This window comes from Anabrus simplex, chromosome X (assembly GCF_040414725.1).
Source record: "Anabrus simplex isolate iqAnaSimp1 chromosome X, ASM4041472v1, whole genome shotgun sequence".
Lineage (NCBI taxonomy): Eukaryota > Metazoa > Arthropoda > Insecta > Orthoptera > Tettigoniidae > Anabrus > Anabrus simplex.
Window position 1 is genome coordinate 142544528 of NC_090279.1, and position 144179 is coordinate 142688706.

Here is a 144179-nt window from a genome sequence, read left to right on the forward strand (position 1 = left end):
CACTGCTGCCATCTTTACGGCGGTAAACCTCAAGGCTGCCACCTTATGCATGTTATAGCGCGGAATTTAAAATTCAACAACAGAACATTGTTAACCTCACTCTTGCCATCTTTACGGCGGTAAACCTCAAGGCTGCCACCTTATGCATGTTGTAGCGCGGAATTTAAAATCCAACAACAGAACATTGCTAAACTCTCTGCTATCATCTTGAAAAGTTCAGTGTTCCAAACACTAGTTCGAAAAACGTAACTCATCGCACCTCGGGGATTTTATTACGTAAGACGTAACCCCTAGGTTCCATTCCTTGTTCTGAACATAAAACCATTTACAAATAAAGATTAATTTTCTACAAAGTACAAGCGTTCTTGCTGATAGCGATCGACGAGGTTGTTGCACCATTAGCCCTTTAGCCCATTAGCCCTTTAGCCCATTAGCCCTTTAGCCAAGGAATGTGCGGTAAGGAGGAGGAAGAGTCCTTTCATCCTTTTTGCTCTTCTGACAAGATGTAACCCCTGGGTTCCATACCCTATCACGATTTTTTTTCAGCTATGTTTATGCGATAACTTGTTCGACTGATTTTTACACACAAGACGAATGATGGAAGGTAAATAATTTGAAGTTATACTTTGGCCACATCGTTTACCGAGCGAGTTAGCTGCGCAAATCATCAAAATTGTACTTTTGCTCTGAACACATCAAACAATGTTCTGATCATATCTTGAGGTTAACAACATCGATTACAGTGTTCGATTCTAGTCTTGTTATGTTTCATTCTGATCTTCTTAGAACAAGGGTACCCCCTAACATGTTCTAAATACATGTTGTATTGAGTACAGTGTTCGATTCTAGTCTTGATCACTTATTTCGTGTTCTGAACACATCGATCAATGTTCTGATCACATGTTGTATCGAGTACAGTGTTCGATTCTAGTCATGATCACTTATTTTGTGTTCTGAACACATCAATCAATGTTCTGATCACATGTTGAAGTTAACAACATCGATTACAGTGTTCTGTTCTAGTCTTGTTATGTTTCAATCTGATCTTCTTAGAACAAGCGTATCCCCTGACATATTCTAAACACATGATGTATTGAGTACAGTGTTCGATTCTAGTCTTGATCACTTATTTTGTTTTCTGAACGCATCAATCAATGTTCTGATCACATGTCGTATCGAGTACAGCGTTTGATTCTACTCTTCTTATGTTTCGAAAGTCTAAACATGCACAATAATGTTATCGCTGCACGCGCTTGCCTTCGCGATGCAGGTTTAAACTTGTTCGATATAAAGCTATGCCTTGACATAAGAGGCGGAGGAGGAGGTAGAGAAGGAGGAGGAGGAGGGGGAGGAGGAGGAGGAGGAGCATGATAAGGCCTTAACAGCCTATGTATAGTCGCCATTGTTTAAGGATGATAGCTGTCAAAAGAATTTTTCAAATTATCCACCACCACATTTCAGCTAAAGAGGGCAGCAGGGCGCTCTGTTGATTAAGCACATAGAATTTCAAATTGCCCTCCACCGCATGCATAACAGCAGCTGTTAAATCATTGGTCAGAAAAATTTTGTCCGTTTTGCTCTACGATGCATCGTTTTCGAGAATTTTAACATTTTGCATTTAAGCCTCCAAATTTAATGAATCGAACTAGCACGACACGTTAGCCTCTAAGCTAAGAGCAGCAGCCATCTTGCGCAAGCACCCTTAAAGTGTCTCATAAGGAGTTGTGTATAGCCGCCATCTTGCGTCCGCCATCTTGCGCAAGCATCCTTAGGGCGTCTCTAGTCATCTTGTGCAAGGACCCTTAAGCCACCTCATAAGAGCAACCGCCATCTTGCGCAAGCATCTCTAGGGCGTCTCATAAGGAGCCATGTATAACCGCCATCTTGCGCAAGCATCCCAAGGGAGTCTATGTATAGCGGTTATCTTGCATAAGCACCTTTAAGGAGTCATGTATAGCCACCATCTTGTGCAATTAGCGTCGAGAGATAGCTGATGTAGAATTTTTCTTTTTAAATTATCCGCCACCATATTTCAAAAGGAGCCATGTATAACCGCCATCTTGCGCAAGCATCCCAAGGGAGTCTATGTATAGCGGCCATCTTGCATAAGCACCTTTAAGGAGTCATGTATAGCCACCATCTTGTGCAATTAGCGCCGAGAAATGGCTGCTGTAGAATTTTTCTTTTTAAATTATCCGCCACCATATTTCAACTAAAGAGTGTAGCACTGAGGTTTGCGATGTAAGATGGCGGATGACAGCTGACAAAAAAGCGCGTGAGTTTGTTTACTAAACAAGAGCACGTGGAATTTACCGCCACCACATAGATGGCAGCACGGTGCTCAAAGATGGCGGATGACAGCTAACAGAACTTTTCAAATTGCCCGCTACTACAGAGAGCAGCACGGTGCTCTGTAGATTAAAGATGGTGGATGACAGGTGATGAAATTACCCGCATGATAGCAGCACAGTGCTCTATTGATTAAAGATGGTGGATGACAGCTGTCAAAAAAAAGCACGTGGCTTTGTTTACTAAACAAGAGCACATAGATTTTTTCAAATTGCCGCCACCACATTTCAAAGGTATCTAGCTAAAGAGCGCAGCACAGAGGTTTGTGATGCAAGATGGCGGATGACAGCTGTCAGAAAAAAGCACGTGAGTTTGTTTCCAAACAAGAGCATGTAGAATTTTTCAAATTGCCGCCACTACGTAGAGGGCAGCACGGTGCTCTCATGATTAAAGATGGCTGCTGTCACGTGGAATTGCCTGCCACCACAGGTATCTAGCTAAAGAGGGCAGCACGGTGCTCAAAGATGGCTGCTATCAAAAAGCATTTTCCAAATTATCCGTCACCACATTTCAAAGGTAAGTAGCTAAAGAGGGCAGCACTGTGCTCTATAGATTAAAGATGGTGGATGACAGCTGTCAAAAAAAGCACGTAGATTTGTTTATCTCACGCTAGTGAGGTTAAGTTGGTAGCACTAAGGTTTAGGCCCGTTAAGATGGCAGCACTGCGGATGACAGCTGTGACGAATTTACATCTACTACGATAAAGAGGGCAGCACTGTGCTCTATAGATTAAAGATGGCGGATGTCAGCTGTCAAGAAAGCACATGGCTTTGTTTCCAAACAAGAGCACGTAGAATTTGCCGCCACCACATTTCAAAGGTAAGTAGCTAAAGAGGGCAGCACGGTGCTCTCTGGATTAAAGATGGCGGATGACAGCTGTCAAAAAAAAAGCCAATGGGTTTGTTTCCAAACAAGAGAATGTAGAATTTTTCAAATTGCCGCCACCACATAGAGGGCAGCACGGTGCTCTCTTGATTAAAGATGGCTGCTGTCACGTGAAATTGTCTGCCACCACAGGTATCTAGCTAAAGAGGGCAGCACGGTGTACAAATATGGCTGCTGTCAAAAAGCATTTTTCAAATTATCCGCCACCACATTTCAAAGGTAAGTAGCTAAAGAGGGCAGCACTGTGCTCTATAGATTAAAGATGGCGGATGACAGCTGTCAAAATACACGTGGCTTTGTTTACCTCACGCTAGTTAGGTTAAGTTGGTAGCACTAAGGTTTAGACCCGTCAAGATGGCAGCACTGCGGATGACAGGTGACGAATTTTGCAGCTACTGCGATAAAGAGGGCAGCACAGTGCTTTGTGGTTTAAAGATGGCGGATGACAGCTGTCAAAAAGCACGTGGCTTTGTTTACCTCTCGCTAGTTAGGTTAAGTTGGTACCACTAAGGTTTATTCCCGTCAAGATGGCAGTACTGAGGTTTGCGATGCGTTGTTGTCTGTCAAAAAGCACGTGGCTTTGTTTACAAATCGGTCAAAAAGCACGTGGCTGTCAAAAAACACGTGGCTTTGTTTACCTCATGCTAGTTAGGTTAAGTTAGCACTACTGGGGTTTAGGCCCGTCAAGATGGTAGTACTGAGGTTTGCGATGCGTTGTTGTCGATGACAGCTGTCAAAAAGCACGTGGCTTTGTTTACAAATCTGTCAAAAAGCACGTGGCTGTCAAAAAGCACGTGGCTTTGTTTACCTCGCGCTTGTGAGGTTAAGTTGGCACTACTGAGGTTTAGGCCCGTCAAGATGGCAGTACTGAGGTTAGCGGTGCGTTGTTGTCTGTCAAAAAGCACGTGGCTTTGTTTATCTCGCGCTAGTTAGGTTAAGTTGGCAGCACTGGAAGAGGCCTCTGGCTGAGGTGGAGGAGGCCACTGGGAGGCCACTGGCTGAGGAGGAGGAGGAGGTGGCCACTGGGAGGCCACTGGCTGAGGAGGAGGAGGCCACTGGCTGAGGAGGAGGCCTCTCCCGAGAGCCGGAGGAGGAGGAGGCCGCCGAACCATCCAATTATACTACTCCGTTCCAGTCCTCGTAACACGATTCAAATTTCGTGGCAGAGCCGGGAATCGAACCTGCGCCTCCAGGGGAGGCAGCTGATCTCACTAACCATTACAGCACAGAGGCGGACTATTTATTTATTTATTTATTTATTTATTTATTTATTTATTTATTTATTTATTTATTTATTTATTTATTATTGGCATGTACTGTTTTACATAACCGTATGACAATTTGATGTGTAAATATCCGTCGCATACAAACTTTTGGCTAAAAGTATTGCTATGATGGTGCAGTAAGTGGTTAAACGCGACTGTGGCTTGGTATGTGGCAAAGTAGAATCTACCATCTCACCACTGACGTTCATTGGGATGCCTAACAAGAGAAAACGTTAGGTGCAGCGGATTCACCCCGAATATCTAATTTAATGGTAGAGAAAAAACCGGGGGATCCAGCAAAACTAAACGATGCATGGGGGAAGGGGCTCCAAAACGGGTGGTCCCGGTTAAAACGTGTAATATGGTAACCCTAATTCATACTGAAGAGACTTCAGTCCACCTAACGGTACAGTAGGACCGCGGTAATGCCGCACTCGATAGTTCGGCGCTATATTGTTGGTATTTAAAGAAACCGGGTTGTTGTGAAATATCAAAATAGGACAATGTTGTGGGTTTTTTAGTCAAAAATATTCTACGGAGTTTCAGGATTACTACAATATCAATTTTATTGCACATAATGATTGTTACGCAAGAACCTCCGTGGCTCAGACGGCAGCGCGTCGGCCTCTCACCGCAGGATACCGTGGTTCAAATACCGGTCGCTCCATGTGAGATTTGTGCTGGGCAGAGCGAAGGCGGGACAGGTTTTTCTCCGGGTACTCCGGTTTCCCCTGTCATCTTTCATTCCAGCAACACTCTCCATTCTAATTTCATAGCATCTATCAATCATTAATAAATCACTTTGGGAGTCGCGACCCCATCGTACTAACAGCCTATATCTGCTTCATTCATTCCATCCCTGACCCGGTCAGTGACTGGAAAACAGGTTGTTGGTTTTCATTTTCAATGATTGTCACGGGGGTTTATTGACGATGTTGTTGAACTATACGTTCAGGAGTCACGCCCCTTTTTCGCACTTAACATATGAATTAACAAATGGCTTTTGGTCTACACTGATTAAAGAAATTTGGACCAAGAATTGTGCTTCCGAAAGAATTTTCTTTTTAAACATAGGTTGCCTACTTGTTATACACATCGATTTTCATTTGTTTTCCTGCCTCTCAGTGTGTAGGTTGCCAGAGATGAAGAGGGTTTAGAGTGCTAGGTAAACATTCATAAATTGTAACTGAAATCTTATCATTAATTTTCTCAAGATTTGGAATTTTTGAAATTTTGCACCTTTTTCTCAGTAACCACGTCCCCGATCAAGTTGAATTTTTGTGCATTTATAGATGATCACAAATCAAAAGTTGTGAAGCAAATTGGAAGTAATCAAAATAAAAGAATTAAATTTAAAAATAACTCAAATAATGGCTAAATAATATTGACGAAATCAAAAATTCAGAAAAACCGGAACAAATGCCTGTTAATAATAATCTTGCTTCACACAAGCTGTATCAATAACTTTAGATTAAGAATTATAGATTCATCTAATATCTATTGTAACATCAAAGGAAAAAGTACCAAATTACAAGCACTTTCTTAAAATGTTCAGAACATCAAATGTTCATTATTTTTTCAAATATGCTTTAAAATTCTATAATTCACTGGCAGCGCACAGCCATGAACAGTTGCATTGTTGGCTAATTTACACTACCGGATTCCCTTAACCATTTTTATTTTATTAAAATTAACTTCTTCTTGGTTTTTTCACAGCCATGGTGATTTTTGTTTCATAATAGGCCTACAAAAATTATTTATATTGAACTTAGGTAGAACTTTGAGCCTTAAACTGATGTAACTGTGCAGTACAGTATTTGATTTTTAATTCAGTGTTAATGTCCGCCTCTGTGATTAGCTGCCAACCCTGGAGAAATTGCTGAATATTATGGACAGAGTCTTGGAGAAGGAGTGAAAGACGAAAATAAATGAGGTGGCGTTGGTCGTGATTATTGTTTTAAGAGAAAGTACAACTGGGCAACCATCCACTATTAACACTAATCGGTGGGAAAATTGAAGAGATCCGACATTTCGAAAAATATTCTCGACAAAAAAATATATGTAAATTTCTTTGCTACCATGGAAAAACAATAGGAACGAGGGTATGTTGTTGGACTGAGAAGACGAGAGAGCAAGTACATATTCTTTGATTGTTGCCCTCTTAGTAGCCTCTTAACCACACGCAGGGGGGTACAGGTAATTCATCCTCTCACTCTACCCACGGGGGAGTTAAAGGGCCGATTACACAAACTATGACCAATTTTAAGCCTTAGACAACGTTTGCCTAAACAAAGTCTAAGTTGCCCACGACCTCCGTTGCATAAACAATGTTCATCCGGTGTTTAGCTAGACGAGATTTAAAGTCTCAATGTTGATTCGAAAATGGAAATAGAAGTATCATTCATGCAACTCTGCTTGTCGAAATTCGTTGGTGGGTGCGCCAAATGCTAATCATCAGTCGTCTTCTTACACATTACTTAAATAGCCTATGGCCAAGCATGAGCATGACTTGCCCGCATATAAGAATATCGCTTTCGGTGGAGATAAAATCTCACTAAAGCGACACGCCTCCTTACGAGAAAGTGTAGCTTCGATTATAGTGTCCTTACTGCGAGTGAAATCTAAATAGCTTTGGTGAAGGGAAGGTGTAACTATATGAGTTGTGCGGGCCATATACAGTAGATGTAGGTTGGATTCTGAAGACCGTATATTCGAAACGCATCATCGGCAGCCCTGAAGATTATAGTTTCCACATTTTTATTATTATGCCCACGGCCCTTCTTCCCCAGACCTAGAATTTTCCTATCTCTTAGTTGCCGAAAACTTATCTGAATTAGTGACGAGTATCCAAAAAATGTCGCCCCCACAATCTACTGTTTAGTTGTCACTATTACGTGTGCTCACTTGGCAGTAAATGTAATAACTGAATCCCTTCCGGTTGAGCCCTCTGCGATCGGGATGAGTTATTCTGGTAGGTATGTAGTCGAACTGACCTATGATTCCACGGAAATTAATCCCATGTACAGTAAAATATCGTTGCTGCCGGGATAAAACCTCTTATGTGAAATATTTTAGCTTAGAACTTTGACCAGTAAGGTTCTGTCATCTAAGGTGCAATATTGTGCGACTATTGTCCAGGCATTCTCGCTTTTCATAATGTATGTGCTGCGGGTCAGTATATCTCCAAAAATATTATCACACAGGAGGTTTTGTCCCGGCAACGACGATATATCGATTGCCAAGAATTGGAGTCAAGTTGACATTTACTGGACTGTCGCTAGCGTCAGTCTCAAGAAAAAATCAATAGTACATCTTAAAAATCGAAATCGTGTTTTAAACAGTACCTCCCAGTACATTTCTAATGAATTGCTGCCATTTAGCAGCAGACGACCCACAGAGAGGCCGTTGGACTAACCTTTCTTCCCGGAATCATCTCAACATGATAATATAAATGATATGGTCAGATTGCAGAAACGGTGACTAATTTTAAGCCTTAGACAACGTCCACCTAAACAACGTCTAAGTTGTGCATTGCGTAAACAATGTTCAGCCGGTGTTTAACTAGACATCGCTTAAAGTTTCATTATTGGTTCGAAAATAGAAACAGAAGTATCTCTCACGTAACTCTTTGCTTGTAGCAACCAATGAAATTCGTCAGTGCACACGCCGAACGCTAGTCAGCTGTTGTCTTCCTACACATTGCTTAAATATGGCTAAGCATGAGCATGACTTGCCTGCATATAAGAATATTGCTATCGGTGGAAATTAAATCTCATAATATTATCGACACTAAAGCGACACGCCACCGCACGAGGAAATGTATAATTGATTATAGTAACCGGCTCCATGGCTAAATGGTTAGCGTGCTGGCCTTTGGTCGTAGGGGTCCCGGGTTCGATTCCCGGCAAGGTCGGGAATTTTAACCATAATTGGTTAATTTCTCTGGCACAGGGGCTGGGTGTATGTGTCGTCTTCATAATCATTTCATCCTCATTACGACGCTGAGGTCGCCTGCGGGTGTCAGATCAAAGGACCTGCATCTGACGAGCCCAACTTGTCCTCGGACACTCCCGGCACTAAGAGCCATACTCCATTTAATTTTGATTATAGCGTTGTTACAGTGAGTGTAATGTACTCTTAAATAGCTTCCGCGAAGGGAAGTTGAAACCATAGTACTGTGTAACCAAATACATTGTACGGGCTATATAGATACAGCTTGCATTCTGGAGATCATAGGTTCGAAACGCATGATCGGCAGCCCTGAGCATTGTTTTCCATAGTTTCCTTATTTTTAGACCAGGCAAATAATAGGGCTGTTATTATGGCCATGGCTCTTCTGCCGCAGTCCGTGTAGAGCCTCCGTGGCTCAGGCGGCAGCGCGCTGGCCTATCACCGCTGGGTTCCGTGGTTCAAATTCCGGTCACTCCATGTGAGATTTGTGCTGGGCAAAGCGGAGGTGGGACAGGTTTTTCTCCGGGTACTCCGATATTCCCTCGTAATTCATTCCAGCAACACTCTCCAATATCATTTCATCTGTCAGTCATCAATCATTGCCCCAGAGGAGTGCGACAGGCTTCGGCAGCTGGCACAATTCCTATCCTCGCCGCTAGATGGGGACTTAATTCATTCATTCCATTCCTGGCCCGGTCAAATGACTGGAAACAGGCTGTGGATTTTCATTCTCACTATTATGTGTGCTTACTGGGCAGTAAATATAAGTGAATCCCTCCCGGTTGATGTATGTGACAGCCCTCTGACGATTGAGACAAAGTAATTCTGACATGTATGTAGTATAAGTGACCTATAATTCCATGGGAATTATCCCATACATAATAAAATATATCGCTTGACAAGAATTGTACTCCAGTCTCTTGAATAGCTAAATCTTATTTTAAGCTTTACCTCCCCGTACATTTCAAATGAACTGCTGCGATTTCGCAGCGGAAGACCCACAGAGAGGCGGTCGGACTAACTCTTCTTCCCGGAATCGTCTCAGCATCATAATACAAGTCACAGGTTTCATGGTACATAACCTCTGATTGTGATTCACTCCTCACACTTCAGGTTAAACAGTGTTCTCGGCAATGTTTAAACGTGGCCGGTTGAACATAGGTTTTAGACAGTGTCTAAGTGATAAATATACCGAGCGAGTTGGCCGTGCAGTTAGGAGCGCGCAGCTGTGAGCTTGCATCCGGGAGATATTGGGTTCGAATCCCACTATCGGCATCCCTGAAGATGGTTTTCCGTGGTTTCCCATTTTCACACCAGGCTGTACCTTAATTAAGGCCACGGCCGCTTCCTTCCAAATCCTATCCCATCGTCGCCATATGACCTATCTGTGAAGGTGCGACGTAAACCCAGTAGCAAAAAAAAAAAAAAAGGGAAAGGAAATGTAAAATACGAAAAGAGGGCCAACTTGAAGAAAGTGGAACGAGCAAACTTAGGTCACCTCGTAAAAAAGGTAAACCGTCTTTAAATACAATTATACTGGAATATTTTTAGATTAAAAAGGAAGTTCCAACGTTACGGAAATTACTGAAATTCTGCAAGCAAGAAATTAATTTTTTCAGGATGCAAAGAACACTTGGAAATATATTGAAGTCAGTTGGATTTAATTTTTTCAAGTATAAAAATAAAATACATTTTTGTGTGAACGCGCTGATATAGTGGCTCAAATGGAATTTTCCTTAGAACAATAAAAAGTGAAAAAGGAGAAAATAAACCGGTTGTACACACGGATGAAACGTGAATTCATGTGCATCATACTGTCTCCAAATCGAATATGATTGAATAAGTATCTGGTGACAATTTAAGATATTATTTCCTAGAAATGAGAATTCATTCACTGTTCTCAACGGGGAAAATACATTTGTGGGCAACTACCTTAAGAGTCAAATGTTTGATGCATACGACATTTTCATTATCTAAACTCGTAACCGCGATCACATATAACCTATCCATGGCCCGCGTTCACGGCCTTATTGGCGTCTGAGTATTTCAGTCGGTCTTGGTTAGTGCTCCAGTTGTTCTCCTTGGCTGACTGTACAGCTATGACATCGTGATCTGCATGTGGTATGTGATGTGCAGGACTCCACTCGCCTTGGTCGGGTAATACCACGGTCCACGCTAACTCCAGATTACCCCCAGCCCAAAAGCAAATCCGTATTAAAATATAAAAGACAAAAAATGATAGAACGACTGCATTTTAGTTGGCGGAATCACGAAGTTCAGTCAATACTGATCTGCATTTAGGGCAGTCGCCCAGGTGGCTGATTCCCTATCTGTTGTTTTCCTTAGCCTTTTCTTAAATGATTTCAAAGAAATTGGAAATTTATTGAACATCTCCCTTGGTAAGTTATTCCAATCCCTAACTCCCCTTCTTGTAAATGAATATTTGCCCCAATTTGTCCTCTTGAATTCCAACTTTATCTTCATATTGTGATCCTTCCTACTTTTAAAGACGCCACTCAAACTTATTCGTCTACTAATGTCATTCCACGCCATCTCTCGGCTGACAGCTCGGAACATACCACTTAGTCGAGCAGCTCGTCTTCTTTCTCCCAATTCTTCCCAGCCCGAACTTTACAACATTTTTGTAACGCTACTCTTTTGTCGGAAATCACCCTGAACAAATCGAGCTGCTTTTCTTTGGATTTTTTCCAGTTCTTGAATCAGGTAATCCTGGTGAGGATCCCATACACTGAAACCTTACTCTAGTTGGGGTTGCGCTGTGATATTTTTTAATAATCTGCTTTACGTCGCACCGGCACAGATAGGTCTTATGGCGACGATGGGATATGAAAGGGCTAGGAGTGGGTAGGAAGTGGCCGTGGCCCTGATTAAGGTACAACCCCAGCATTTTCCTGGTGTGAAAATGGGAAACCACGAAAAACCATCTTCAGTGGGGTTCGAGCCCACTATCTCTCGGATGCAAGTTCACCGCTGCGCGCCCGTAACCGCACGGCCAACTCGTGTGGTGCACTATAAAGAGGAAATAACCATGGTACTACGAGAAAATATAATCGGACGTGCTACTGGTCCAGGGCGGAGGATTTTATGTCCAAGAAATCATTTTCTCCTCCTTCCGCAGTGTTCAGAATTTCAATTATTGTTTTCACGTTAAAATTATTCGCCATTGATTTGTTTGCACCTTCTCTAATGGCGTCGTTCTTCCATTCGTCTGACGTACACTGGATATCTGGTTACTGTGTTGGTTTCTTCCAAGCAAATTTCAGAAAACGTCCAGGCCAAAAATATATGCATGCAAAAAGGGAAGGACCGCAGAAACGGCATGAAAATTAAAGACTCCCTAGTCATTCAAGGTTCTAATATCGTCGGGGTTGGAAAAAACAAGAGTTGACCAAGGGAAGTCGGGTAGGATAGATGAAAGTGAGGAACCTGGCACAAGTGGTAACAACGCCAGACTGAGCTAGGGGAACAGTGGTCAGCAGCCCACGCTCCCAATTTGACTCCTGCTGGTCCCCCTTTTAGTGCCCTCTTACGTCAGTCAGGGGATACCGTGAATGTTATTCTACCATCCCCACCCACAGGGGGAAACCATATCCTAACCAACCCAAACCAATGATCTTCTCTCCCCCTTTTATTCTTCGATCGAGCGAGTTGGCCGTGCTGTTAGGGGCGCGCAGCTGTGAGCTTGAATTCGGGAGACAGTGAGTGGTTTACCATTTTCACACCAAGAAAATCCTGCGGCTGTATCTTAATTAAGGCCACGGCCGCTTCCTTCCCACTCCTAGCCCTTTTCTATCCCATCGTCGCCATAACACTTATCTGTATCAGTACGACGTAAAGCAACGTGTAAAAAAAAAAATTCTCCAATGTTGGCAAATGTTTATTACTAGTCACGTCATCCGACCTACACCATGTTAGATCTCTAACCTACCGTTCACCCACCGCGTACGGAAGTTTTACCTAATTGGTAAATTCTGTTTCAACGCAGCTTAATTGTACTAAATATTGCTAACATTCTTTGATCTTCACTGACTTCTAGAGAATTAAAAAATGCTGTTGACAACATTACATGTTGGAAATAAATTCCACAAGCTTTTTCCTAATTTTGCCAACATTTCGCTTCTGTGCAGCAATGGGTAAAAATGAGATATTTGGCACTACTGGAAAGCCGAGACCGCGGTCTAGAATCTAACCAGAACATCCTATGTGACATTGCAAAATGGTGTTGACTTTTTCTGAATATCAAGAAAAAACAAAGACAAATTCACCTCCGTACAGGCCATGAAGGCCCTTGGAGGAGTGGAAGGTAAAGGCTTCTACCATTGTTAACCGCGGCACTTGATGGGGTAGAGTGGTTAGTTCTACGCCCGGCCGCCTTTGCCCCCAGGAATTAACCTGGTACTCATTTTTGGTGTAGGCTGAGTGAACCTCAGGGCCATATGCACCTCCGGAAGTGGAAATCTCGTTTCTTAAATATTACGACTTCCTGGCGGGGATTCGAAACCAGGTCCTTTCGGGCGAATCGAACGCGCCTTTACTGCCTCGGCCAGGCAACACCTGATACCTAAATATCTGTTTTGTCAATTTGTTATCATCAATTCTATAGACCTGTCCAAATATTGCAATCTCCTTTTTCTTATTGTTTCTGTAATTTCTTTTTTATGTTCTAGTCCTTATTACTTCTTATTTTCCATTGTTCTGTTGTTTTCATTAGTCCTAAAACTTTTCTCATGAATCTTCTTTGTAGTACTTCCAGTTTATCTTAGCTATAGTTTACACTCACTTGCGTAAAGACATTCTGGTTTCACCGGTGTATTGTAGTGCTTTATTTTAAGATTTCTACATAAACATTTATTGTTGTAAAAGTTTTAATGATGCCATATGCTCTTTCCATCTTGTGTAACCTTGTTTCTACAGCAATTTTTCTTCTTCTTCTTCTACTTATTCTTCTTCTTAATCTGTTCACCCTCCAGGGTTGGTTTTTCCCTCGGACTCAGCGAGGGATCCCACCTCTACCGCCTCAAGGACAGTATCCTGGAGCTTCAGACTTTGGGTCGGGGGATACAACTGGGGAAGATGACCAGTACCTCGCCCAGGCGGCTTCATCTGCTATGCTGAACAGGAGCCTTGTGGAGGGATGGGAAGATTGGAAGGGATAGACAAGGAAGAGAGAAAGAAGCGGCCATGGCCTTAGGTTAGGTACCATCCCGGCATTTGCCTGGAGGATGAAGTGGGAAACCACGGAAAACCACTTCCAGGATGGCTGAGGTGGGAATCAAACCCACCTCTACTCAGTTGACCTCCCGAGGCTGAGCGGACCCCGTTCCAGCCCTCGTACCACTTTTCAAATTTCGTGACAGAGCCGGGAATCGAACCGGGGCCTCCGGGGGTGGCAGCTAATCACGCTAACCACTACACCACAGAGGCGCACTCTTGTTTTTCTAAAGTTTTATTTAGTGATCTGCCTCCAATGATCGTGGTTTCTGATACGTATACTACATCAGGCTTAAATACAGTCTAACGTAAGGGTGTATTCTGCCCGAAGACAGGTCCGAACCTCCGCAGAAGTGTGTCTAAGCCGAAGATTACGCACGGTAGGGTGGCCAGTTTCTCTCCGCTCCCCCATTCCTTTACCCGCCACCAACAGCGCGTGGCAACCCATTCAAATCTTGACCACGCCCAATTTTCCTTAACTGCGCAGATCTCACGAGAACCGGTGTATCAACACGGCTAGGGCCGTAGGCTAACTACAGTCTAACAGTATTTTAATTTAGCGTTCCGAGATATTGATTTTTTTTTGTACCGGTTCCGTGTTATTCTATAGGCTTTCTGTCTTCTTCTTCTTCTCCTTTATCTGTTTACCCTCCAGGGTTGGCTTTTCCCTTGAACTCATCGAGGGATCCCACCTCCATCGCCTCAAGGGCAGTGTCCTGCAGCTTCAGACTCTGGGTCGGGGGATACAACTGGGGAGGATAACCAGTACCTCGCCAAAGCGGCCTCACCTGCTATGCTGAACAGGGGCCTTGTTTGGGGATGGGAAGATTGGAAGGGATAGACAAGGAAGAGAGAAAGAAGCGGCCATGGCCTTAGGTTAGGTACCATCCCGGCATTTGCCTGGAGGATGAAGTGGGAAACCACGGAAAACCACTTCCAGGATGGCTGAGATGGGAATTGAACCCACCTTTACTCAGTTGACCTCCCGAAGCTGAGTGGACCCCGTTCCAGTCCTCGTACCGCTTTTCAAATGTCGTGGCGGAGCCGGGAATCGAACCCAGGCCTCCGGGGGTGGCAGCTAATCACACTAACCACTACACCACAGAGGCAGACCAGGCTTTTTTGTAATTGATAAATCCTCTCTGTGTTTGTTTCGCGAGTTTAATCCGGACGGTTGATTGATTTCCCCTAAGCATTTGAAATCATTTATCTGACGGATTTTACCCAACTGAGTTACCAGAGGTTGTTTGTCTGAGTATTGAGGGGAATCCTTCCAAGTACCGCGTATAATTTGCGCAGAATTGGAAGCCAGTATACAGCATTATCGTATTTGTAATCGCTTACTCCATATTCAGGACGTCCATCTACAATACGTAAGGAAGTTACCTGAAGAACAACATATGGCATTCCATACCCTTGACATACAAAAAGAAAGTCTTCCCCCAAACATTGTCCCCGTATTGTGCTGAAAGTCTTCTATGAATTTCCGCTCCTGGTACACCCTCAGACCGCAAACAACGGATTACGGAACGCTATTCTTCCTTGGTGCAGACACAGAGTGGCGCGGCCATCTTTACGTTGCAACAGTGCAAACTGTACTGATCTGCTAACGCTGAAACCTACACAGACGTAGACAATAGTGTCATCTATACTGAGAGTCAACTCAAGACCTTAGCGGTCCCTTTGATGTTAGTCAGACTTCTGGTCGGTGCAAAGGCTTCCGCAGCGCCAAGCAGTTCCCTAGGTTTGTTACCTGTTCCCGAAGTCAGGAGCTTCCTTCAGTTTGGTTAGATATTCTGCTGAACTGACTTGACGAATTACAAATTCTTGCCCCGTATAAATATGGAAAATATATCACAGGTTGTATGTTAATCGGGTTCGTTACCAACTCTATATTTCATACGTAGATGGCTATGAATAGTTATTGTTCTCAGCGGTGGTGTATGTAGCAAAATAATAATTATTTAATATGATATTGAAATCGTATTGCACTGTGTACTTAGTAAGCTTTGTTCGAGTTCATTCTATTGCTGATAAGTTCGCATAATATGTGCTACGTTGAAGATGAATCCAAGAAAACTGTTGGCAATACTAGCTGCAACAGCGTGTTCTTGTTCAGTATTCATAATGGCCGCCAGCTGTGAGCAAGACGTGTGTGATGCTGTGACGCTTGAGTCCCCTGTGAAATACTTTAAAGTTAACAAGCGTAGAGAAAAATTAAGTAGGAAATGTAAACCAAATTGTTTTAAACGTTTACAGCAGCCTACGAGATTAGAATCCGCTGTGGACTGTGGAAGACGTGGTAAAAACACCACGCAGCTGACCGGCGTTTCTGTGTACAGTGTTTACGCCGCTCGCGTGGAATTTAAACTCCACGGAAAATCCGAGTCTCCAGCGAAAGGTCGATGTGTCAGCTCAGCATTCACCGTAATAAAACAGGAAGGGCCTTAACACGGCACGGGAATAGGATCCTTGGCGTATTCCATAATAATAATAATAATAATAATAATTATTATTATTATTATTATTATTATTATTATTATTATTATTATTATTATTATTATTATTATTATTATTATTATTATTATTATTATTATTATTATTATTTGTACTTTGCTTTATATTCGTAACCGCCCTCTACCCGCAGAAGTGTTCTCATGAGGGGATCATGAGCTCGTTTTTACCCTTCCGAATGACGAGACTACAATATGTACGACATTCCTAGAAACATTGTATTTTGCAATCCCACTCACAGTTGTTTTTTTCAGCTTTTTGAACTGTGAGAAACTACCACCGACAGCCGTTGCGCAAGAGCGGAATCGTATACTTATGTTGTAAGTCTCACACAAATTGCATTATGAAATAAAAATAAACCTTGCTTCTCTTGCCTCGGTATTCATCAGTAAACTGTAGGTTTTACATGGTCAATAAAGGAATAAATAGGTATGGTACGTAATCAAAGTACAGCTATGTGAAAAGATGTGATTTCGTTTCATGCTTCACTGTTTCAGAATGAAGTAGGCTACTTGTTAGACAGACGCACGGCGTTAATAATAAGCTGGTTGTGGAGGAGATGGAGAACGGTGACGGGAAGGGGGAACAGGAGACGTGCTCACGTGCGGAAGGATACTTTTCCTAAGCTCTTGACTTGAATTTCAGTATAGCGGCTGCTGAGCACACAACGCCGTAGAGCCAACTTAAAGACAATTAGATCAAAATTGCAGATACATATTGACTTGCCTACGTATTAATGAGAATAATGAGTTTGTTTGGCCGGGTTTAATCTATCCTCTACAATGTGCACCTCAGTCACAACTAATCAAACGCCTTTCTTAGAGATCTGGACAAAATTATGAAATGTTCTGTAAAAGAAATAATGATGCTGCCAGATGATATTCCAAATTCGATGCTCTATAGTGACAGAAAGGTCAGAGGGATGTGAATAATGTGCGCAGAATGGGAATCCAGCATATAGAATTATAGTGTTTGTAATCGCTTACTCCAAATTCAGGACGTTTAAGGAAGTTACCTGAACAAGATATGACACTCCACACACTTGACATGCGAAAAGAAAGTCTTCCCCCAAAGACTGACGGAAGGAAAGTACGTGAAATTATGAGAAATCGATCCTTTCACTAGTGGTGCCAGTTACCACATAAAGGAAAGGGAGTAGCGTCATATTCAAACTGCCCGAAAACTAACTCCTGGATGACTCGTAAATCACTTCTGTCCTCTTCTGAATATATAAATGCAGTGAAGGTGTCGTGCAACCTCACGCAGTCAGATCGGTTCCCGGTAGGTCATTCAGCACGATCCTTCGCCACCAAAATGGCTGCAACAAGAGAGAAACCCTTGGACATGTGCTGGGATTCTGCCGGAGCAACCATCGCCACCACCGTACAAGAACATCGGTTACTGAAGCCCTGAGACAGCGTGGATGGGAGGTGCACGAGGGGGTTCATTGCACCTCTATCGATGATTCTAATCGGAGGGCTGACTTCATAGCCATCAACAGAAAGAACAGTACAGCAATGGTCTTAGACCCCATCATTCGCTTTGAAAGAGACTCAAATCAGGGTCGGGATGCAGACCTAGAAAAACAAGCTTCCCTTACCTGTCAGCAAAGTATAAAATACCTGTCAATCGGTGGATTGTCAGAGGAGCAAGACGCACCCTCCCTAGTCAGACATCGACCTTCCTACAAAATTGAAAGTTCCAATCTGTGAAATAGAAAAAGTAGTAATACAGATACTGAAGGACTGTCTACAAATCATTCATTTCTATCTTTACCTGAAAACGTAATTAACATTCCTCCCTATTAACCCTGAAAAAAAAGAAGACAATAACAGCATTAACAATTAAATTTCCACTTTTTGATGTTTTTTTTAAATTCCATTGAAATTGTAACCTGACTGTATTCCGGATAAGAATGGTCGCTCTCTCTGGAGGACGGACCATTTACCTTCAATGTAGCTCGAGGGGAAGATTTCTAATATTTAATAATGTAACCTTAAATTTCCAAAAAATGTAAATTTCTACTTCTAATGTAAATTTCAAACAATCAATATCTCTATTATTATTATTATTATTATTATTATTATTATTATTATTATTATTATTATTATTATTATTATTATTATTATTATTCGTTTTACAGTTTATTTGAGCCTGTTAATTATTTTGGAATTGGTTTCTGTGTGTTGTGGTGTACAGTCATTCTTAATGTAACGCCACCATCACCACCACCACCTCTCCAAGCCCTTTAACGTCACACAGCTCAATGTAGTTATATAAAATTATGAGAGTATGGCGCCACCTACTCAAGCCCTCTACAGCCGTCACTAGTCCTAACTTGATGTGACCTTCTATACGTATCTAAAAACATCTCCATTACAACAGAACATCATAAACAACATTATGTGTAACATAGAACCGGAATTTCGGTCCAGTGCGAGGGCCTTGACAAATATTCAGAAGACTGCGGATGTTCACAGAGGTTTTTTTATTTATATGAATCATCAATTACATATCTTACGAATAGGTTCAGTAATTTGCTCACTCCCACGGCAGATGTATACAGCTGAATGAGTGCAATGAATATTGCCCACACAAGCTCCAGTAATAAAGCACATAAACTGAAAAAGAAAAACGAAAGGCAAAAAAGCTTTCAGTTCGGCAAATAACCTTCCCACCACAGATCATGTATGTGATTACCACCGGAACGAAACACGATGTAAAGAAAAGGATATGTGCTTATCAGCCGTATATAAACCCCTGCATTGTGCAAACAGATCATCAGTTTCTGTTGTCTGCAGTCCCTGGAACATTTCTTGACATCATGAGGGCAGTACTTCTCGTAGCAGTTCTTCTGTTGGCCGCAGGAATCCTGGTGAGTATTCACAGGACACATATCTGTGAAAACCACAGTAAAATAGGGGAAAATCACTATTTTTGTCATCACAATTTGGACAGAAATTGCCGCAGGCAAGCAACTCAACGTTGAAAACATCCTAGGGACATGAGCTACGAATTTTAGTCATTATAAAGAATGAGAATATATTCTTTATTTATTCCTAAAAATTACAATCCTTTCCTTAATCACCGTTATCCGGTCGATTAGATTATCAGTTTGCCTTGTTTTACCACTACGAGCGCTAAAGTGAAGCAATGCGTTGCTTCACTTAAGCACCACTACGAGCGCTAATGTGAATCAATGCATTGTGTCACTTAAGCACCACTACGAGCGCTAAGGTCAATCAATGCATTGTGTCACTTAAGCACCACTACGAGCGCTAAGGTCAATCAATGCATTGTGTCACTTAAGCACCACTACGAGCGCTAATGTCAATCAATGCATTGTGTCACTTAAGCACCACTACGAGCGCTATTGTCAATCAATGCATTGTTTCACTTAAGCACCACTACGAGAGCTAATGTGAGTCAATGCAGAGTTTCACTTAAGCCCTTATAACTATATTCGGTATGGACATTTTTCGAAAAGTAAAAATACCGAGTGAATTGAACAAAGGAACACGTTATAGAAAGGATTACGTAAATAAGTTAATTTGACTCGGACTTAAATCAAAATAAAACGGGTAAAGAAACAAGCGATTTTAGGCTGTTTTTCTGGAACTGCATTTAGGCCGGAAGTGATTTTCAAAATTTGTCCTTTTAGATTTGTAGATCTATCTAAGACTCACAATTTGTAACCTTTCCGGCCTCTTTAGCCCTTCAACTTTCGGCACAATTGAGGAAATTGCTTAATGTTACGTTTTTTCGTAGTTTGTAAGGGTTACTTTGTCTGCTAAGACATGTTTTCAGCATTTAAAACTATTTTACCAAATTTTGATATTGTAGTCTACTTTTTACCTATATGCTGAGGGTAGTAGCTCTGAGAATATCATTCCTGTCACATGAATAGCTTCCGATTGTACCCATCCGACAGCTTGGAGTGAATTTGCATCCTTAAAAACATCGCAAGGAATAAACTGGCATTAAAAGTTAACCATGAAGTGTAATAATAATTTCGTGTGGCTATTTCTAGCCGAGTGCAGCCCTTGTAAGGCAGACCCTCCGATGAGGGTGGCCGGCATCTGCCATGTGTAGGTAACTGCGTGTTATTGTGGTGGAGGATAGTGTTATGTGTGGTGTGTGAGTTGCAGGAATGTTGGGGACAGCACAAACACCCAGCCCCCGGGCCAATGGAATTAACCAATGAAGGTTAAAATCCCCGACCCGGCCGGGAATCGAACCCGGGACCCTCTAAACCGAAGGCCAGTACGCTGACAATTCAGAAAACGAGTCGGACACCATGAAGTGTAACCAGTAACTAATATGTCAATGATGATTTTTGTCCATCTACAATAAGTATTTCTCTCCAAATTATTACGGTAAAAATATTGAGTTTCCACCTCTGTACTGTGGTCATCACAAACATATGCCCTTATGGCGCCAGCACACGATATTACCCGTCAAGAAATTGGTCATAATTCTACTAACATTTGGCCGACCGATGTATTACTTTCCATCCTGTAGTCATGGTACCAGGATCGAGACCTGACACTGTACAAGGCATTTGCGTGACTGTTGATATCGTGATCACAGCTAAGAAATGCCATCATTGATGAAAATGAAAGTCCACAGCCTATTCCCAGCCATTCGACGGGGTCAGGAATGGAATGAATGAAGCCCCCATCTAGCGGTAAGGATGGAAATTGTGCCGACTTTCGAAGCCTGTCGCATTCCTCTGGGGCAATGATTAATGCCTGACAGATGAAATGAAATAATATCGGAGAGTGTTGCTGGAATGAATGATGACAGAGAAAACCGGAGTACTCGGAGAAAAACCTGTTCCGGATCCATACAGTAAGATCGAGAACACAAGCGAATGGACTAATCTTTTATTCGTATTCATAGACATTGCTCTATTTTGCCAGGTCTTCTTTAATTTTGCCATATCTGTACGTCCTAGAATGGTGCGACGTTTGATTTCTTTATCGCTTCTACTTGTATCCCCGATTATTGAACCAAGATAAGGAAACTGACAGACTCATTGGAGATTGTTCAAGTGCTGGAAGCTGAATCTCTGCACCTTTGTTGACAATCAGTAGTTTTGTCCAAGGCAAAGTTTCTGGCACAAGGTCCCGAGGACGGGTCACGAAAAGATAGGTTGATCAAGTAAGAGAGATCATGGACTTAACCATGGAGAACTACTGTCCGGGAAACGCAAGTTCGTACAGAATGGCGTCAGTTTATAAAAGAAACAACAAAGTCCTTGGGTCATGGTACGCAGTCATGAGCGGAACGACTGGAGAGAGAGACCTATCTGAATTGGTCGTTGCATGATTTCATGATTATGATCGTGCATGAATGAACACTCTTCTCATCCGATCACGGATAGCCACCAACTAGGGAGAGAACTTTCATTAATGAATGAGTGAATGATTGAAAGGAACTGAATTCATGCTTTCAGCCTAGCACTGCGGAACACAGCCGTCTGGGAGGGTACGTTCCAATCTGCATGACTGACTGAATTAATTAATGAGGAAGGGGAGTTAGGGATTATACTTATTTACCAAGGGAGATGATCAAATAAATTACCAAATATTTCACATATTTTTTTGAAAAGACTAAAAATTATAGGGAATCTGCCACTTGGGTGAGAGCCCAAAATGCAGATCATTACTGATCGAAAACTTGAAATTGAGGATGTCCAGTTTTATATGACTGTGGATATCTTAATCATAGTCACGCAACCTCCAGGCTTATGGCACTGTTGGAGCCTGAGGTCCATAATGAACACGAATACTGGTCTTAAGTATTTATGAACAAATGCAATTCGACGATTTGATATGTGCTTTTACAGGCCAGCGCTCAGAGCCCTGAGGATGCTCAGAAGACATTCGAGAAGGGAGCAGGGATGTTCAAAGATGCTGCAGAGGGTGCTGCCAAGCAGGGGCAGGAGGCTGCACAAAAAGGAGCTCAAAGCGCTGGAGGACGATAAAGGTACGTTGTTGAGACGGGATTAATATTTGTTATCATCTTCAAACTATTTTCCTCATTTATTTCCCAGTTGTAGGTGTGTATTATTTATTTATTTATTTATTTATTTATTTATTTATTTATTTATTTATTTATTTATTTATTTATTGTTATATTTTCCTTTCTTTTCTTTCGTTAATATCTGAAGCCATTTCCTTTCAGTTTCGACTCAGTTATTTATTTATTTATTTATTTATTTATTTATTTATTTATTTATTTATTTATTTATTTATTTATTTATTTATTTAATTTATTTATTTATTTATTCTTCCTTCTCTTGCGTTAATATCTGAAGCCATTTCCTTTCAGTTTCGACTCAGTTATTTATTTATTTAATTTATTTATTTATTTATTTATTTATTTATTTATTTATTTATTTATTTATTTATTTATTTATTTATTTATTTATTTATTTATTTATTTATTTATTTTTCCTTCCTTCCCTTTCGTTAATATCTGAAGCCATTTCCTTTCAGTTTCGACTCGGTTATTTATTTATTTATTTATTTATTTATTTATTTATTTATTTATTTATTTATTTATTTATTTATTTATTTATTTATTTATTTTTCTTCCTTCTCTTTCGTTCATATCTGAAGCCATTTCCTTTCAATTTCGACTGTTATTTATAATTAGGGCTCGGAAGTTGAGGAAAAGTCCCTTTTCTCTCGAGTGTCCGAAGATGAGGTCCAACATGATATATGTTCATTCTAGGTCATTGTGGAATTTATTTATCTCTTCGTTTGCCTTTTTCAGCGTTGTTTGGATTTTAGGTCCTTTTTAGCCTTTGTAAGCCTTAAAGGCTTTTTGTACAACTTCACCTTATTTCGAGTACATTTGTACTGCCCATTCTCAGTTCGAATCATCATTAGCTCATTCACAACCTACAAAGCTGGAGATGGCTATTGTGATATACTGCAAAGCAAACTGGGGTAAGGTTTCCGAATTCCAATTTCTGTAACCCTAGCATGGTTAAGGCGACACTCCGGAGGTAAAAATCGATATTTTGGCCACTTTGTTGACATTTTTATGACTGAAATTGAAAGGATTGAGATTTTTTCTTGTCACGAAATTTTTCCGCTGAATTCAAACAATTTATCACTGTAATCATGCTTTGTTTGCCTATTGTAATTTTACATTTAAATCCCATTTTCTCCCATAATATTCTCCCAAATGTAAGAAAATTTGTGTGGTATATATATCACAGCAATATTAAGAAACTTGCGTATGGAATTCTTGATTGAAGATTTTGCTCAAATAGTAGGGATTTTTAAGTCCAAAATTTTAGAAAGTAAAAATTACACAAACTTTAGTACGATATATCTCCTTCTATAAACTATGTACAGAAAAATCGATACGTAGTTCTTTTAAAAGAAGTATTATCTACCTAATTACGAATTTACATTAACATATTAATTAAATTTCATAAAAAGGAAATGGAATTAAGAATTTCAAAAAGAAATATTTTGGGAAACTATTAAATGTATATTAAAGAAATGTTCGTGATATCTCTATTTATGTAGGTGACATTCCCACAAATTTCGTGAAAATCCATGCATTAGATAAAAATATGTTTTTATCACCGGAGTGCCGCCTTGATTCCAGATATATTGATCGCAATTTCTTTCTCTAGGATGCCCATTGCGGGTTCGCTGAATTCATTCTAGGTGGGCAAGATATTCCATTCTAAATGCTGCAAGTACTTTGTTTAACAAATAGGGAATTCCTTTATTTAAATTATGTTAACTTAAAATATATAATTTCTGATAGAAGAAGTATTTCTTCTTCTTAATCTGTTTACCCTCCAGGGTTGGCTTTTCCCTCGGACTTAGCGAGGGATCCCACCTCTACCACCTCAAGGGCAATGTCCTGGAGCGTGAGATATTGGGTCGGGGATAAAACTGGGGAGGAGGACCAGTGCCTCGCCCAGGCGGCCTCAGCTGCTATGCTGAACAGAGGCCTTATGGGGGGATGGGAAGATTGGAAGGGATAGACAAGAAAGAGGGAACGAAGCGGACGTGGCCTTAAGTTAGCTACCATCCCGGCGTTTGCCTGGAGGAGAAGTGTGGGAAACCGCGGAAAGCCACTTCCAGGATGGCTGAGGTGGGAATCGAATATCCCTCTAATCAGTTGACCTCCCGAGGCTAAGTGGACCCCGTTCCAGCCCTCGTACCACTTTTCAATTTTCTTGACAGAGCCGGGAATCGAAGCCCGGCCTCCGGGGGCGGCAGCTAGTCACACTAACCACTACACCACAAAGGTGGACACGGTAACTGTATCAAATTGATAAAAATGCACTTCATGCCATTGCAATTTTCACTCTATATTTATTTATTTATTTATTTATTTATTTATTTATTTATTTATTTATTTATTTATTTATTTATTTATTTATTTATTTATTTATTTATTTATTTTTAAATTTGAAATTCTCCTGTTGACTGTTGTACAGCTATTCCCGACCAGAACAAACTTTTTCTTTCTTTACATCTATATTAATAAAAGCAAGTCTGTTAGGACCTATATACAGTGTAATTCAGCAGCCCCTTCCAATATCGTTGCCTGCAGCCCAACTAACGCGCACATGGTCATAGGGGTGCTATTCCCCTGCAGGCGTACTGTATGGTACGAATGTTCAGTGAGCACATTCTACACACGATTCTGAACCGTAGCGAACTGTTATATCATCCGCAAAACATGACGCCTTGAAATCATGTAGCAACGTCCTTTTACCATGTAACTATGCTAATGTGCCGTGCCTCGTGATCGGATGTAACGAAGAGGGGAATCAATGCATAAAACTAGGTAACAATGGAGTAATTAATGTCTTAAACACCAAACGGGATGACGTATGTACTCGTCTCTCGTCGTACTACCAGCGTGTTTCAACCAATGCAGCGTAGCTGATATGGTTAGGCGTTCACCTAGTAATCGACGGAATGTGCCAGCGGCGGCTCGAATCCTGTATCGTTTAAATACTTTTGCATCGGTATGATGTTTGAATACTTAAACACAGGCCCACGTTTGCCACATTCAAACAATAGAATGATGCTGTTAATCATCTTGTGCCCTCCGCATACTCCGCTGGTTAGGGCCTGAATGTACTTTAATCTCTCCTGTCATTCGGCATGTTTTCCACAGAGGAGTACGTTGACATGCCCCTCATGTATGGGGAAGCGAGACAAAACTCATGCGAGGCACTACGTCTGTACCAGGAATGGTATCCCAACAAGCAACACCCGGCTGCTACGACATAACGCCGTGTTGAAAAGCGCTTAAGAGCAACAGGCGTGATTTCCAACCAGCCACCAGTCCGCGATAGGCCCGTTACATCGGATGAAACAGTCCGGCTCCATGGCTAAATGGTTGGCGTGCTGGCCTTTGGTCACAGGGGTTCTGGGTTCGATCCCCGGCATGGTCGGGAATTCTAACCATCATTGGTTAATTTCCCTGGCACAGGGGCTGGGTGCATATGTCGTCCTCATCATCATTTCATCTTCATCACGACGCGCAGGTCGCCTACGGGAGTCAAATCGAAAGACCTGCACCTGGCGAATCGAACATGTCCTCGGACACTACCGGCATTAAAATCCATACGCAATTTCATTTTTTCATCGGGTGAAACAGAAGAGGTCGTTCTGGAGGCAGCTCATAATAATCCACACACCAGAACAAGGGCGATTGCACGACAGGTGAACACCAGCCAGCCGTCCGTCTGACGAATACTGCATGAACATAAATTTCACCCATACCATCTTGAGCTACACCAAAAGCTCAATGGGCGTGATTTCGAAGCTCGAATGGAGTTCTGTTGGTGGCTATTAGGAAAGCCAGACAATGGTGCAGCATTCGTATCGCATATCTTGTTCTCAGATGAATCACGATTCCACAATAATGGGAACGTCAATCGCCACAATATGCACTATTGGAGTCCGGACAATCCTCACTGAATGCGACAGGCGGCCCATCAAGTACGATGGGAAGTGAATTTTTGGTGTGGAATCATGGGGGATCACCTGATTAGATCTTACTTCTTTGAGGGCCAATGGACGGGTCCACGCTACCTGCACTTTCTGCATCAGGAACTCCCACTGCTGCTGGAGGATGTGCCCTTGCATGATCGTTTGACGATGTGGTTGCAACACGATGGAGCTCCACCACATTCGACTTTGTCCGTTCGTTACCATCTGAACGAGGAACTGCCAGGGAAATGGATAGGACGAGGAGGCCCTGTTCCTTGGCCCGCTAGATCAACGCCGTTAGACTTCTTCTAGTGAGGACATTTAAAAAACGCCGTTTACACTCAAGCACCAGAAAACCCCGACCAGCTCCGGCAACTCATCACGGACGCCTGCCGAACAATTACACCTGGAATGCATCAGCGCGCAAGACGATTTATTGGACACCGGGCCCGAATATGGATAAACCAAAACGGTCATCACATCGAGCATTTGCTACGATAAAACATTGTCAGGGCAGTTGCTTTCCTATTATTTCTGGTCTGTATGTGCCCGGCCTACTAACTAAGAATAGGGCCAAAAACACATTCGTTCACACACAATTTGCATGCAAGCGGGTATTGAACTTACATTGCGTGCGGTACGTATTAAACAAATATTTCAAACATTTGTAATCGTCGCCCCGGACGCGAACTTCCCACCAGACATACAGACCCGCTCCGCCACGCCTTTACCAACTACACTACGGTTCCGTACGGCGCATTGGGCAGCTTATAGCAAGTATTAAGTTTACTGCGATCAAAATATCACTTTAGTGTTTCGCCAGCCTGTCAGGTTCATCTGATCTAGAAGGCACACGTATGCTTTCCAGTGTTTAATACGAGTATAACATTACGGCGTCCTATCATGGTGAGGCGGTAAATACCAAGATTTCCGGTTGAGTTGTCTGAGCATACCGGCAGGGCAGATGTTTTCAGTACGGAATGAATATTGTGGGTTGCATAAAACTACATTGAAAGGGGCAGCTGAATCACGCTGTGTATAAGTATAAATAAAGGTATAAAAATGAAAGTAGACGGGAATTTGTGAGGCCCTTCCAGGCATCTCAGAAACTTAATACTTGGTACCAGAGAAGCTGATGACCTCAGGATCCCTAGAAAAATCGAAAATTTGAAAAATTCCCTGGGAGGGGCAGGCTGGGGGGGTTTAAAATTTGGTGCTCAGCATAAGAACGCAGTCGAATATATTCATCCAAAGCGATGACATACAGGTTTCGTGGGCTTAAAAGTTTCAGGAAAGTCCTAATTGTTACCTCCTTCCCCTAAAACAAGATGGCGGTACAATCTGCTACCGGGTTTGAAGGCGATCCTGTCGATACGTCTTGTCCCACCGTCAACTGCGAGGCCATGGACCTCTTCATGTACTAGGTACCCTTTACCACGTAGCGTATCGGCCAGGAAAGACCGGATGTGATGATGACTGGTGTTTCGTAGGCATTCACCGAATGGGCAAGATCCTCAGACATGTGCCAAAGTGTCAATCTCACCGCATCGTCTGCAGTGTTTACCATGGCGCGCTGTCTTTTGAGAGCATCTTTCCACTCGGTGCTTGTGAGTCCGTCCTGTTTTCTTATCCACCGGTTGGCCGAAGTAAACTCTTAATATATGTCTGTAAACTGACCGTAATCACACGCAAAGGGTTGATAGTTGTTTGGATAAAATTATCTTCTTCTTATTCATCTGTTTACCCTCCAGGGTCGGTTTTTCCCTCAGACACAGCGAGGGATCCCACCTGTACCGCCTCAAGGGCAGTGTTCTAGAGCTTCAGACTCTGGGTCGGGGGATACAACTGGGGAGGATGACCAGTACCTCGCCCAGGTGGCCTCACCTGTTATGCTGAACAGGGGTCTTGTGGGGGATGGGAAGTTTTGCTATTTTTTATGTCGCACTGACATAGATATGTCTTATGGCGACGATGGGACAGGAAAGGCCTAGGAATGGGAAGGAAGCGACCGTGGCCTTAATTAAGGTACAGCCCCAGCATTTGCCTGGTGTGAAAATGGGAAACCACGGAGAACCATCTTCAGGACTGCCGACAGTGGGATTCGAACCCACTATCTCCCGGATGCGAGCTCACAGCTGCGCGCCCCTAACCGCACGGCCAACTCGCCCGGTAAGGGAAGTTTGGAAGGGATAGACAAGGAAGAGGGAAGGAAGGGGCCTTGGCCTTAAGTTAGGTACCATCCCGGCACTTGCCTGGAGGAGAAGTGGGAAACCACGGAAAACCACTTCCAGGATGGCTGAGGAGGGAATCGAACCTCCTGTACTCAGTTGACCTCCCGAGGCTGAGTGGACCCCGTTCCATCCCTCGTACCACTTTTTCAAATTTCGTAGCAGAGCCGGGAATCGAACCCGGGCCTCCGGGGGTAGCAGCTAATCACACTAAGCACTACACCACAGAGGCGGACGGATAAAATTATATGAACGTAAAAAATTGACGAAAGTAGGCTATGTTTCATTAAGGTAAGACAAAATAACAAATTTTGGAAATATGTCTTTATATGTGACTTTAAACAATATAATTTAAAAAGTGTAATTCAAATCTAAATACCACCTTCAGAAAATTTAAATACGGTAAGAAGGATAATGGTCGGAGCTCGTAGTACCACACCTCATCATTTCATCTCCAAGTGGAAGCGCTTTCAACTTCCAATGAAGCTTATCCCCGAAATTGTGCCTCTCGTCCTCCGACACTCCATCAGGATCTTTAGACACCACCTCTATATCACTGAAATTATACACGAATTACTGTTTACCGTATCTCTTTTATAATTCAGAGCTTTCTTCTATTAAGAGAAATGTATAGATAAAATTTGCTATGTTTTACCTTCGTTTTAATAGCAGCCTGTAAATACAGGAGACTGTCCCCAAATAAATGGAAAAGTGTAATCCATGAAGAAAAATGTGAATATAGACACTTAAACAGACGTCATTTTTTAATAATTAACTGATGAATGAGTTCGAAAATGGCCATAACAGTTCTGAAATGTGTGTTCTATAGTAAACACGTAATATATTTTCAATTTAGAAAGTGTTGTTGCTTTGAGATAACAAAAATGTAAATCCTATTAGCAAGCTTACTGCGCATTGACCAATTTTTAATCTTTTCTTCGTCTTTCTGCAGGATCGGTGTCCATGAAGGAAGACTGCCTCACATCAACAACCTAACACTTAATCTGTGATAATGCTTATTTTCTACTGTTACCCTGTCATCACTGAAATAAAACTGTTATAGCAACTGCTGAATATGTGTGGAATATTATTCTCATCTCCTTAAAATCATTCAAAATAAGCTCCTCTGCATTTTTTAAAAAATGCAAGGACAGTCAAAGGTGACAACAGATATCAATGCGTGTAGCTCATACACTACGGTAAGTTAAGTTCAGAAGCTTTAGCGGACTGCGTTGTTGGCTTTATGACATAAATATGTCTTGTGGCTGGGGTTCATCAGAAAATTTGGGTTACGGAAATTAGGGTCACAAAATGTGTGACGAAAGTGAAACCTAGCAACTGTGCAGGCAGTGATGTAGGTATTAATGGATGGCCAGATAATGTTTCCTAACAACCGTGCAGGCAGTGATGCAAGGTAGTAATGGATGGCTAGATAATGTTACCTGATAACCGTGCAGGCAGTGATGCAAGGTATTAATGGATGGCCAGATAATGTTACCTGATAACCGTTCAGGCAGTGATGCAAGGTATTAATGGATGGCCAGATAATGTTACTTGATAACAGTGCAGGCAATGATGTAAGGTATTAATGGACGGCCAGATAATGTTACCTGATAACCGTGCAGGCAGTGATACAAGGTATTAATTGATGGCCAGACAATGTTACCTGATAACCGTGCAGGCAGTGATGCAAGGTATTAATGGACGGCCAGATAATGTTACCTGATAACCGTACAGGCAGTGATGCAAGGTATTAATGGACGGCCAGATAATGTTACCTGATAACCGTGCAGGCAGTGATGCAAGGTATTAATGGACGGCCAGATAATGTTACCTGATAACCGTGCAGGCAGTGATGCAAGGTATTAATTGATGGCCAGACAATGTTACCTGATAACCGTGCAAACAGTGATGTAAGGTATTAATGGACGGCCAGAAAATGTTTCCTAACAATCGTGCAGGCTGTGATGTAGGTATGAGTAGATTGTCAGATAATGTTACCTAGCCACCGTGCAGGCAGTGATGCAAGGTATTAATGGATGGCCAAACAATGTTACCTAGCAACCGTGCAGACAATGATATAAGATATGGATGGCTGGTCAGACAATGTTACCTAGCAACCGTGCCGGATGTGATGTAAGGTATTGATGGATTGCCAGATAATGTTATCTAACAACCGTGCAGGCCGTGATGTGAGATGTGGATGGATAGTCAAACAATGTTACCTAGCAACCGTGCCGGCTGTGATGTAAGGTATTGATGGATTGCCAGATAATGTTATCTAACAACCGTGCAGGCCGTGATGTGAAATGTGGATGGATAGTCAGACAATGTTACCTAGCAACCGTGCAGGCTGTGATGTAAGGTATGGATTGATGACCAGACAATGTTACCTAGCAACCGTGCAGGCTTTGATGTGAGCTATTGGTGGATGTCCAGACAATGTTACCTAACAACCGTGCAGGCTGTGATGTAAGGTATGGATGGATGTCCAGACAATGTTACCTAACAACCGTGCAGGCTGTGATGTAAGGTATTGATGGATGGCCACACAATGTTACCTAGCAGCTATGCAGGGAGTGATATAAGGTATGGATGGTCACAAGGTTTCTGCGTTCGGAGGGCTTCGGCTACGCTCGGTTGTGACGTCACCCAGTTACCCACCGCCAAGGTTAGTAACCTAACGTTTGTTTAACAAAGCCGCTGTTCCCCCTAGAAATTTGGGTGTTTTGGGTAGCTTAGAACAAGTGTCACTTGATAGATTAAGAAGGAAGGAAAGGAGGGGCAATAGGAAAATGGCTGACAAATTGTTAAAAGATTCAGAACATAACACGACTATGGCAAGTTCACCACCTCCTCTAGCCACTCCACCTACCCAGGTCTGTGATAGTTCTATGGCCCCGACTGAAGAAATTGAAAGATTGAAAAAACAGTTAGATGACAAGAAAACCTAACGATGTCCTTATACTGAAATAAGAGACAGCGGAAAGCAAATTACATCAAAGCCGCATATCCATAAGTCATTTACATAAGGAGTTAATTAAATGTAGGAGGTTAAAAAATTCTGTTCAGAGCATCCATACAAAACTGGTGAATGGTTTGAAAGGAATTTTTACTGAAAATCAAATAAAGATACTCACAAACCTGCAAAAACGCGTTAATTGGACTGATGAAGACATATCAGCGGCTTTCACTTTAAGGTACTGGTATCTAGGGAAGAAAATTTACAACGCTGGAGAAAAGGGCTTCAGAAATTGACATGCGAAACGGAAGTGGAATCAAATAATATTACAGCTCATTGATGTGAATACGATGAAGATACAATGTACATTTCCGTTTTTCTATGGGAAGGGAAGGGGTATTGCTTTACTGAACCTTACCCCCTTGGTATAGAGAGATACAGTGAGTTTCTCTCATCGGCTGGCCGGCAGGCGCGCCCAGCTTATCTGCCTCCCGTTGACTCATCACTTCCCGCTACACAGTGCAGCGACAGCGCGGGAATGCCCGCACTTCGCAGTTTTTTTAAGTTAGATAATTTATTTTGAACTTTTCAATATTACAGTCGATTACATTTAGTTCAGAAGTACCATTATACCAATTTTTTCTGACACGTTCATACAACTTTAGAGTTTTTCATATAATTGGATTTGATGTGTATAAACATTTCATCCAAATAGTTTGGCAACAAACACTTATAAACGTAACTAAAACACTCATAAGTACAAGTATGCCATACAGTTCGGTGGCAAAGGACACTTTGTCTGAGGAAGTTGGTCACCTGATAGCTGGAATGTTCCCTCACTGATGTGACTTTCTAAGTCGCTAGCATCCTAGTTAGCCAACTGAAACACGTGTACCAAATGAACCGAGACCGAAGGACATCCATTGTGTTGATCAAAGATCAAAAGTGATATAGATGGCGACCAAAGGCTGCATCAAGCTGTTGATGTCGGGAGAGTCTCCATCGTTCCTTCCTCAGATGGTCCAGAAAGCCGGTGAGTGTGAGGAACATTGGTTGCTTATAACCAGAAAGGTTGTAATGAATGGCAGCGGCTAGAAACCATAAGACTGCGTTCTTCTTCTTGCTCGATCGTTGCGGAAAGTCAAATTGCAGAAGCGCTTGTTGGAGAGAATTATCAGACTCTGCACCCTGTATTTTTTTGATAACTTTCAACGTCCATTTCCATATGACAGTAGCATTTAGGCACGTAGTAATCCGGTGAACCAAGGTGTCGGTAGAATCACAGAGAGAGCATCCGTCATCCACCAGCTGCTCATGTCTTTTCAGTTTTTCACCTGTAGGGATGATTTCATTTAGATAACTGTATACCGACACTCTCCATTCTAAGGGTAGCCACTGATTGCAGGTATTTTGCCAGATTAGTTGCCAGTTTCTAGTGGGGTGTTTTAGTTGAATGTTCGGCTCGAAGTGTCTATTTTGAAGCAGGAAGTTGTAGAGCTGTTTCACGTGATCAAAGGAGCCGTCTAAGACTTGGTTATGCGGAAGCTGTTCAATAATTGCTAGCGCTCTCTTGTAACAATATTTGAATTCACGGGTTCTTCGGAAATTGGGATCTTCTCTTAGCTGACTGAAGTGACAATCGAAGGATTCTCCCCTCATATGCATTGCCTTAATGATGTGTTTGACGAAGAGGGAACTACATTTCAGTTCCACTGCATACAGTCCTAATCCGCCAAGATGTTCCTTTAAGTTTAGCTGTTCTCGTCGCACTCTGTACCGAAAGCCTTTCCAAAGATAGTAGCCAATTGACATTTCTATGCGTTGACAGATAACATGCGGAGCAGGTAGTATTTGTGCGATGTACCAGATTTTGGATAAGGCGTAAGTGTTAATAAACCAAATTTTTTGAAATAAATTGAGCCTTCGTGTGATATTTTCTGCAAACTGGAAGCGAATCCCGTTCAAGGGAGCATTCCAATTTAGTTCTATTGTCTCGAGGATGTTCTTGCAGAAGGTGATACCCAAGATTTTGCACTTGTTGGTCGGAGAAATACCAATCTCGTCTGCACAAATAGTGCGTCGCTCCGATCCTAGTAGGAGCAGGGAAGACTTTTCAAAGTTTACCTTTGCCCCTGATGCGGTTGAAAATTCCACCAGCACACGACGCACGTCTGATAGGTCATCGGCATCGGTAAGGAGTAACGTCAAATCGTCAGCATAAGCACGCAACGTAAAGTGTTCATTGTTTACACGAAGGCCATTCAGAGTTCTGTCCAGTCTCCGGATAAGTGGTTCCATAGTTAAGATAAAGAGCAACATTGACAGTGGACATCCTTGGCGTACAGACCTATTAATTGGAATTCGACGGGACAAATGGCCGTTGATCAGCAGCCGTGATGTAGCCGTAAGGTACATGCGCTTCAAGGCCGTTACAAGTTGTGCAGGAAACCGAAGATGACTTAGTATTCTCCAAAGATAATTATGCGAAATCCTGTCAAAGGCTTTGCTGAAATCTATGTTGGCAATTGCAGCAGGCTCTTTCAGGAAAAGCAGAATAATAAAGAATTAAGTCTCGGACTGCCAACAAATTATGCATAATAGTCCTACCTGGAACCCCACACGTTTGCCCAGTACCAATCAGTGTAGGAATAATCTGTTTTATTCTATTAGCTACCACTTTAGCAAATAATTTATAATCAGTATTTAGGATAGTTATTGGTCTATAATCCGACACATATCGGCAGCTTACTTTCTTCGGAATCATTGTAATAATGGCTTCCGTAAATGCGGGCGGAAATCCTGCACGGAATGCGTAGTTAAGAACTTGGGTAAGGTCATCTCCAATCATAGACCAGAAGCGTTTGTACCATTCATAAGGGAAGCCATCTATTCCGGGCGTCTTGTTTGGAGCAGCTTTCTTGAGAATTTGTTCTAATTCCTCTTTGGTGATAGGTCTCATGAGGAAAGAGCGATCTTCTTCATCGACGTATGTTTCTACAAGGGAAAGCATATTGTCCACACCTATGCCAGACTCGTCATCGTCTGCAAACATTTCTTGGAAGTATCGTTCACCCTCGCGTAGCAACTCATTTTTGTAGGTAAGAATGTTCCCCTGAGAATCTATCCACTGGTGTATAAATTGGCGATTAGCAGATTTACGCATCTTTGCTACGTGGTGTAAAGATATCCTTTCCTTGTCCAAGAGGGAAGATCTTTTAACGTGTTGCTGAAGACGTTGTAAGTTTTGCTCTTTGAGCCGTAAGATGGTCTGTTTAATCGTTTTCATTTCATTGAACACATTTTCTCCACGTTTTTCTTTGGAATGTAAATCGCACATTACCCGCTCATAGAATTCTAGACTAGAATGAAGTTCCCGCCGGTGTTCATAATCTATGTTCCTTGCCACTGATTTCATAGCCGGTTTCAATTTCTGCATCCACCAGTCCATAATATTCCTATAACGCGAAAGACTGCTTTTGCACTGATGATACGTAACACTAAATCGCTGAACATCTTCCTCAGCCCTAAAAACATGTTTATTCATTTTCCAAATCCCCCTGCCTGGCTGATAAATGGGTAATCTGGCAAAGTTTAACGTGAATATTACGCTATGATGATCGCTGAATGCAACTGGTACGACTCTGCAGTATTCTAGAATATTTGTCTTTGTTGCAGAGATATACGCCTAGATTTTGTATCACCGCGGCAAAATGTATATTCAACACGAGGAGCATAAAGTGTCTCCAAACATCAGCCAACTGCATTCTTTGCACTACCATCTGCAGTCCTGGGCAGAAGTTAAAAACACCTGTCAAGTCACGTGGTTGGAAAATGCAATTGAAGTCGCCCATCAGAAGAACAGTATTCGGTGTCGCTATATGTGGTAGAATGTCCTGAGTGAAAAATGAATTCCGTTCCTGTTTAAACAGGGAACCAGATGGACTGTACACGTTAATGATCGTGATATTATTAAAGGAGGCTGATAATATTCTTCCGGTGTGGTCCATTGTAATGTCCGTTAGGTTAATCCCTTTCCTATACACAATAGCAGTTCCTCGAGCACTATCACCAATGTTTACTACATAATCATAATTAAATAAATAGCCTAAATGACTGCTGTTCACTTCTTGTAACAAAAGAACATCAACATCATACTCCTTTAAGATACGTCCCAACAGACCCAACGTTGTGTCACTTCTCACTCCGTTTATATTAAGAGTGGCGAAAGTCGTTAGAACTGAAGGCATAACAAGAAGACAGAGTAACGATAGAAACATGAGGTTAATAAATATTTTGGTTGACTGCAAAAATCACCTTCGCCTAAACTATTTTTTATGTAACTTAGGGTGGTCGTCCATCCGCTCAACACTTTTCCGAGGCGTACGCAAGCGAGGATCTCTAGTAGTAGTAGTAGTACTTTTCACTGTCAACTCGGGTCGCTCCTCGTGGGAGACCGCCTCACGCTGCACCTGTTGTGAAGTCAAGTTATGCTGGCTTTGGTGGGGCTGTGCTATAGTACTGTCTCGCTGTTCTACTACTTGATCAGTGTCCATCAGGTCCGAAGGACGTATAGTATTCCCTTGAGCGGTGGGTACAGGAGGAGTGCATACAGGAAGGTTGGTGCTGTGAGTGATATCATCACCAGAGTGAAGAGGATCAGAAGTTGATTCCGTATCTACAGGTAATTAAGACATTTCCATATCTCGATTAGAGGATGGGATGGAAATATCAGTAGCCTGGGAAGAAGGTACATGGTCGCCAGTGAGTTCAGTTGTCGCAGAAAGGAATTATGGGAATGGGATACACTACTGTCGATTTTCATCCGTTTAGATGTTGTTTCTTGAAGAGTAGGAAACTCTGTGGGGTCAGCCACACGAACTTGTGTGTTGTTTACGTTCCGCACTTCGCCGGGCTGAGTTGGGGTCGCTGTGTTGTCAGTCAAGGTTACTGGAGCAGGGTCCGGTTGACTAGTCGCTAACCCACTTGAGTCACCTGTATTAGCTGCAGTGTTGACAAGCCTCCTTTCGGCTAACCTAGTCTGACGTAAGGGGCATTCTGGTCGCAAATGAGTAGTGGAATTACAGGCTAGACATGTACGCACTTGCCCATCATAAATAATTTGCGCACGGTACCCTTCAATATAAATGAAAGATGGAATAGATGTTTTAATTTCCATGCGAAAAGCACGTATACCATTATGCACTCTGAAGGCATATTGCTGAGACCATTCTTCTTTCCTGTGCTTGATAATTTTGCCGTATTTACTAAGCACCGAGTTAAAGGATTCTATCGGGACTTCTGGTGGTACATTTAACACTCGAACCGTTTTCTGTACTGTTTCCGCATCACTGATTTTAACCTTCCCTATCCGACCATCCTGTAATGCCATATTGTGTGTACCCTGATAGTTACAAACCAGTCTTTCAAAAAGAGTAGTGGATATTACCTTGATGAAGGTGGCATTTTCTAGGTTGTCCAGCTGAATCATTTCGATTTGGTCCTCATTGAGTTTCAAGAAGTGTTGGATCCATTCATGAGTTTCCCATGCCGAAGGTCGGTTGTCGCGTTCGAAGGTACATTTCAAGGTATTTTTACGTGTGAATCTTGTTGCCATGTTTGTTTTCTGCGTAGTTACACAATGAACTCACTTGAATTACAGTTAACTATCACAGTTATTAGACTCGTTTACAGTACTGTTATACTGTTCAATACAACACGCTGAGAACACTACACACACACGCGCGCGGAGCGCAGGCACGTTACTGTTAGGAGATCAGAAGAATGCACTTGCCCGGTGAGGTACGGGGCGAAGGGGTTTCACCAACAGAGCCAGTGACGCAATGGTTACCATAGCAACCCCGCTACTATCCAGGCGACTTTACATTATCTTCTACTGGCAGCTCTTCGCTCCTGACAGTTGTAATCCAGCGAACTGCAAAGTGTGAGTCAATGTTTTCGTGTAGCAGACACGAGCAGATAAGAGCCGATCTGTCTGGGCTGAACAGGAAGATCGTGCTTGCAGGCCACATTCCTCATTCTTGCATTCTTCTCATCTCTACACAGTACCTTCCTCTCACCGCGTGTAGCGGCCAACTAACGCAGTTCAGGCCCGTGCTTAGAACGTGTATTAAGTGTTGATCTGTCATTAAAACTGTTCTTGAGTTGTGAAGTATTACTTCGGGGTAATTCTCATAATGCCTCCACATCTGTAAATGGTAGAGGACAGGGAATGTATGTACAATAATGATGTAAAAACAAAGTCTTGCATGGAAGTCGTTAGGCGATTTGTAACACAATTTGCAGTTGTACGCCCTCCACATGGAGAGACCATGTGGAAACTTGTAAAAAAATTTGGCAGGAACAGGTTCTTTACTTGATAAGAAGTGCAGTATTAAAAAACATGTACTTAACGAGGAAAAGGTAAATGAAATCGCGGAAAGATTAGAACATACGCCTACAAAATCCCTAAGACGACTTGGACAAGAAACCAGGTTTTCAAAGAGCTCAGCATGGCTCAAATATTTTTGCATCAGTATGATGTTTGAATATGTAAACACAGGCCCACGTTTGCCACATTCAAACAGTAGAATGATGCTGTTATTCATCTTGTGTCCTGCGCATACTCCGCTGGTTAGGGCCTGAATGTATTGTAATCTCTGCTGTCATTCGGCATGTTTTCCACAGAGGAATACGTTGACATGCTCCTCATTTATGGGGAAGCAAGTCAAAATGCATGCGAGGCACTACGTCTGTACCGGGAACGGTATCCTGACAGGCAACACCCAGCTGCTATGACATTCTGCCATGTTGAAAGATGCTTAAGGACAACAGGCGTGATTTTCAACCAGCCACCAATCCGCGATAGGCCCGTTACATCGAGTGAAACAGAAGAGGCCGTTCTGGAGGTAGCTCGTAATAATCCACACTTCAGTACAAGGGCAACTGCACAACGGGTAAACACCAGTCAGCCGTCCGTCTGCGAATACTGCATGAACATAAATTTCACTCATACCATCTTGAGCTACACCAAGAGCTCCATGGGCGGAATTCTGAAGCTCGAATGGAGTTTTGTCTCTGGCTATTAGGCAGGCTGCACAGTCATGCAGCATTCGTATCGCATATCCCAATCTCAAACGAATCGCGCTTCCAAATAATGCGAACGTCAACCGCCACAACATGCACTATCGGAGTCCGGACAATCCTCACTGAGTGCGATGGGGTGTGAAATATTGGGGGATCGCCTGACTGGACCTTATTTCTTTGAGGGCCATTGGACGCTACCTGGACTTACTGCGTCAGGAACTCCCACTGCTGCTGGAGGATGTGCCCTTGCATGATTGTTTGACGATGTGCCTGCAACACGATGAAGCTCCACCACATTCAACTTCATCCTCTGTGCAATCCCAAATCACCACATTGTCTGCGAAAGCCAATGCCTTGAAATCAGTACCGCTACACTGTTGTTTCAACCTCATTATGATTTTGTCCATTACAGAAATGAATAGCAGTAGCGACAATACACTCCCTCGTAACAAACCAATGTGAATATATTTGAAATTTTTGTTCTTTGACTTAATACATGTAGTAGCCTACTGCAATTTTGAAATATAGTGAAATATTGCTAATCTCATGTTCAAGTTATTTATATTAGGGTCATGCTAATTCTCAGTTACTCTGAATAATTGGGGTTTAGCTGTAGTGGAATGCAATTATTACGCACATTTTGTATCTGCTACAAATTTATTTACAGTTCACGTGGGTATTATACAAATAATACAATATGTTTGAAATTCATTTTAGTGAAATATGGTGTAATTTGCCGGATCAATTTCTTGTATTACTCCACGCTCTACCTGCAGAAAAAAAGAAACAAAATTATTGAACATGAATGAAATAAGACTGGTACGATTTTTTGTTATTTTTACTTGCTTTACTTGGCACGGACACAGATAGGTCTTATGGCGATGAAGGGATAGGAAAGTGCTAAGAATGGGAAGGAAGCAATCGTGGCTTTAATTAATGTACAATTGCATCATTTGCCTGGTGTGAAAATGGGCAACCATGGAAAACCATCGTCAGTGCTGCCAACAGTGGACTTGGAACCTACTATCTTCTGAATGTAAGCTCACAGTTGTGCGACCCTAACCGCACGGCCAACTTGCTTAGTAAGACAGGTACACCTCATGTAAAGATTCTGCTTAATTGAACAGCCACATGTATTCAGTGCAATTTCTACAAGAACATAGGCAATACCATTGTATGTATGTCCAACTCTTGCCCCATTTCTCTACGGGGTTGGGTATGAACTGAGATAATAATAATAATAATAATAATAATAATAATAATAATAATAATCGTATGGCCTCAGCTACCGTGTGCAGACATTTCAATTTGACGCCATCTGGCTGTCTGCTCGTCAATTTCGACGTTCCGTTTTACTCTAGTCCCCCACTAGATGGCAGACCGAGTAAACCGGATCTCTCTTGGGCGTCTATGGCTGAGATTTAATTAATTTTTTCGGGTAAACACCAAATGTGTCACCAGAGATCTTTTACATGCCGACATCGTACGACATGGAGTGTCGAATGGACTTTTTCCCGCCCTTCAAAAATCCGACTACCTCCGCCGGGTTTGAACCCGCTATCTTGGGATCCGGAGGCCGACACTCTACCACTGATCCACAGAGGCAGCTATGAACTGAGATGAATCTTGGTAGCGAGTTTTTACAATCGGATGCCCTTCATGATGTCAACCTCATCAGAGGAGTTAATGAGATGGAATGATTGATGTGATGTATGGTAATGGAAAGGGAGAGGGTGAAACCCAGAGCTGACACATAGCCTACTACTTCCGACTAGCACCAAGGGGTCTGTTCAAGGCTTTACGTCTCCATCTAACAAACAAATCACCATCAACAGTGTTACATGCCCTCACTCTGGAACTGAAGTCAGACTTTTGGGATTCAATCTAGTGATTAGAAATATTGTATCCCACTTTTGTTTTGGACATACTTATTTTCAGCTAGTATGCCTTCTCCAAGACACGGTTAATAACATTCAGCAGTTTCTCTGGATTTTTTTTTTTTTTTACAATAGTGCTTTATGTCATCTTACAGCGACGAAGGGATAGGAAAGGCCTAGGAGTGGGAAGAAGGCAGCCACGGCCTTAATTAACGTACAGCCCCAGTATTTGCCTAGTGTGAAAATGGGAAACCACAGAGAACCATCTTCAGGGCTGCCAACAGTGGGGTTCAAACCCACTATCTGCTGAATGCAAGCTAACAGTTGCGAGCTCCTAACCGCACAGCCAACTCGCCTAGTCCCGGATCTTCTGCAGACTTGGATATAATAACAATATAATCTCATAATTTTGATTTCCTCTCTTCGGATTGTGATTTCCTTTCCAAATCCCTCTTTGATTTCCTTCACCTCCCGATCTATATAAACATTGAAAAGGTGAGGGGACATACTCCAGCCTTGCTTCACTCCTTTATGGACTGAATTGCAAGAGAGTAAAAATGTGTTTTTCATCCACAGAGAATAATTTCCACTATTGCTCGGCACTCAACGTGTTAATGGCAAGTCATTGGCACAAGACAAATTGCTTGTACTACATTTCCATCCAACCGAATCCCAACATCGAGCAATAATCCAAGTTTCCAACTTCTGCAAAATAAATTGAGAGGTCTCGCCCTCAAAACTCTCACCTTGGTCACTCAGCAGTTTCTGCAACACCCTCAGTGGTTGCCTCTCCTTGACTAGCAGCACCATCATCCATCTGAGTTTGGCCCTGTTCAGCTACACCTCCTGCAGCATCCTGAGCTTCTGCAGCATCTTGAGCATTTGCCTGTCAATATAAACAAGATTTAATGACTCTCGTTACATGCAGATACATATTTTTGAAGGAGCTGCATATCTCACAATAATAATAATAATAATAATAATAATAATAATAATAATAATAATAATAATACCATTTTATTCCAGGTCTAATAGATGTTAGAGTAAACCAAATCTCATACGGGTGCCTATGCTGAGATTTAATTGATTTATTTGGGTAAACACAAAATGTGTAACAGAGATCTTCCGCATGCCGACATCGTATGACACGGAGTGTCGAATGCACTTCCTTCTTAATTTTACAGAAAATCCAACTACCTCTGCTGATTCTTAATCGGTGATCTTGGGTTCCAAAGGCCGACCCTCTGCCATTGATCGACAGAGGGACCTATTAAAAACAAAAATTTCCTAGTGATTGTAAAGCACATCTGTGCAACTTATGAAAAATTTGATTTTTCAGCATATAACAATCGAGAAAAGTATGGCACAGTTGTGTATAGTCACTTCCATCTTCATCCCCCTTCACAAAAAAAAAAGATAAACAAGGATTTTTTTACAAGTTGGTTTTTTTTAACAAGTTTCTTTACGTTGCACCGACACAGATAGGTCTTACGGCAACGATGGGACGGGAAAGGGCTAGGAGTGGGAAGGAAGCAGCCGTAGCCTTAATTATTAAGGTACAGCCCCAGCAATTGCCTGGTGTGAAAATGGGAAAGCACAGAAAACCATCTTCAGGGCTGCCGACAGTGGGGTTCGAACACACTACCTCCCGAATACTGGATACTGGCCGCACTTAAGTGACTGTAGCTATCGAGCTTGGTAAAAAAGGAATTATGAAAATTATTGAACCACTTCACTAATGTCACATGCAAGTAAATTCTCGCTACATATCATAAACGAATATCTGAAGGTTTACATTAGAAATCAGCTCCCATCATAACAGGCTGGTTTTGTCAAGGGAAGAGAAAGTAGGAAACAGATTCTAAATATTCATCGGTTGGTTGAGAAGGCACAAGAATTCAACATTCTGTAATTCTTTGACTGCCAAAAGACCTTGAATTCCTTTTTGAGGGTAAAGTTGTGATGTGTTCTAGAGGAAACGGTAATTCCATCTCATCTCATCTCATCTCATCTCATCTCATCTCATCTCATTTAGAAAAGGGCTGTAGGGTAACAACTTGGCCATATTAAGAGTTGATGATTGAGTACAATGAATTATAATTCAATTGGTAGAATTTAGTTCCAACATCATCATCATTATTATTATTATTATTATTATTATTATTATTATTATTATTATTATTATTATTATTATTATTATTATTATTATTATTGTCGTCGTCGTCACCGCCAGCCAAATTGTCACGGACTAGTACCGCTCCCTATTGCTGCGAAGTTTTATATGATTATTGTTATACGAATGGAGGAGAATAGATTACCTAGCAGAATAATGGACTTGGTCATTGAGGGTAAGAGAAATAGAAGAAGAGCAACGGACGATAGTTCTGTTTTCAGTTTGTGGAGACGCTGATAGTTTATCATGAATATGTTCTTTCCCCTCCCTCCGAAGGGCCATGGCCTACCAAGCGACCGCTGCTTAGCTCGAAGGGCTGCAGATTATGAGGTGTCATGTGGTCAGTACGACGAATCCTCTCTGTCGTTATACTGAGCTTCCTAGACCGAGGATGCCATCTCACCTTCAGATAGCTCCTCAATTGTAATCATGTAGGCTGAGTGGACCTCGAACCAGCCCTCAGATAGAGGTAAAAATCCCTGACCTGGCCGGGAATCGAACCCCGTGCCTCCGGATAAGAGGCAGGCACGCTACCCCTACACCGCGGGACCGGCATAATTAATATGTACCCTATGCTATTATTAGTAGCAGTAGTAGTAGTAGTAGTAGTAGTAGTACCGGCGATAAAGGGGGCGAGGGGGGCAGTCGCCCCCCCACACACACACTTTGTGGAGAAACACTACATTTTTATTCTATTTTACCCACCTAAAACAAGGAATGATAAAAAAGCAATGGTACTAGTATGTAAACCCTGTTGTCTATTACAAAATTATTTTTAAATTTCTTTAAATATTAAATATATCTTTCTTTATTTCTTTCTTTCTTAATCCGTTTAACCTCCAGGGTTGGTTTTTCCCCTCAGTCTCAGCGAGGGATCCCACCTCCACTGCCTCAAGGACAGTGTCCTGGAGCGTGAGACTTTTGGTTGGGGGTATACAAGTGGGCGGCCTTACCTGCTATGCTGAACAGGGACCTTGTGAGGGAATGAGAAGATTGGAAAGGATAGAAGGGGAAGAGGGAAGAAAGCGGCCGTGGCCTTAAATTAAGTATCTTCCCGGCATTTGCCTGGGGGAGAAGTGGGAAACCACGGAAAACCACTTCGAGGATGGCTGAAGTCGAAATCGAACCCAATTTTAAAAAAAATAAGTAGGAGTACGCAGGACCTAGATATCTTGGTATCGTTTCCTTCCTTCTGTCATGATATTTCTCATAACTTATAATATAACTTAATTTTCCTGCTACCGGGCGAGTTGGCCGTGCGCGTAGAGGCGCGTGGCTGTGAGCTTGCATCCGGGAGATAGTAGGTTCGAATCCCACTATCGGCAGCCCTGAAGATGGTTTTCCGTGGTTTCCCATTTTCACACCAGGCAAATGCTGGGGCTGTACCTTAATTAAGGCCACGGCCGCTTCCTTCCAACTCCTAGGCCTTTCCTATCCCATCGTCGCCATAAGACCTATCTGTGTCGGTGCGACGTAAAGCCCCTAGCAAAAAAAAATTCCTGCTTGTTCTTTCCTGTTCCTGCTCTTGTATTTAAATGTATTTTCCTTTCTTTATGTCGTTTATGTAAATACGGTATGTGTTATATAGGATTGTACAGCTTTTATTGTGTATATTCGTGTACTTTGTATATACACTATTATTATTATTATTATTATTATTATTATTATTATTATTATTATTATTATTATTATTATTATTTCGTATGGCAAAACAAGAATACATTATAAGTACATATAAATACATTATATATACACTGACTGAGCAAATGTCATGGGATAACGGTGCACTGATGCGCAGGTGTGTCGTCTGCGCACCACACGCCCCCTGTGCCAACGGCAGTTGTATAGGAGATCTTGTAAGCAGTGGCAATGCATGTGACAGGTGTAACATGGAACGTCGTCGTGAGCTGACACCGTTCGAACGGGGTATGGTTGTCGGTGCCCGACGGATGGGAAGTGCGATTTCGGAAGTGGTGCGGGAATTCGGCTTCACACAGTCAACCGTGTCCAGGGTGATCGTGAATGGTTGAATGCGGGTGTCGCCGTCCACAACAGACGAACGACCGGCCATTCAGCCACCCTCGATGACCGCGACCGGCGACATCTGAGACGGGTTGTCAATAGTGACAGACGGGCAACCGTGCAACAAATCACGGCTCAATTCAACACAGGCCGTGCTAGACATGTCTCCCAGTGGACAATCCGTAGGAACATGGGTTCTATGGGGTATGGGAGCCGGCGCCGCACACGGGTGCTGCTGTTAACCCAACGTCATCGGGCACAACGACGCGCATTTGTCGCCGGTCACCAGAGATGGACACTGGAACAATGGCGTAACGTGATATGGTCGGACGAATCACGATTTCAGCTGCATCATGCCGATGGGAGGCACCGTGTATGGCGCAGACCACATGAAGCTATGAATTCCGCCTGCCTCAAAGGTGTGGTCCAGGGCGCTGGTGTCTCTGTTATGGTCTGGAGTGCATTTTCCTGGTATGGAATGGGCCCCCTAGTTGTTCTGGAAGAGACTTTGAATGGAACGCGGTATGTTGAGCTGCTCAGAGACCATCTCCACCCATTTTTGGCCTTCCAGCGCCCAGACGGTTCTGCGGTGTTTCAAGATGATAACGCGCGGCCACATCGCTCCCACGTTGCCCGGGAATGGTTCCAGGAACATGCAGTGGAGGTCCAACGACTGCCATGGCCACCCAGGGGCCCCGATATGAACCCTATCGAGCATATATAGGATGTCCTGGAACGCAGGCTCCGTGCCATGGATCCTGCACCCACGAACAGACCAGCATTGGCGGCCGCTCTGCAAACGATTTGGTGTCAGCAGCGTCCAGAGGACTACCAGGGACTTGTCGACTCACTTCTACGGCGTCTCACTGCAGTTCGCAGGACCAGAGGAGGCCCCACACGCTATTAGGTGACTATCCCATGACATTTGCTAAGTCAGGATTATATCTTTCATTTTAGATGAATATCTATTGTACATAGCTCGGATCTTTGTAATTCGGCGTTATGCTGTTGCTGATCCTGAATAAATAAATTAATTAATTAAAAAATGCCATTCGACGCAGCTAACGGATTTTTCAGCGCCACAGCAAGTATATAGTGGTGACTCGCACAGCAGCGTGTAGAAGCGTAATCAATCACTATCTGATGGCACAGAACCTTAGATGCGCACATTTGTAATTGTTCCTTCGGTGAAAGTTTTACTGTAAAGAATTGAATCAAAATGTCATAAAACTATTATAATCATAGTTAAGATGCTAAACTGTCAGCCACCGGGCGAGTTGGCCGTGCGGTTAGAGGCGCGCGGCTGTGAGCTTGCATCCGGGAGATAGTGGGTTCGAATCCCACTGTCGGCATCCCTGAAGATGGATTTCCATGGTTTCCTATTTTCACACCAGGCAAATACTGGGGCAGTTCCTCAATTAAGGCCACGGCCGCTTCCTTCCAACTCCTAGGCCTTTCCTATCCCATCGTCGCCATAAGACCTATCTATGTCGGTGCGACGTAAAGCCACTAGCAAAAAAACCTGTCAGCCTTTACTTCTTTGTCGAAATCCGCTCGGAGAGCACCAAAACTTATCATTTTGTAGCTATTTTCTTTCAGTTTTAATGTCTACCCCGCACTATATTCCCCGGACCACCGGTACATTTTGTTGTCTACAACTTTTTTGCTCCCCCCCCCCCCACTTCTAATTCCCAATCGCCGGTACTGATTGTTGTTAATATTATTATTATTATTATTATTATTATTATTATTATTATTATTATTATTAATATTATTAATATTATTATTGTTGTTGTTGTTGTCGTTGTTACGGTCTTGTGGAGACGCCGAGATGCTGTCATTTAGTTCTGCGAGAGTTCTTGGCAAATCTACCAACACTGAACTCGCGAATTTGAGTACCGGTACCGATACCTTCAAATAGGTTACCGGCCGAATGAGCCGTAATCAAACCGGCCATTTTGGGCTCAGAACGCCAGCACTGAACCACTCAAATAGGTAGCTATAGGAGAATCCCCTACAAACATGATGCTAACCCAAATCTTTTTAATGAATTCTGAATAGTTGTTTGTAGAATCGAAAGTGTGCTGGCCACTTACCAATAATCCTGCTGTCAACAGAAGAACTGCTACAAGAAATACGGCCTTCATGATGTAAATAGATGTACCAGGGACTGCTGAAAACAGAAACTGATGTGGTAGCTGGATTTTGCCCTGATTTATATACAGTAAAGATCAGTGTCATCAGCGAATCAAATCATAATATCTATTTCATTCAATCAAATGTTGTTTTTTGTAAACTTTTTTCTTGACTCTTTTATTAATTTTTGTAGGCAATGAACGATATCTATCATCTCTGAAAGAGAGAGATATTTTCGTCTTTAGTTTATGAATTTATTGTCGTTAACAGAATTATAATTTATATAAAAATAGAAACAATATCGGAACATTAAAATAATTAAAATACACTTTTTGTCGGTAGGGAAAGGGAAATACGTCACATCAGTTTCGGGAAAACGATATGATCCACAGAGATGTTATCAAAAATGTTAGTCAACAATAAAAAGCATAGCACGCAAACCACCTATAAAGGCATGGTGTACCGGTATTGCAGATTTGAATAAAAAACAGAACTCTGTCTCGTAACGAATTTACTAGATGGTTTTTTCAGCGCCACAGCAAGTACTGGAGACTCGCACAGCAGCGTATAGAAGCGTGATCAGTCACTACCTGATGACACAGAACCTTAGGTGCGCACATTTGTAATTGTTCCTTCGGTGAAAGTTTTACTGTAAAGAATTGAATCAAAATGTCATAAAACTATTATTATCACAGTTAAGATGTCAGCCACCGGGGGAGTTGGCCGTGCAGTTAGAGGCGCGTGGCTGTGAGCTTGCATCCGGGAGATGTTATTGTACTCTTATATTGTGCAGTACCGGTATAGCCTATATGGTCTGGCACCGTGGTTAGCTAGTTCGAGTCCCGTTGATGGAAAAAATTCGCCTTCAGAATGGTGACCGGCAGGGTAGGAGAGGTGGTACCGTTTACAACTAATAATATCTAATCATTGCGTGCGAAAATCCTGAATTCGATTCCCAAAAACAACGTGACTGCACGATACCTTCGTGTATCGTATCGGTACCAAGTCCCTCTGTTTATCCTTCGTACACAACAACAGCAGTGCAGTACATGGATTATTGGTAATATTGCCTATCGAATAGAATGGAATAGAATAACCCGCCTGGTGGCCATGATCGTCAAGGCATCAAATCTGTATGGTCTGACACCTAGATCAGCCAGTTGATGGAAAACAGAAACCACTTTTCCCTTGCGAAAATCAAATGATCATGAATATGTCTCCGGATCATGGCCATCCATTACGGCTGCTAATTCCAGATGATAGCCAGCCATAAGACATAGCCTGCACGGTTGCTAGGTAACAATGTCTGACTATCCTTCCATACTTTACATCACAACCGTGCAAGTTGCTTCCTCCACACATTTTGTCGCGTTGCGTTACACAAATTTTCGGATGACCCAGTCAAAAAACAATCACCATCAGAATGTTGGACGGCAGGGCAGAAGAGGTTGTGGTATACAATTTATAACCACTAGATTGCATGCCAATGAATATTTTTATACATACAACACTATACTTTTCATACTTGCGCTCGCGTATATTCAGGGATGTTTATTACTACCAGAATATCACACAATGTGCATACATTGAACACAGTTCAACCAAAGATAACGTATATATAAAGAAAGTTTAGAAAGAACGTCACCGCCACGCATCTACGATAGCATTGACGGGCGGAAATTACGGTAGCGACATGAGGTAAAGTAAGGATGTATTCTGCCCGAAGACAGGTTCGAACCTCCGCAGAGGTTTACGTGAACCGGAGTTTACGTACCGTACGGTAGAGTGGCCAGTTCCTTTCCACTCCTCCATTTCCTTTACCCCCACCAACAGCGCGTGGCAACCCATCCAAATCTTGACGACGCCCAATGTTGTTTAACTTCGGAGATCTCACGGGATCCGGTGTTTCAACACGGCAACGGGTAGTGACGTGAGAGCAAGGTTTGTTCCATTCAAATGACCGACAGACAGTTACGAAAACAGACATCTATGCTGACACTTATTGGTATCCACAATGAAGAGTATAAAATTGTCTAATTTTTCGGTAGTTATCCAAGTGGAAAATATGCTTAGAGTTGACAAACATTGTATTGTTGAACTAACTGAGATTCGGTAATTATGATTCCCATCGGTTGGCTAACTTGGAAAGTAATTTTCTGATTGGCTCATGTTTTGCTCCTTGACGGTTTCTTATTCTTTGATAATTGGGCATTTATGTCAAGTTGAAAGGGCAAAGTGTTAAAGAAACACTCCAATTCTTAGATTTGTTTGTAAGTGAAACTATATTTGTTTATTCGTAATATGGAAGCTGCTGCTATTGAGTTGGAGAATTCGGTGAGTAATCTCCTCAGGTTTCTGCCGTAGATACTTTTTGTGAGCTGGATTATGTTTTTCGCTTTTGAAATATTTGAAAGAGCGTACTCGTATTATGCACGTTTTCCCCCCCTTTTATTTTATGTTGCTGTGGTGATTGTATATTCCCTGCAGGTCCAAAAAGCAGACCAAAAATTGGACCTGATTGCATGTCAGCTTGAGCAGTACGAGAAAGACTTGTTTTCAAGGGATGCTACAGAGGTAGGCATTACAATGCCAACTAGCAATTTGATATTTCAATATAATTTTTTCGGGTAATGGTTTTATATGCATTGGATTGCTGTAGTGGGTGTCAAACATTCTGGTGTGTTTTTAATGATGAAAATATACCCTTCGTTGATCTACCTGATAGGTTATGAATTTGGAGGTTATAACAGTTTAGTGTTTGATTGTATCTGTACCTCGCATAATGAAATGAAATGCTTGACATTTTCAGAACAAAATTATAATGTACACACGGTACTTAGTTTCAGTTTGGCTTACGGTACCGTACGTATTTTTTTGTCTTAGTAAACGCTGACATAGTCTGAGACATAGGAGCAGCACAGTTTTGCCCTGTAAAAGATTCATCACCTGTATCGTAATTTAACTCTTTCGAGTGTCTCGCATAAATTATAGAGTATGGAAAATCTCAAATGATGGGTACCAGTGTCATTCACCAGAAGCTACGTATCTTGACCAAGATAACATTTAAAAGCATGCCCACACCGGATCAAAGTGGAGGCTAACCCACTCGCACTGAGCGAAACCGTGAAGGAAAGTGGCTACATAGCCTGTTGAATTATCAGACTGTGTTTATTATTAACTTATTAATGACCTCTACTATAACACAGATATATTGTCATTTTATAGTCAGCCTTGTCGTGAGGCAGTGGTGTCGCCAGAGAATGGTAATGAACTCCATATTTGAAGACTTTTTGGATTCTTATACTTCATATTGTAGTACGTTAGGTGGATATTTAGAGGAGGGGAGAATAAAATTAAGGGGTTTTTTCCTTTCTATTTGATATAATGACAATATTGGGTGCTATATGTATAGTGTTTTAATGTTCTGTTGTAACAAAGTTTGAGAACAAGTGGCTGAATAGTGCTAGAAGCATATATGAGAGGGAAATGGAGCAGCTGGAAATTATCATGCAATTGAACCAATTCACTGTCTTTGGTATATTAAGTTACCTTGACTGGCAAAGGGGTGTGTTCTGTGTAGGCCTACCTTGTTTTGAGATTAGAACAAAAGAAAACGACACAGAGCACAGATTCTCTGACATCAGAGCAGTAGAAATGTGTTATCTACACACCATAGGCGAGACCACTGGAGACTCCCGCTACTCGATGCTCTTTCATGCTTGCAGATTAGTTATTAGCTTACACATCCGTCAGTCATGTTTGCAACCATGGATGAATGCCTCTTAGTGATAGTCCATTTGGACAGACCTGGCTCGTAATGGCATTCCATTGATCGAGTAAGGCTTGATGTGCTTACATGGTGCATCTATAGATATATAAAATGAGAGTTTTGTCTGTACGTTGCTTAGAATTTTAAAAGAATGGTATTTCTGTATCAGTCGTGTCCACAGTAACAAGGAACTGCACTTTTTAATTCTGTATGTATGTACCGGTATGTAGGCCTATGTATGTATGTATGTATGTATGTATGTACGGGCATCACAGAAAACAGCTGAAGAGAATTTAATGATAATTGGTATGTAAAGTTCGAGAATGATGACTACAATCTAGGCTATAGGCCTACATAATTTTATTCACTCTGAGTGAAATGGTAGTTTAGGGGAAGGCCTAAAATTTAATTCTCAAATATCTATGTTATTTATGGTCCTATCAATAAACACTACATAACTGAAGTTATATGGAATTACATTTCCGATCATTTATGTCTTGTACATTTTTACCGTACCGGCTATGATAGTAGATATATGGAAAATTCTAAATTCCCATGGAGGGAATTAGATATTTTTCACCAATAGAACATGTCAAAAATATATCAGATGTAAGGCTTTTCAGGCGTTTGCTCTATTAACCAGCGTTTCATCTTAGGTCTGACACTAGACTCCTCAGATTGGGATGTGTCAGACCCTACCCACTGACACTGGGCGTATGCAACAAATAATGTACATTAAATGTGTTCTATCTCGGAAACCATTCGGAATAGGGCATATGTCCCTATGAAGTGTTTTTGCTTCGAACGATCGTTTGTCATATCCCGGAATATTGACCATTCCTGATGGGACACCCTGTTTAAATATATTTATTTGTTCATGAATGCTCAGGTACGAAAACTAATAGGAGTGAAATACAGTACTGTATGTAGATGTGTAGGAAATAGATGGAGAGCAGCAACTTTTTAAGCATGTGAGGATAGTGCACATGAAAGAAAGATGTTAATCCATAATTTTCTGCTGCAGCCTTCGTCAGTAAAGGATAGAATAAGTAATAATTTGCTAGGCTATATTAAAACTGATAATGTATAATGAACATTGCGTTATGTATCTTCAAATTACTGAACTTCATGATCTTTGATGAAAAGTTTTTAAGGATCAGAAACTTTCAAAAATATGAAATTACTGCTTCTTGCTTTTCTTTGCTTATGAAACCATTACCCATCATTTGTTTTTCTATGATAAGCAAAAAAGTTATTTGTAGTGGCTTTTAATCTTAAGCGCTGTGACATTGACATTGAACCCCTGTTATCGGCATGCTACTGCTAAAAGGGTTACGAGAACCCCTCTCAACATCTGGCACGATATTATCTTTTATTAGCGATTGTGTGAAACCATTTGATATAGCAATGAGTTTCTTGTGGCCGAGAAATATCGCTGCTGTATTTTTGTGAAATGAAGCTTCTCACTTTTACTTCACATAAGTAAGAAAATGCTGCTAGAGATACATTGTGAGATATCTTTCAGGGTAAAGGGGAAAAAGTTTATAAAATGTGAGCTTAGATTTAATTGGCATGTATTCTTCTTTCTCCATTATCTCTGCCCAAAAACCTCTGGAATTTAAGCTATAAATCAACAACCTCTGTTCCATCTTCTCCCACCACAACTTTTTTTTTTTTTTTTTTTTTTTTTTTTTTTTTTTTTTTTCATCTCAACAGGTTGTCTTCCCTGTTAGGTCCCTCTGTGGATCAGTGGTACAATGTCGGTCTGTCGTTCCCAATATTGCGGGTTCAAATCCGGCAGAGATAGCCAGAAGTCTGAAGGGAGGAAACGTCCATTTGTCACTCAGTGTAAAAGATCTCTGGGGACACATTTGGAGTTTTATTTTTTCGTATCAGAAGCATAGGTACATTTTACATAGCATAATGGTACTTAATGACATACATATCATATAGTGTCTGCCCAGAATTTTGATTCTTGATCTACCAACCCCAGTGCGAAGCCTGTTCAACGATTTCCGCGTAGACCAATGTTCCTTGAGTCCTGGAGGGAGATGTTCAATTGGTAGCATCCAACCAGCAAGTTGAGGATTTCTAGTTCTCCATAATCTTAACCTTGTGGATTGAGCAGATTCGTTTACATTTTCGGTTGTATTCAGGAAACTCCTCCTAGACCTCAATCTTCGGTGGGCAGGTTCATATCCATACAGTGGGTGTGCACATGAGGCAAGTGCTTTAGTTCTCTCAATTGGAGTTTATCTGACAAAATTAATTAAAACTCAGCTGTAGATCATCCAGCAGAGATGCAGTTTATTTTCCCATCTGGTAGGATAAACGGTACTCCACATAGACGCACTGGAATCGTAAATTGTGTCAAATTGTAATGCACACAGTAGCTGAGGCATTATTATTATTATTATTATTATTATTATTATTATTATTATTATTACTATTATTACGAAGGTGGATCGTAATATAACGGGAATTTTTTAAAAAAATGATTGAATCAACCCTAAAAAAGACACACAAAGAGATACCTTTTCTACATAGTGCCCTGCCTTCGATACACATTTTCCCCATCAGATTCGTAAGTTTTTGATGCCATCCTGATAGAAAGAAGAGGGACATGTACAGAGCCAGTTGCGCATGAACTCTACATTTGCATCATCATCAAACCACTCACCTAGGTCTTGTGTGTGTAGTCAAAATAAATCCAAAATAAATGGTAGTCGCAGGGTGATAAATCTGGACTGTATGGAGGGTGTTCCAGAGGTGTCCAGTGAATTTCCTCCAGTTTTTCCCCGTGTTAAAGCGGCAGTATGCGGCCTTGCATTGTCATGGAGAAGAATGACATTTCGGATTGGTTGCCGGCGTCACTTGTTGCGATACGCAGCTTTTGCTTCATCCAAAAGGTGACAGTAATACGCTGCATTAATTGTCCTTTGTTCATGAAAAAAATCCACCAGCAAAATGCCTGTGGTGTCCTAGAAAACGGTTGCAAGCACCTTTCCAGCAGATGGGCGTGTTTTGGCCTTGACCAGACCTGCTACGTCTCTTTGCTGCCACTCCATGCTTGCTTTAACTCTGGGGTGTAATGATGCACCTAAGTTTCATCACAAGTCACAATACGATGCAAGAAATCTCCTTCCTCCTTGTAGCGATGCAAGAGTCTCCGACAAACTTCCTGGCGTAAAGTGTTTTTGTTCCTGGTTTAGGAGACGAGGAACCCACCTGGCAGACAATTTTCTGAAATGGAGTTAATCTCGGAGGATGGTTTGAACACTTCCGTAACTTATTCCTACGGCTAAAATAATTTGCAAAATTTTATTCACTGATCTTCACCAATAATATCACGAATGGCAACAATGTTGTCTGCATTGATGCTTGTCCGTGGTCTCCTTTCATGAGGCACATTTTCCACAGCTTCTCTTCCTGCCACAAATTTGTTAGTCCACTCATACACTTGAGTCTGCGAAAGTGTTTCTTGCCCAAACTCAGCGCAGAGCCGTCTCAAAATTTTGGAAGGTTTGGTGCCCTCTTTTTCATTGTGCTGACCACACGACACCTCATAATCTGCAGGTCTTCTGGCTGAGCAACATTCACTTGGTAGGCCTTGGACCTTTGGGGCTGTTGCGCCATGGGGTTCAGTTTGGTTTATGGTGCCCTCTTTTGCAAGAAATTTTATAATGATTCATTGCGCAACAGATGTTCGCACCTCTTGCTCACTTGTGGAGTACTGAAGCAGCCCTGCTCTCCACCGTCGTTCGCGCTCGTAAACCCTTTCTCCAGACATTTCCACCAACATCCTAGCAAAGCCCCACTTTAGAATTATTATTAACAGCAGCAGTGTATTCAAATTCTCATTTATGTTTGACCTGACCTATTATTATTATTATTATTATTATTATTATTATTATTATTATTATTACTAGCAATTACCCGCGGCATCGCTCGCATTTCATAATTTGTTGAACGTAACCGTTCCTCGATACTGAAAATCCCTGAAGTATAAAAACTTGCCAAAAAATTTAGTTTCATTTACCCCAGAAACTCTTTGTAAACCACATTTGTGGTATTGCTTTTTGGAATTAAGGTGACCATGTGATGTAGAACTGTACATGTGAGAAGCAGTCTTCTCTCAAGTAGAAAAAAAAACTTTATTTTTAAAGGACACTCGGGTGTCTGTTTCTTGACAGGTTTGCCAGGTCATGCATTTGACTCTCACACCGGTTTTTGAGCATTCAATGTAAACTGTGTTCATTAATCCTTTCCTGGCTAATTCCCTTTCCCATTCTTAGATGACCTTTTCTAACACGCAGTTGAGAACTGGGGCAGTCCATCACCTTGTCTGATGCCAGTTTTAATTAAAAACGTTTGGATACTTCTCCCATGAATTTTATTTTTGAATGTGTCATCTATGTTAGAGTTTGCTTGATAGTTTTCACTATTTTACAGTCCACTCCGAATTCTATCAAGATGTCAAACTATACTTCCCGGTCAAAGTCATAGGCTTTTTTAAAGTTGACAAAGACCCCTACCAGAGCCTTAGAGACATAATTTTCCAATACCTTTTCAAGCACCAAATCTGCTCAACGTAGATTATTATTACTATTATGTCATAACATTTTCCTCTTATTTCTTTCCCATGTGGTTGGGGGTATAGAAATTTTCCACTAGTATCTCTTGCCTGTTCTGAAAAGTGACTTAAGTGTGTTCATCCTCAGAGGATATCACTTTGGAAGAGCATGGGTTGGCCCCGGCCCCTGTGGACACCTAGCTGAGTCTGGTATAGCTTCCTCTTACTTATGCCAAGCTCCTCACCTTCATCTATGTTATCTCTTCTCTCTCGGTCAATTCTTGTTCTCGTCCAACCCTAATGGTATTTCGAAGACCTATAGAAACTTCTACTTTTGGACCCTTTGTGGCCCTTCCCTTTTCTTGCTGATTCTTCATTCTTCGAAGATCTAACCACTTCCTTTTCCATTTCTGATTGGTGTTAGTAGGGGTTGATTATCTACATCCAGCTTATCTGCCTCCCGTTCACTCATCACTCCTTGCTCTGTGGCAAAGCAACAAGGACGGCACTTCGCTCACTTTATCCACGCATGACATGAGAATTTAAGAAAATAAGAATTAAGAAAATTAGTTGTTAAGGATTAAGAAAATAAGGTAGTACCTTATGAAAGGAGATGTTGGAAATGTACTCCTCCTGCACCCTCACATTTCTGGCATCGTCATAGGAAACTCCAGTTCACATGCATAAGTTCGTCTGCCTTAATTGAGGATATTTCTCTCTGGATATGTTCTTTCAGTTCGTCCAGCATGTGAGAATTTCTTGCATACACTTTATTTTTGTAGCCTGCTATGCTGAGCTCTTTGAAACTCTTGACTTCTTGTCCAAGTCGTCGTAGGTATTTTGTAGTCATGATCTAATCTTTCTGCAATTTCATTTCCTTTTTTCCTCGTTAAGTACACCGTTTTTAACACTTCGATTCTTATCGAGTAAGAACCACTTCCTCTCAATTTGTTTGAGTTTCTGCACGGTCTCTCTATGTGGAGGACGTACACCTGGAAATTGTATTACAAATTGCCTAACAACTTCCCTGCAAGACTCGTACATAAATACCCTTTCCTCTGCCTTGTACACGTGGAGGCATTATGAGAATTATACCCCGAAGTAACACTTCACAACTCAAGAACAGTAGGAGCGATAGATCAACTCAATACACGTTCTAAGCCTGGACCTGAACTGCGAAGTGCGGGCATTCCTGTGCTGTTGCTGTGCTGTGTAGAGGGAAGTGATGAGTCAATGGGAGGCAGATAAGCTGGGCGTGTCTGCTGGCCAACCAATGAGAGAAATTCATTGTTATAATTCCCTTACAACAATAATCATATCCACCTACCATTTCTTCACCAGTCTTCCCCCTGACAAATGTGCTTTATATTCCTTGTTTTTGTATTCTGTGTTTTTCTTAGTATTTGCTTGTCCAAACCACTTTAGTCAAGTCCTCATCTGATCTCCCAGTTGTTCTACATGCGGCTTCCATCCGGTCTTATTTTTTTTAGCTGTGTGTTTTCATGATGTTTTGTTGTTCATTGCAGCCTTCTGAGAAACTTCATTTCTGATTCCTGTCCTACCGGGCGAGTTGGCCGTGTGGTTAGAAGCCTGCAGATGTGAGCTTGCATCCAGAAAATATTGGGTTCAAACCCCACTATCGGCAGCCCTGAAGATGGTTTTCCGTGGTTTCCCATTTTCACACCAGGCAAATGCTGGGGCCGCACCTTAAGGCCACGGCTGCTTCCTTCCCACTCCTAGGCCTTCCCTATCCCATTGTCGCTATAAGACCTATCTGTGTTGATGCAACTTAAAACAGATTCTAAAAAAATATATGTATATTTAAAGCTGTTAACTATGTGCAGGGTTTTTTTTTTTCCTGATCCTTGTAGCGTCTCTTCCCATTCTATATCCTCTTGTTGCTATAATTCTTACTTTTTGCTATACCTATCTTCATTCCAAAATTCTCGATTTCCTGATTCCACACACTAACTTGCAGCTGAATTCCTTATCACCCCATAGATGTCATCTGCAAATAGCATAGTTTTCTTTTGCCCTGTATTCTACTCAATTCCGTGGTGTTTAAATCATGTCTATTTCCTGGGCTTGTAAGCTGGGGTTCGGGAGCATTGTCCACTGCGAGCTTCATAGCCAATGAAGTCGGTCAGAACCCTTGATAATGCCGAATGTAGTTTTCAGTGAAACATGGGGACCATCACATGCTCCTGGACTCCAGCCTACAAGCTTAGAAAATACAGACATGATTTATAGTGCCAGCCGTGAAAGCCTCAGCTCCCTGGTATTTAATTCTCCATGTTTCAGTAATGTAGCCTAATATTGGAAACGAGCAAGTTGGCCATGCGGTTAGGGTTGCGCAGCTGTGAGCTTGTATTCACGAGATGGTGGGTTTGAATCCTACTGTTGGCAGCCCTAAGATGATGCTTTCCGTGGTTTTTCATTTTCACTCCAAGCAAATGCTGGGGCTGTACCTTAATTAAGGCCACGGCCGATACCTTCCCAATCCTAGCTGGATCTAAGAATCAGAAATAATGTGTAGTGCACTTTTACCAACCATTGTGAAAATTGTTGTAAAGAAACTTTGTGTTCAGATTAATTCAGACAGGACTCTTGAGTTAGTAGTGGTGAAGTATCAAGAAAAAACTTTTCAGAGTGTGGAACAAAATGAACAATAAAGGTGAAAGACCGAGCAAGTTGGCCATGCGGTTAGGGTCGTGCAATTGTGAGTTTGAATTCCTACCATTGGCAGCCCTGAAGATGGTTTTCAATTTTCACACAAGTCAAATGCTGGATTTGTACCTTAATTAAGGTCACAGCCATTACCTTCCCAATCCTAGCCCTTTCTCATCCTCCATCGCCATGCCAAGAAATCAGCAACAAACACACCGCAGATTTCAGCCAATACTATGGGGCAAGTGATCCTGTCAGCACTGAGGTCCATGTTTAAATGCTACCCTGGAGAAGTATATACCTTCTGTTGGCGCTCTCAAGCCGGTCATAAGCCATATGCAGATTTAGCAACTCTGCCTCGCAAAGCCCATTTAAAAATCTTCCGTAAAGCAATCTGATTGGTTAACTTCAGCAGCTGATAAAATGACAACAGCACGAGATATCGAAGGGTTTTTTTTTCTTCAATTACTGTATGTCTCAATATGAAGCAAGCCTCTTACGCTCGTATACCCGATTCACGTTGTTTCCAACTGCCCTGTATAAATTTAACAATTTCTGTTGTTTTCTTTTTAATTGCCTTCTGATAACTTACTTGTTTATTTACCACCTTCTCCACTTCAGTGAACATCGTTTCATTACCACTGTTATTCTCCTCACAAGTGAATTTTGTTGTTCAAAAATATATCGGTGGTATTTCCTTTTACATGGAGTAAATTCTCTAAGAGCAACTGTAAATTCACCTCGTTTGTCCATTACACCATTAAACCATTCTCCCCTTTTCTCTTCTCTCTTAGCCCTTTTAGTGCCAGGTGAAAATGCAAAAGGTGAGGTCTAAAAGTGCCAGGCTGTTTTAATGGAAAATCTATGCTTTCAGGTAAAAGAATTTAACTCTTCTGTTTTTGAAGATATGAAAGTGAAACTTAATCAGGGAGTGCAAAACATAGCCATCAAAATTCAGGATAACTTTTAGATCAGTATGAAAATTGTTCATGAATTAATTAAAGTAATTTATTCAGAAAAATAAAAGTTGGAAAATTGTATTATTCCTATTACCATACACTTATAAATGGTGTATAAACGAACACTGGAGGGCACGCACACATAATACAAGAATTAGGAAACTCATTTTGTTTGTTCTAAAAATATCTGCAGGGGGGTCAAAAAGCCAAAATTCTAAAATCTAGCATATTGAAAAAATACACCAACAGTGGTACGCAAGTAAACACAATTAAATGATGACTGAAAACAAACAGCCATATAGCTAATGACTGGCAAGTCAAGTCATGGCCTCTTGGACTTGGTGGACGGTGATTCCGATCTTGGTGATGAATTAAGTGCCGATTTCTCCTCAGACCTGTGTGGAATGAGCCTGTACATATCAAGTAAGTGATAATGTTGATACTAATAGTGACTGGGAAGAAAGGAATGTTGTCCAGGACAATCCTGCACAGGTTCCACAACCGATCCTGGGCTCATTAGTTTCTTAATTTCCCCTTCTCTTACACCACTCTTCTTACTTTTCGACGCCATGCATTTACAAGTCATGCGTAAACAAGTCAGAGAACTTGAAATAACGCTTGAGATTATCAAGAGACAGAAAACAAAAGAATGTTGTCAGAAAATGCTAGTTTGAAGACTTCTTTAATGGTCGTGCCAAGATTAGGCGCCATTTTCAGTCTAGAAACCTGTCTAAGAATAAGGCCTGAGCTTGATAGCTGCAGTCGCTTAAGTGCGGCCATTATTCAGTAACAATTGTTTAAAAAAAAGAAGGAAACAAAGCGTCTCTGGGAGGGACGCTGGCAAGTTTTGATCATTTTTTTTGCGAATTGCTTACAGCAACTTTCAGACTAAGAGAGTTAATTGATAAAAAAACCACAAAAGAAACAAACAGCATGGTACGGCAGCCCTGACAGGCCTTACCCTGCCAAGCAACCGCTGCAAAACTCAAAGGCCTGTAGATTATGAGATGATCCAGAACCAGCCCCATAATCCTAGGTAAAAATCCCTGATCTAGCCAGGAGTCAACTCCGAGGCCTCCCTGCTTAATTTAGCACAAATGATAGTTATCTTTGTTTCTTCTGTGGTTGGTTTTGGCCTTTATACTGCTGCAGGAGGTTCTTTGGTACTTTGTGCAGAACCATTTCCAACTGATGACGGATTCTGTAGCATTAAAAGTAGGTTCACCCTCTTGATATTCATGATAGACCTCATTTTCTGCCAGTGAAACCATACATAGTCATCAAGAAAATTGGCCACGCTGTTTGGGTCATATAGCTGTAAGCTTGCATTCCGGAGATGGTGGCTTTAAATTCCAGCATCACCAGCTCTGAAGATAGTTTTCCGTCATTCCTCGTTTCCCATTTTCTGACCAGACACCTCCATAATTAAAGCCATGGCCACCTTCACATTCCTAGCTCTGTCCCATCCTTGCCAGCTAAAACACACATGCACTTAGTTATAGACTGTTGTCTTTGAACATTCAACCTGCAAGCCTCTGTGCATTAACTGAGCACCTCCACAATCCTCTACTTTCAACCAGCTCTTGAAACCTTCTGGTTCTACACATCGTTTCTTGAAATAATTAAAAATAGAGTCCATCGTCGTCTTTGTCTCCCTCTACTTCTTTTACTTCTGTGGCTATATAATATATTCTCATGTCAGAAACATATACAGTTCACATATTATATTCTTTGTGAACAGAAAGTGGCTACTTCCAATGTATTTACTGCGGTGTCTTTTAAGTACAGGAGGCTGGACACAGTTGGCTTTTTTTTTTTTTTATATAACTTCCTCTTCATGGATTAGGCTAATAGCCTGTTCCAACCTATTTCATTCCATCTCTTCATACGACGACCAATATCTCTTCTTCCCATAGGATGGTATTCCAGGGCAAGTTTTGGGATTCTGTTGTTATCCATCCTCAGAACGTGGTTTTTCCAATTTATCCTGTTTTGTAGTATTCTTTCATTCACTGAGAATAGATTTAATTGTTGTCTTATCTTTTCATTTCGTATTTTATCTTTTAGGGAGTATCCTTTCACTGATCTTAGGAATCTCATTTCAGATTATTGTATTTTATTCCTATAGTATGTTTTATCCACCCATGTCTCACTTCCATATAACAAAGTTGGTACAACCCTAGTCTTATAAAATTTAAGTCGAGTATCTTCTTTTACTTTTCCTTTCAGTGTTCGGCGAATTGTCCCACACATATGTTGAAATCGATGAAGCTTCTTCTTCATCTCGTTATCATCATTAAAATATATTTTGCAACCAAGGTACTTAAAATTTGAGACTTGTTCTACTGGTTGATTGTTACTGTCTTCGCTCTGATAGGATACTACCCTTGCCATGCATAACTTTGGTTTTCGTTCTGGATAGCCGAAGATTATAACTTTTACAAATGGTGTTTAACTGTTGTATTGCTTTGTGGAGTTTATCTTCATCATTCTGCTGGATAAATTGATTATCTGCAAAGAGCATAGTATTTATATACTGTATGTGTCTGTGTTCAATTTTATTCCATTGTGCACAATTCGTTTCCAATTTCTGATTACTTCATCTATATACTGTATATATTGAGTAGTGTTGGAGAGAGGCTGCATTCCTGACGTACACCTTGATTAATTAATATTTCTTCTGTTAGTTTGTATCCTAGATCTAAAATAATTTTCTAGTCCTTTTGTACAGACTTTGGATAACTTGAATAAGATGTTTAGGGTATCCATTTTTTACCATTATATTCCATAACTGTTCTCTATCTACCCTATCAAAAGCTTTTTCATAGTCGACAAAAGCGACATAAGTATTCAAGTTAAATTCTCTTCTCTTCTCCAGTATCTGTTTGAGGTTAATATTTTATGAAGTACTTCCCCTCATGCAGAGGCTGCCTTGCGACAAAGTGTACTTTTACATTTATATTTAGAAGAGAAATAGATATTCTATATTTGAGAAATGTTGAAAGTAACCTAATTGTAACAGTGATTTCTTAGAATTATCAGTGAGCCCCTTAAGGCTATGATGGCAATCTCCCGTAACGTTGTAACTGGCAGAGACATCTGTTTCCAGAAATTAGCGGCAAAAGCGGGAATCGTTCCCCTTGCTCCAATCATCAGACCTACTATGTCGATTTCCTCTAACTGGTATTTCTCCCTGTAGTAAGGAATTGTTGGTAAGTATATATTCCTCTTCTCTAGGTTAACATCTGAGGGCTGTGACTTATGGCTTTCAAAGCGAATTGTGGGGTCGATGATGTAACCTCTCTTCTTATTTTTGAAAGCAATTATGTCAATCCTTCTGTTGCTTCCGTTGTTCGCTAAGCCATGAACCTCTTCAAATACCTGGAAACGATGCTCTTTTAGCGTCGCCGCAATTAACGAGCGGATGTTATGATGACGCGTATTCCTTAAAAGTTCACCATGAGGACAAGATCCCAGAACATGCGCAAGAGTTTCAATCTCCTTGAGGCAGCGCCTACAAAGGGAATCATTCTGAGATCTTCCTGGTACCGATCGAACTGCTGAAATGTTTGCTGTCATCTTAATTGCTTCACGCCATTCACTACATGATAAGCCTTGATGGTCTCGAATCCAGGAGTTGGCAGGAGTGTATTCATTGTACAAACATACACCTCTTCCTTTCTGCTGTAAGTTGCACCACTCACTGAATGCCCTTTCTCTCAGTACTCTTCTCACTTTCCTGGCATCTGTTATCTCTAGGCGTGGATGTAGTAAATTGTCGGATGGAGGGACATTGAGGGATTGTAGTGAGAGAGTTATTTCTTCTTTCAGATTTCTTGTAGCACCGATGTATTCGTCACCTGAACTTAATAGTACCTTACAGATGTTAATGTGCTGAAGATGAGCTTCCCAAGTGGCGCAGAAGAGTCCCAACCCCTTATATTTTTTCTCATTGTAGACCATTCCATTAGGAATGTCTGCAGGTATTTGAAGAATTTCCTTAAGAGCACTTTGAATTAGTATGTCTGTATCAGCAAGGAACTTTTTCGGAATCTTCTCTGGCTTGATAGTTTGGAATGGGTACATGAGAGATGGGCATATAACTGTGTTTATTACGTTAAATTTCTGGTCAGCCTGTAATAACGGAGAAGAAACCAATTTCTCCATTTTATTCTGTAATTTTTTAAGCTCCTGTGTAGGTTGAAAAATTATTTCATTTGAAAAGTTAACTCCCAGATAGTGGATTGTTTCCCCACGTTGCAAACTCGATATATTATAGCTCTTAAATTCAGCTGGATCTTCGATTAACTTTCCGCGTTCGATGCAGATTGCCGTAGATTTCACTGGGTTGATATAAAGCCCTATTTCATGAAATCTCCTTATGACTATTTTCGAGAGCTCAAGTGCTGCTGTTCGACTATTTCCTATGACAACCAAGTCATCAGCGAAACCCATGATCGCTAAAGGTGGAAGATGTGGTACTAAAGAAAATCCATAGTGGCTTGTGAGAGAGTCTTCAGTTAGTTCATTTAAAATATGATCTATCGCTAGATTGTAGAGACAGGGAGAAAAAGGTGAGCCCTGCATAACACCCCTTTTTAGGCTTAAGGTAGCTGCTGTCTTTCCAGTTACAGTTTCTATTTTTGTAGCGTTTCCTGTCTGGAGATTAACTATTAGTTCCTTTAATTTCTCAGGTATTCCTAATGTCCTCAAGGTCTCATGTAAATGAAGGTGCCCAATGTTGTCAAACGCCTTTCTGACGTGTAGAAAAATCACTGTTAGGTCAGTTTTGTTCAGTTTTGCGGAATTTAAAACCGAATCGAGTGTAGAAGTGTGTACCGGCTGAAGATATAAATCCCCGTTGTTGTGGATTAAAAGCAACATATTCTCTCAGGCGTTTATCAAGAGCTCGCTCAATTACTCTCCTAACAACAGAAAATATTGTGATTGGTCTCCAGTTTGCAATGTCATCAGGGGCACCTCCCTTGTGTATAAGAACGGTTCTTGCCTTTCTAAAACACCGTGGTACCTGTCCTGTTTGAAGCATACGAGTGGCTATTGTGGCAATTATCTCGGAAGCGATGTCACTTTTGATAGCTCTAACGATGACGTAATCAGGTCCAGGTGAAGTGTCCACCGCAATTTTACTTGTTGCAAGCTGTATTTCATCTTTGGATATAACATCATTAAACGTGTCATTGTAAACCGTTTGTGTAGCTTCACTCATTTTTGGGGGATAATTTTCTCTCACTGAATTATTTTCATGTCCTAATATTTCACGGAAATAGTCATATACATGTTGAGAATTAATCAGACATCTTTCATTGTTTTCATGAAGGACAGTTCTAACTGCTTTCCTACGTTGATTGTGGAACTGAAATTGAGTTAACTGATATAAATATTTACTTCGTCTTTTTTCTCTATCCCTATTAGCGGACCTTTGCGGATTTGAACTTTGTTTATATCCTTTTTCCGTATTAACATACGATTTCTTTTCTCGCGCCTCGTAAAATTTCCTTGCTGGGTGTTTAGGCCCAGGCAAAAAATCAATTGCAGTGGACAGCAACTTTAGAAAGTCTTTTACAAATAAGAAAAAATTCAGAATCATTGATGTCACCTAAATATAAATGTTAATATAAATGTATAATGATTTTAAGCCTATTGTTTATTATTTTAGCATATATTTTATAGCCAACATTTAATAAACTTATTCCTCGATAGTTACTGCAAAAACTTAGATTTCCTTTCTTGAAAAGTGATATTATTTTTAGCTTTCCTCCACTCTTCGGGTGTATTTCTTTTATTACAGGTCATTGTCCTCATGGTTGTTCCGTATTGAATGATGTTATTCACAGCAATTATAAAAAGAAACAGCAATTATTTAAAAAAGTATTTCTTATCCACCTATTCAATACAAATCACCTTTATTGGTGTTTACACTTTCATACAATTAACAATTAATTAAGAATTAATTCAACGTTGATATCTATATCTTGATCTTCCTGACTCTCTCCATACTCTCCGTTATGCCACAATTCTTTGTAGTGTTGTATCCATGATTCTTCTTCGATTTCATTTATATTAGCAGTTTCTCTTTCATCATTGTTGGGGTACTTACTTATATGCCATCTCTTGCCTACCATGGATATCATCTTCTATTGAGTTTATTAATCTATCCCATGATTCTTGCTAGAGTTTTCTCGTTAGTGACTTGACCTTGTTCCTGCTGTTTTTATTTTCTTTCTCATTTTGTGGGGTGCAATGCTGTATCATTTTCAAGTTTAATATTTGTTTTTGCTTGACAGCTTCTGAAATTTCTTTATTCCATATTTTAGGTCCAACTTTTCTCCTAAATTTCTTCTTCATTCCTATGGCTTCATCTGCTGCCCTCTGAATTACTGAGGTTATGATTTCCCATTCCTTGTTAATTTCAGATTTTGTCGGAATCTGAACTAAATACTGTTGCAGCCGATTGTGATATAAGTGTTTTATTCCATCATCCTGTAGTAAATATACCTTATAGATTTCTTGGTTTCTGTGTATATTTCTATTCAGCCTTTTCCTCCATTTAAGGAGAATTCTGATTTTTGCAATGACCAGATAATGATCTGTGTATAAATCGCTGCCTATATCTACTCTGATGTCTGTTACATGTGGGCCTAACTTTTTATTGACCATTATATAGTCAATAATTGATCGCTGTCCTCTTACAGTCCATGTAAATTTATGTATGTCTTTCTTCTCAAAGAAGGTGTTAGTAATTTTTATTTGATTATAGGATGTAAATTCTATCAATAATTTACCATTTTCATTTAAAGTTGGCTCACCTTTATTTCCCACTATTTCTGCAATTGGTTTGTTCCCTACTCGGGCATTGAGATCACCAGCCAGAACAACAAAGTCACTTTTACATCTGTTATCTAACACTGATTGAAGAACTTCATAAAACTGTTCAGATTCTTCCTGTTTGTTTTCTTCAGGAGCATACACGGCTACCAAGGTTAATTTCCCTCTCTGTACTTTCAATCTCAGCACCAAAATCCTTTCATTTATAATGGTGAAGCTTTCTGTTTTGATTTTCCACTTCCTGTCTATTAATATTGCAACTCCTGCTGCAGCTCTTTTATCCTGTGTAACTCCGCTATAAATCATAGTGTATTTATCAATTTCTTTTGTCCCTTGTCATTTCTTTTTTGTCTCAGTAATTACAGCAACATTGATTTCTTTCCTAGCCAGCTCTCTATCCAGTTCTTCTTCTTTGCCTTTTATGCCTCTCACGTTCCAAGTTCCCAACTTTAATGTATCTCTAATTCCAAATTGTTTATCCTTTGATCTTGCCTTTGTCATCATATTATCCGTCCGGTTATTCATCTGAGATTTATGAGTGAGGTAAGTTTTTAAGTGGAAGAGTTACCAGCCCTTCGCACAACCCCCAACCTGGAGGACCGGGGACTCTTCTGTCAGGGTTACCATACCTTAGTCAAGGGACCCAGTTTTAAGGCGCCAGGTACTCGCCCTCACCCATCCCCATGTGGGGTGGGGTTTGCTGGTTACATTAACAGGTGGACTGTCAACTGAAGCATTTCTTGACATTTAATGGCAGCACTTACTCGACATCAGTGCAACCACCAAGGCTCAACAACCAGCCATTGACCCTCCTCCTTTACCGGGCTTGGTACCAGCACTAGGAAATCCGAGTCATTCCTAGTGGCGGAGTTGACATTGCAGCAAATGTTCTACAGTCTGGACTTCGCATTCACACTGGATATCATTCTTATCACATTATCCCCATCTGGCTAAATTAACCTTTGTTGTGGCCACTCCAGATCTCAATCTATTCAGGGACTTCCAAGTCAGCCATTCCTCATCATGACCAGGAGGCAAAGTTTCCAAAATTCATCTCCAACCAGTGGGAAGGTAGATCGTAGTCTTCCATAGTTGTAGCCTAGCTTTTTCAGCAGTGGTTCCGAGTTCCTTTGATGTTCTAAGAAAGTTCTTTCTTGACATCAGTCGTTACGGATGTGGTTCGTACCCATGCAAAAGATGCGTTCTTTCCGCTCCCTTTCTTTCTCTCTCTCCTTATTGGCAGCTATTTCTCTTCGAATAGGAGGTGGTAAAGCCATTCAACAAGAGTGAATTTCAAGCAGCCTGTTATGATTCTACAGATTTCATTAAGAGCATCCACCTGGTTGGCATGCGTGGAACTATACCAACCAGGACAGGCCTGCTCTGCTGCGGAATAACATAGCACCATTGCGGAAGTTTGGATGGTATCAGGATGACTTCCCCACTTTGACCTGACCAATTTCTTGAGGAGATTATTCCTGGTGGACAGCAGTACAGTTCTTGTACAGCTCCTTGAAAGTAAGAGATCTGTCAAGAATCACTTCTAAATATTTTGGAGTGTCGTCGTATTCCACTTTGACCTCGGAACTTACTATCTTCAGTTTGCGAGTAGCTGCCCTGTTCTTCTGTGGCTGAGTTCATTATTCTCCTAGGTAAATTATCCTCCTCCATTCATCTCACACAACCTCTGCTATATATCTATATATTTGTTGTTGTTTTATTTTAAGTCCTCAGTCCATAGGCTGGTTTGATGCCGCCCTCCATGTCACCCTATCCTGTGCTAACCTTTTCCTATCTACGTAATTGCTGCAGCTACTCTAATCTACTTGTCATATTCATTCCTTGGTCAACCCCTACTGTTCTTACCGCCTACACTTCTCTCAAAAACTCGCTGAACGAGTCCTGCATTACTTAAGATGTGTCCTATCGTTCTATCTCTTCTTGATATAGATGTTGATTCCCATAGGGAATCTGAAATATTTGTCCTGAATGAGCAAATTTATAATACCAATATAAATGGTCCGTTATTGGACATTATAAATTTTCCAGCTAGCTCATTCTTGGTTGCCAGCGTTTCGCCCTCGTGTGCTAGGGTGGGCTCATCAGTTGGTACCTAGCACACCTACCAATACGCTGGCTAGTGCATACCGTGGAGGCCACTGCGTAGGCTAACTGGAGCCACCGGCAGTGCCAATGCACTAAGAGACTTTGTCTCATCACTAAAAATTGATGCCTGCTTGGCCATCAGATGATATAGATGTTGATTCCCATAGGGAATCTGAAATATTTGTCCTGAATGAGCAAATTTATAATACCAATATAAATGGTCCGTTATTGGACATTATAAATTTTCCAGCTAGCTCATTCTTGGTTGCCAGCGTTTCGCCCTCGTGTGCTAGGGTGGGCTCATCAGTTGGTACCTAGCACACCTACCAATACGCTGGCTAGTGCATACCGTGGAGGCCACTGCGTAGGCTAACTGGAGCCACCGGCAGTGCCAATGCACTAAGAGACTTTGTCTCATCACTAAAAATTGATGCCTGCTTGGCCATCAGATGATATAGATGTTGATTCCCATAGGGAATCTGAAATATTTGTCCTAGCTGGAAAATTTATAATGTCCAATAACGGACCATTTATATTGGTATTATAAATTTGCTCATTCAGGACAAATATTTCAGATTCCCTATGGGAATCAACATCTATATCATCTGATGGCCAAGCAGGCATCAATTTTTAGTGATGAGACAAAGTCTCTTAGTGCATTGGCACTGCCGGTGGCTCCAGTTAGCCTACGCAGTGGCCTCCACGGTATGCACTAGCCAGCGTATTGGTAGGTGTGCTAGGTACCAACTGATGAGCCCACCCTAGCACACGAGGGCGAAACGCTGGCAACCAAGAATGAGCTAGCTGGAAAATTTATAATGTCCAATAACGGACCATTTATATTGGTATTATAAATTTGCTCATTCAGGACAAATATTTCAGATTCCCTATGGGAATCAACATCTATATCATCTGATGGCCAAGCAGGCATCAATTTTTAGTGATGAGACAAAGTCTCTTAGTGCATTGGCACTGCCGGTGGCTCCAGTTAGCCTACGCAGTGGCCTCCACGGTATGCACTAGCCAGCGTATTGGTAGGTGTGCTAGGTACCAACTGATGAGCCCACCCTAGCACACGAGGGCGAAACGCTGGCAACCAAGAATGAGCTAGCTGGAAAATTTATAATGTCCAATAACGGACCATTTATATTGGTATTATAAATTTGCTCATTCAGGACAAATATTTCAGATTCCCTATGGGAATCAACATCTATATCATCTGATGGCCAAGCAGGCATCAATTTTTAGTGATGAGACAAAGTCTCTTAGTGCATTGGCACTGCCGGTGGCTCCAGTTAGCCTACGCAGTGGCCTCCACGGTATGCACTAGCCAGCGTATTGGTAGGTGTGCTAGGTACCAACTGATGAGCCCACCCTAGCACACGAGGGCGAAACGCTGGCAACCAAGAATGAGCTAGCTGGAAAATTTATAATGTCCAATAACGGACCATTTATATTGGTACTATCTCTTCTTCTCGTCAAATTTAGCCAAATCAGTTTCCTCTCACCGATTCATTTCAGTATCTCTTCATTCTGATTCGATCTGTCCAGCTCACCTTCATTCTTCTCTAACACCAAATTTCAAAAGCTTCTGAGCTAGCTATTGTCTAGGTTTCACTTCCATGTAATGCCACGTTCCAGACGAATGCCTTCAAAAACATCTATCTAATTCCTGTATCAATGTTCGACTTGAGCAAGTTTCTTGTCTTAAGAAAGGCTTTCCTTGCTTGTGCTAGTCTGCATTTCATGCCGCCCTTACTTCTGCCATTGTTAGTTATTTTACTCCCCAAGTAACAATATTCATGTACTTCCTTTAAGACTTCATTTCCTAATCTAATTTACCTGCATCACTTGACTTTGTTCGACTGCACTCCATTACTTTTGTTTTGGACTTATTTTCATCTTGTACTCCTTATCCATTCAGCAATTTCTCCAGATCTTCTGCAGTCTCAGATAAAATAACAATATCATCAGCAAAACTCAGGGTTTTGATTTCCTCTCCATAGATTGTGATTCTGTTTCCAAATTTCTCTTTGATCTCCTTTATTGCCTGTTCCATATAAATATTGAAACGGAGAGGGGACAAACTGCAGACTGATTTTTATACAGATTGTAGATAATTCTTCGTTCTCAGTATCTGATCACAATCCCCTTCAGAATGTCAAATAGCTTGGTCCAGTCAATATGCCTTTTCTGGATCTATGAACGCCATGTACATGGGCTTGTCCTCCTTAATTCGATCCTCTAAGATGAGACATAAAGTCAGAATAGCTTCACTTGTTCCTACATTTCTTCGATCTTCTCCCAACTCAGTTTCAACTTGTCTTTCCATTCTTCTCACACTTGTCAGCACCGGCTTTTTTGGGAACAGGTGTAACAACATGCTGCCGAAAATCAGATGGCACTTCTCCTGTCTCATACATCTTGCACACTAAATGGAATAACCTTGCCATGCTATTTTCTCCTAAGGCAATCAGTAATTCAGAGGGAATGTCATCAATTCCAGGTGCCTTGTTTCTGTTTAGGTCTCTTAAAGCTCTGTCGAATTCTGCCCTCAAAATTGGGTCTCCCATTTCATCAGGTCAACAGCCTCTTCTTGTTCCAGAACCGTATCGTCTATGTCTTTACATTGATACAACTGTTGGATATGTTCCTGCCATCTTTCTGCCTTGTCTTCTTTCCTTAGAAGTGGTTTTCCATCTCGGCTCTTAATATTTATGCACCTTATTTTCCCTTCGCCAAAGGTTTCCTTGGTTTTACTGTATGCAGCTTCCGCCTTCCTTAGAACCATACAACCTTTAACATCCTTGCACTTCTCCTTCAGCCATTCTTCCTTAGCAGTCCTGCACTTTCTATCCACTTCATTCTTTAATCATCTGTATTCTTTTCTGCCCTCTTAATTTTTTGCATTCTTGTATTTTTGTTGTCCATCGGTCAGCTCTAGTATCTCCTGAGTTATCCATTGATTCTTAGTTGATCTTTTCTTTCTTCCTAACATTTCTTGAGCAGCCATAGAGATCTTGTTCTTCACTGCCCATTCTTCCTCTATTGTGTTTCCTTCAGCCTTTTCATTTAGTACTTGTGCAACATATGTCTTGAAACAATCCCTCGCTCTCTTTTCTTTCAAATTGTTTAGATTCCATCTTTTTGCATTCCTTCCTTTCTTCAACTTCAGATGGCATTTCATGACCAACAAGGTGTTGTCAGAGTCTACATTTGCTTGTGGGAAAGTTTTGCAATTCATCACCTCATTTCTGAATCTCTGCCTAATCATAACGAAGTCTATTTGATACTTTCCAGTGTCTCCAGCTCTTGTCCATGTATACAGCCATCGTTTATGGTTTTTGAACCAAGTATTAGGAAGGACTAAATTATGGTCGGTGCGGAATTCAGCCAGCCGGCTTCTTCTTTAATTTCTTTGTCCCAGTCCAAATTCTCCTGCTATATTACCTTCCCTTGCTTGGCCTACCACTGCATTCCAGTCTCCCATCACAATTAGATTCTCGTCATCTTTTACATATTGTACTAAATCTTATGTTTCTTCATATATTTTTTCGATTTCTTGATCATCTGCTGAAATGGTAGACATACAGACCTGCACTATTGTTGTGGGCATTAATTTGGTGTCTATCTTGACAACAGTAATCATTTCACTATGCTGATCGTAGTAGTTTACCCGCTGCCCTATTTTTCCTATTCATTATTAAACCAACTCCTGCATTTCCCCTGTTTGATTTTGTGTTGATATTCTGTAGTCGCCTGACCAAAAATCCTTCTCTTCCTGCCAGCGTACTTCACTTAAACCAGCTACATCGAACTTTAATCTATCCATCTCCCTTTTCAGATTCTCTAACGTGCCATAATTATTCAAACTTTTAACATTCCATGCTCTGACTCGCAGAATGTCGGTATCCATCTTCCTGATGATTGCCCCCCCTCTTGTGTAGTCCCCACCCGGAGATCGGAATGGGGGACTCTTTTACCTCCGAAATATTTTACCCGGTAGGAAGTCATTATTCATACAGAGAGAGTCAAATGTCCTCAGGAGTTAGTTACAGCTGTAGTTTCCCGTTGCTTTCAGCCATGTAGCAGTACCAACGCAGCTAAACCATGTTAAGTATTATTACAAGGCCATAGCAGTCAATCATCCAGACTGCCACCCTTGCAACTTCCGAAAAGCTGCTAACCCCCTATCAGTGAACCATTCGTTAGTCTGGTCTCTCGACAGATACCCATCCGATATGGTTGCACCTGAGGTTCGGCTATCTGCTTCATTGGGATATGCAAGTCTCCCCACTGCGGCAAGGTTTCATGGTTCATAGAGAGAGAGAGAGAGAGAAAGTGTGTGTGTGTGTCGCCTCATCAGTTTTCCTTTTCCAGCTTCAGCCAAGTCAGGATGTTAATAGCACCTTTCCATCTTCCATTCAACCATTATTTATTTATCATATGACTTCTAGTGCTGGGAGTGTCCAAGGACATGTTCGGCTGGTCTATTGCAGGTTTTCTTAACTCTGATCAAATCCAGGTTCCTCCTTATTATACTATTCTTGATTGAGTCCAACCACCACAGTCTGGGTCTACCTCTTGATCTCCTCCCTTTAATCCTAGTCTCTGTCATCTGGTTCGGTATCCTGTTCTCATGGATTCCATGAAAAGAGCAACCGTGGCACGTTTTAGTAAACTATCAAAAAATCATTTAAATAAATAATTTTACTTTAATTTGTCCTTATATACTATTATCTCCTTTAATCTGATAAGCATTTTGGCAATTTTACTCACAGTGTTTTGTCAACTGTGCAACACACGTTACAATTCCTGTAACACCCGATAGGCTGCATTCAAAATAGTGGAATAACAAGAAAAATGGTGATTGTCCTTTTTCTAAAAAAAAAATGATATGTTTAATGTTTCTGGAGTTTCGTTGGTCTGCAATAAAATTTGCAAGTTTTTGTTAGTTGTCATCTCAGAGTTTATTGATTTGCACCATCTACCTTAACAGGTGGGTTGCATTTGTGTGACACCCATTACCGTATGTTTTTTTTAATATTTAAAATACTGGGACAGGTTTTATTTCAGAAAATAATAGCCCAAAGTACACAAAAAAAGTAAGAACTATCTTTTGCAATTGATGAGATTTTGATCAATTATTTCATTCTCCAGATTCCTCTTTTTAACTGTTCAGCTGTAACACACGTTACAAGGGAATGACTGTTCTGTCCCATCCTCTTAACATGTCGAAACTACCTCAGTTTATTTTTCTCCATTCCGTTGGACAGCTTTTCCTCTGTGGTTTCCTTCCTTACATTCTCATTCCGTACTCTGTCCTTTGTCTTTCCCATCATACTTCTAAAAAATCTCATCACTGCTCTGAATTTTACTCCTTTGTCCTTTTGCCAGTGTCAAGGTTTGGAGACCCCAGGTTCAAATTCTCATCTAGGTCAGGGATTTTTAGTTTGATCTGAGGGCTGGTTCAAGGTCCAGATTGAAGAGTTATCTGACAGTGAGATAGCTGCCGCAGTCTAGAAAGCGAAGAATATCAGCCGAGAGGATTCGCCATACTGACGATGGATCGCCTAACACTATGGTCGTCTGACGAGAAGTCGCTTGAATGCGGGAGAAGGGGTAAGCGTGGCTGCTGCACATACGCCAGGGGTCTCAGGGACTAACAATGAACCTCTGTTATATCCACGACGATTCTTGCGAACTGAAGAGTTGTTGTGAAGTTTCAGAGTGGTCGTGCAATTGTGTTTTAGTTTCACATTCAGTGTAAGTACTGCATGATGAACGTGCATGTGTTTCAGAGAACTCGCGCTATCACAATAAATGTTTGTAGCTTATTGTAGTATCTGTTACTCATGCCGCACCCAGAAGCTGCTGCAATTTCTCTCGAGGCGCTGATAAGTAATCTAAAAGCCTTTGGGGTGAGCAGTGGTCACTTGGTAGGCCAAGCTCCATCAGGGCTGGGGCACCATAGGGTTTGGTTCTGTGTCGCTATTCATTTTCCTCTCTTTCTAGCCTATTCATGGTGATTTCAGAACAACACTAACAACTCTTAGTATATTGTGCAGGACAACAAACTGATCACTTTTCAAGAGGGAAACCCTGTCCTAAAATGCATGGTTCAAGTGCTGTGGGGCATCAAAAATATGGGGAAGGTGATACGTACCACATTTTGTAAAGAAACCTCCATGAACCCAACAAGAGCATCAAACCAAACACCATGGTGCAACAGCCCATGAAGAGCCTTGGCCTACCACATGACCATTGCTCAACCCGAAGGCCTGCAGATTACAAGGTGATGTGTGGTCAGCACGACAAATCCTCCCAGCTGTTCTAGACTAGGGCTGCTACTTCACAGTCAGATAGCTCCTTAATTCTAATCACGTAGGCTGAGTGGACCTCGAACCAGCCCTCAGATCCAGGTAAAAATCGTTGGCCTGGCCGCGAATTGAACCCGGGGTAAGAGGCAGGCACGCTACCCGTACACCACGGGGCTGGCAACAAGAGCTTCATGTCATGCAATAAATTACAAAAGGGGTTTGAAGTGTCGTCGTCCTTGATTACCAAGCCTACATCGGTGGTGCGAAGATTGACACACCTTGTCAAATACGGTACTTTACAGTACCTACAGGCTCGATAATCAAAGAGGTGGTCAACAATTTCAACTCTTTTTGTAATTCAATGCACAATATGATGCTCTTGTTGGGTTGGTGGAGGTTTATTGCCACAATATAGAATGCTCGGTCATCCCCTTATCCAGGGTGTTGCCAAAATGGACGGCACACAAACCATGCTTTCCAGACAGGGTTTCCTCCTCGAAAAACCAGTTTGCCATCCCGCACAATATACTAAGTTTCAGTGTTGTATATGACTAGTTATGTCAGTTGTTTGTTCCATTTCAATACTTGTAAAGAAAGATTACATTTATTGCGTTGTCTGTCATCTTTGGCCCACCTTATTTCAACTACTTGGACACTGCTGTCATTGTTTCCTCATGACCCTCCTCCATTACCCATTAGTCAAGATTATGAAGTTAGGTTAGAACTTGAATAAGGAACCAACAATGTACATGACGTAATAGCGATAGTTAAATGATACAGGTTTTACCTCCTATTTATTGTAGGGGAATAATGTAGTCGTTCTGAATGCCCAGGACCCACCAGTCCCCACCCTTAGAAATATATTTAAATTTGTAATCTAATATCATAGACCGTACAGTTTTTTTGTATACCTCTCACTTCTATGCCATTGGCTCAAATTAATGGAATATGGTGTCACTCCCAGAATTCAAAACATTATAGCTCTCATTACCAACTACTGTATAACAAACATTCCTAATAGAGTCTTTGCTATTAGGCATGAAGCAGAGGCTCTATGCTGTGCACCCCTGATATGTTAGACCCGGGGTCTTTGTACTAGACAGGGCATTTGCAGACCAATAAAGAAAGAGTGCTTCAGTAGCTGAGAAAAGTTCATTAGAAGTAACTAAGCCACTAGAAATGAAAGAGCTGGGGCTGTACCTTAATTAAGGCCACGGCTGCTACCTTCTCAATCCTAGCCCTTTCCCATCTTTCCATTGATGAAAAATCAATAGCAGGAAAAAAAAAAAGCAATAAAAGACAGTCGTTCTGTGGCGAGATTCGGTGCGCTATAGTGCAGCATCTAGCAACTATCCTGTAGCTTCCTTAGAAAAGTTCTATGCATGTAGGCCTAAGTTTGATAGATTTTTCAATAGCACTTCAGTGGCACTTTCCTGTTCTGTTCCATACAACTTCTCTTTTACAAGTTTCCTTCACCTTGTATCCTCTGGGTTTATGGCCTCCAGAGAGTCCTGGTGCAGGTCTTTCAAACTAATACCTGTAGGCGACCTGTGTGTCTGTGAAGATGGATAGAGACCTGTGCGGATTTACAAAATATTATCCGCTTCCACACTTCCTTCGTCTGCATTTGCAAATGGTTATTCGTGGACATTGTAATTAACTACAGTATATTATACCAAAGGTACTGAAATGGATAGATCTGTTAACATAATACAATAGGACTGATAATCTAGTACCAGGCCCCATACAGTCACAAGTTTATGCAGGATTTCCTCTTGCAACAACTACTGGCATACTGAATGGTTCTCTTTCAGAAAATTTGTTCCTTCCACTAACTGCAGGCAGGAGCGCCAGTTAGGCTACGGTCAGATTTACGGCTTTATGGTCTCAAGGCTCTTTATATATATCACCATTCTCCCTTATCGGTGCTAAGGGCGTCAAACCACAAGCAAAAATAAGAGTGTACCTGAGTGAAAATCAGTAAACTTCATTGTTTAGAAATTATCATCAAAATTATCCTCATTGCCATACAGTTTGCATCCGCTAAGACACTAACCCCGCATCCACATCCGGGTAGGTCTCTAAGGATGGGCCCCTACCTATCATAAATTATAATTTTGAAGATAGCGCATATATCAGTCCCTGAGCCAGATTAAAATCTCCGACCCACGAACCTACTACGCTGGCATAGCAGGGGGAGAGGTGATACTCCCAGGTGGCGGATGGGGGGGTCCTAACCGGCGTACTGGCGGACTTGAGGGAAATAAAATACCTCTCGCGGATCCAACACACTACCCCCTGCGGGTGGGGGACGCACATGTAGAATATACCCGTGGTATCCCCTGCCTGTCGTAAGAGGCAACTAAAAGGGGCCCAAGGGGCTCTCAACTTGGGAGTGTGGATTGGCAACCACGGGGCCCTTAGCTGAGTCCTGGCATTGCTTCCACTTACTTGTGCCAGGCTCCTCACTTTAGTCTATCCTATCCGACCTCCCTTGGTCAACTCTTGTTCTTTTCTGACCCCAACGGTATTAGAGCATTCAAGGCCTAGGGAGTCTCATTTTCACGCCCTTCGTGGCCCTTGCCTTTCTTCGTCCGTTACTTCATTTTTCGAAGTGATGTATCCCTTCTTTCTTCTTTTTTCTCTCTCTTTACTCCCTGTGGGTGGGGGACGCAGACAAATAATACACCCATGGTATCCCCTGCCTGTCGTGAGAGGCGACTAACAGGGGCGACCAAGGGATGATTGAATTAGAACCATGAAACTACTTTTGATTCGTACCATCATGCGGGGAACACCATGGGTTGCCTGTACTTGCGAGTAGTACCACTAAATTAGGTACAAAATAGGTTTGTGATTAGTAGCAGTAAAGAGGCTGGCCTGGAGGGTTCCAGTACCCGTGCATCGTACCTATGTGAGCAACACCGCGTGTCTGGGCATAACTTGAGAGTTGTAACGCTATATGAGCGGCACCGTGGGTCTGCCTTGCACGTGATTAGTACCCACTATGTGAGGAACACCACGGGATAGTTAAATTGAAAAAAAAGTAATGTAGTTCAACCTATTCAATACAAATAAATAAGAAATGTAGTGTTACATTTCTATTTAATTATAAGCGGAATCGGTACCGGTTTCACCCCCAATCTGGGTCATCATCAGCCGATTAAAATGCAAAAAACTATGCATAGGTAAATAAGAAATTAAAGAGTGAGTCTTTCACAAAAACAGTTGAAGAGGCTAAATATGTTAATGGGGATTGGCAATGTGCAATTTGAAATCGTAAAATCTAGAAGAAGTAGAAAGTCAGTCACTTATAAGAAGTAAGGCGCGATCTTCTGAATAGTAGCACAACACCCGCAAAGTTCAGCACTGTCTCATAATGTTTACAAGAAGAGGTGAAAAGTTAAATGAGCCAGCATGCATATATTATCAGGCGTGAAGTCACAATATAATTTAATGAATATGAAGTCCCAACATTGTCTAGAAGTCGAAGACGAGTCGCCTGCTTGAAGCGAATTGCTAGCTCATGAAGATCGGCGCAACACACTCAATGTCCGGCACTGCGCTTTCAAATGCCGACGGAACTCGGTGAATAGCTTGATGAACCAGTCTGTAATTGTTTCGGTTGTGAAAATGTGTGAATATACATATATAAATAATACAGTTTAATATAATTTAAGTATGTAAACAGGATCTTGTAGATTCTTTAGAACAGTTGACGTAAAAAACTGTTTTTTACATTGAAACCGGTACCGATTCCGCTTATAATTAAATAGAAATGTAACACTACATTTCTTATTTATTTGTATTGAATAGGTTGAACTACATTGTTTTTTATTTCAATTTAATTGTGATATAGTTCAATACGGAACATCATTAAATTTTTATTTTTATCTTTATTATTATTATTATTATTATTATTATTATTATTGCTAGGGGCTTTACGTCGCACCGACACAGATAGGTCTTATGGCGACGATGGGATAGGAAAGGCCTAGGAGTTGGAAGGAAGCGGCCGTGGCCTTAATTAAGGTGCAGCCCCAGCATTTGCCTGGTGTGAAAATGGGAAATCACAGAAAACCATCTTCAGGGCTGCCGATAGTGGGATTCGAACCTACTATCTCCCGGATGCAAGCTCACAGCCACGCGCCTCTACGCGCACGGCCAACTCACCCGGTAAATTTTTATCTTTAAACCACGGGATAGTGCGAGTCCCTGTGGTTAGTACACCTAGGTGAGGAACCTTATCGGTTTGCGTTGGCTATGAGTGGCGTTTTGGAGAAACACCATAGGTCTGCGTTCCCTGTACGAAGTGCAATACTTGTAAGTAGTACCATCCTGTGTGAAACACCGTGAGTCTTCGCTGCTTTTGATTAGTACCCCAACATGACAAATACCATGGTTGTACTTTACTCGTGACATGTACCATTCCATGGGGCCTTAGACGTGGATTTTGCACCCCTTTAGACATCAAGCATCATTGTGCTTTATAAGTGGTACCTTGGTCGGTAATACTATTATTTACGATCTTTTTTTTTTTAGTCTAATCCACTGTTTTTTGTTGTTTGTTGGGTTCATGTCCATCCATTCATTGTTCATGACATTTTTTATTTTATTTTGGTCAGTGGATGAATTTTGACTTTTTGTTATTTCATATCGTACTTTTAGGGGCCGATGACCTCGACGTTAGGCCCCTTTAAACAACAACCATCATCATCAAAATCTCCGACCCAGTCGGGAATTGAACCTGGGACCCCTTGGACCATTTGCCCGTGGAGCCAGATGATCCTGTTGGTGAGATCGTCAGCAGTGGAACCTTTAGCTGATATATTTTAGATACTTCAAAAAAAGTATCTGTAATTTTCAGTTGTTGTCCTTTTAGTTCATTTTAGCCTACACCTGTCTATTTCTTGGCATTAGGATCACGTCTCATTTTCCTTGGCTGAACAAGAGGAATGAATGTTGGACTACTTAAGAATATCTTATAAATTTGAATAGAAATCGGTCTGGTTCTAGCAGCCATTTTAGAGTATTTATACATTTAGGTCTTTCTTGAGGTAGATATGAGATAAACAGATGATCCTTTCATTGTATTTCAGAAGTAAAAATTCTTACCATTTGCTTATCACAAGGAAGAGGGTTGTTTCAGATTCTCTTTATTGACTGCAAGTTAAACACTATTGATTTTTAAAGATTGGTGTCAGGATGTTGAAATGTGATACATAATTATTAAGATAGATACAGGGTATTACAGAAATATATACGAGCCACTTTATTTAATCATTGAATGGTGCAAGAATTGGTCATCCAGAAATTTGAAGTAGCTCTAAAATGAAATAGTTTTATTATTACCCCCTTGGATAGGATTGAATTGAAAACTGTCAGGTCTTAAAAATATACACATCGTAGGAAAAATGCCATCCAGTAATCATGGTAAAAGAATCAGCACAGTTAAAATGAGGGTAGGAGCCAACATCCAGAGTCAACTGAGTAAGGTGTTATGGACAAGATATCTTTTTTTGTTAAAGAGAACTTGAGTAAATCTTCACATTTTACAAAGACTGTGCTATATGTTCTTGTCCTTACAATGCCAAAAGGTTTGAATCACCAAACAGTTTCTTGGTTGATTAAATGGTTCTCTCATTTGTCACCAGATGGCTCAATATGCCCCACTCTGTTCGAAGAAGGAATGCCATGTTTGCTTCAAGGAATATATCTATTAAAACTGGTCTTGAAATCAACAGTTTAAATACATAGGTTGGTTCTTAAGTTTTGGCAACGGTGCTCCAGCGCAGCCGTTCAATGGTGCCTGGCTCTGTCATTCTTACCAAAGGTTGCTGATCTGCGTCCCCTCCCTTAGAGCATGTAACCTCATCCGTCCCCCTCCACGTCCGTTCACAGTGGTCAGGTGAAGATATGCAGTTGTAAGTAAGCACTCGCAAAAGACAGTCCCCATGTTTTCCAAGCATGAACAGAGAAGCTGGTTAAAGATGATGGCACAACAGTGTCACCAAGGACTGCGAGAGGTGTGCGGTGCAGCTGCGTTACCTTACAGACCAATAAGATGGTTCATTGCAGCCTAACGCGAACGTGTGAGGGACGTGCCTCAATCTGGTCACCCACCAGTAAGTGGCGAACATGTGCAGACTGTGTCCGTGTTAGTGGAGACGGATCGGAATGTAACGATTTGTGTATTAGCGCTAGATACAGCTTTGCTGCACATCCTGGAGGACGGCCTGAATATGTGGAAAACAGCGTCAAAATGGGTTCCAAAAGACATGCAGAAATGGCTGCGATATGACGCTTCTCGTACGCACTGTTCGAAGGAGAGGACTTCTTACGGTGTATCAATGCCATTAATGAGACCTGGGTCAAATCTTATGAACCACAGCTGAAACATTAATCGAACGAGTGGTGTCATCACGGGTCACCTCAGAAACAAACAGTTGGGCAGACCTCCACCAGTGTGAAGGCAATGCTGATTCTTGCCTATGATTGGGATGGTGCAATCTTAATGCATACTGTTTCCCCACGGCAGATCGTTAATGTTCATTTTTTTTTTAAGCAATCTGCGAGCAGCTCTGAGAAGAAAATGGCGACACTTTATGGATAACCCACCCATCGTTCTGCATGACATTGCTAGGACACACAGCAGGAGTTGTGTGTGAATTGTTCAATTGCGGAGGCTGAGAGGTGTTCTATCACCCCTATACTCTACGGATTTAAGTCCCTGCAACTTTGACCTAATCCCTAAGATAAAGGAGCCACTAAGCAAGAAGTGCTTCCATACAACTGAAGACGTTCTAGAGGCTACCGACTGTTATCTTTGCACGATCGACAGACTGGGCAGTGCCAGCGGGATCCAACAGCTTCTGCACTGCTGGGGACATATTGTATGCAACGCTGGTGACTATATTGAAGGCCTATGAAACTTAGAACCATGTATGTGTGCTTTGTATCAGTAAATAAAATACAATAGTTGCCAAAACTTAAAAACCAACCTTTGTATAAGGTAATATAGTTTTTCCAAACATAATTTATCAGGTAGGAATCTCTGGATAAATTCTGCCTGGTCTCATTTCTATTTTTACTTTCAAACGACAGTGTGAGCTAGGGAGTATTGTATTCGTGGAAAAATTTGACGCCCAGTTTTTGGCAGATCTTTTGCAGTTTTGTGACCACAGGATACCCTAAAGATGGGTTTTGCAACATAACCGTGATATAATACATTGTGGGTGCTTATTTTCAGGCATTTGTGCTGCATACCTCATCTAAAATGACATTGCATTACTTGCTCTATTTGAATCTACATGAAAATTGTGAGTTAGAGGGTTACTTCCTGGCATTGTTTGTACTCCCTGTGTAAACAAACCCATCTGAGAATGAAGAGAATATTCCATGTCATACAGTGTTAACCTGTGAAAGATCTATGATGACACGTGCTGCTTACATGACAAAATTACAATAGATGTCTGGTTTTCCCGTGTTGTCTCAGAACTCACAAATATCAAAAGTCACGAATTCCAAGAAGAGGATTGATAAGAGTAGGTTACCTGTGCCAGTCACAAAACTCACGAGCCAGGCCAGTTCTTCTTTTAATGGATAAATGCCCACCCTTCACACATATTGACTGTAGATACTTGAAAATGTAATCGGATTTCTACGAAAAGGCCCATTGTTAGTGCCAGCCGGAACTGCACGCCCTCTTGTAATTGGCATCTCTCTCATCAAGAGGTGGGCCTATTGAGCAGCCTTGCACTCTTGTAATTGGCACCTCTCTCATCAAAAGGTGGGCCTATTGAGCAGCCTTGCACAAAGTATACAGGACAGGAGGTGAAACACATGGACATCAAATGGTGGGCTGTTTCACTTAAAACGCTATTGTCACTTGCAATATGACTTCATCGGCACACATGGATGACATTCTTTTATGCCAGGCTCGACTTGTCTTTTTTGCCACTTATAAAACCTATAACCATTGCGCACTAAATTTAGTTTACCCTTTTGCGAAGTAATGAATTCTATGTTGTGCACTGCTCGATGACACTAAGCAGAATAACTGATAAAGATCATTGTTGTACTTGGAGAAATTGGTCTCTGGTAGAGTGATAATTCCTGTTAACACTACATGGGATATCACATTCTAAGAATGGGTGGACAAACATGTGTTTGAAGGGCTTTGTTAGTCACTGCGCACCTCGTCCTTCTTACGGCCATCGCAGGCATCTGCTGTCCGGAGTCGTGAATTTTGAGACTCATTAGAATATTAATTTAGCTACTAGTTTTTAGTCGTGAATTTTGATTATTTTCTACTAATTTTAGCTCATGAGTTTTGAGATGTAACCGGTCTTCCTGCCATATGGTGGAGGAAAACAGATCATCAGAATTGATACAGAGGTTGCCTAAACGGCATTGAATCAGAACGCCTGCACACTGTAGCTGAAGCCACACTTTTTTTTTAAATACAAACTCAATTATCCGTCGTGATGGATATGAGAATAGATGTATAATAGAATAAAGTGAGAAAACAGTTACAGTATTGAAACTTTTCGTGGTATTCACTTATCACTGCTCAGTTGGCACTCAGTTTTTCACCCGTTGTGTGCAAATATCTAATACTATGAATGAACTTAAATTTTATCTAGCCAGACTGTGCTTGCTTTTGAAGCTGGATCTCCACCAAGCTTGTTGTTCATACAATAGCTTTTGGATCCTAGATGTGAAGCTTCCATGGTATGTAGAGTTATTTAGTTCTTCTTCTGCCGGGTTGAACTTTGTTGTTTTTCTGTACATTCCGTACATTTTGCAGATGTTTTGAATACGTTACGGTATTATTTCAGTCACCTTGACAAAGAATGCTGTAATGTATTTGAAACGTTGGCAAACTGTATGGAATGTACAGAAAACAACAACACAGTTCAACCTGGAAGAAGAATTAAATAATAGCTTTTGAGATTATTATTCCCGACCGAAGAATTCCTTGGCTGAGGGCTTGAATGAACCAACAGTACATCACAGTGTCCAATGGCTGGTTTCTCACCATTTTCATTGTTTTGGGAGCTTTCATATTAGCGTTGGTGATTTGCATTTTAGCTGCTTCACATCTGATATCATTTAAGCAGTAACATGATAGAAAATCCGAGGTTGTGCTACACAGTCACCACGCTAGTCATTAACAAGGATCGAAGTTCTAGATCACTGTTCCTACTACATCGCTGAGTAGGCCTAATAATAATAATAATAATCATATGACATCAGCTACTGTGTGAAGGGATTTTAATTTAATGCCAATTAGCCTGCCTGCATGTCAGTTTTGATGTTCCACAGTACTAGATGATAGAGTAAACCAGATCTCTGCTGAGCGATCTGTAGCAGAGTTTTGATTTTGTCAGGTAAACACCAAATGTATATCCAGAGATCCTTTATATCGTTCGACTCGAAGCATCAAATAGGCTTTTTTCTGCCCTTCAAAAATCGAACTACCTCTGCTAAGTTTGAATCCACGATGTTGGAATTCAGAGGACGACCTGATCCACAGAGGGAGTGTTAATAATGAATGAAACTCCATTGCACATAGTTTTAACAATATGACAATTTTTGGTGGTTTCCCATTTTTAAACCAGGCAAATGCTGGGGCTCTACTATAATTAAGGCCATGGCCGCTTCCTTCCCACTTTCCTATCCCATCGTCGCCATAAGACCTACCTGTGTCTGTGCGACGTAAAGCCGGTTGTAAAAAAAAAAATATTACATTTAAAAGAGGGACAGATATCCAAAGTTTTAATGCGTTGGTAATTTTATAAGGATGTTTTGAAAGAAATATGGATTTAAAACAAAATTTAAGATCGCCAATTTTTTAACCATTTTGAGTGTTGACTAACTCTAAATGTGTTATTTCTTAATTGAATGTTTGTGTTGCCTGTGATTTGTAGTTAATGTCTCTTCTGACAATTTACTAATATTTGTTGTGTGGGGTGGCATCTTCCCTTTCCCCTCTGCAATTCTTTCTCATTAAGGTCTCCATTCTAACCCTCCTGCGGAGTGTGAATCAGGTGAAAGAAGAGTACGAGAATTTGAGGAGAGAAATATCTGAGGTTCAGCAGTTGCAAAAGCAACTGTCGGATTCCTTGAAACTCCAGCTCCGTCAAGTCCAAGGGAGAATGGGTACCTTAAAGCACAAAATAATCGGCAGCACAGGAGCCACGGCTCGGCCCCGACCGGACAACTGAACTCCTCATCCTCCTCGTAAGGATTTTATTTATTTACTTCTAATGTTTTAAAATTGTCTCGATGAATGGAGCAGTGTAATCGTCTCTACGATCTGGCGTGTGTCTGTTGTTGAGAGATTGAATGTTCATGTTTCTGCGAATAGAAACATCAGTTGAATGTCTGCAGATATCTGTGTGGTTGTCCCTAAATTACTTAGGTTTAAGTGAGTGCAATGTTGGGTATGTTCATAGAATGGATAAATATGTCTATATGATATTTTTTGAACTTATTTTAACTCATTTTGTATTGCAATATTATTTCCTACTCCTCAACCCAACCCCCAGTGTAGATGTCTGAGATAATTTTTAAAAATCTCCTGTTAATACTGAGAGTAACTGTGAAGATACTTCTGATTTTGTATTTTAGGCTAAACTAAAACTATTGTCCTTGTGTTATCTCGCCTACTCATTGCGCTGAATTTTGTGAAAATTTTCTCTGCAATACATATTGCCTGCGTCAGGCCAGAAAATGTTTTTCCATAAAAATGACAACAGAAACAGCTTCTCATTTTATACTTACTACAGTTGAATATCTCCATGTTATTGTAGTGAAAAGAATATTTGGTTCATTTTATGGTATTTTACCATTCCATTTTGTTGACCTATTTTAAAATTGTAAAGCCAAAAAATGCTTTCTATTTAGTGTGTGTTTATTATTATTATTATTATTATTATTATTATTATTATTATTATTATTATTATTATTATTATTATTTAGTGCAGCAGTGAAATGGAAAGTTTTGAATCTATTAGGATGAGCCTGTGTAGTTTGGTTATAGAAACAAATAAATGACTTGAAAGGGCCAGTTATAATGGAAGAACATAGTGAAAGAAAGTAAAAGTTACATTTAAAAATGTATTTGGGAAAAATATGTTTCAAGTTTGTGTGCGTTTAGTACGGTAATTTTTTGAAATATGTTCATTCATATCACTTGCACAATATTTTTTTATCACATGTATATCAGAGATCAAATATACGGCAAAACTATTTTTCTTCATTTTGTCACTTGTACCCCATTTTTACTTCAATTATTGTTAATTTTAAATTATTTGGTATGTAATTAGTTTAATGTTGACAGTAATGTATTGACAACCACAGAGCAAGGAATTTAATGAAAAATGAAAATCCACAGCTTGTTTCCAGTCATTCGACCAGGTCACGAATGGAATGAATGAAGCCCCCATCTAGCGGCGAGGATAGGAAAGGTACCGGGTGCCAAAGCCTGTCGCATACCTCTGGGGCAATGATTAATGACTGACAGACGAAATGAAATGACATTAGAGAGTGTTGCTGGAATTAAAGATAACAGGGAAAACTGGAGTACCTGGAGAAAAACTTGTATTTAATATGATTAATGATATAACTTACGTAGGCTGATCAACAAAGACTGCGACTGATTTTCTCCTGTAACTTCCGTGATAATTTCCTATCTGTAACATAAATATTTGAAAAGAGCGGGTTTTTGTGTATAATGTCTGTAGGTATCATATCGGTAGGTTGGTGGTAATGCTCTATTGTGTAGACGCTATGTGTTTTTCGCATACCAGACATTGGAGGTGACGCGAGAGGAGCAGTACAGCACAATCAAATTCTGTTTTCGTTTAAACCATACAGCCACTGAAACTTACGAAAAGCTGATGCAAGTGTACGGTGAAGATGCACTACCTCATGCAACAGTGTTTAGGTGGCTCAAGGACTTCAAAGAAGGCCGATTTGTCTGCTTAACAAAGCAAGGTGGGCCTTGTGTTTCGGCTTCTGCGGTGACTGAAGTCAGTATCAACACAGCTGCTGTGATTATCCATGAGGATCGGGGGATAACATTACATAACCTCAATGAAGTGTTGAGAATTTCATATGGCAGTGTCTTTACGATTATGCACAATCATCTCCATATGACCAGAGTTTGTGCCCATTGGGTGCCACATCTGTTGACTCCCGAACAAAAGGCTGTGCGAATGGAGACAAGCCATGAGGTGTTGCGTCTCTTTGCTGATGGAGGGGATGTGATTTGAAAACTCTGAAGCAGTGCTCAAGAAAAGTGAGGCGATTCTCAAGGACCTGACAAAGAATGGTCTGCAGCATGTGTTCAAGGACTGGCAGAGGCGCTATAAAAAAGTGCATTGAAGTAAGAGGGGACTACTTTGAAAAAGATCATGTAAACATTGAAATAGAGCAATAAACATCTGTGAAAAAAAAATAAGTCTCATTCTTTGTTGATCAGCCCGCGTATAATACAATGATTCATTAATTATAAGTTAAGACTTTATGAAAGTAGTATTTTTTTATTGTTTTGCCACTATGAGCCATAATGCTTAAGACTAATTAATTGCATCATTACAGTTATTGTTATTTGAGGAATTAAGGTGCACAAAATCCTATTTTAGGAGCCTAAAAGTTGATTCTTAAAAGCCTATACTTCATTACCGACCCATGTGATCATGGCTAAAGGAAATGCTGCCAACTTTCTTCAACACAATTTATCAGGAAAATGAACTTGGTGATCTCTCTCGTGGCAGGAATTTTCTATTTAAACCACATTCATAAGCTGTTCAAGAATTGGATGATGGAAGGTTTTCTCTTTTAATTTGAGCAGTTTCCCTGTGTTTGGGATTGTCATATAAACTGGCTTGTAAAGAATGGTACTGAACTATTCTATAATTTTCCTGTATCTGTTTTTATTGTGGAACCTTGTGAATCTGTTGTCACAAAAGATAATTTGCTGTTACTCTCAGTAATACATCTGTAATTATGTTAATGGGATTGTGTTCTGTAGTGGTTTTATGTTGTGGTTTCATATATAGAGTTGCTATATTTAATACCTTTAGGCATTGAACTCTTACATACTTTATTCTCCTAATCCTTTTATCCAAAAAACAAGTGACAAGCTTAGTTATCCTGATAAAGGGAAATGAATTAGGATCGATTTATACAGATCCACTTGGGCATACTTGCCATCCATACCTATTAATTGTGAGTCTCTGATTCTTTAAATTACCTTTTTCTATTATGCGTTGAGAAAATAACTGGCTGCTTATGAGGCTGGCGTGTGATGACAGTATGTTCTAGGTATGTATCAAAGATTATCCTTTTGTAACATCTAATCAATTTGTTTCTTGCCAGAGCCTTAGACTAGGAATATACAGATGGCTTCTTGCAGTCAAGATGAACTGCAAGAAACAGTCAGCTTGGAGTTCAAATGACTGCTTTCCAGATACGTTTTGCAGTTTTCACGATTGCATCTTGTAGTCCATCCTGACTGCAATTTCATACTTGCATGTTCCTGACAGTCCATTCTTTCGGTTCTCTCACTAGATGATTCGCACCTGTTATTCTACAGGCTGTATCACAATTAACAGCGCAAATTGAAACAGCTGTAAATACACGTTCTTAGAAGCAAAAAGGTCTTGGTAAACATGGTCTGCAAACAAGCCGTTTGCGAGATAATTTAGAATTTGTGGTTACCAGCTGCCACTGACTTCACTGTGTGTAAACTTCATCCTAGTTAGGAAAAGGTACCAATACAACATTAAGAAAAGTTATTAGATACTTTGGTAGAAGTGCAGTTGTTTTTAATCCTTTACCCTTGAATATTTTCTTAGCCATAATTTCTCCCAACTTGTAATTATTTCAGTCAGTTTTCGCCATACTGGGAGATGTATTATGAAACACCTACTTACATATTTACAACAACTTTGTACAGGTTCAAAATGCAAAAATATTCTACACAAAGGCATAAGAAAGACACAGATAGGTTTTCCCCACATTTTCATCGGAATTTCTGGAGGGTGTGGTACTTCTCAAAGCACAGCCCTGGTTGCTTCTCACAGATTTTGCAGAAGTGAACTGTTTCTCGCCTCCCCAACGTAACTTTCCTATTGCTGCAAACCTTGCAGTTCTTCGACTGTAACCTCCTTTCATGAACATCATATAGACCGTTTTTGAATTGGAGTGTTTCTCTGAATGTGTTTAGTTTCGCGTATTCGTTAGTCTCATTCGTAATGGAGATTAGTAGCTGGTTGTAAAAAGTAACTGCCAGTACTGTAATTCTGTAACACGCCAATTGCCATGGCTTACAAATCCACTTACTGACCTAAAAGGGAATTTAGGCAGGCCTACATCACCTGTAGTCCACGATCTCCAAGCAGTATTAGAATTTTTTACATGTCGGTGAGGTCCGGGTTGCGGCAACACATTATCACCTCCCCAAACTTTACATGAATCGCTGTAATTATTATTATTATTATTATTACAGTATTATCACTTTCATCACTTGCCTCGAAAATTGAATCACTTGCGTGGTCACTATCCATAAATTCTGTCGAAATTGTCACCAATATTTCATCCTCCATCAATACTTGCACTGCCATTTTCCCGTGTTCACTTTCCATTGAGAAATAGAGTAATATTGTCTTTGCATTATAAAAGAAGTTGTCTGAAATTCGTTCATACAGTGCCCAGAAGACATCAGCACTCACTGAATAATAAATGGAATGTATAATATAACTATTTATAATAGTTTATTTAAATCAAGGTGGATTTAAATAAACTATTATAAATAGTTATATTATACATTCAGACCAGTCAATACGGACCAAACACAATATTAACCTATCATGGTTAAGTTTATTAACAGTAATAAATGGAAGTCGTAATGTACTCCACAGAAACAGCAGGTAATTCCGTCCATTGAGTTTGTTGGGTAAAATACACGGCCCAATAAGATGACACTCCAGTTAATGCGGTTGAATAATTGGAATGGAGACTTGTAAGTGCTTGTCAAGAATTTCGGAATGGTCCAGACGTATTGGAAAGAATTCAAAACTCAGTATGTTGACGAGTTCAGGTCTACATCCTGGTACATGGACGACACTTTGAACACTTCCTTTAACGAGTAAGTACACTGCAGGTCATTGTAACATGTAACTATAACATACCAAGTAAGACTGTTTTCTTGTTCATTAAAAACAACTGCACTTCTACCAAAATATCTAATAACTTTTTCTTAATGTTGTAGTGGTACCTTTTCCTAACTCAGGTAAAGTTTACACACAGTCAAGTCAGTACCGGCTGGTAACCAAAAATTCAAAATTATCCTGTAAACGGCTCATTTGCAGACCAATGTTTACTAAGATCTTTTTGCTTCTAGTATGGTGTACTTACAACTGTTTCAGTTTGCACTATTAATTATGATACACCTTGTATATGGGCAGATTATTTTTATTTAATTAATAAATGAATTATTGCCAACAGCATCACTTTCAATAGCCATCTTGTCATTTCAACGATATCTTACTGAATGGTGCACACATGCTGTCTGTATAGTGTGAGCAACTGCAGCAGTTAACTTGGATGGCAATAGATGCTTGGTGTGCGGTGTCGAATACAATTACATTGGCGGTGTCGGAATGCTGTGACGTGACTTCAAATTGACAGGGTATACAGTCCACTTAGACTGCAAAATGCCGTCTGTGTACTCCTAGCTTTACTGTGGTACTTCTTTTATGCCTTCATTGTTGCCATTAGCAAACTATGAGGTGTTCAAGTAAAACTGCTCCATTTATCAAGGATCAAATTTCAAGTTGTTATAGCACAACCCCATGTGCACTGCAGTATAGATCGTACAGTTAATTTCTAAATTATATAATATCCTGTCTTCCTCTTTGTGCTTTCCTATACTTCACATTATATTAAATAACGTTGTTTTTGAAAGTGATAAAAGGAAGAAATAAAAACTAGATTAATTTGAAGTTAGAGATCTGTTGACTGCCTGGCAACAGTACACATTTATGTCCGTAGGAAGACAGTTGAGGTTGTTATAAAATATATCAAACAGTTACTTAAAAAGAGACATACCTGAAAAAGAGTACAACATTAATTGTACACCTTACGAAATAGAAGTGTAGTGCAGATGTGTGTGTTGCAGTCATAGGATATCTCATAATTCATCTAGAGTAGTTATGTGCTCTGCTGAAATCAAACAGAGGCCATCAAAATACGACAACTTGAATGAAATGAAGGGGTATGTTTTCCACGAATGCAAGGAAATTTATTTTTAAAATTATGAATCATCTTGTGCAACAACTGATGGCAGCAAATTTCCTGTAAGGTGCAACTAGTGATGGGATAATTGAGCACAAAATAATCACTTATTTGATTATTTCATTTTGATTATTTTTCCATTTGATTATTTTTTTCAATTACTCGTTCAAAACTGTTCATATGAATGACTCAATCGAATATTGTATATTTTTCCATCCGATTATTTATTATTTTTCCTCCGAGACTCCATTTGAATCAATGAGGTAATCAAATAGTCAATTTTACCATTCAATCATTCATTCAGAACTGCATTCAAATGAATGAGACCATTGAAGAGTAAATGCTTTTCTAATAATTGAATGAGAAGTGATTATTTTAACATTCATTCGCTGCAACCGAATGAGTGATTCTGGTGAAACAATCGAATGAGTCATTTGAATAAATAGTTTCTTAGGAATAATTGAATTGACAACGATTTATCCTGTTGTCAAAAAAAGATTGATAAATTAATTGACTGATTGATGAGGGAGCGTGTTAGCTCAGTGACGTAATCGCTGCCTCCTCACAAAGACGGACTGGGTTTGATTGCTGGTCATTGCATATCGGTGTTACTTGAAGTTCACGTAAAATACAATGATTCATGGCTTGTGGTCACAAGATAGAAACATGATATTTGAAACTGTTTCAATTGTTTTATTTGATTATTTAAATAATCAGATGGAGGTTATTAGATTATTAAAAGTATTTGATTATCCCATCACTAGGTGCAACTGTTCGGAGACATTCTCTGCCAGATATTTCATCTTGACAAAGCCTGCAAAAGGATGGCAAAATACTTCTAGACAGATTTGAAGGTAATCTCCGCTACAGAAAATACTTCCTTTTTCAATTTCATATATGGTCTTCCTTAGCACAAAAATGCGTACCCCCAATGGCTGTCCTATTTAAAATCTGTTGTGTGAATGCCATGTGACTAACAGGTGGCAATATAAGTCACACGTATCATTATTCGTATTTTAATTTTCTTGAAAAACATAGCAAGTACTATGTATTTTTTCCTACATATTAGAAGAAAATTTTTTTGGAATAGTAAGCAACTTCATAGTTGTGCTTCAGATTGATAACATTTTACTGTTTCCAAATATCCTTCATCCTTTGGTGGAAAGCAGATTTCATAACAGTTGGAAAGAAAGGGAATAAGCTAGTAGGTCTGCTGCATCAAATGACATCTGAAATATATTTGTTTTTTCAGGGAAGTTAAAACTAGCATGTTGACATTGCTTATCATCCTACGTGCACCTCGTGTTGCAAACAGCCGGTCATGCTGGTGTTCATACAACATAATCTTATGGATACTTTTTCTTTCTGTCAGTTTCTTCTGATTCTTTGAAACTGCTCATATCTGTTTTCAATCTGTGGTGAGAATGAATGGGCAGTCCAAGGAATCTTTTGTCTCATCATTGTTGGGTGTTTTTTTTTTTTTTTTTTTAATGTTCCCTTTCTATTGAACACAATACTATTCTGAATTCCCTTCAGATTTTTTAAAGTTTGCTTTAAGATCATTTTGATTTCCTTATTTTGTTTACATCTTTCCTGATTGAGAATTTGGATGTGCAAAAGTTCTCTTTCTGAAAGTGCTGCTTAGCTTACAAATTCTTCTCTTGGTATTTTATGTACAGTATCTTGTTTGTTTTAAAATTGTTCAGGGAGATTATTGTTAACGAGTTATCGTATATTACAGGGGTCGGCAACCTTTGCCAGAGTAATTCGGCAGATAGGTCCTGCTTTCTGCCCTTCCCCGCAAAAACTGCAGTGTCGTGAAGATTCATGAAAAATATTTATTACTTTAATTTGGAAAGGTGTTTGTGAATATCATTTATAAAGATTAACAACATTTTGTTGCAGATTGCTTTTCTTTTTTTCTCTGTTTTTCCTTTTTTTTCCTTTAGCAACAGAGTTAAGTGTTCCGAGGTATCTGTGGAACAGCAGAGGTGAAAGAAGGTGCGGGCTGGAATAGGTCTCAACTACCAAATTAAAGTTAATTTTAAAACTTTAACAAAGGTTATATTTTCTTTTCAAAATCAACAGATAACAACAACAGAGTAACAGGTACCAAGTAGCAGGAAAACAAGTTAATAAATTACATTTGCTGGGGTTCATGCCCTGAGTGAATAATTAATGAGTTCCAAGCTCCACTTTACCAATATTCAACCAGACCACCTGGGGCAGAATTCCCCTGAAATCAAAGAGCACTTGCTCTCACCTAATACATTCCGGCCTTCAAGAGGCGCTCAAAACCTAATTCGAAACGAGCGAACCAGCTCCCAGTTACTCATGCCTATCTAAGGCATCCTCGACTTTTACAGTCACTTGCCTGCAGGCACAACTTACAATTTTACACAGGGGTATCATGTACCCAACCTACTGGGCCTATTCAGAAAAGGAACAGGTTAATTACGTGGCCCAAAATACCAAATTGATTGGAGGCGTAGCTTGCACTCCTAATACACTTTTAAAACCTACTTGGCACTAGGCCGCTTACACAAGGGCTAATCCCATACTAAGGAGGTGACTCGTATAAGAAAACTTTATTACATTGAGAAAAGAAGAAAATCGGTTATGAAAACGTAGTCACCTCAAAACAATATGAGTGGGAGCTCGAGAGGGTTAGGCACTCTCTATCCCAATTTGTAGTTAAAGAGACGGAATTTTTACCAAATGTCTTTTACATTTTAAAGGTAGGTTACATGAGAAAAGTTTCGAACCTGCCCCGTGGGTTAAACTGCTGAGCTAGCAAGAAATAAAGTTATTAAACGGCCATTACCTTGTTGATGAAGTACTGCCTGAAGAAAGAGGCGCTTCCCGCCCCCTGCTACATATTCACACACTAAGCAAGATGTCGATGGAGTGGCGACGAGCCATGAACCTCAGCAGTTTTATACCCACAAGGAAGCTTCGAGACCTTTCATGAAATAAAAGCGCCACACCCCTTCCCTTTATCGGCTAACATCAAAAGTTACACACAACATGAACAAGAAACCTAGGATTGGTGGAAAATTAATTTAGAAAATTCGCGATTGGCTGAATTCAAAACTGGCGGAAACAGAGATCAATATTGCCAACCCAAAAACTGGAAGAAAGAAATTTAACAAAGAACAAACTTATGGATACAAGGTTTCTTCAAAAAACAGTTCCATCACTTCGCACCAGAGTGCACAATCATAGTCTTTTCTCTGTGGAGACATCTAGAAGAGAATGTCCGCACTTCTTGATACAGGGCAAAACAAACACAATTCGAAATAGGCACAGTTCAGAACACTTCAAAATTACAAAATTTACAGGGGTGACATCTTCCGAGAAACCGTTGAGTTAATTCAGTTTGTTAAAGTTCAGACTTTCTCCTGTAGAGGAGTTTCAACTGGCGCAATATCTGAATTAGCGGTGTGGAGGTGTACCGCCCGGTACATTAAGTATCGTGAAAAACATGTCATCACTGTTTTAAATATTTGATGCCAGTGATCTTGATGTTTGTGCCCTTTAAACAACAGTCGGTATATGTACGTAAACATTGCCGCAATCAGACTTTCTCTTCTAACGGTTTAGAGACCACCAGTATAGTCATAGCCACCTGAACACAAGGAGTGCCACAACTCGGAATATCTCCAAGATGCCCCCTCCTGTTTGATAGCAAGTGGTATTCTGGCTCTCAGGACCACTTACTAGGCCTCTCAGCCATTGCCAATGGTTCTCGAACTAGGACATGATTACAGTACCACACCACGAAATTCATAGTGACTTGCAGACTGAACACTGAAAAGCATAACAATCTATAATGATGAAGTATACAACTTTAAGAACTTCATTGAGAACTAATTTCCTTAGGATAGCACCATGAACACCAGCAGACTGTCTTGCCGGAGAGTGGCGTTACATGTGGTCTGCGGAGTGTAGGAGGTCAGGGAAAATTAAAAAAATTGAGGTCAGATTAACTTGTTTATAAATTATTTTATTACCAGAAATACATGTCCTTTGTTTTCTTCAGTTAATTGTAAATGATTTCTGCAGTTATATTTATTGACTGTTTCTGTTAATCTAAAGTATATACAGGTCTATAGAACGGTTTTACAGAGTAGCAAGGGCTATTTCCCTTAGGCTATGGTTAAAGATACCATATTTTATGACTATAGTCATCACATGATATGGTGTCTGCAAGTACAAAGGAATCTCAAATGTTTCCCTTGAAAATGCCAATTTAATTTGTCAGGCGACACCATAAGGACCAACCTGATTCTCCCATTGAATTATAACACATCAAGACTTGGAATCTGTGCAACGAAATACTGAATTCATTGTCATTATGACAAATTTGGACAGCAACCAAGAAGGCTCAAGTTTGTTCCGGTGTTAAATTTTTTAAAAGACTAGATTTTCTATGTTTGCTAATTAACTTTTATGCACTGATTTTCTGTTCTGTTGAATAAATTATATTTTCTATTATACAACCTATTTTTCATGTGTATTTTTCTACTTCATTTGCACCTTTTTTTATGAGCTAGGACAGCGCAAGTCCACCTCCCTTGCACCCCGCTCGCAGTGCCCTTGCATGACATTAATGGTCCATGTGTTAATTATATAACAGCTGTCATAGGTTGCTGACCCTGTGTATTGCTATACTTATTTTGTAAAAACACTGTCAATTTTTTTAAATTTTCTGTTTATAGATACTTGTATAGATTGCATTTCCATTTGTGCCAATTGTATTATCTTTTTATTATTTACTTGTGACATTTCATCTCATTTTCTTTTCGTTTAACATGGAGTTGTCAATATTTTCTGGCAAATGTTTGTTGATTTGCAGTGTGTTTTGACAATATTGTAGAAATGTACCAAGATTCAGTAAGTTAGCCCTTTGTCCAATTAGGTGATCTTGGTGAATTATTTGGAGAAATGTGTGTACATATTCCTGTAAGTGTAATTATCTTGAATTAAGAACTTAACACACAAAACTAATGAGAAAAGAAGTCTAGAAGGAAGAAATGTGGATTAAATTATACTGTCTTGAAGCTGGGTCTGTCTGCTTGTGCAGATACATAGTTCTCACAGAATGACAGTGGTGTGTCATCCTAACACTCGCTTGTAAAGTGCTCTAGATGAAAATCCTGAAATACATTACTGGTATATGGACAGAGAATATTTCACATTTGCAGTTATGCTGACCCGTTGAGTTGAAGTTCAAACCACAAAATTGCACGGCGTGTAGTGTCTTTGGTACTTGTGTTCAAAATACTTTAGAAATGAAAATCACAAAAATTTGGCAAAGATTTGCAGCTATGCTGTTCCAAAATGTAAAAAACAAAGTCCTTTTGAGAATGAAATGTTTTACTAGTTTGTTGAAGCATTGTTAGTTATTTCATAACTTTCACATGTACTTGGAATCTTTTGTCGACGGTCTAGGCTGCTTATGGCAAGAAAGCACCTGTATGGGCGTTTTTCTTCGACTTTCTTCACTAAAACACCACTGGTCAGTTGCCTTATGTTGGAGATTGTTTCTGCATGAACACTGACAGACATGTACTAGGCACTTTATTTTATAATGTGTATAGATTATCAGTTATAAAAATAAGTAGAAAAGAATAAATTAAAGAAAATCTTGCCATATATTTCTTATATTGAACAATATTGTATGTTTTCCTGTGAAATCCTTTTCTTTTAACAAGTATGTATCTTTGTAATAATTTTATAAATATTTAGCTCTCAAAGAAAACCATGCTGATTTTATTTTATAAACAGTCTTACTTTTTATCATGTCATCAACATTGTTTTAATAAATAACCCAAGCATGAGAAGACTGTGAGGGTTTAAAATCCATTTTTAAGATTTGTGAATTTTTTCTCTCTGTTCTACTATTATGGAATACATTTGCAAAGATGTACACCAAGAAATCTCAAATATATGCTGGAGATTTTTGACAAACTACTCTGTAAGTAAATATTTATAGTTCTTTGGTTTGTGAAACACTTTTCTTACTACATTCAAAAGTAGGCCATTAATCAGCTTCATTGAAGATCTGTGTTTTACAGTGTTTTACAGGTTATTAATTTATAATTAAGTCAGAATGGACTAACCCTCCATTCCTCATATTTCAGAGCTACTTTTTGGTCCAACTTAGTTCAATCTCTTATCACTTTCCATGTTTATATAAATTGTGGATTCAGTTTGACAAATTTGAGAAATAAGTTAATGGGCAGAAAGATGATCGATATACCCAATGAATATTAAAAGATATGTCACTCACACATATGCAGGGTCACAACTATATCTATTGTGGAATTGGTTAAATTTCATCGTAATGTGTAAACACGGAATAGTTCTGTGGTTCTGCCTCACGTCCATAGTAGCGAACCATGGAACGGTTCCATTACTGCACGTATGGGTTAATATTATATATCAAAATGGTACTTGAATGTCCTGGGTCTAAGTTACTTGTGTCAGTCCTTTCGTCAGCTGTTCCGTTCTCCAGGGCACTCGAGTTGCTCTTGCACTGAGAAGACTCGGTTGAATTTTTGTCTTCCGACTCTTAAAATGAAAAAATTACTTTCATTTACATCCTTAGAGTCCAAAACTGAAGCAATGTATTGCTCACTGTCTGTGTTCTTATTAACCATGTTACAAAGTAGTTATATAAATTGCAAAAGGCCACTCTCAAAACTTGCAACGCATGCTTAACTGAACACAATAGCCTCTTACAGCTTGTAAAAAGCTGGCAGAAAGATAATGCAACTCGATTCGAGAATTCCCTTTTCAGCCTGGCATATAAGTGTTTACTGCTATCTGTTGAGTTTATTACTATATGTGCCGGTGGTGCTGGATCTCTGACGATTTAATATGTTAAATTCCACCCTCTAAGACTTAACAGAACAATAATTCTTAAATTAATGTTGTACGGTCCACCTTTTTCAATACTATATTATGCAATATTATTGAATTACATTAGTAAACTAGGGACTAGTTTCGGCCTTGGCTGGCCGTCTTCAGCCTTAATGTAATGTGTGTGTGTTAGTCATCAGCCCAGAAGCTGGTTGGATCCTCAAATAGCACCTCCAAAGGCTATGCAGTTACAGGGAAACAGCAAAAACCAATGGCAGAGCCCAAATGAGGCGTATAGTTTGCCATTGCTTTCTTCACTGGGCTAGAATGTGCCACTGCAGCACGACTGACCCTATGAGCAACACCTTTCATAACATTCAGGCACTATTTGTGCTCTGAATGTCATTATTCAGCACCACCCATACCCCAGCAACTTCCATATTGTTACAGGCATGGATGAGACTGGGACTTAAGTGGAAGCTACACTTTGCTCTGGCCTGTGCCAAGAGACGGATACAAAAGTACTGCATCCATCAAGACATGGCAACAGGTGCCTTAATGTAATACATCTAAATAACTAAACAAATGTACAAACACTCAATTGACATAAAAACTATTGTACAACACACAATTAACATTAAAATCTGGGATGAACTATGTGTAAAATCTGAAAGAAAAAATAATAATAATAAAAAAATAATTAGGCTCTAAATTCTTAGCATCTGGAGTATGCTCATCATCCAGACTCTTCCTTGTATTAATATTCATAGAATTGTTAGTTCCATCACTGCTAATCATTACAGTTTCAATTGCAAAACGGGAACGGGTAAATGTTGATTCTGTAGTCGCATCATCAGTCACCAAACCTACTTGAGTGGTTTTGGCAGTATGCTAGCAACTGGATACCACTGTAAATAACCACCAGCTGACGCAGAACTGCTAGATGGTGTTTCCACATCGACCAACGTAAATAAAATGAAATGTTCGTTAAAATCATGCTGAAATGCTGTTGGACATTGTCAGGACGGCACATGTACTGTAGTTATGGTTAAAACTGACACATTCTTAATTCGTGGCTGGTATAAATTCACAATTCATTGCGGTATCTATGAAGTTTACCTGAATAAATAATAGATAAAAATTAGATAAAATTAATGAATAGAAGGAGGGGGGGGAGAGAGAGAGAGAGTGTGTGTTAGTCAAATGGCATAGGTTATATGAGACTTACCTCTCATTACGGCATGTTCTGTCCAACATAAGAAGAATTAGAACTGTTGCAAATAATCCTGTATACTTCTGATTTTGAAAAACTATTGAACTTGTTTATGGGTGTGGCATTACAGTATGTACGACTTGTTCATTCCTGTTGTTGGTTTTGAAAATTAGTTTTACATCGTGCTTTGTAAATTTGTTCGTTGAACGTAAAGATAGAAAGGAAGGAATTTTAATATAAGGTACTTGGAACACGTCAATGCCCTGAAGTACAATAAAGTTTCAGCTGCAGGACAGCATATTCATGACTATAATCACAAATTCACAGACATAAAACAAGATATGGAATTTCTCAAAATCATCAACAAAGGACCCCTCCTTAACATTACTGAATGCTGCTTCATATATATAGATCAATATTTTAACCCAAATCGTAATCTTAATGACATTTCAGAAACGTCAAACCAACAAGTCATAATTCAGTTTTTCATAATATTCACAGCACCTTTCCTCAGCAGCCATCTCTTTTCCCACATCCTTCAGCCCCGCCTTAATTCCCTCCCATTCCCCTCTGCCCCCCTCTCCTTTCCCCGACCTCTCCCCTTGCCCCACTCCTCACCCCTTTCCCCGCCTCTCTCTCCTTGCCCCTTTGCTTCCTTTTCCTTTGAATCTTACAACCGTTAGTATGAGGCACGCACCACATGCCGCAACAAGAGGTAAGTCTCATATAACCTATGCCATTTGACTAACTCTCTCTCTCTCTCTCTCCTTCTATTCATTAATTTTATCTATCATTTATTTAGGTTAACTTCATGGACACCGCAATGAATTGCAAATTTATACCAGCAACAAATTAAGAATGTGTCAGTTTTAACCATATCTTCATGTGCCGTCCTGACAATGTCCAACAGCATTTCAGCATGATTTTAACAAACATTTTATTTACGTTGGTCGATGTTGAAACACCATCTAGCAGTTCTGCGTCAGCTGGTGGTTATTTACAATGGTATCCAGTTGCTTGCATACTGCCAAAACCACTCAAGTAGATTTGGTGACCGATGATCTGACTACAGAATCAACATTTACCCGTTCCCGTTTTGCAATTGAAACTGTAATGATTAGCAGTGGTGGAACTAACAATTCTATGAATATTAATACAAGAAAGAGTCTGGATGATGAGCATACTCCAGATGCTCTACACATAGTTCATTCCAGATTTTAATGTTAATTGTGTGTTGTACAATAGTTTTCATGTCAATTGTGTGTTTGTACATTTGTTTAGTTATTTAGATGTAGTACATTAAGGCTGAAGATGGCCAGCCAAGGCTGAAACTAGTCCCTAGTTTAGTAATGTAATTCAATAATATTGCATAATATAGTATTAAAAATGGTGGACCATACGACATTAATTTAAGAATTATTATTGTGATCCCAATTCAATACCAATCAAAACCATGACGTTTATATCCTATGATTAACAGAAAAAGACAAAGTTGATTTTTATTTGTTTAAAATCTCTAAACTATCAAAAATCTCACTATTGTTGACATTGAATTGAGATTTTGTACTTGTAACACTACAAACAGATGTGTTCGAAGAAATAACTGTCTTTTGTCAACCTAACTTGGATATTAAGGTCATTCATTTGGTATTTTTTTGAATAATGTTATTGTGAGTTCTCAATCAACACATCAAGATTGCCTGATGTTGGTACTATAGGATCAGTCCCTCTACCGTGCTCTTTCTTCAGCTGTAAACCCTATATGTACGGTCACTTGGACCACTATGAAACACAACTAGAGGACCCATGCTGCTCTGCAGTATTTGTTATAAATAGGTCACATAACTAGTCTTGATATGCCTGTCGCGGTCATATTGTTTTACCTATCCTTTTCAGTTGGTTTTATGAACATTTAATAAGAAGCTTGTTGTAGTATACGACAGTTCGTAGTCAGAATTCTTCCGTTCTGATGCCATCATGCCGTCTGTTTGGTAAAAATCTATCCACATATTATTCACTTTTTTATCCTGCAGTTCTTGATGTAAAGCTTGGTATTGTGTTGTAGAAAGCAGTTGTATTTTTAATCGCAGTTCTTCTATATAGAACGGTTGTCTTGCGAGTTCATTGATTAGTGTCGAACTAGAATTTTTTTGCCTGGCAGAGAAGTTACATGACCTTCATTCTTTCTTATGGGGCTAGGTTATCCTTCGATGGGTGTTCCCAGATAATGCCTAAGACGTATGTCATGATGGAGTCTGTTTGTACGTAGACTTTTTTCTCTTAGCAGCATATAAGTTATTAGGAACATTCTGCCATCTGTTGAATATATGTGGAAGCTGGGAAAGGTTAGAGAATCAGAGTATCTGGCAGGGAGTAGTATTCTTCCATGATCAGAGGAATTTATACTCTCTGGCTTGACAGATAGTAATCAAACATATACTGTATCAGAATATTAATGAAAAAAGTGTTAGTTGCTTAGCAATCTGCTAAGCACTAAATATATTGCGGGTTAGAGTAAGCCTTTGCCTGCAATTACTGGAGCGATCATTTAATAATTTCATGATTGCTCAGAGTCGGCTGAACTTGGAGACCTATCAATGTCTCATGAGTCACTAGCAGGTAATTCCGGAGAGAATAAAAGATAAATGGAGCAAATCGGTCCAGTAGAACGGACAGATGGATTTGCCAAATCTTTTTTTAGTGAACTCTTTTAATATATAGATTGCTTATCATCATGGGCACATAGATACTAACGTCTGCAAGATGGACCTGGGAGGGATAAATGAGGAAAAGGACATATTTATTTTTTTGCTGCGGTCATAGGGTTAACTTTAATGCTCAACGTTTCAATAACTTTTCCTGAATGAAGGATTAGTCCACTCTTCCTCATTCAAGCTCAATTGAACGGTATAATTAACTAAATATCATTAGAATTGTTTGCTTTCAGTTACTTTTCATCTTTTTTCCTTTTGGAAACCTGATTTGTGGCCTACACTCCATTTTGTTCTGCACGAAGTGGTTTGCAATCTACCATTTATTTATTTTTTAATATCTGTTTAAGAAAAATTTTAGTCCGTGTAATTTATTTTCCTAAACATACAGGATGTTTCTGAAATAGATATAACATGATGTGCTATTAAACAAGCAGATAAGTTTTGTATTGTCTGTGTGTTGTGGTTTTTTTTGTTTTTTTTTTCTTCCTTGTGATGGCTGGAGGAGGAACTACTGTATAATGCAACTTAACTTCCCATTTTGATGTCTTAATGAAGCAGTATCTGCAGCAACATAGGAAACCAACCAATCTTTTTAAAAGACTGTTAGCTAGGTGTACAACACTCAGGTTATTCTTCAGATATCCCTTTTGAAATATTTTCTTTTCTTCATCTTGGATGTAATTCACTAACATTTCAGTGTCGTTGCATGTAAATTTCACTTCCCTCTTACTACTTCCTGCAGAATGGTCATGCCATAGCCTTGTGATAGCCTGTCATATTCCAATTGATACTACTTTGGAACCTGGTGTATACTGAGGGCTGACAAGGCTATCGGTGAAGCGCAAACCTCAATTGAGTACGATGGAAGTCTGAAGTACATTATAATGTAAGCATCTGACACAATGTTCCATTTACAAAACTTGAAAGCAGTGAGAGAAAACGTTGCGTGTATTTCTGAGAGCAAGGCATCAGAAACTGATCTTGCAGCCCAGACTCAGCATGCCTCGACTCGCCCCGTGCGGCTTTCTGCAGCATAATAATAATAATAATAATAATAATAATAATAGTGCATGACATCTGTATAGGCTTGGTGGTGACCTAATGAGGATGAAATGAATGGTAAAGATATCATAAACACCCAGTCCCTAAGCCAGGGGAATGATCAGTATGAGGGGGGTTGATTCTAAGAATTGGGACCGGGACCATCAGACCTAAGGCAAGCATTCTATCCATTTCGCCACAAACTTGGGTTTTAATTTGCTAAACCATAGGCTACCATCCCCACTGATCAGGTGTACCTGAGGCCAGGGCAGTAGCTTGTGAAGCAGCCTTGACAACAGAGGAGGCTTCTCCGTTGGCTCTTGGCTACAGCTCGAAACGCTTGAGGCTTGATGTTCACTAAGCCAACCATCGAAAAGGCGTAACCTAATTCTACTGGTGGCCCACGTCTTGATCCCAGCATACACCACAGGTGGTCTGTGGTTTAGCTGAAAGAATTAACAAGTTAGAAAGAAAAGTTACTTAACTGTAATTAATGGAAATTCAATCAATATTTACATTAATGTTTTTCTCCTTTGATTACAAGAAAATGCCTTTCGTTTTGATCTGTAGTGACCACTGTAACCATTTGATCATTACTGATAAATAAATCATGAATAAAATATGTAAATAAAAATAACATCACTCAAAAACTTAATAAAATTAATAAGCATAATTAACCGAAATGTCCGTAGTATGGGCGCCAGAGTTCACCAGAATGGATCTCTCGAATTTAGATAAGAGCATGATAAACTTTATATCCCAGGGCGTGTACATAATGCTGCGTACTGGTACATCTGCTGCAGGCCTTACCTAACCTCCTGAAAACGACTAAATAGGTAGGAACTGCACCTAGGTTCATCAATAACACTGATTCTAAAATAGCTAACTATATTCTTAACAAATTCCGTGCATGAGCACCTCATCAACATACAACATTATACATATAATACACACATAAAATATTGCTGGAAGACTTCATATTTATAACAATAATGAAAACCGTGGGAAAACAAAAGCTAGAACTAAGCTACCATTTGTGGATAGTCCGATGAACAGTGTACATGTATGAAGATAAATACCCTTCACTGTCTCTATATCAATTCGACTTACCGATTCTCATAATCGGCAGTTACCACATCACATAGATACTGTACCTTGTACTACTGTGTTCACATATTTTAACACTTGTTGTAAAGATATATACACACGTCTGTCGATCCTCAACATAAATTATGGAAAGTCTGAGATAGCTTTCACCAACATATAATGCTAGGCCGCCACAAGTACAACAACACTTAATGCGCAAGCACTCTCCACAATCAGCCACTTTCCACGAACATAACAAGACTACGCTCCACGAACGTTTGAAGTCCAGTCCATTGCAGCCGTGTCACTCCAGTACCGTGTATCAGCATCACTTCCTTCCCGTACAGTGCATCAGTTGTAGTTCTCTCATACAGTGTCACTGGTTGTAGTTATCTTCCTTCTCGTTCCTTTACAATCACCTTGGTTGCCGCCGTATGAACAACCTTTATAGACATCAACATCCCCCTCCTCTCAGATGATACGTCTGGATTGATGCTTGCCAGCCAATCATGAGTGAACCCTAGTCTTTCTCCCAAGTTATAAACAAACACTCTGGAGTCTATTCCATGAGTCACCAAACTTTCCTAATACAACAACAAGCTCATCTCATCAGGCTGGGATATATACATGACTCATTGAATATCCCGACACAAGTACATCACAACAAACACTGGGGTATCCACATGACTCAACCAAATTACCAGAGTTATTAAAGCAATGTTTTCCCACTAGTGCAAAACAAATTACTCATACCTACATATGTGGATATCTTCCAGCTTACCAATATAAATGGCAAAATATACAAATGAAATATATAAAACACTTCACTGACATAGTTTGTAGAATTCCATCCACACCTGACAAGTGCACCTACGCTTATAAGCCTAACAGATGTACCAATCATTCAGCCACACGTTGGGAAGCCAATTGTAACAATTTGATGACTACTGATAAATAATACTGATGAATAAAAATATATAAATAAAATACTGATAATAATAATGATAAAAATAATAATAATAAATCGAATACTGACAATAATATCTCTAACTTCTATATATAATTCGGGGGTGTGATATATGTACTATCACACCACTAATTAATTTACAGTCATATAAATAGACATCAGATTTATATGCTGTATAAATCACCAATATAAGCATTCAACTATGCTGCAAAAAGTGGTGAAATATGCACTTAAACACTTGTATGAAATGCAAACGTAAAATTTCTTTACTAGACTCACACGATTCTTCCACACCAATACATAAGATCATGATCATGAATAATCAACTGAATGAAAAAGAAAAATCCCACTACTTATAGCTGTGGCTGTTCCACTAATACAATCTGTGCAAGGTTTGCGAGACGTATCAATCCATTAGTGTTCACTGTTAAACTAATATGCACACGTCTCCTAGATATGACACAGTGTGTTAATTAATACACATGATATATCAATAAGTAAGGTGGTAAGAAAACTATGAAGAAACACACTTAAATACACGTTCGTCTTCCATTTAACACTGAACACCCTACTTTTCCTGTCCATAATTTGCTTTGCAGTACACTGCACCAGTCTTCTCCAAGTTTGTGGTGTTTGTCCGTTAAAACTAGCTCTCTCTACATTCACGGATATGACAGGACAGTACTTGAACTCGTGAGCAAGTGTAGGTGTAAACATTCTGGTAGATCCACATTATCACTACCAGCTAAATATTTGTTTATAGCTACCATGATGTCATGCCCCAAATTTCATTAATTGGCATCGCAATATTTTGTTTGCAGACTGAATCCGAGGTTTCCTGGGATACCTTGCAATTCACACTTCAAGTTTTCCATAAAGTACAGAGAATCACCGAGACACAAGCTACGTGTTTCTAGCTTCTTGATTGATTATAGCTGGTGTGATTTGGAAGTGTGTCTTGAGAAGTATCAGTTCCCTTTGAACCGTTTCATGGCATTAATTACTTGACATTTTCTTGAAGACTGCTTGTAAAACATGTTAAAATACGCATAATAAAAGTCGAAAACATGCACAATAGATTCAAAATTTGAAATTATGCACTAATCTCAAATATATACAAATATGGATTTGTGTGCACTTTTAAACTTAATCATTTGTACAACTTCACCTTCAAACGCACTTCCTTGTCAGTTTTGGAGGTCCTCATATCGGCTAACAAAATATGCATTTGCGTTCAAATCCAATGTCTACTTGTATAGTTCGGCCAGTAAAATTTACAGAAATACTCGCAAAAATAATAGATTTCCTAGCTTGTTGACTGAGGATGCCTCTCTTGAAGACGTTGAGTCAGCCTCAATGAACCTAGGTGCGGATCCACAGTGATAACTTGTTTCACACTGTTATTAGAGTGAGCTTTGAAGGCGTAGGCGACATGACAAGTAGACGTAGTAATGGCGAAGAGCCAGGCGATCTGCACTCTCTGAATTTACAATAGCCGGGCTGAGTGGCTCAGACGGTTGAGGCGCTGGCCTTCTGACCCCAACTTGGCAGGTTCGATCCTGGCTCAGTCTGGTGGTATTTGAAGGTGCTCAAATACGTCAGCCTCGTGTCGGTAGATTTACTGGCACGTAAAAGAACTCCTGCGGGACTAAATTCCGGCACCTCGGCGTCTTCGAAAACCGTCAAAGAAGTTAGTGAGACGTAAAACAAATAACATTATTATTATTATTATTATTATTATTATTATTATTATTATTATTATTATTATTATTATTATTGAATTTACAATAGACTAAAAAGTCCCTTCTGTCTCAATTCCTCAGTATTTATCCACTTTTCCAGCCAATTGGGAAGTTGCTTTCTGATTACACAACTCTCATATGTCACTGACATGGAGACTTCCTATTGGACCATAGGTCTACAACCACTTCTTTCAAATACATGTTTCTCGTGAGTGTTCCTGAATGTTCTGGAAGGATTTCCTTCATAAGGCACCATTTCAACTATGTTATAACTTGCAAAGCGTATGCCTTCAAGTGGCACATGGTTCGTCTGCCTAATTCTACCCATTACCTGCCCCAAGGTTTTTTTTTTTAGCTCTGATGACATTCCTCATCGTTTCACTTGGTTTGGAAACCACAGCACCTGCATCATATCGCTTCTACTCTTAACTGCACTCAGTGCTTCATATCACTCAGTATCTCACTACGCTGACAATGATGTCTTGAATTCACTTCCTGTTGACTAAACAAGGTTAAATTTGGGATCATCATTCTGAAGGTCGCTGATGGAATCTTGTCCGATTCGTTTGCTCCCCATTTTTAATGCGCTGCTGTACCACGAAACTTGTTTCATGACAAGCCACATTTCATGAGACACCGAGCAAGTGTCTGCACAGTTTGGGTCACGTAGCTGTCAGCTTGTATTTGGGAGATAGTGGGTTCAAACCCCACAGTCGGCAATCTTGAAGATGGTTTTTCATTGTTTCTGATTTTCATATCAGGCAAGAGCTTCCAAATGAACAAACGGTCTTCATGACAGGTGATCTCTCTTTAAATCCTATTTCGTGGGTGATGGAATAACGTGAAATGGTTTCAGTCTTTCTGGCTCACGATATTGTTTTGTTGACTAACCTACTTGCTGCGTTTTTTATTATTTCAAGGACAAGATTCGAATTACTTTGACGGTATTTACCATTGCGCAATCTAACAAATTCCTTGCTGCCGGGCTGAGTGGCTCAAGACGGTTGAGGCGCTGGCTTTCTGACCCTAACTTGGCAGGTTCGATGCTGGCTCAGTCCGGTGGTATTTGAAGGTGCTCAAATATGTTAGCCTCGTGTCAGTAGATTTACTGGTACATAAAAGAACTCCTGTGGGACTAAATTCCAGCACCTCGGCATCTCCAAAAACCGTAAAAGTAGTTGGTGGGACGTAAAGCCAAGAACATTATTATTAATTTTTTTTTTTTTTTTTTTTTTTTTTTTTTTTTTTTTTTTTTTTTTTTTTTTTTTGTGATAGCTTTTGAGAACTTCCTTCTCCAAATTTTGTAAAGCTGTTATCATAACCCCTTTTTTTCCAATTCCATGCAAACCTAGCTATCAACTTTGCTGTAACTTTCCAGCAATCCATTTGTGATTAATAAATGTCTTGCCATATCCCCTTGCCGCATGGAATACATTGGCCATATGCAATTGACAATACATGCCATTCCTCTGTGCTGTTCTGCAATAAGAACAGAGTATATTAAGTCCAGGATATCTTCAAATTTCATCTACAATGTTTTCTTTTTTAATGCAGATCCCTGGGCAATGTTTATGACCAACCCTATAGACCTAAAAGTAAAGAGTTATGTCATGAGATACTTGACTTTCTGTTTCCTTTTTAGGTGCATGTTTTCCTACCACAATATTTCCTGTCTTCCATTAGATTCACCTGTCAGATCTCACTTGCTCAGATATCATTGTAAATTAAATGTATTTTGTGAACAATAGTGTTCTCTGTGCTTTCAGTTTCTCAACAGTGAATGTTCCTTCGTGTCTGTATTTGTATGTCCGCGTGTATAATTCTGCACTTATTCATAAACCGACCATTTCTCTAAAGACGTGTGCATGTGTATAATAATAGCATAGTTACAGTTGTACAGTTTTTTTAAATATATTGTTTGCATATATTATAAACCTAGTATATTTTTATTCAGTGGTGGAAAGTGAAAAGAGAGAATGTTTCGGAAAAGGCATTCCTATAAAGGGACAAACTTGGGACGTTATATGTTATGTAAGAGAGTATTTTGAAGGAGAGAAAGATAATAATGGTCCCCTCATTTTTGTACATAAAGTGTTAGATAGAACTGCAGGTGTGGTTAGAATAAACAAAAAACACTAGTTAAAATAGGAAAAGACAAGTATAATATAGAATTAACACAGCCAGGAACGTCAGCTTTAGGAACGCCTTGAAGGAAACTTAGAGAAGAGGGTTACGAACACTGATTCTTTTCAACGGGACGCTATATGACACTACATATATGCGTATTATGAAAGAAAAGAATACCCGACCATCGCCGCAAGTACTAATCTTAATTATGCATTACGTGTGTTTTTTATTTTACTGTGAATGTCTGGCTGAATTCTCTAAAATACATCTTTAAGGTACGGTATTTGACTTGCCGCGATGAGGCCTTTGTTGAGTAATGCGACGTAGCAACGCTGAGCATCTCGCTCTGTTAAACGTCAGTCCCATTCTAGTTTCGCGTGGACTATAGTTGCTATTTTTGCAATGCCATAACATTGGGACTGATCACTGCTATGTTTATACCTCTTGATCCAAATCATCTACCTTTCAGATTCCTTTTGCCTGCTTTGAGCTTCTTGTACTGACGTAACTGTCAGCATACTCCTAGTGATTCATCTGATACTGTATATATGAATTCAGAGATTTTAACTTTTTATATCTAATCCTCCAGTATTATTACTTGTTGCACAAAGGTTGCTGCAGATATTGCTTCAGTCATACTTTGTTGTCAAGGAAAGAACATGTTATAACGAAGAGCTGTGACTTACTTTTTGATCGTGTTATTAAACAGTAAACATAATAATGATAATTAAAAATATTAATAACAGTATTTGGAAGAATTTAATGCAGATAATAAGGTAAAATATGTGTTTTGAAATGTATACATAAATATATATATATATTGTATGTTTTATAGTTAGTTTCCATAATTAATGATATCTCATTAGTAATATTTGTATTTATGAATCTGGTTGGAGAACGAAAACTAAAAGGGATGAATGTTGCAGTGGTATTGTTATTTTACAAATGTATTTACCGCTATGTTAACATCGAGCTCACCCTGTATGAGCAGGGCCTCCCCCCCTCGCCCACCCACACCCCCCTCAGGCGATGTTGACAGTAAACTTTTAATGGGCCCTAAACACAGAAGTTCAACAGTGTTCTCCCTAGGACCAGCCATTTTTCCAGACCGCCCGGCTAACATAACCTAGATATGTGCTAGTTACATAATATTAATATATATTTGAGTCGTTATATGTTCTAAATTAAAATGTAGGCCTAAATTCTGTAAAATGATACTTTCATTGAAAAATGTTCGTTATATTCAGCATAATTACATCAATTACATCGGGAGTTTAAATATTTAGCTTGAATATCACGTAGTGCCATGCGAGTGCGGTGTCTGGATTGGCACGGAATCGCAAGCGAGCGCTCTATTTCATATGACATCATAAACCCGTAGGACACTCTACAGCAACCAAGTAGTAATTCCCGGTGTTACTTGATTATGAACGAGCAGTAGAACACTAGAAGTTCAAAATAATCTTGTTATGTCTTGTTTGCGATAATAACACTTAAAAAGTTCAATTTTGCTGTTAATGTTTACCTGTCTGATATTACTGTTAATGCCCTGACGAGAGTGCATTGAAATGTTATCATATTCATTATTTACGTAGTATTCCCCACCCAGCTACTCATCCCTGCCACCCGGCTGACAACTATTTCTGGGGAGAACACTGTTCAATATTTCAAAACTAGGACTGCCTCCATTTAACTTCTCAATTACAGTCCTTAATATCGTAAATCAAGGGTCCATCAAAACGGAATTCTCACAGTTTGACTCAGTTATCTCTTTATTTAAGTTTTGATGTAAGCATTTGTAGAATTTGACTGCTATTCAGTTCTTGGAGGCCAGTTTATGATTCAAAGTCATTGAAATCCTGGGTTTTTACATGCTGTTCTAAAACAAAACTTTCGAGTACTGTTTCATGCAAGAGTGGGATCTGTTCTTCAGGGTCTCTCAAAATATCAGTCTCAGGTCAACAGGCCAGAACTCGCATCTTCCTGTTTTTGGAAATTCTGTATGCATTTAAATTTTGTGGATTACTTTGTCAAGAGTTGGCTTCTCAAGCCTCACAGAGTGGGCTGCACTTTAATAATAGGCCAACTTTCGTAAAATTCTTCAAATAGAACAGAGATACCAGTATGGAATAATATGCTTAAAACACTGTTTTACAATTGCACAAAAGAGTGAAATTAAAAATAAACACTTATACCCAGGACAATTAAATTTGGAAGAAGGGCACTTAGCAATGTCAGTTCATTTGAAGTAATATTTGACAAATGACAAAATGGAAAAAAAAAAATACCTAAAGACACACTGACATTAATTATGTAGTGAAAACCAAACTTAAAAAAGACAATTCAGTGGGAGTAGTGTGGATGATCAGCTGAATCTACCAAAGACCAGCTCTGTTGTTGCTAAGTTGTTGCTAACATCAAAAGATGCAGCAAGAAAGTATCTGAAAGTTGACTTCTGTACTGATTTTTAATCATTTTCACAGAAGAAACAACACTTTCACATATGTATGTACTCCCAAACGTTGAGGAATTTTTAGTCCAAATTGTATTAACTATGGGTATTTTTTGCTGCATAGCAGTTTTAAAAAAATGTGATCCCTTTCCTTGTCTGGTCTGTGGGAACGTATCGGATTGTAGATCGCACAGATCAGGTTGTAGATGTGGTTCTTACTCCTCAGTCATAGCACCAAGAGGACTCGCTGCTTTTCAAAATTTCAATTTCCTTTAATCGTGTGTTGAATTCTTCAATGATCTCTTGAATGTGTGAACTGAAATCTGAAAATCTTTAGTTTCCGTCACTAATTGTAGACAGCAAGGGCAATGTGTCAATTCACTGGCAATGGCATTCGTGACGGCTCATTCCCCCCCCACGAAGTTTGGATTTTAACTTTAATATAAAAAATTATCTACTCAGATCAAGTGAATACTTAAAAACAGGAAATTATATTAAAGAATGAATTAGCTCTGACTTGGGTTTAAAAATTAATACATTTTTGAACGAGCTATGAAATATTTTTTGTACATTTTCATTACATTCCTTAAAAAAAAAATTTTTAATGTTCTCGTGGGCTGTAAAATATGGTCCCCATTTGGAAACCCCTGGTCTACCATATTTATATATTTATTCTCAAAGGGAGATATTGGTTTACAAATAGTGACCATGAGGGGTCCTGAAACAAGAACATTGCATTTTTGTGTATCTGTATGTCATAATCTTCATTTCCCGTTTCCAGCTTCCCAGGTCAGGTTGTGAATCAAGGACCTCCATCGCTGGCTGTCTCTACATCACTCTTCTCCTTTTTTAAGTACACCTTCTGGTTTTCCTCTCCTCTTCTCTATGCACTCCCACACTGAATCTGTCCTCCCCTTTCAGAGTCTTCCTCGTGGTCTCTTTCTAGTTAACTTCTCTGAAAAAGCGTTTTTTGGCACTCTCTCTTCTCTCATTATTATCATATGCCAATACCACTTTAGCTTTGTTGTTTCTACCCTGTCGTGAAGTTTCAAGATTCCTGTCCTTTTCCTTATCTCTTCATTTCAAATTCTATCCTTTCTGGTCTCGATACCTCTTAGGAATTTCATCTGCGCTGCCTGTATTCTACTCAATTCTCGTTTTGTTGTAGTCCACGTTCCAGCTGCATAGGTTTGTATGGGTTCATTATAGATTGAATATAATACTTCCTTACATTTCTTTGGGAAATCTTGATTCCACAAAATACTCCTTATACTCTGGTAGAAGCTGTTTGCTTGTTGTATTCTTTTCCCAATTTCCTCGGTTATCTTTCCATCTTCTGTGATCACACTTCCCAAGTACTCGAAACTTTTAACCACTTCCAGAATTTTACCATTCAGTTTTATCCTTCTTCTTCCTTCCTTTCCCTCGTCAACACTATTGTTTTACTTTTCTCTGTGCTTGCTTTCATCCCAAATTTTTCTAGCTCTTGATTCCATACATCTACTTGTTTTTGCACTTCCGAATCATCCTCGCCCCATATCACTGTATCATCTACAAACAACATGGCTTTTGTTACCTGTCTTCCCAATCTCTGTTTAATGTTCTTATGAATTTCATCCGTGACTATGATGAATAGTATGGGGAATAGTACACTTCCCTGTCGGAGACCGGTTTCAACTTTAAACCATTTTATTTTTCCTATACTAGTCTTCACACTACTAACACAATTTTTTCCTATGTGTCCCATACCAACTGTCTGGGCACACTGTCATAAGTTTTCTCAATGTCAATAAATGTCATCACCGTTTGGCTGTACAGCTGGACCTGCTTCCACAAAGTCACTGAGTTGCCACTATAGGAATGCGTCGGACAGTCATTAATAACCTCAAAAGATGCAGCAAGAAAGAATCTGAAAGTTCACATATATGAAGTTTTGAAGCTTCCACCTAATCAATACTTTATTTTTAAGTTGTTGTTCTACAGTACCGGTTTCTACCTTGTGAAGGTCATCTTCAGCTGACAATCATAACATGCGATTAAAACATCACAATAAGAATGTTGCATAGTATGGGTGAAACGTTGTCATGTACGAATGTTCTTTGTACTAGTTCAAGTAATCGCCTACGTTAACTGATATGAGGATTAAATCTTAACACTACTATATGTACATGAATCATATATGTTAAAAATACATTCTTAAATTATAAAGGTGTCGCATAGTATGGGTAAGAAACCTTATCACTTTGCGAATGTTCTTCGTCTATGTTAATTGATATGAGAGTTAAAACTTTACAGTGCTATTACTGTATGTGCATGGATGATGTATGTTGAATATACAATATTCTTAAATTATAAACTTCCACTGTTTCACATTAAAACTTATCACTAGATGAATAAAATATTTTGAAGCACAAATGAATTCATGCGCCGTATTGAATTTATGCAACTATGTTATGACATATAATCAGCCGTATTCATTTACTGGTGGTATAATGGTATAAGTTTCTTGAAATATGAACACTTACGTTAAAAACAAGGTTGTTGTCCGGTGTTTAGTGCGGAACTTTGTCGATCTATACACAGTGCTTGCAGTTCATGTTAAAACTGGTTTGACCATAACATTTGATAGGATATGTAAAAGTATAGATAAATTTGTGCTTCCCTTATTCTTTATGTTGTTTGATTTTGTCAAACGTCATTGCATATTAATTGATTTTAACATATCTTATGTGATTAGCGTGAAAGCTCCTTTCTCACTTTGTGTCGTTGGACGTATTTTGTATTGCAGTTGATGCTATTCAGGAGCATGTCATGTCCATTATTGGACATTATAAATTTTCCTTATGGGAATCAACATCTTTATCAAAATCAAACTAGCCGACCCCAATAACTATTTGCCTGAGCAGTCAGTTGAGATTCTCGTAGGAGCAGATCACTTTTATAGGACCGTCATGCTGGAATCACCTATCAGAATCTCAGCATTCTTGATCATATTCCCTTTACTTTTTGGACGGGTTCGGATAGATGTAGCACTATTGTAAACCAAATCATGGTCCGCCACATATCTTCCAACAGTGTGATCATTGATAATGCTCAACCTTTATTTAAGGAGATTGTGTGCCATTTTTGGGAACTTGAACCAATAGGTATAAAGGATCAGCAAGACTCTACGCTGGTGGGTAACGATACCATCATTCTGCCATGATCCCTATCGTATTGAAAGCGGTCAGAACATAGTGTCACTCTTCCACGTTGGAGAAAGGATTGCACTCCTTTGAAGAGTTTAAAGCCATGTTTTAGATGTTAGATCATATCTTCAAAGGGCAAGTAAATATGTTTCTTGATGGTACTTCTGACAATGCCTTTTTTTGCTCTTCCATGCAGCAAAGAAGCAGAAGAGAATCATGACAGACTCAGTGTGCCTGATATTGCAGTTTCGAAGCTACTCGCAGGCCATCGTCTGCAATGGCAGCCAGGTATTTCTTCAAGTGGTTCTCCACGAAGATGACCAGGACTTGGCAAGCTTTCTCTGGTATAGAGACAAGTGAGCAAGGTTACCGCAAGACTTCATAAGTGACATTGTACTGTATCGTTTTACATGCTTGCCTTTTGGCTCCCTCGGCAATTGCTTTCTTCTGTCAACATTGTGCAAAGTAGAAACTGTGCATTCTGGAAGATACCCTATCACTTCAGAAGTGTTGCTTTTGGTCCACTTTCTTGGAGAAGGTGACAACGATGTAATAGCATTCTGCTATTAACTCACCACCCTGTTGAAACATATCAAATTCTTGTTGTCAAAATGAGCCTTGAGCTCAACATCTGTAAGAGAAATATAGAAATGTGAAGGGGCAAGACGTTGCATCAGATACTACTGTCCTCAGTGTACACTGGAGCATGGAAGAAGACCGCGTATTCAATGATTAACAGATGGTAACACAAACCCTGTTGGGAAAAGAAGTTACAGAGAGAAATGTCCTCCATTTGACAGCAAAGTTTTACGACCCACTGGGATTATTTGCCCCAGTGGTGATATGTGCTAAAATTCTCTTTCAAGATATGTGGCTCGGAGGCATTAACTGGGGAAGAAGTACCTACAGATTAGGCATTTAGATGACTGTTCTGGATCTTAAAACAGACATACGCACTCCCATATGGATTGGTGTAGCTAACACACAGAATGAGTCTGAAATACTCGTCCTCTCTGACCCGTCTGAACGGCCCTATGGTTCTATTTTTATACGTACCCTCTTCCACCCCACATCTTGCTCATCTTTGAAGAAAGTCACTCTCACCAGACGGGAATTGCTCACTGCACTCACAGGCTCGCACCTGTTTGATTACTTCTGAGAGGCAATATATTTTGATGCCACCAAAGCCACTTTCAGGACAGACTCAATGGTGGTGATTGGATGGATTCTCAGTGACCCAAATAAGTGAAAAAAATGATCTGCAATAGAGTTACTAGAATACTGCCCACTGAGCTCGATAGCTGGAGTCGTTTTAAGTACAGAGAGTATCCAGTAATCAGGAGATAGTGGGTTCGAACCCCACTGTCGGCAGCCCTGAAGATGGTTTTCCGTGGTTTCCCATTTTCACACCAGGCAAATTCTGGGGTTGTACCTTAATTAAGGCCACGGCTGCTTCCTTCCCATTCCTAGGCCTTTCCTATCCTATCATCGCCATAAGACATATCTGTGTTGGTGCGACGTAAAGCAAATAGCAAAAAAAAAAAATACTGCCCAGGACACAATGCCAATTTTTGTATCCATTTAAGCTGAAGATGTTCCACAATAGGAATAAAACTTACTTTTTTAAAATAATGTACTTAGATTTTAAGCTGGATTATGTTTCATAATTACATAGACTAGCAGTAAAAAACAAACAATTATTGGAAGGTGAGATTCTCCATTCAACCTAACCTTAGTTGTACACAAAACCCAGCAAGGTATTGAAGCAGATAAGTTAAACACTTCATTGTTGGTGGCATGGATCGACTTGGTTCATCCTTGACTGCACATCTCCAGGTACCAAATGCTGAAACATTACTCAACCAGAAGCTAAGACTGCTGCAAAGCCTGATAATCCTCCCTCCCCAGACACCTCTTCTGAAGGTTGAATGGATCAGTCATTACTGGAAACTGTTACATATCACTTTGTGGAGGCAACTAGGAGCATTGCCAAATTTCAACCTTTTTTAATGGTGAATGACATGTGCACAGCCTGCAACTATTGGATTCAGAAGATCTAAAAGCAGTGCTTCACTGTGGAGTTGACAGCTTTTCTCAATTGCATGCTACAACCAGCTTCTTCTAGATAGTGTAATTGGACTAGGAGAGAGTTTACAGTTTGTGGAACCCCTTGTGGGTGGAGGGACGTAGATGAAGAATTCACCCATGGTATCCCCTGCTTGTCATAAGAGATGACTGAAAGGGAAAACAGTAACTGTTTTATTTAAAACCCTGTGTTCCTGCCTGGGAATTAGAAAATATCTGTTGTTTATAGGTATCCGCTGTTCAGAGATGCCCATTATGAGAAATTCAACTCTATCTAAATACAAGTGTCATATGCACAGTGACCAATAGAAGTAACATTAGTAGAATATATGTATATTGAGTCATCATCCTAGAGGCTTCTTGGATGTGCAGTAGATCTACCACCACCTGCTTTAGGTAGCCTAGGTATTAACTGCACAGGCATACTAGGGAATGATGAGGAGTGTGGCTTTACTTTTCTCAATAAACCAGAAGATGCTATTACACATTAGTATCCCAGGTTCACTGAAATGCATATGCTGACTATAAATGACACTTTCTCACTCTACATCATAGGGAGTGGGGGCGTAAGAAATAGTGCTACTGTCATATCTCTGTTTCCTTCAAATTTTCATAGCCAGGTAGGTGACGGAGACATATAAATAAAAGAACCCATACTGGTAAACACGGTACGCTCTGACAACCGGAAGTAGATCCGGACAAACCTGGTGACATGTAAATACAAAATAGTTGAGGTCCCATAGAGGAACCCTGAGGTGCGACTGAAGCAATTCCGATAAGCTACAGTCGAGCACCACCAAACGTATCGGAACTGATTCTGTCCTTGAAGCTACAGTCGAGCACCACCAAACGTATTGGAACTGATTCTGTCCTTGATGAAATGCAACTTTTACTCTAGACATGGGTTCTAGAGACTATTTCGGTCACGTCAAACGGGTTCCAAACATTTGTTCCCATGGATGTTTCTTTCCTAAACTTTGAGAGATATCTTCATGGTGGTTAAGAAAACATTGATCAAATGAGGTATCATTAGTTTCAACTCTATTTTAAGTGTTGCATGCAAAGACTGTCCTCATTGTCGTGGATAATACTGCTAATATATTGGTTATAACGCTGAACAATAAACTGTGCTATGGCTCCTGATAATTTTAATATGACTCTTGTTAATTCTTTTATTAAAAATGTGACAGAGGAGTGTATAATCATATTCCTTAAAATGTCTATGTAAGGTGATTATTTCCATTTTAGTTTTGTTAAGTGTACCCTCCATAGTTGTTTCAAAAGTGAAGTTAAAAAATGCGTGTTGAAACTCACATAAATAAATCATGAAGTCTTTCTAATCTTTAAGAAATATTCCTTTTCAAACCATTTTGTTGATTTTTACGGAAGTGTTTTGATGGGTTTTTTGGTAGTTTGTCATGTATGATTAGGTGTGCTTTTAACTACTTCCTGCTGTACAGAAATGTGATTTTGATGTTACAAATTGAAACATCTGTATGCAAAGTAAAGAATTCAAAACGCACGTTGAGTTTCAGAACACAAACCAGTTAAATAAAGGATTATTTGTGGAGTTTTTATTTGATCTTACCCTTTAAACAACAGGAACTAAAGACAAATGTGTTTTACAAACGACTTTCAAATTGTGGAGAAGTCTTCCTTGTGAACAGTCGAGATTTTCTTCTGAAGATGCAGAGCAAAGTTCTCTGCGAAACTTAAAGAATTTCACCATATTTTCTTGACGCAGCATAAGCCCAAAAGCCTATATCCTGTCAATAAGTATAGGCCGTGAAAGCATCATTGGTAACATTACAAACCTCTGTGGGGAGAAGGCTGCAAAATTTAGCCAATTAAAGAGAAAAAAAAATTCTTCTTTATGCTTTGCTGAGATGCCAGGACCGTATCATCATTCCCAACTTTCAAATCATTGTAACTATGCAAGTATCGAGAACTAGACACAGGTTCATATGACATATTTTGTTCAAAATGTCTTTAGAAATGAGTTCCATAAGTAGCAGTAACTCCTCATTATGTGGAGTTCTGGTTTGTGGCCTTCAAAAAGTACCTGCCTGGATTTGAAAAGGGAAAAAGCTGGAAATGTATTTCAAGTATGGTCACTAAATGGTTTGAAAAGGGAATACCGTGGAAAACTATTTAAAATATTGCTGTGTAGCAGAATCTGGTGCACTGAACTGTCTTGGTTCATGTCTTAGTGATGATATTCATTTAATAGTTCTTACCTGTAATGGCCAGGACTTCATGACTTGTTTGAGTCTGCTGTTTCTGTTATTTAGTACCTCTACTGTGATTTTTCTTACAGCTAGTATATTAGCATCTTTTAAAGATTTCTACAATCTATAATTCCTAGTAGTTTCTGGAGAAGATGTGTTACAGTTATTGCCCTCTTCTGTACTGTCACTATATGAATCTCCAGGCCGTTTGATACTGCATTATAATTGCATGCATTTCTAGGTCAGTGCTGAGGGATGTGATTTAAATATGGTATTATCAGTGTATAAAAGCAATGTTTTGTCTATGCAACCAGTGTTCTCTGTTCTCACCTCCTAGTTTCGTTTCATAATAGGAACCATAATGAAGGCACTATGCCAAGGCTTGAAGGAAATTTTTCCTCTGTCGTCCTCGGTCTTTCTTCCCCATGATTTTCCCTTCCAGCAGATTGGTAAGAAAGATATTGTGTCACAAGATGTGGCCAGCGAATTTAGCTCTTCTCCTCTGTATCGTTTACATCAGTTCTCTCTCTCTCTTCCCTTCAATTTCTTTCCAGAATGCTTTTGTTTGTTCTCTTTTCAATCTATTTATTAGTCTCCACACCCACATCCAGTTGTTTCCAGTCCTGATCTCTGACTGTCCAAGATAGCCATACAATAGCACACTCCTAGGGATGGATTGGGGAGGGAGTGACATGTAAAATTAATTAAAAACAACCTATATTAATGTTGAATCCCTAGTTTTCAGGGTCGCTGAGATGAACAGTGACACTCCGGATGGCATTTAGAACCAAGTTCAGCCACCACACCATCGGCGTGCAGTTCCAAAGGGGTGAGAAAGTAAATGTCCAAAACGACCCATTTTAGTGTTGAATTCACAGTTCTTATGTTTGCTAGGCTAATAGGAACAGTTCCAGAGACAGTGGGAATCATGAACATCATATCCATAGCATGACGTGTAAATACATACAGTTGCTTATTATTTAGCTACTTTCCACACAATATGCACTGACACAAGGACAAAGTTCCACGCGAAACAAAATAATTTAAAATTAAAACCTCAAATTAAACAAATAACATTAACTCTAAAACTACAAAATAGTTTCTAAAATATCAATCAACGTCAGAATAAAGAAATCTACAAAAAAAAATCAATTGATTAATAATTAAAAGGTAATACAAATCCTAAATATTGGCGCTCAGAAAACCATCTGGCCAGCGCATGGAGCAATTTTATATCAAGACACGTGATCTGACCTGTTTATAACGAATGTTGCGGAACAGTACGGGTTCTCTAGTTCTTGATTTTTTATTGAATTTGTTAAGGTAATGTACAAACCTTCACAAGCAGTATTGTTTATTGTGCATCCCAACGTGTTTGTTGTTCGCTGAGATTTAAAGAACTCGTATATGGTTTTGTTTTCTACCCAATTTAACTTGCTCACCACACAACGGTGTTACAAATACAGCTGTAAATGCCCCCAGTATGTAACGGAACAGACTGCATAAGTCAGTGCTTGCCTCAACAAAACAACAAGTAGTCACTCAGAAGGGCTACTTCTTCACCATGTTAACATGACGACTAGGCCTATCAGAACTACTACCTAAATCCCTTCATACATATTGAGGTTTTACTCTTTTAATCTTGGATGCTTTTACTAGTATTATACCGGTGTATCTGTACTGGTAAGTACTCTTACTACGATCTACATGATATATGGCTTCCTATAACGGTACTGGCAAATACCAAAATAATACCCAGATTTTACCTTTCTTTTCTGTAGCAATATGGTCTCTGTCTAGAGCAACTGTCAGTCCTCAGTAACGCTCAAGATATATGCAATATAAGCGTAAGTTTGAATAGTGTGCACTTGAGACCTGTATTAGTATACATACTAGATTTTGAATTGTGTTGACAAGGCAGACCTTGAAATAGTTAATAACAGTTACTGTATCGATTCAGTACCATGAATGGAATATCAAATCAATAAAATGAATAGAATATCCCATCACTAATGGGTATGTATTGCACTCCTGAAGCCTATGGTAACTGGAAGGGGTGGGCCCTTGGAAAATAAACGGTGATTGGTAGGCGTGGATGTTGATGGGGTAGAAGGAATACCTTTGATTGTAGGGGTGTTTTCCCGTCTGTTATGTAAAAAAGGAAAACAAAGCAACACTGGATATGCTTTAGATTGACTGTGTGCACCTTGACAAAAGGCATACCACACCCTAAGCTGTCAAGAAATGGCAGACTGTGAACATATTACTGTAATAGAGGATGGTTGCTCAGTTGTACTTCCTCTTAAAATAGTAACCACCACCACCTGTACATATACAGTAATCTGTTGTTGTAAAGCATAAGAAATGCAATAAAAATAACCCGTGTATCAAGTTACCTCGTGATATCCATTCTAATGACTTGCTAGCGAACATTGTTTGCTGAAATTGAAATGCAGTATCAAATGGTATTTCTAAAGATGTGACGAGCTGTTGTTGTGTTAAGTTTCTGTACATAACTCCTTAAAAATAGACTGAACTCTCTGTGCCAAACTGTAATTTACCAATAAATATATAATTATAACCTCAAACTGTTTGTCATAGGATTTTTTAAGAGATATATTCTTTTGCTTGTTAGGTAAATAATTTCGTACATATCATTGTAAAAGAATTCTGTGACAGATTGTGTTGATTTGACTGTAAATCTGATTAAACACAAAGAATTGCACACTTTAAAAATAAAGGCAATAACAAATAAAAATCTATTAACAATAACAGATGTAATTGCTCAAAGTGTTGGTATGGTGGTAATTGTTTGGATTCACTGTTTTCCCACTCTTTTAAATGAGTAATAAAATACTTGAAAAGTATGTCTTTGTTGTTTGTGTGTATTATTGAGAACCCTAAAATCCTTCCAGCCACCTTTAGTTTATTTATATAGCCTCAGTTCCTGGGGCCTATTCCACAAAACCTGCCAATGCAACCCTGCACCCTGCTGAGTTAATGAGTTCTAAGTGATCCTTACTTGGCGTAGTGCTCTCTCTTCGAGTCGAGTGCAGTGTAGTGACCTAGTGAGCATTATTAATGGTAATATATATGGGATAAGTGACATTTGTAATATTTATAACTTACCGGTTTAGCGCAAGAGCAGTAATATGTCGGTCTTCTTCCAGCCGTAGGTAAATCAAGAATCACAATATAATGAAGGGCAGTTAAATCATCTGACTAGACGTCCTTCTTCTTCTTCTTCTTCTTCACCAAGAACTCCAATTAAAAAAGAGACAAAATGTGATTGGCAGAGGTGTTAAATTACAAAAACAAACCGTGATGTTGGTGAGGAACATTTAAAAAACTTCTTACAAGGTGTTTTAGGAAATGAAGGTGTTATACCTGGTAAAATTTTAAATAATTTAGCATCGGAAGTGACAAGAACCTGTATTATTACGGTGAAAAAAATAGTTAAAATCGATGATGTCAATACCTATGAAACCCTTACTATAAAGAAAAGAAGTAGAAATTTAAATTTTGTAAAATAGATGATTTCATTTGGGACTTGCTTCATCAAATAGTTTTTTAGTATTATAGGGTCGGTAAATCTCCAGCAGTAAGTGACCTAACAGAATCAATGAAACAGAAGACAGCTGGGACAAATTATCAGTTTCTATATGGGACAAAGACATTTTGTCTTCTGAAAAGTACCTATGGGGTTTAAATACCTGCCGGTACTTAAAAAGTGTTTAAAAGCTGAAACACCTGAAATAATTGCTTGGCGGTACAGATATCTTCAAGATATTAAGGATCTTCGGGCCCAAGGTTATGCTGACATATACCTTTTAAAATTAAAAACTCCATTATGGGTCTATATTGAACTGAGAATAACAAAAAGCAATTTAAATTGCAAAAGGTCCACCTTTTCAATACAAAATAATTATGTTCAGTTTGAATTACAACATTTTAATTTGGTTACTCGGTACCGGTTGTTAGACGTCATCATCAGCCGATTTTAGAATAGGGCAAACATACAAGAAATATTCATTCACAATATAAAATACAAAGTAAAGGGTTATGCATTGTATTTTATATTGTCATTATTTCTTCTATATTTGCCCTATTCTAAGATCGGCTGATGACGGCGTCTAACAACGTCGAAACCAGTACCAAGTAACTGAATTAAAATGTTGTAATTCAAACTGAACGACATAATTATTTTGTATTGAAAACGTGGACCTTTTGCGACATGTACCTTGATAAAACTTTGTTCAGCAGTAACTGATGCCGAATGAAGAACTGGACAAACGATTCTGACAATTGTGCTGTAACAACCCCATTCAACAAAGGTGACAGAATCATTAATGTTCATTGTGATGGACGGTTTGATTTCATTAGTGATGCTCTCCTGTAGTCATACATACTAAAATGGCAGATGCTCTCGCGGATTACCATGGCAACATGAAATTGGAAAACTTTGAAAACTGGTTTGAAGAGAGGGTACTACAATGCTTAAAGGACCATCTGTGATAGTTATGTAAAATGCCTTTTACCACATCTGTGTATTTAACCCCAAACCCAATCAGTCCTGGAAGAGAGATTGGATCCTTCAATGTATGATCGATAAAAATATCCCTGTTCCTGCAATGCAATTCAAGTACTTCTCTAAATTATTACGGAGAACACATCTATTGGAGAAAAAAAAATATGTTATAGACGATTTGGCAGCCAGTTATGGACACACAGTCTTTTGCATACCACCATACCACTGCATTTTTAACCCCATTGAGATGGTGTGGTCAGAGACAAAAAGGAGGACCACATCACAAAATCTAAAAAAGAAACCATTGGAGGAAATTATTCAATCATTGAAGGAAGCCTGTGGATTTGTGACACCTGATAAGTGGAGAAATTACATCAGCCACGTGGAGGAAACAGGAAAGAAAGAGAATATCCAGTCCATTTTTGATAATGAGAGGATTTGCATACAGCTAACAGATTCCTCTGAGGAGGAAGACTATGAGGATTAACGTAAAATGTTATTAAGAAGAAATAAAATGGATTAATGTTTAATAGTTTTCTGGGGGTATGCCTCCGTGGCTCAGACAGCAGCGCATCGGCCTCTCACTGCTGGTTTCCATGGTTCAAATCCCAGTCAATCCATGTGAGATTTGTGCTGAACAAAGCGGAGACGGGACAGGTTTTTCTCCAGTTCCCCGTCGTCTTTCATTACAGCAACACTCCACAATCATTTTATTTCATCTGTCAGTCATTAATCATTGCCCCACAGGAGTGCGACATGCTTCAGCAGCCGCCAGAATTCCTATCTTGGCAGCGAGATGGGGGTTTCATTCATTCCATCCCTGACCCAGTCATTGACTGGAAAACAGGATGTAGGTTTTCGTTTTCAGTTTTCTGGGGATGCACACTGTCCAAGTAGTGTAGTAAACCCAGCAACTACACTAACTGTCAGCACAACTGCACCAGCCGGTACCACCTTTAAACTGGTGGGACAAGACGAGTTAAATCAGATATGGAAGCACAAACGACATAATAATACCACGTAAAACAATAGATGGATCCAGTACTTACCAAAAAAGGTCACCGTTCACCCCTGAGGACATGAATGAAGAATTACTTGCCTCGGTGTTGGATTAGTAAAAATAATGAAAGAAAAAATTACAACTTTAGGTAAATTAATAATTTTAATTTTGGAAAATAATTGAAACAAAATAAATAACCAAAATGATTATCATCCTTTTGAAGAAACAAAACAAATGGACTAGGTACCTTGGAAAATAGTGAATAAATAGACTAGTAGAATTCAGTTAAAATGTGGCCGGTGCTTACCTCAGAATACTATAATATACTTACATATGAAGAATAAGAGAATTAAAACATGATAAAAAATTTTATAGGTGGTCTTGAGTGTGTGCTAACTTATCAAATGAATGCGGGTTTCGGCCTGCAAGCGCGTGTCTCTGCTGTCCACAACAGGAAACAGGAAGTATAAAATCTCTGTGTAAACAGCATACACCTTCATGTACAGACCACTGTTGGTTTGCTGTGCAACATTCTCTGGCATATAGTACAAGTGGAAAGGGAATTATACAATTAAACAGATACGATTTTTTTTTTAATTTGCTGGCCGTGTGGTGTAGCGGGGGGGTGGGTGAGATCTTGGCTCTTTATCTTGAGAGCCTGGGGGGTCAATTCCCGGCCAGGCTAGTTTTTACCAGCATCTATGGGAATAATTCGTAGCTGAGGTTCGATTCCCGGACAGGTCAATGATTTTTCTGAGTAGTAGTAGGTTCTATTTACATCACAGCTATGTGAGAAATGGATTCTCCGCTTCTCCTCCAGGCAACTGCTGGGAGAGTACCCAACTTAAAGCCACAGCCTGCTACTACTTGTAAATCTGGGTCTCAGATGATGATTGTGTAGTTAAGCCCTATGACTGGGCAATAAAATACTGTGCGCATTTGCTGTGCAGTTAGGGACACACACTGCTGTAAGATTTTATCCCAGGAGATAATAATAATAATACATGACTATAAATAAGGATAACCCTTTATTATGAACATAGTGTGTGGTACATCGTACACTATTGTAGCCGGGGTTCAATTTATGGTCAGGTCAGGGATTTTTCTGAGTAGTAGTAGGTTCGATTTTCATCTCAGCTATGTGAGATGTGGATTCTCCGCTTCTCCTCCAGGAAAATGCTGAGTTAGTACCTAACTCAAAGCCATAGCCTGCTACTACTCATAAAACTGGGCCCAAGATAGTGATTGTGTAGTTAAGCCCTATGACTAGGCGATAAAATACTAAATATAAAATACCAAGTGCATTGCCTTTGCGATTAGGGACATACACTACTGTAAGCTTTTATCCAAGGAGATAATAATACATGACTATAAATAAGGATAGCCCTTTTTAACACCGGGCGAATACTAGGGGTTGTATCTTAATTAAAACTACAGCCGGAGCCGAGAATCGAAATAGCATCTTCTGCCACAGTAAAGAATTAGTCAAACAATTATTGCACTTTTTTAAACATAACTGAATGCGATTTTAACGTTGTCATCCCTGTCCTCAGCCGGAGCCGAGAATCGAAATAGCATCATCTGCCACAGCAGAGAAATAGTCAGTTAAGCAATTATTACAATTTTTAAACGTAATTGAATGTGATTTTAATATTATCATCCTTGTCCTGACCGGGAATTGAACCCGTGAATACTATGTTAGTTGTGCAACAACAATGCTATAATAATTGACGGGGGCTGTGTGTGCGTAGACTATAAACTAGCCTTAGATGCAGGTAACCTGGCTAGGAATCGAACTCGGGTCAGCGAACTAGTCCGTAATAAATACCTAGCAAATGCTGAGACGGTATGACACAGCCCCCGACAATATCGTCCCGTCTCCTCGGTAAAATGATCAGTGATGTTATCAAGAAAATGCTAGGGAGGCTGTATTACTCAAATAATTAACAGTTTACTATTTTAAAATGTTTTATCAATTAGTATTGCTCCAACTCCTTGGTAAATGATTTTCCGTCTCCTCACCTGAATAGTTACCGTTACTTTTAACCGCTCACGGTATTCCCTAACAGTCGTAAATGTCGACTATAGAATTTTCCTAGAGGAGAAGCGGGGAATCCACTTTACCGATAGCTTTATGTGTAGAAGTCCTATTAGACGACCTGCATGTCTGTAAAAGATAAGGGACCTACCTAGGCTACCTCTCCGCCGTGCCATTAGAATTAAGGATAAAATCGTCCCCGACTGGGAATCGAACCCGGGGGCGACCTACACAAACGTCAGCACGCTATTTAGCCGTAGTCCCGAAACTAACCAAACAGTAATCCTTTATGATTACTCTGTAAATCAAATTCCACGCAAAGCAAAATACGTTGTTCCGTGCGCGCGATTGTGTTTGTTTTGCTATTGCTGTAGAATGACGATAATCATCAAACTATGTCCAATTCATGAACATAACTGCAGAATAAAGTGTAAGGCAGGTTACTGCGCATGACTCTCAACAGTGATGCATTATGATTACTCTGTAAATTCACTTCCACACAAGGCTAATTTTTACTAAGGATCGGTTTTCGACCGGGTCAGGGATGAAATAAAGCCCCTATCTATCGGCGAGGAAATATGGTGTGTTACATGAACTTCGTATATTGCATACAAATATAGAAAAAATAAAATGATAAAATATTATCATTACTATTAGTGATTTCAACGCAGGAGTTCTTCTATATACTAGTAAATCTATCAGCTAGCACCAAGCAAACGCTAGGGGCTGTACCATTCAGCCCCGCAATTATTATTATTATTATTATTATTATTATTATTATTATTATTATTATTATTATTATTATTATTATTATTATTATTATTATTATTATTATTATTATTATTATTATTATGCAAATGTGTAGCACTCAAGCTGTGTCAAGGGGTCACAACCATGTATGCTATGTAGACCATGATGCAGATAAAAATCCCTGACATGACCGGGAAACGAACCTGGTTATGAACTATCCAATGTAGTCTGTGTAGATTACGACATAGCCCTTTGGTGCAGGTAAAAATCCTTAACCTGACGTTTAACAGACTGTTGATTTTTATTTCAACACAACATTCCCAGGTTGAGAGCCCTATTTAGGGGTTAGCGCTCCCTACAAACGCAACAGCCCCCGGAAGGTCTATAGCCTACTAAGCGACTCGCTGCTTAGCCTCGAGGTGTCGTGTGGTCAGCACGACAGTCGTTATTCTTCGCTTTCTAGACCGGGATAGCCACTTTTACGTCGCACCGCCGCAGATAGGTTTCATGTCGACAATGGAATAGGAAAGGGCTAGGAAATGGAAGGAATCGGCCGTGACCTTAATTATAGTTCAGCACTGAAATAATAATAATAATAATAATAATAATAATAATAATAATAGTATTTTCTCTATCCGCACGGTGAAACTCGCAAAACTGATTACCTCTGTTGAAATCTGTACACCCCTGCCGCATGCCATTATACTGTGCGCCGCCTCCGGGGTGTGAGCATTATACGAAAACACTAATAGTGTTCATCAATTATTTTTTTAATTTCTAATTTAATTTACATATTAAATATGTAACATTATATATTTGAAATATGACTTTAAAACTTAGCTTAAGATGATGATTGTGTAGTTAGACCCTTCCGAAATTGAGGAGGAGGGAGGGCATATGACCGTAAAAAACTGCGATAGATGAGGAGGAGGAGAGAAGGGCATCTGACTAAAAAAATGCTGTAGATGAGGAGGAGGAAAGGGGCATCTAACTGAACCCCAGATGGCTACTGGCATTAGATGAGGAGGAGGGAAGGTCATCTGACCGTAAAACTAGGCCAACATCGCTGTTCACTCTTCTCGTTATTGACTTTGTAGTTCTATAAGGAAAGGAAAATGTGTTATTACTTATATTTACAAGACAATCAATTCTACTTTTAACAGACAAACAGTTGTTTTTATTGTCGATTGCAGTATAAAACTATACATCATATCTAACTAAGTGTGCACGTTAATATTGAAAAACATCTATTATGTTTATGTGTGACGTTTGAAGTGTGATTTTTTAAGACGAGACATAAAGCTGTAAAGCATAACGTCGGAATATATGCATGCAAACAATGTACTGCTACATTCAACAGATGTGATAATCTCACACGACATGTGAATCCTAAACGCATTTGTTTAAGTAATCTACCAGTAGAATGCTTGGAAACTTTGACTAAATATCGAAAGGGCAATATTAAGAAGCGTGATCGAAACGATACGACATCGTCTCAGCCTATTACAAGTTCTGTTACTAACCTCACACCACCAGATAAAGAGAAGCAAGAAGAGGAGATGCATAAGGAAGAAGAACAACTCAACGTTTCTTTACCATCGGAGCTTTTTCATTCTACTTTATTTTGTAAGCCGACTACACATTCTGTCGATGTGCAAACACCTGAAGAAGAGAAGCAGTAGGTAGTAGAAGATAAAGAAAAAAGAAGACGTTTTTACCGCTTCTTTACAAGTAAACCTTGTTAATTTTATACCTACAGAAAACTTGCAGAAGCACAGACTACAACAAAGCCAGTTCTTCCGTTTCCTGTCATCAACTGTCTACACGTATTCACAATGTCAAGAGCAAAACTTTGGTACCCTATGCAGATGTAAGATACTGTAAAGATCTTAACTTACTCATTGAACGATTACAACTCCTAAGAGCATATCAACATGATAGTTACACAGTGTATGAATGAGAGATTCCAGAAATAGAGGAAGAAATACGCCGTAGGGATATTATTGTGTACCGTAATAGCTCTTTAAAGTAAAGACGCACATGGGTTACACCAACGAACTCATTGCATCTACCGTTGTATACGGTAACATCACATGTAGAAATGGGATAAACCCGATAGTAGTTTGTTTAATTTTGTAAACAATTACATAATAAATATTTTATTAAATTTAAAATGTTCTACTTATTACATTCCCTTTGCCTCCTTACACCTTTCGTAAAGGCTTGAGTTTACTAGAGAGTAACAAAGCTATAAACAGACCTCTCGGTAAAGCAGATGCACAACTAAGTAGTCTGTCGGATAGAGACATGGCCCCTCCAAAATGGCGTCGGGAGGGGCATCTGACTATACAACTGGGTCCAAGATGCTGACTGTGTAGTTAGGGCCCTCCAAAATAGCGACGGGAAGATAGTTACATGTAGGCAGAAGAAAAATTAGAGAGAACTGTTAAGATAGCGGCTAGTACGTCATTGGATTGTGAGCGCACCCACTCAGGGCATGCACGGCAGTAAATACTTACTTCCTAATCCTAACTCATTCGCATAAAAGTGCTGTTATCTGCACGCGCGGTTTTCGCACGCGCATTACAGCGCTGCTGCTTGAACTGATCGGCTATAAAAGAAATTCGAGATAACTTCACAACTCTCTCAACAGACTGCGCTGGTACCATGTAGGTGTTATCACCTGTCATTCGCATAACAGCATTGTTGTGTGTGTAAACTAATCGACCATCGAAAAATCGAGATAACCTCACAACTCTCTCAATAGACTTCGCTAAAATTTGCATCCGAACCCACGTGAACATTCATAACCTTTCTTGGGACTGGAACTTCAATGTTGTCCCAGACTTGGCCTACCTCTCATCCTAGGTACTGACTTCATGGCAGCTACTGGACTGTCGATTGACTTCATCAGTCGGTCCTTCGCTTTCCGTTTTAGGTCGAACGAAAATTTTCCCTTCGAGAGTCCCTTCAGAAACAATTCCCTGTGTTCCTTATCTGAAGACAAATCTTACATCGGCCTAAGTGATCTGTCTGAAAATCAAAGTTTCATGCTAAATAATCTCCTGGAAGAATTCCCCGATGTACTGTCTGAAAAGCTAGGATGTGCTAAGGAGTTTTCATATCGTATCATACTGAAAGACGACACGCCTGTTAGACTCCCTCCTTTTCCTTGTTCTCCTCCTAAACTAGCCGCCATGAGGAAGTGCTTCAATGATTTGCTGGATAAGGGTGTCATAAGCCCGTCGAAGTCGCCTTACAGCAGTCCTGTCTTTCTAATCCCCAAGAAAGACGGTCAAGCGCGTCTAGTCATTGCTTACAGGGTCCTGAACCGTAAGGTGATCTTCGACAGTTTCCCTCTTCCTACGATAGAGTCCGCCTTGCAGTCCTTCGGGAAAGCCAAGTTTTACTCAGTCTTCGACTTCGATTCCGCTTACTTTCAGATTCCCTTGGATCCTAGTTGTCGCGAATTTACTGCTTTTGAAACTCCTTTCGGCCTGTATCAGTTTAATAAGGTGCCTAAGGGTATCTCAATTGGTGGTCAAGCTCTAAGCCGCATACTTGACACGGTCTTCAGTGACTTAAAGTTCTCCTGTCTGTTTTCGTACCTCCATGATGTCGTGATCTTTTCTAACACCTTTGAAGAACAAATTGACCATCTCCGTGAATTTCTCACAAGGCTAAAGAGGCATGGTTTTACGGTCAACCCGGAGAAAGTATCCTTATGTAGTAGAAGGATCAAGTTCTTGGGACACATCATCTCTGATTCTGGCATCTCTGTAAATCCCGACAGGGTGAAATGTATCCGCGAGTTTCCTAGAACTAAGAATGTCCGTGGTATCCGTAGATTTCTTGGTATGGTTGGGTTCTATTGTAGGTTCTTCCCAAACTTCTCTGACATTTCTGTCCCTTTGAATCTGTTGAAAAGAAAGAATACTCGTTTCTGTTGGGGTGATGCTCAAGAACAAGCTTTCAGCGAACTCAAGGATGCCCTCTGTCAGGCTCCGGTCCTGCACAGTCCCGATTTCGACAATGACTTCGTCCTTCAGTGCGATGCTAGTGACATTGCATTCTCTGCCGTCTTGAACCAGAGGTTAGAGAATGATAGTCTGGCTCCTATTGCATACTTCAGCAAGATGCTAGATGGTTCAGAATTAAGCTATTCTATTTATGAGAAAGAATGCATGGCTGTCGTTCTCGGTGTTGAAAAGTTTCACTCCTACCTAGAACACCGTCATTTCTAGATTCACACCGATAATCAGGCCTTATCTTGGATGAGCGCTAACGTAAAAAATTTAGGGAGAACTGCCCACTGGATACTTCGCTTGTCATCTTATAAATTTACTGTTGTGCATGTGAGAGGCAAGGACAAAGTCGTGGCTGACTGTCTGTCGCGCACGTTTGATCTCGTGGAAAATCCCAACGATAACGTTGAATGTAGTTCTGGTTCTAATCTTTCGGTCAACGTTCTTCAAAATTACCTCTGGAGCTTTACGAATTTAGGTGAATTCCAAAGGCAAGACGATGAGTGTGTTAAGATAATGGACGAAATTTCCAAGAACGACCACAGCTACGAGTCTTTCGAAATTAATAAGGGTCTCTTGTGCCTAAGTGTCCTCGAAACAAGTCCTCGAAAGTGTTTATTCCCCGTGCCTTGAAGACTATGATTTTGAATTATTACCATGACTCATATTTGGGAGTGCACCTTGGACAGCTAAAGACATTTCATAAAATCGCTCGAAATTACTATTGGCCGAGCCTAAAGAAAGATGTCTGTGAGTATGTCAGAACCTGTGACGTTTATCAAAAGTGCAAGCCCGCTCAAAATAGTCAAGTCGGATTTCATTCTGCCGATGTTGCTAATGCTCCTGGAGAGAAACTATTTATTGATTTCTTTGGACCTCTAGTAAGATCCCGGAACGGACATATTGGCATACTATCGATCATTGATGGTTTTTCTAAGTTTGTTTGGCTGTTCCCTGTCTGGAAAATTAACTCTGCCGTCACCACTAAATTGTTATCCAATCAAATTTTTGCCATTTTTGGACCTCCAAAGACATTAGTGTCAGACAATTCCTCTGTCTTCACCTGTACCAGTTTTCAGAATATGTGTTTTTCGTGGGGTATTAAGCATATCCGTCTTAGCCCTCACCACCCTCAACCGTCTCTAATCGAGAGATTCCATCGTAACCTCAAAACATGTTTATCTGCCTTTCACCATAATAATCAGTCCCGTTGGGACTCCTGTTTGTCTTTTTTCAGCCTATGCTTCAACACCGCTGTGCATGAATCCAGCCAATTCACGCCGGTCGAGCTGTTTCTGGGCAGAATCCCTAACGATCCGCTTATGTTACAGTGGAATATCGAATATTTCTCCGCTCTTTCCCGTCCCCTGAGTGTGGAAGAAAAGTGGAAAATAGCTTCCGATCATCTGATAAAAGCGAAGAACAAGGTGGCTCTGAGGTATAACAAGGGGAGGAAACCGGTCCCTTTTAGTGTTGGAGACCTAGTTTTAATCAAGAAATTTCCTGTCAGTTCCGCCTCGGACCATGTCAGCGGGAAACTATTTCAGAAATGGTCTGAACCAAAAAGGATCGTTAAATTCCTGGGACCTGTGACGGTCGAGCTGGAGGACTCCGCTACGCATGACTTCTCCAAAGCCCATGGATCCTTGTTAAAACCATATTACCCAAGGAAACCGTAACATACATTTTACTTTATTTTTACTGAGTAATCATATTGTGTTCTGCATCTACCATGTAAACTTGGATTATATCTTAGCGAGAAAACGGCATACTCAGACCTCTTTCTGTTTCAGGAATAGAAAACTGTTGTCTTATTTATGAAATCAGACGAATAACACAGATTAATAAATAACACAGATTAATAACGACAAAAGGAAAACCAGGAGTCGAATTGTAATATATGGAGAAAATGAAGTATGATCGTATTCGACATGCACATGTTTATACGCTTTACTGGACTGCGACACACTTCAGGTCTTAAAAGACTCTGCTCTTCATCGTTTCCTTGTGTTGACCTTAGTGACAGGACACTTACGTCTACACGTGTTTCTGAAGGAAAACGTACATTCTTAAATATGTACCCATCTTTGTATTGTACTCATGTATTATCTTAGCTTTAAGTTTAGTTGTAGTCGTGCGCGCACATTTAGTTTAAGTTTCAGCCTTCAAGTAAAATGAATTCTTCTTGTATGATCAGCAAGACAGAATTCATTTTCGAGGGGGCACTTAGAATATTTCAACCGCGCCATATCATTTTATGGTACGTTTGCCTTTTCTGAAGTCTTCACTTTCCTAGCGAACTCTTGTATCTATGAACTATTACTCTTTCCCATCATGTGTTGTTACCACTATGTAATCTTTCCTTATTCCCGTTGATGGTATCTCATAAGTTAGCATAGGTCAAAGCATTTCTTTTCTACCCCGTCTTGTTGGGTTATCTTTCTGGGTGGGTAGTGTAGAGTTTTTGACTTGAGAAGATGGAAGGATTGGATTTCCAAGTCGCCTTTGTGGCATATAAAAGATATTTTAATAGATTCAAGATGTATTTGTACATATCTCGGCCTTTTGAGAATGTGAATTGCTTATATAATTGAGGTATTTAGTTTTCTTTAATCTTCTCTTGGTTTTATTATTGCTTCGTTTTGTGCTCACCATGGTTGGGTTAGAAAGGTTTCCCTCATTACGTGTTCTTCTAATTTATTCGTGTGTTAACTTTGATTTTCCTGTACCGATTCACTGTGTTTGTTTTGAGAACTGAAGGTGACACGGATTCATGTGTGTGTGTATGAGATTGTTTGCTGTGTGCCAGCCGATACCTTTCACTCATGTCGCTTCATTAACATACGCTTGAGCTCATGTTGTATTATTTTTTCGCGTGTTCTGTATATTTCATGTCCACCAAATATAGGTGTTGTATGAATACAAGCTAACTACGCGATTTGCCTGCTTCTGTGTGTTTTGGTATTGGAGACACTCCGTCTCTTTAAGATGGACCACTTTCTGGTTCATACTGTCTGAGCTCGAGAGCAGTTGTTTATTTTGTTATGTGCTGTGTGTTGACGTTCTTCCTTTATTCGGCGACCTAAACTCTTGGTCTGTGTGTGAGCGTGGGTGGTTCTGACGTTTGAGTCCGTGAAACCTTTTGTGTCTAATTTACTTATTTATTGTTCGTTTCACATTGCTGTCATTGGCTTTCTTTACCTATTTTCTTGTTTAATATGTTATATTCTTTGCGGGTTGCCTTTCCATATTTTTGTTGTTTGGCGTGAAACCATGGTAACTTCCCCTTTTCTCTTTGCATTTATTCTATGAGTATAAATGAGCTCGGTGCACCCTTACCTCTTCTCCCGTTTTAAGCTCTTTTACTTAATGATATTGTATTCTCGGGGGACGTGATTTTTTGTTGTTGAGAGTTTTGTCTTATCTGGGGAATTGAAAGGGAGAGTGGTATGATTAGGTGCTGTTACTCCCTAAACGCATGACTGTTTAGACCAGATGTGCTACAAAGAAATGTCTTGTACCCACCTGAATTCATATTCTTCAATTAATTAATATAGTTGCCAAGTCCTTATTCCAAACTTTTCGTCACGTCTTTTATGATGGTGAGCGTGTGTGAAGGTGCTGTAATCAATGAGTCTGGTGTATTTTGATTATGGGCCACATATTATTAATATTAGCTATTTGATTTTTGGCCCCCTTGTTTTTACCTATGCAACCTTTTTTTTTTTAAGTTTCCTCTCCATAATAAATTTTTCTTGCCCTTATTACTGGTATGTTTTTATTTCTTTGCGTCTCTTATATGTTTGTTGTCCATAAGAGGCCCTGGTCCAGTTCCTGGCAGTTTTTTGCTAGTTTTGACCAAATCCACCGTACTGGGTCTTCGTCGTGTTCCTAGTGTCAGTTCAACACCGCCATGCCTTCCTGCCATTGTGGAGCATCCGTCATATGTTTGACATACGACTTTATCTTTCACTCCCCACCTTCGCAGAATATCGACAATTAATTCTGGTAAGCCTGGTGCAGTTTTATCGATCGAAACTTCATAAAAGCCTATGAATCTTTCTGTGGGAATCTGTTTGAGCAGAAGCGGAATATTACACTAACTTGAGATCTGTCTGATACATCTAAGGTCTCATTTGCCTGAAAACTAATGAATTCACAAGAATCTAACTCTGCTTTGATTGTCTCCTGAATTATGGCAGTTACAGACTCAATTAATTAATTCTGTATTTTGCTTAATGTGCCTTTAACGCCCGATGTGGACTGGAGATGATCACGAATGAACTGTTCCTGCTTCGAAATAAGATCTAACAACTCTAGGTAATTGCCCCTGTTAGTCGAGTCTTCCCCTTCAAAATGGCCTCGAAATCCAAGCTCCTGTTTCCCAAGAAAACACACAATGTCAACACGTCTCCCAACAACAAGCCTATTATATTTCACGGCTTCGTTATGTTTAATTTAAAGTCCATTCCTTCTCACCACCAAACAAAACATACGTATAACAAAAAAGCTTCTTGCTTTCGGAACAGGCTGTTAACTACGAATACCGTGTATACCTAGAAAATTGAAATTTTCTCGCTACTTTACTGTCAGAGTACTTAATATCCAAATTAGGCATGCATCTTTTGTTTTTGGCTTCACACTTCTCTTCGTAAGTCCAAGATGAGAACAGCTTACGTTTTAAAGAGTTCAAAAGAACCGTTATGTTCCCGAAGGGGCCTACTTCACACATTATTTCAACACGATTTTCAACCGGATAATGGACACAATTAACAGTCCATGTCTGAATGGTCACAGATAAAGCCAATAATGCGCGGCTTGCTTACTAATTCAAAAGAAAAACACACACTTAACAATAGAGCACTTCATTGTCACCTTTGCTCTGGGAGTTACTACACACTCAAATAGCACAGGAAGCATACCTCTCTGGGGTCTTGAACTTGCTGAGAGAGGAGTGCGGGCGGTAACCTATCTTTCTTCTCCACCTCCCGCGCTAATCTATAAGCTGACTGAAGGGAAACAAAACAAAAAGTCCTGGGTGAGACAAGTTACAGACTGCCTCCCTGCGAGAACAAGTAGTCTGCTGTCGCCATCTAGCGGTGGGATCAGCGAAGCACATCATCTACTGACATCATGTAGCACATATTATCCAAGAGAGATTATTGTTGATTTAACACAATAATAACAACAGATAAATTTGTTACGATATTTATGTTTAATCGTATTTCATAGGGTAGGCATTGCCTCAAATGACTCTAAGTAGTTTCGCAACTGGCTGGTACTGAACATGCTCAGGACTTGGTACCAAAATCAATTTTACATTACATACGATGCCGAATTTATTTCCGAATAAAAGTAGTAAGGAAAGAAATGCAAGCTCGTACTACTGGAAAACATACTTTGGAATTAATTATTGAAATAAATATCTATCTATATACCCGGAAAATGTCCAAGGTGTCCACTTAACTGATTGATGGGGTGAAGTGCTGGTAAGATTCATTAAGCTGAGCATGTTAACATATACATCAATTAGCTATGTAGGAAATAAATGTGTATGACATACCGGTACGCAACAATCATGTGGGTGCCTGAAGAGTTTATAGTTTTTATATTACGTAGCATGTACACTAACAGTTGAACATGTGTTTTTGACGTTATAATTGATAAATGAAACTGAGTTTGATTTCGTGGTGAATTAATGAAAGATCACTTAGCTCTATAGACACGTACACGTTTGAGATATTCGTTAAGATACTGACGAACCAGTTTCAGAAGAAATGTCATTAAATCATTACTAAATGTAAAATATTTCCTACGCATTTTTCACAAATTACTTTCAAAACAAGAAACACTGTATCTTAATTTGAACGAAACACAGCTCGCACATAAACGCAGTCATCGGTGAGTAGACAGAATGCACAGTCCTTAAACATCACAATAATGAACACTCAGTTTTAAATCATTTATTTAAACGACAAATTCGGAATTACGTCACATCAGATCCCATTTAGAATCAGATGTTCGGAGACAGCTGATCACTATTTATCTACACCAGCGACGCATAGTGTAGGAATATACCAACCAGCAGAAATCGTCACACTAAGCTTTTCTATTCGTCCTGTTGCGTGTGCTCAAGACCGACTCCAATCCTCAGACCGTAATATAAAAAACATGGCGGCCGAAGTAGCCGGATTGCTGGCATTGGCTAACACGAAAATATCACGTACATATTATATAAACGGCGGTAAATTAACATGATAAATGTAACATCATGGGGAAAATCACTTTTACGCGTATGAAAACGCTTCGCCAACATTCTACTAGAAAAGAGACCAACAAATTTCAATTCGTCAAATAACGCTTTTTCTTAGACTTCACTTCGCTGGATAGATAAAAATACATGATAAAACTGTTAAAATTATACTTCAAACATCATTTTGAATGTTTCAAAATACATTTATTTCTTTCTTAATCTGCTTAACCCCCAGGGTTGGTTTCCCTCGAACTCAGCCAGGGATCCCACCTCTACCGCCTCAAGGGCAGTGTCCTGGAGCGTGAGACATTGGGCCTTGGTGGGGGATGCGAATATTGGAAGGAATAGACAAAGAAGGGGAAGGAAGTAGCCGTGGCTTTAAATTAGGTACTATCCCGGCATTTGCCTGGAGGAGAAGTGGGAAACCACGGAAAACCACTTCCAGCATGGCTGAGGGGGAATCGAACCCACCTCTACTCAGTTGACTTCCCGAGGCTGAGTGCACCCCGTTCCAGCCCACGTACCACTTTTCAAAATTCGTGGCAGAGCCAGGAATCGAACCCGGGCCTTTGGGCGTGGCAGCCAATCACACTAACCACTACACCACAGAGGCGGACTCAAAATAAATTAAGGTATGAAATTTCTCGATTTATTCGCTCTCATGAGAACTGTGAAACATAATTTGTTGCCTTAGTTTCGAAGTGTACGGGGCGAGTTGGCCGTGCGGTCAAGGGCACGCGGCTGTGAGCTTGCATCCGGGAGATAGTGGGTTCGAATCCCACAGTCGGCAGCCCTCAAAATGGATTTCCGTGGTTTCCCATTTTCACACGAGGCGAATGCTAGGGCTGTACCTTAATTAATGCCACGGCCGCTTTGTTCCTACTCCTAGGCCTTCCCTATCCCATAGTTGCCATACGACCTATCTGTGTCGGTGCGACGTAAAGCAACTAGCAAAAAAAAAAGTTTTGAAGTGGTGGACAATTTCTAAAATTCAGCACCCAACGAATAGGAAGTGTTACGATGTTTTGTGGATTTGGAGAGGTGAAAGAAGGTGCTGGCTGGAATAGGTCTCAACTACAGAATTAAAGTTAATTTAAAACTTTGACAAAGGTTATATTTTCAACAGACAACAAGGTTTAACAATTTTCGTATAGACTTTCAAAACTCAACAAATAACAAGTCAGTAACAAGCCAAAATCAGGTACAAAGAAATTACAAGATTTCTGGGGTTATTGCCAAAATCTGGGCTTCAAGCCCCAAGTATAATTCCTGAGCTCTCAGCTCACAACTACCATTGCTGAAGGGCATAAAACCCCTAAGTACAAGGAGCACTTGCTCCTAATTACAGTGTTAAGAAAAAGAGCAGTCCCGCTCTCAATTTGACAAGCCTATCAAAGGCTACAACAAACTTCATTTCTATCTGCCCTTAAGGCACACCAAGAAACAGGGGTATTTGATACCCAACCTACAGGGCCTTTACATGAGGAAAATAAAACATCAGGTTAAGTTACTGGCCCATAATACCAAATAGAATGGAGGCGAAGCTCGCACTCCTAATACACTTTTAAAACATACTTGGCACTAGGCCGCTTACGCAAGGGCTAATCCCATACTAAGGAGGTGACACGATAAGAAAACTTTATTACATTACGAAGAGAAGAAAAACGGTTATGAAAACGTAGTCACCTCAAAACAATATGAGTGGGAGCTCGAGAGGTTAGGCAATCTCTATCCCAATTTGTAGTTAAAAAGACGGAATTTTTACCAAATGTCTATTACATTTTAAGATAGAATACATGAGAAAAGTTTCGAACCTGCCCCGAGGGTTAAACTGCTGAGCTAGCAAGAAATAAAGTTAATAAACGACGGCCATTACCTTGTGGATGAACTGCTGCCCGAAGAAAGAGGCGCTTCCCGCCCCCTGCTACATAATCATACACTAAGCAAGATGTCGATGAAGTGGCACTGAGGCAAGAAAATCAGCAGTTTATATACCCTCGTGGAACATTCGAGACCTTTCAAGAATGAGTATTCACCCCCCCCCCAACATTATTGGATAGCTTAAAGCAACATCTCCATATCTGAGAAGACATACGTTATTGGTCAAAAATTAATTAGAGAAATTCGGGATTGGCTAAATTCAAAACAAGCGGGAAGAAATGATTAATGTTGCCAACCCACAAACCACAGAACAAAATTTAGTAAGGTCAAAAACTTATGAACACAAAACTTCTTCAAGAAGGTTCATTCCTTTGCAACAGAGTGCGTAATCCTAGGTTTTTCTCTGTAGAGACATTTAGAAGAGAATGTCCACATTTCTTGATACGCAAATCGAAATAGACACAGTTCAGAACACTTCAAAATTACACCATTTACCGTAGTGACATCTTTTAAGAAATAGTAGAATTAGTTCAGTTTTCAAGGTTTCAAACTTCTCCTGTAGAGGAGTTTAAATTGGCGCAATATTTGAATGAGCGGCATGGAGGTGTACCGCCCGGTACAGACCTCCTCCCCCCCCCCCGGAAGTCCTTCCAAGGGGTGACACCGAAGAAAACAAAAATTTGTTACAAAAAGATCCAAGTTATGCTGATGAGTTGCAGAATTTAGAAGAGAGAGATCAAATTTTGCAGTAGTCGAAGGTCTCAGAAGTTATTTGATATAAGTGGGATTAAATAAATTCCAGTTTTGGAATTTCTTAGTAGTAGCTTTTGATGAAAGGTCTCTATGGTTGTAGTAGTTGAATTCCAAAGGAAAACTTTAATTCTCGGAAGAAGAAAAGAGAAAAAAAAGTTTTTCTAAGTCCACCAGATGTTGAATCCAAGAACGTAGTAATTGTGGATATGGCATGTCCACGTGGCTGCATAAGTACATTATTTGCCGATTACTTTGACGGCCAGACCAGCCCCCGTTGCTTATGTCCAGAGGAGGCCGCTCGGACCCCTCAAGTACTCTGAGATACACCTCTCCCGCTACTATGAGAGGGGTAGTGGTGGTAAAGCACGCCGCACACGCGACGATTGTTTACAGTTCGCAGGCAGTTAGCAGGTGGTGCGCCGCACATCAGCCTTGGCCGGAAGGAGGGCTCCGACTCGCCGTACCCTGGTTGACCTCACTGGAGTAGAGCGGGCCCGTACTCCACCACAGTGGCGGTACGGCGCCGCACGGCTGCGGGGGCACTGAAACATTAAGATCTCGGCGGCAGAATTTTGTTGGACCATTGTATTTAGGGTACGGTCATGTAGTTAAGGATGAGGGGTCAGCGGCGTGCCATTTGTTTTTCCTCATATAGCCACTGGTGTGTTTGAGCAGGAGACGGGAGCTTGGTAATGGCCTAGGAGGACAGGACAGCAGTTTAGCTGACAGGGGAGGTTGTACAATGAATATTGAAAAACAAAGGACATAACTCCAAGGGCAGAAGGCCTCAAAATGAAACCAACCAAAAATTTAACTTTCAGATTTCTTTCAAAATTATACGGAGCAAGTTAGCACTGAAATTACACAGGTTTCACCTGCGACAGGTGAACCCTAAATATCCTCTCGGTGGCTGGATTGCTTAGTAATAAGGTAACGGGTGTGAGAAAATCGAGAATAATACACGGCCCATGAAATCTGGGGGCAAGCTTGCCCGCGGGAACAAAATTCTTGACCATAACCTGGTCGCCTACCTTCAAATGGGTGGGTCTCCGTCCACGATCATATCTTTCCCTAACCTTTTCATGAGACACTTTAAGATTGGCCTTAGCCTTCTTCCAAAGATCTTTAATGTTATCCGGATCTATTGTCTCAGGTAGAATATCACTCAGAGACCAAAGGTTAGAGAGCGGCGTGTTGGGAACAAACTTGAACATCAAAGAACCTGGAGTAAATTTATGGGATTCATGAACCACCGAATTCAAAGCAAAAGCTAACCAATGCAGGGACGTGTCCCACCTAGAATGATCTTCAAGATGATAGGCAATAAGAGCCGACCTCAGATTACGATTGACCCGTTCAGCCAGAGATGGTTGAGGATAGTATGCAGAGGTTGTTACATGCGAGATGGCTAGATCAAAACAGAATTTACGGAAAAGATTGGAAGTGAAAGCCTTTGCATTGTCGGACACAATATATTGACACGGACCAAAAGAAGCAAAAATGGAATTTAAACAAGAAATGGTGGACTGAGCGGTAGCCAGCTTAGTCGGAAATAACCAAGAAAATCTAGTGAAGCCATCTACACACACCAGGATGAATTTATTGGCATTCCCCTTTGACTGGGGAAAGGGTCCGACGTAGTCGATATACAGACGTTCCACTGGGCGCGATGCTTGATGAGAAGACAATAGGCCTACCTTGGTGGACATAGTGGGTTTACTAAGCAAGCAAGATTTACAAGCCTTTACTAGTTCACGAATTTCACCGTCCATACCTTTCCAGATGAACCTTTCACGGATCTTTTCACGAGCTTTGAAGATGCCTAAATGCCCCCCAATGGGGTCTCATGATAGTACTTAAAGATCATGGGCACAAGAACAGCTGGAACCACTACCTTCATCATCTTATCATGCCCCGACGGGCAACATAGAACACCATTCCTCAATACATAACGGACAACATGTTCCCCAGAAGAAAGGGTTTCCATAATGGGAGCCAGCACTGGATCTTCACGTTGATATTTTTCAATATCCCTAAATAACATGGGAGCATCAGTCAGAATGGCATTAACCTCAGGTAGTACGGACTCGGGAGGTGAAGAACTATGAACCTGTTCAAGGGGCTCTACATCATTCGAAAACGTACGGCTTAGTCCGTCTGCCACAACATTTTCAGTACGTCTTATATGCCTATCATCAAATTGGAAGGCAGAAATTCGGATGGCCCACCGGGCTATACGACCAGTACGACGCGGCCTACCTAAGACCCAAATTAAGGCTTGGTTATCAGTCTCCAAGTCGAACTTGACATGTTCCAGATAAAGGCGGAACTTTTCTAGCGCAAACAAGACAGCCAAACCCTCAAGTTCATAGATGGAATACTTGGCTTCTTGAGCCGAAAGAGTCCTAGATGCATAGGCGATGGGTCGCCTCCCTAGTTCGGTCTCTTGAGAAGGACCGCAGCCACTGCCGACGACGACGCGTCGGTTTGGACGATGAATTTCTTCGAGAAATCCGGCATTGCAAGAACAGGGGCATTACACAGAGCTAGTTTGAGATCTTTAAAGGCGGCTTGTTGAGAAGGTCCCAACTCAAATTTGACGCCTTTCCTACGAAGTAAGTTCAAGGGCGCCGCTCTGTTGGCGAAATTTGGAATAAATTTCCTGAAGAAATTCACCATACCAATGAACCTAGCAATACCTTTGATGTCCTTGGGAGGCTTGAAATCACGGATGGCCTGTGTTCTAGAGTGATCGACTGCAACACCATCGGGCGATACAATATGCCCTAGGAATGACATGGAAGGCTTAGCGAAGGCGACTTTGGACAACTTCACCGTTAACCCAGCCTTACGAAGGCGACTAAGAACTTCTTTCAGATGATCTAAATGTTCTTCCAAGGTCTCCGAAAATACGACGACATCATCGAGATAGTGGTACAAGTACTCAAATTTGATGTCGGAGAAGACCCTGTCTAGCAGTCTCGTAAGCACAGCTGCTCCCGTGGGGAGCCCGAAAGGTACGCGGTTGTATTCATACAAATTCCAATCCGTGGCAAACGCTGTCAGGTGCTTGGATTCCTCTGCTAATGGTATCTGGTTATAAGCCTGGTTGAGGTCCAAGATGGTGAAGAACTTAGCTTTACGAAACCAGGAAAAGCAAGAATGAAGGTCAGGAAGGGACACAGATTGTAACACCACCTTCCGATTGAGAGCCCTATAATCAATCACAGGCCTGAAGCCACCTTGGGGTTTAAGAACAAGGAAAATAGGCGATGAATACGCCGACTTAAGAGGGCCAAATAATACCATCTTTTAACATTTGATCGATGATCTCCTTCAAAGCTTTCATTTTAGGAGGACACAGCCTATAAGGCGGAAACCGGACTGGAATCGAATCCGTAACCTCAATCTTGTATTCAATAAGGTCAGTAATACCAAGATTATCAGAAAAACCTCTGGAAATGACTGACACAACTTACGAATACTATCAGCCTGCTCCTCAGGTAGTTCTCCAAGATCTAACAACATATCATCCTGGGTAGGCGAAACAGATAAGCATGACACAGAACTACATTTAAGTAAAGGGATTTTACAATTAGAAGCAAATTTGAATGTGCACGACTTGCTCTGAAAATCGAGCACTAGACCAGTATGGGACATGAAGTCGGCTCCCAATATAATGGGGCAAGACAAATGCTTTGCCACAAACAATTTAACTTTCCAAGTAAATTTAGAAATACGATTTTTGGCATTTAAGGAGCCTAAAATTTCTAATGGAGAAGAATTAGCCGAAACATATTGAACCGAAGACGAGCAATAGTCAGGAAGTTTACAAACAGATTTCAATTTCGAATACCATTCACCCGAAATAATAGAACAAACAGTGCCAGAATCTAAAAGAGCAGTTACAGGCTCATTATTAACCTCAATTTTAAGGAAAGGTACTGGTGCGGGGGAATCCGCCGCAATCCTTAGACATTCCTTAGGGCCTTCAAATGATAAATTAGAAGACTGACATTTCCCCGATCTTTTGCCGGATTTAACCTGGATTGAGCCTAGGAAAGATGAATCTGCCGACTCAGCCGGAGCCACTAGTCACTTATGTTTGTGGTTGGAAGTTGCACCCGAAGTTGAGCAGGAGGGGGTGCTGTTAGCATTAGGGCAGTTATTGGCAATATGGGAAAAGGCGCCGCATTTAAAACAGCCTTGTGATGATCCTTCTCCATTCCCTGTCCCACTAGATTTAATGGATGGACACTTGTTCCGAAGATGGTCAGGCGACCCACAAACATAACATTTACGGGCAGTGATGGTTCGCCGAGGTGTAGGCCGAAGGTTACTTGATGACGGAGGGGGCTCCCTCGCGACACGTAGTGTGTCCGCATACCTAACCCCTTCGGCTGACACAGCCAATGCTTCTAGCTCGGAAAAGGTTTGTGGGCGCGCCGCAAAACACAGATATGACCTATAGGATGGTGATATTCCTTCCACAATAGCATGAACAATTTGATATTCTGGAAAATGAAGAGCAAACACCCTGGTATAGAATTTGATGTCTTGTATGAAATCCGCAAGATTTTCGTCCAGTCTCTGTACTCGATAATACTATTTCTGAATCAGAGATGACCTCGCACGCGCAGGAATGAAATTTGCGAGGAGGTGTGCATGAAAGTCTTCAGTCGATGACTGTTCAGCTATTGCCCTAACAATCTTGTCCGAGAGGACCCGTATGGCATATGGATATATAATTCGAAGAATTTGCGAAGCAGAGAGGGAAAACACTAGAGCATGATCCTGGAATTCGACCAAAAATCTCAAAAAAGAAATTACCTCACTGGTAAAGTTGACCGAAAACTTAGAAATACCCCTAAGTAACATGGCTAATGGATGAGGCAAATTACTGAACGCAGGTGACACAGTAAGTAACTGCCTAGGGGGTGACGGAGGGTCGGAGGGAGCATTATTCAAAAAGAAGGGCGGAATTGAGGGCCGACGATCAGGGCCGGTTTCTAGATGAGCAGGCGTCT

The 144179-nt window shown here is 40.1% G+C and overlaps 1 protein-coding gene and 2 long non-coding RNA genes across 4 annotated transcripts; 2 read left to right on the forward strand and 1 right to left on the reverse strand.

Moving 5' to 3' along the window:
• The first annotated feature begins 18971 nt into the window (after positions 1-18971).
• LOC136886313 (uncharacterized) lies at positions 18972-29487 on the forward strand. The gene is made up of 3 exons (XR_010861768.2): positions 18972-19071; positions 22048-22187; positions 29366-29487. It is a non-coding gene; the product is annotated as an uncharacterized lncRNA (long non-coding RNA).
• Positions 29488-39096: 9609 nt separating this feature from the next.
• LOC136886363 (uncharacterized) lies at positions 39097-46711 on the reverse strand. The gene is made up of 3 exons (XR_010861779.2): positions 46627-46711; positions 41082-41221; positions 39097-39228 (listed from the first exon to the last, which is right to left on the reverse strand). It is a non-coding gene; the product is annotated as an uncharacterized lncRNA (long non-coding RNA).
• A 2161-nt stretch (positions 46712-48872) lies between these two features.
• Positions 48873-120791, forward strand: LOC136886474 (uncharacterized). Of its 2 annotated transcripts, none has more exons than XM_068230678.1 (4): positions 48873-49000; positions 49154-49240; positions 83923-84151; positions 113808-120791. In XM_068230678.1, the coding sequence occupies exons 1-3, from the start codon at positions 48968-48970 to the stop codon at positions 84133-84135; spliced, it is 333 nt and encodes a 110-aa protein (XP_068086779.1). In that variant the 5' UTR covers positions 48873-48967; the 3' UTR covers positions 84136-84151; positions 113808-120791. The 2 variants fall into 2 exon arrangements, with proteins under 2 accessions (XP_068086779.1, XP_067015368.1); XM_067159267.2 differs by lacking the exon at positions 113808-120791 and adding an exon at positions 91956-92118.
• The last annotated feature ends 23388 nt before the right edge of the window (positions 120792-144179 follow it).

What these genes read in the sequence shown, in the direction of transcription:
- LOC136886474 (XM_068230678.1), top strand. Translation starts at nt 48,968, where the DNA reads ATGGAAGCTGCTGCTATTGAGTTGGAGAATTCG. An exon ending in CTATTGAGTTGGAGAATTCG is followed by an intron (nt 49,001 to 49,153) that starts GTGAGTAATCTC and finishes TATTCCCTGCAG; the next exon opens with GTCCAAAAAGCAGACCAAAA. An exon ending in TTTCAAGGGATGCTACAGAG is followed by an intron (nt 49,241 to 83,922) that starts GTAGGCATTACA and finishes TTTCTCATTAAG; the next exon opens with GTCTCCATTCTAACCCTCCT.